At 38.2% G+C, this 144179-nt stretch overlaps 4 protein-coding genes across 6 annotated transcripts in view; 1 reads left to right on the forward strand and 3 right to left on the reverse strand.

Annotated features, from left to right (window-relative positions):
- Positions 1-6731: 6731 nt before the first annotated feature.
- Positions 6732-48151, reverse strand: LOC117345349 (protein smg8-like). The gene is made up of 22 exons (XM_033908418.1): positions 48034-48151; positions 46701-46821; positions 44194-44229; positions 38441-38563; positions 38073-38156; positions 37530-37597; positions 35661-35826; positions 35280-35368; positions 34218-34351; positions 32285-32481; positions 30300-30439; positions 29729-29816; positions 28674-28829; positions 28071-28211; positions 17782-17992; positions 15157-15609; positions 14446-14589; positions 11278-11418; positions 10742-10863; positions 10222-10283; positions 8352-8531; positions 6732-7920 (listed from the first exon to the last, which is right to left on the reverse strand). The coding sequence occupies exons 1-22, from the start codon at positions 48081-48083 to the stop codon at positions 7803-7805; spliced, it is 3024 nt and encodes a 1007-aa protein (XP_033764309.1). The 5' UTR covers positions 48084-48151; the 3' UTR covers positions 6732-7802.
- An 84-nt stretch (positions 48152-48235) lies between these two features.
- On the forward strand, positions 48236-68067 carry LOC117345350 (triosephosphate isomerase A-like). The gene is made up of 6 exons (XM_033908419.1): positions 48236-48406; positions 61423-61546; positions 62986-63070; positions 63836-63968; positions 65263-65439; positions 67386-68067. The coding sequence occupies exons 1-6, from the start codon at positions 48295-48297 to the stop codon at positions 67502-67504; spliced, it is 750 nt and encodes a 249-aa protein (XP_033764310.1). The 5' UTR covers positions 48236-48294; the 3' UTR covers positions 67505-68067.
- A 5635-nt stretch (positions 68068-73702) lies between these two features.
- On the reverse strand, positions 73703-74775 carry LOC117345351. Its single transcript, XM_033908420.1, has 2 exons — positions 74704-74775; positions 73703-74401 (listed from the first exon to the last, which is right to left on the reverse strand). Exons 1-2 carry the CDS (start codon positions 74753-74755, stop codon positions 74031-74033), a joined length of 423 nt encoding a protein of 140 aa, XP_033764311.1. The 5' UTR covers positions 74756-74775; the 3' UTR covers positions 73703-74030.
- A 31944-nt stretch (positions 74776-106719) lies between these two features.
- LOC117345352 (DNA-directed RNA polymerase, mitochondrial-like) overlaps positions 106720-144179 on the reverse strand; it is a 51608-nt gene continuing 14148 nt past the window's right edge. For 2 of the 3 annotated variants that reach the window (XM_033908421.1, XM_033908424.1), the window contains 20 exons: positions 143613-143654; positions 142599-142678; positions 141886-141955; positions 140043-140175; positions 139309-139451; positions 138164-138267; positions 137604-137724; positions 136850-136934; positions 136374-136485; positions 134701-134779; positions 125154-125276; positions 123143-123265; positions 121336-121413; positions 119032-119220; positions 116081-116220; positions 113642-113749; positions 113367-113439; positions 112929-113023; positions 111875-111954; positions 106720-111023 (listed from right to left, as the gene is read on the reverse strand). In XM_033908421.1, the coding sequence (XP_033764312.1) occupies positions 110974-111023; positions 111875-111954; positions 112929-113023; positions 113367-113439; positions 113642-113749; positions 116081-116220; positions 119032-119220; positions 121336-121413; positions 123143-123265; positions 125154-125276; positions 134701-134779; positions 136374-136485; positions 136850-136934; positions 137604-137724; positions 138164-138267; positions 139309-139451; positions 140043-140175; positions 141886-141955; positions 142599-142678; positions 143613-143654 (2028 nt within the window). In that variant the 3' untranslated portion in view covers positions 106720-110973. Of the gene's footprint in view, positions 111024-111874; positions 111955-112928; positions 113024-113366; positions 113440-113641; positions 113750-116080; positions 116221-117813; positions 118522-119031; positions 119221-121335; positions 121414-123142; positions 123266-125153; positions 125277-134700; positions 134780-136373; positions 136486-136849; positions 136935-137603; positions 137725-138163; positions 138268-139308; positions 139452-140042; positions 140176-141885; positions 141956-142598; positions 142679-143612; positions 143655-144179 lie in introns of those variants that run through there. The other variant, XM_033908423.1, reaches the window with a different exon arrangement.

Genomic DNA, 144179 nt, shown 5'->3' on the forward strand with positions numbered 1-144179 from the left:
AGTGCCGCGCCCTTTGTTGCGGTCATTTTGGTTTTATGTCATGTCCAGTGTGGTGGTCAGTTTGGTGGAGTGCCGTGCCATTTTTATCAGTCACTGTGTGTTGACGTATCACAGGACAGATGGGAATGGCATGATTTGCCGCCTTTATCTTCAAGGGAAGCAACTCTTTCACACAATCGACTGATGATGCTGTTGTCGAGATGTTGTGGCAAATGGAGTTTCGTACTAATCGAAAAATGCAAATTCATGTTCTAGTTCCATCAACACCACATAAACCACATAGCCCTGGTATAACCGTTATAAATACAATCATGTGAATTATTCCAATTCAATAAAAACATTTTAACACAAGAAAGTTCACTTAAATATTTTCGCAACGGGGCCACTCTCGAGGCGGTATTCAGATCATCCTCGGGTTGGTGTATTTTGAAGAAGAAAAACGAGGAGTTCCGGATGGTGTCTCAGATCCCCAGAGTGAAGGTCAAGTGTCAATCCGAAGTCCACCAAACAATATTATGCTCGTTCTTTTTGTATATTGTTTGTCAGTACGACTGTCATTGATATCAACTATGGATGCCATGACAAAGGCGGTTCAAATATCGTGTGATGATTGTGCGATGACTTTGTAAAATGAGGCGGATTTGTACTTCCGTATTACAATGCACAGAAAAAAATCGGTCAACAACTTTGCACTTGTTTGTGGCAAGTATGACTCTTGCCTTGGCGAATGTGTTGTAAATATCGGCCATTAAATTTTGACTCAAATCCGACGGACACGTTTTATCTATGGATTCACTTTTTTTATTAGTGTGTAAATACAAAGAACATTGTGGTTTGAAGGCAAAGTGATATATAACAACACATATTTGAGTAAATCGCATCAATACAACAACCATTGAAATATAATTCAGTATTAATATCGACCATTATTGTGAACATAGGAATTTGACATACATTTCCCTTACAGTTCATATATGATCTATACACAAGATATAATCGGATTTGTGCCAAGTCCCTGTGGCCGTGACGATGAAATTTGACTCCATTTGAGGACATGTAAACACTTGTATCTAACAAACATGTTATACATATCGGCCATAAAAATCGGTCATATCAACACGCTAACACCTACTATATATATACCACATAGAAATAGATATACTGATAAAATATACAAAACGGGCTATATTTGATAAGTTCTCCCGAGAGGAGGAAGGTCACTTTGCCGTACAAATCGTAGGGTCTCCATAGATCATGTTGACTTCATTGCAGTTTCAGTCAGGCGGTTGTCGATTTTTATTAAATGTATAGGGGTATCGGTATACAGAATACGAAAAGGCGGTAATACACAATCTAATATGCAAATATGTACTGTTCTCAACAAATACACTTCCATCCTTATCTGGTTTTGTTTTGACGTCATTTCATTGGAAAAAAATCATTATACCAAGTAAAAGTACGTCACAGATCGAGTGACGATTTCCGACCGGATATAAGCGGTGCTTCCTGTACGTCCGAGACGGGACTGTGGAAAGAAGTTTTGAGTAGTTTTTCCACCAGTACTTTAGAATATTCTATGTATTAAGTCCGAGTATAATGCATACTGACCCGTCATTTTGACTGAATTCCAATCGTTTTATTGATTACAGATATGAATATAGTTTTTTCACGTTAGTCCGCAACACTACAATGTCGCATTAAATACGTGCAACAAACTGGTATTCTCATATTTTCTAAACCTCTATTAACCATGAAAACAATGTCAAACGACTATTTCTTGTTAAATTCACATAGTTCAACATGATTTTTTAAAACATGTCTCATTTTAAACATGTATATCGTTGCTAGTAAGAATTTTAGTGCCCCGCCTCTTTCTCGTATCCTCTAAAGCGATTCCCACGCGGAAAAAGACCCCCTCCCCTCTCCTCTAAAGCGAAAGACGAAAATCGTTACGTCCTGGGATGTGTATTTCAAACTTGATGCGCAAAAAGCTAATAAGGTAAACAAATTCAAGTTAATCAATTGCGCGGCATGAATTATTCTCGCTGAGTTCTAGGTGACTAATCAGGGTGTGTGTGTGTGTGTTCTTGCTATGGCGATATCGCCAGATAAATGGACATACAATTTAACAAAAAAAAAAGATATGCATATATATACCACAAATATACTGGCATTGTCTCTATATTTCCCATCTTTCCTCTTTCTGGCAGGGCCATTTGAAAACAATGGGAACCTATATATGAAATTTTATAAAGGTTTACATAGGAGTAACTTCAACTGTAAAGAAAAAAAAAATGAAAAAGAAAAAAGATCACCCATTTTGAAAAAGACGAATCGACTTGTCCCCCCTAAAAGAACATCTCCAAGTCCTAAGCTGATAATAGTCGTATTATAGGAATGAAACAAGATGAACTTCGTGGGCCATGACGCAAATTAGGCTACTTCAGGTTTCACATACTCTAAGATTAGAAGAGTTGTGTCCCTTTGTATTACGTTTCGGAATTGGAGTTATTTCCCTTCTTGATGCAAAATACTGCAGTTCATCAAATTTACAACGTTTATAAATTATACTAAGACAATGTCGACAGTATAAGAGGACAGATATTTTTGTTTGTTTATGAAATGTATCAATAGGCTTAATCTGTTGAGGTAAAATCTTGGTAAGATATTCATCAAATTCTTCATTCTCTCTCCAAGTGTCACTAGGCTCGGTTATAACAGGAACAAGGACGTTAAGCCCCATCAATCAATCAATCAATCAGTTCTCTCTCCGATAATACACCATGGAAATCTATGTTATGTGGTTAATACAGAGAAAATTACAAACTACTTTGCTATGTTTACCTTGTAAACTTTAATTAATTAGATTAATCGGCTCTCATTAATATGCACAGTGTGTACAATCTCGGTAGCAGTAACTAAAATTCCAAACATTGTTAGATCTTCAAGATTTTATTCCAACAAAATCAGATAAGCTTAACAAAAGGATTAAGAAAATGATGGAAATTTATATAAAAAAATTAACATGTGAAAATGATTCATTGTTTAGCGTATCATGGGAAATGTGTGCGGTGGGTCTCTGGTACAGTCATAGATCTAGAGACGTACAGTGTACATCACTTCAAAACTCATTCCTTGTTGGCTGGGTTTATCACCCTGTGAACAGCCAGGGTAATTTTAAGGTGGGGTCTCCTTGTAGTAGTTAGTGACTACCTCACTGAACAACATACAGGAGGTCCGTCGTATGCCATCCAGAACAATTAGGGTAAATTTTAAGTGTCTTGCCCAGGGACACAACCATGACGGCACAAACGGGCCTGTTCCAACACCAGACATTTTAGTTTAATTACTACATGTACAATTACTGGGAGACTATTGAAGCTTGTCTGCAGTTTGAACAGGTTTACTCACTTACAAAGGGGAGGGCACATCGACAAATACATGTACAATATAATAAAGGAAGTAAGACAACTTAAGACAAGAGTTGTCAGAAGACAACATAGCCTGTTGAGTAGGTTGAAATTAAGATTTTCAGATTTATCAAAGTATATAAGGTCAAAGGTCAAGGTCAACAGGTCCGCAAATGTAATTGGAAAGGTCGTTTCACACATGTGAAATAGCTTAGATATACAGGAGTATTGTTGGTCCGAAAATGTAATTACATGTAGGCGGACGAAGACCTCTTATACATTATTTCTAGGTTTAGGAGTAGTAACAGAGGGTCCAAGGTCGGCCGGAAGACATTTTGACCTTTATGGTTCATTCAACTTTAACTACTGGTCATGAACAGTTGAGGAGAAATTCAGAAGAAATGGTAAACAGATACCATGATGTCTTCAGAAAGTAGACAGCCTGTGTTATATACTACAATCATGTGCCCTAAATAACGGACACTAAGTGGGGAAACCACTCGGTCCTACAGGGGGTCCCACGATTAGTCCTGCCATATCCGTATGCAGTGAAAGACAGCAGGTATTTCCTTTGGTAAGGAGGGGAGGGGAAGAGGTGGGAGACCAATGTTTATTTACCGAGTGCTATCCTTGTTGGTTGGAACACAGGAGCATGTCTAATCTTATATAAAAAAGAAATAGCCAGAAATACCTATAAATAGGTATAGGTATTTCTGGCTATTTTTTATACAAGACTAGACATGCCCCTTTGGTTTGAAAGCCGTTGAACACACCCAATAGATGAGCAATTCAACAATGTCGGCCTGTCGCATACTTAAAGGGTCAAGGGTATTAACTTACCGGTATTTTTGATACATTGTCAGTTATTGTACCTTTGGAAAAGTATTGTGAGATTTCTTGCTGGTCTTAAGTTTTCCATCAAGGGGAGCTATCCCCGAAGGCTCAAGTGAGCAATTGCTATAGGGGTGTCGTTCGTCAGTCGCTTACTTTTCTCAACAAATGTTGATGAAACTTGCTTGGAAATGACAAATAACAGATATTGACCGAATACTTGCATGTTTGAAGTGAAAAGAAAATTCAAGATGGCCACCATCTTTGAAATCTGTTCTTACATTATAACTTGAATATTATTAGTGTCATAGTAATAAGACTTAGCATGAATGTTTTTCTGCACAAGATCGCTATTTCAAAAGTTAATTGAATTTACAAGATGGCCAACGCAGCAATTATCACCTGATGAGGTATGGAAATCTACATGATTTTATTATATTTTTGTTTGTGGGCAAGACAGCTAAAGATTGGAACATTATTTGAGTTGATTTTTTGGTATAATGTGTACCTAATGGTGATGAAGAGTTGGATTAAACTCGGGGTAGTTATAACGAGTGGTTGATATTTAATAATTTAACTGTATTTTTGTAAATTTTTAAATGGGCCTTAAACAGGAGCTCTCAGGGCAAGCTGTGTATATATTCACGGTACAAACCCCAAAACATAAAAGGCATTTGACCAAATTGACAACCTTAGGCAAGAAGTATTACTGATGATAATCCATGCTCACTTTGACCTGCGACCTTTGGTGCCACCAATGTTGACCTTTGGCATAACTTTACAGTGTTATAAGATATTCAAACGAAAAGTGTACCACATTGATAAGAATTAATGACTAATCTGACATTTGACCTTTGGTGACCTACATGTATTGACCTTTAGCATAACTTCAAATTGTAATTGATATATTAGAATTGATGTCCACTTTGACCTGTGACCTTTGATGACCCATATATTGACATCTGACATAACTTTACACAGTTATAAGATAGGCAAACGCAAAGTATACAATGTCAATAAGAATGGATGACCTGTGACCTTTGGTGACCTTTATGTTGACCTATGAAATAACTTTACAGTAAGATATGCAAATGAAAAGTTTACCACATTCATGTACATTGCTAACCAGTTTGATCTCAATTGATCCTGTAGTGTTATGATATGTGCAAGTTGATCTTACATAATTTGAGGTTTTCGGGTTTTTCGATGGATGTGGAGGAAATTTCAATAGAATCTATCTATAGTCCTCTTGTTTTAAAAATAGTCAAGGGCGATTTTTTATCTTTAACCTTGACCAATGACCCCCTCAATCTTATCGGATGAAGAAGTTGATGTTAAGATGTGAATATGAATGAAATCTGTCCAGGGGTGGTTGAGATATTGTGTACACAAGATTATTATCACGGACAGACGAAAGGACGCTCAGTTTAACTAGTAGAGTTAAAACACAACAAGGACAAATTTTATTAATCTTTCAGATTTATAATATTAATCATCCTTTAACTACCATGGAGTAGACAAAATTTGATAAATCACAGTAATTCTAAAACATTTACTACAATGTAAAACAAATCAGCAACAATGCTTTACAGTAACTAAAACACAAAGTTAATTCATCAAATGATATGACAATAACAAGAGGCCTCATGGGCCTGCATACATCACCTGCTATTCATTAATGACCTACGAGGTGTCAAGGTGCGACATGTTTTTTTTGTGACCTTGAAAGTAATTCAATTTTTTTTCTTTCAAAACAACCTGGTATGTATTGATGAGGTACTGGCGAAATATCTATTAAAAGTCATTTGGATGATTACAACCCTGTGACCCTTTATATAGGTCAAGGACATTTATTTTCACAAGTTTTGTCAGGCTTCATGCCAGCAAGTGATTGTATCTAGACAAATATCATGATTCTACAGCGTTTGCTTGATCTGATGATTAGAAGAAATTTGAATATTCTAACAAGAGTTGACTGCCATAACTTTGAATAAGGGTCAAGGTCATTTCTTTTCACAAACTTTGTTTGGATTCACCCAAGGCATCTACCATTTGATATCAGTACTGATCTAGGCATTTTGGAGAATCCAAAGAATCAGTGGATGTTTTAGGAAAGTTGAGCCCAGAGGCTTGGATTTTGGTAATTTCTTTTCCTAAACTTTTTGGGTTCCATCACTTCAAACAAGAAAACTGTCCCCTGATGTATGGCTCTGAGGATATCCGAAATAATTTTACTGTTTGAAAATTTTTCTATAAATACAATGATGTTGGAAAAGTCAGGTGTTGGATTAGACAGGTTTCACTGTAGTAGCAGAGACCTTGGCACCTTACAATAAAAGCTATTATAGACAGAGGCATAAAATTTACATTGTTATATAGGTCTCTGTAATTGACCATATGATAAATTCTTACACACATCTTCATATTTGTAAAAATCTCTTTGATTTTTTTTAAACAGCAGTGACAGTTCATTAAGAAAACAAAATGGTATTCATTTAAAAACACACATTTAATATTCTGTAAATAAATAAGTCAACAGTAAATTAAACAACCGGCATGTAGACTTGCCTTCACATCTGTTGTAACCATAGTGACCGGTTTCTTCCTTACTCCCACGCTTTGTCATCACATTCTTCAGCTTAAAGCCTGGTGTTGACAACATTAAAAGTCCTGACATCCTGGTGACGGTTGATACCTTCCACATCTGCTGTGTGGATAATTTTAGAAAGTCCCAGTTAGTGAGGCTAATTTTGTAATTCATCAGGCCTTTTCGAGCTCTGGGATTGAGGAATACCTCTTGTATCTTGAGGAGTGACGGATGATCACTACCATATTGTGGCAGGTCCTTCAGCAGACCTAGGAGTGAGACTTCTTCCAAAATTGTGAAGGTCTGTTTTCCTTGGAGTGAGATATGGTCTCACTAAATCCCTTCAGGCGGGTGAGGGTCCCTCCAAAAGAGTAACTAGTCCTTCAGGCGGGAGAGGGTCCCTCCAAACGAGTAACTAGTCCTTCAGGCGGGAGAGGGTCCCTCCAAAAGAGTAACTAGTCCTTCAGGCGGGAGAGGGTCCCTCCAAAAGAGTAACTAGTCCTTCAGGCGGGAGAGGGTCCCTCCAAAAGAGTAACTAGTCCTTCAGGCGGGAGAGGGTCCCTCCAAAAGAGTAACTAGTCCTTCAGGCGGGAGAGGGTCCCTCCAAAAGAGTAACTAGTCCTTCAGGCGGGTGAGGGTCCCTCCAAAAGTGTAACTAGTCCTTCAGGTGTTAGAGCGTCCCTCCAAAAGAGTAACTAGTCCTTCAGGCGGGAGAGGGTCCCTCCAAAAGAGTAACTAGTCCTTCAGTAGACCTAGGAGAAAGAGACGCTTTCCTAAGTTGTGAAGATCTCTTCAGGTGTCCTAAGGTAGGTGAGGACCTCTCCCAAACCATGACAAGACCTTCGAGGTCCTAGGAGGAGGAGTTGCCTTCCAAAATTGTGTAGACCCCTTCTGGTATCCCAGGAGCGGGAAATGGTCCCTCCAAATTCCTTTCAGATATCCCATGAGTGGGTAATAGTCCTTTCAAAATCCCTTCAGGAGTCTGGGGAGGAAACTTTGTAGTTAAACACCCCCTTCAGCATGTGACAGTGTTGTAGACTCTGGGGGTCAGAGGGCATCGTGTATGGACCTGCATCACCCATGTATACGTGTCTGATCAATGGTCAAGGTCATCTATTTCATATATTGAAAGTGTGTTACCACTGCATCATTTGTCCACCCAATTTATATTTTATATGTACTGTGTAAATTTGAACAAAATCATCCAAGCCGAATTATAACATAACATGCAACATTGTGTATAAACTTTCGTAGTTTTCGGGAATGTTATGTAACCTCAAATATAAATAATATAAATACAATGAAAATATCTTGTTGTATGTATCTTTGTTATATTATTGTTGCATAGGTTAACCACAAAAGTTTGTATCCACGAAATAATTTGAAAGCACTAAACCACAAAAGAAAGTAAACACGGACATTTTATGTTATACAGTACAGAAAGTGTGTTGTCACTGCACCATCCGACAACCCATTTGTTTTACACTTCATCTCTACAGTGGAAACATATAGAGTAAGGATACGGTATACGCAGACACCAGAGTCCACCAGGGGGCAGTTCCACAGGTCCATCAAGGCCGAGGCCAAACTGGGGGCAGGGCGGGGGTGCTGGCTGTATCTGGGGACAGAGGGTGATTCTGAGGGGGCTGTCTGGGGTCACGATATAGAGTCGCATCAGCTGAGCCATGTAGCCCTTGGAACTCCTGGAAAAAAATAAGGCAGTGAAAGGATTAGGAAAACATGATCTCACACATAACAGGAATTTATATATGTTACATTGTAAGAAGATATCTGTTAAGATCCTGGCTGCTTCCTACTGACTCGGCTATGGAGTATGTCACCCTGGTAAGATACTAGCTACTTCCTACCGACTCAGCTAGAGTATGTCACCCTGGTAAGATACTAGCTGCTTCCTACAGACTCGACTAGGGAGTATGTCACCCTGGTAAGATACTAGCTGCTTCCTACCAACTCGGCTAGGGAGTATGTCACCCTGGTAAGATACTAGCTGCTTCCTACCAACTCGGCTAGGGAGTATGTCACCCTGGTAAGATACTAGCTGATTCCTACCGACTCGGCTAGGGAGTATATCACCCTGGTAAGATACTAGCTACTTCCTACTGACTTGGCTAGGGAGTATGTCACCCTGGTAAGATACTAGCTGCTTCCTACTGACTCGGCTAGGGAGTATGTCACCCTGGTAAGATACTAGCTGATTCCTACTGACTCGGCTAGGGAGTATGTCTTCCTGGTAAGATACTAGCCGCTTCCTACTGACTCCGCCAGGGAGTATGTCACCCTGGTAAGATACTAGCTGCTTCCTACTGACTCCGCCAGGGAGTATGTCACCCTGGTAAGATACTAGCTACTTCCTACCGACTCAGCTAGAGAGTATGTCACCCTGGTAAGATACTAGCTGCTTCCTACAGACTCGACTAGGGAGTATGTCACCCTGGTAAGATACTAGCTGCTTCCTACTGACTTGGCTAGGGAGTATGTCAACCTGGTAAGATACTAGCTGCTTCCTACCAACTCGGCTAGGGAGTATGTCACCCTGGTAAGATACTAGCTGCTTCCTTTCGACTTGGCTAGGGAGTATGTCACCCTGGTAAGATACTAGCTGCTTCCTACTGACCCGGCTAGGGAGTATGTCACCCTGGTAAGATACCAGCTGCTTCCTACCAACTCGGCTAGGGAGTATGTCACCCTGGTAAGATACTAGCTGCTTCCTTTCGACTTGGCTAGGGAGTATGTCACCCTGGTAAGATACTAGCTGCTTCCTACTGACTCGGCTAGGGAGTGTAACACCCTGGTAAGATACTAGCTGCTTCCTACTGACCCGGCTAGGGAGTGTAACACCCTGGTAAGATACTAGCTACTTCCTACAGTATCTGTTTGCTAATGACTGTTCTAGGGAGCATGTCACCACAGTAAGTTCCTTTCTTTTTCCTACCAACTAAGTTTGGCAGTATGTTACACTTTTGTTGCAGCTTGGCTTCCTACTATCTGGCCAGAGAGAAGTTCTCTTTGACTCAATCAAAAAAGAAGTAATCCAGTAAGCCAGGGATCTGATGTTCATTCACCAGAGGAGACATAGAAAACAAAATAACCATTGACCATGACTGTAACTTACCTATATTGACCATGGCTGTAACTTACCTATATTGACCATGGCTGTAACTTACCTATATTGACCGTGGCTGTAACTTACCTATATTGACCGTGGCTGTAACTTACCTATATTGACCGTGGCTGTAACTTACCTATATTGACCATGGCTGTAACTTACCTATATTGACCATGGCTGTAACTTACCTATATTGACCGTGGCTGTAACTTACCTATATTGACCGTGGCTGTAACTTACCTATATTGACCATGGCTGTAACTTACCTACAGTGGGGGCAGGAACAGTAGAGTGGCATGTCTAGGTTCACCAGTTTGGTGGCGTTGTCCTGTAACAGGGAAGTATTTGTCAGTAACATCATCCAGGTTATAGACATCAGATTATACTTTGGTAGATGAGCTTACTTTTAACGAAGCTACATACCTTATAAGAATTTAATAGGTTATTGATATGGCACTAGAACACTATCTACAGTACTGTAAACTAATCTATTTTTGGGCATGCAATTGATATTCGCATATTTAACGAGTCGAGTGAATAGATTTTTGCGAAAATATTAATGGCCATGAAATAGTTTTAAACACAGCTACAGTAGGCTTTTTCATGACTTAATCATAAAATTAAGATTGTCGCGAAAAAGCTGTTAGGCATGAAAACATGAAATTAAGTCCCGAAAATAAGTTGGTTAACAGTTTTATACTTGTGTACCCAAATGACCTTGACATTACTTGAACATGTATGACCTTGACAGTGAACAATGTTAATTTCTATATATACTTAACTAACCTTGACAGTACTTGTATTGGAGACCTTGATTATTTTCTCAGGGCCACTACAGAAAAACCGATGACCACGTGGACATTCATATTCATCTCCCAGGAACACACGGACATTCAACTCGCCAACATCTATTAATAGAATAGCTAAATTCAATAACTATGGTTTTATATTCTTACTCGTACCAAAGCCATATTAAATAAGTTTTACAAGGCCATGCCCATGTTAATCAATGATTATTTTGAAGAAAATTTCCAAACTTGAAATTTTCTACAATAGGAAAGCATTATTGGATTCAAGACAAATATCTTAATTTCAAAAAGTTTCTTAAAATTTTGTAACATTTTCCTACGGAAAAATTAAATTAAGGAATTTCCTTAATAAGATAACAAATAACGATAAAACAGGTGCCAGGTTGATGATAAAACTAGCTCTACTAAGGTGGCTGCCATTTGAATCATTAGACATCAATAATATATATATATATACAATATAAAAAGCCCCAGCAAATAGGCAGCCAAATTAAGCGGAATGCACTGTATTACCTTTAGGACTTATTTTCTTCTGTTTGCCCTTCCTTGATGCCATCTCCCCGACAGACGGCCATTTTTCCTTTTCAATTTTAGCAGTGATATCCCAGGGTAGGAGATAATTACTTCCATGCAGGAAACCAGGTAACTCTAAACCTGAAATAGTCATAAAAAGTGAGGTACTGTAACTCTAAAACTGAAATAGTCATAAACAGTGAGGTACTGTAACTCTAAACCTGAAATAGTCATAAATAGTGTGGTACAAAGGTAACTCTAAACCTGAAATAGTCATAAATAGTGTGGTACAAAGGTAACTCTAAACCTGAAATAGTCATAAACAGTGTGGTACAAAGGTAACTCTAAACCTGAAATAGTCATAAACAGTGAGGTACTGTAACTCTAAACCTGAAATAGTCATAAACAGTGTGGTACAAAGGTAACTCTAAACCTGAAATAGTCATAAACAGTGAGGTACTGTAACTCTAAACCTGAAATAGTCATAAACAGTGTGGTACAAAGGTAACTCTAAACCTGAAATAGTCTTAAATAGTGTGGTACAAAGGTAACTCTAAACCTTAAATAGTCATAAATAGTGTGGTATAAAGGTAACTCTAAACTGAAATAGTCATAAACAGTGAGGTACTGTAACTCTAAACCTGAAATAGTCATAAACAGTGTGGTACAAAGGTAACTCTAAACCTGAAATAGCCATAAATAGTTTGGTACAAAGGTAACTCTAAACCTGAAATAGTCATAAATAGTGTGGTACAAAGGTAACTCTAAACCTAAAATAGTCATAAACAGTGTGGTACTGTAACTCTAAACCTAAAATAGTCATAAACAGTGTGGTACTGTAACTCTAAACCTGAAATAGTCATAAACAGTGTGGTAAAGATTTAACTCTAAACCTGAAATAGTCATAAACAGTGTGGTACAAAGGTAACTCTAAACCTGAAATAGCCATAAATAGTGTGGTACAATTTAACTCTAAACCTGAAATAGTCATCAACAGTGTGGTATAAAGGTAACTCTAAACCTGAAATAGCCATAAATAGTTTGGTACAAAGGTAACTCTAAACCTGAAATAGTCATAAATAGTGTGGTACAAAGGTAACTCTAAACCTGAAATAGCCATAAACAGTGTGGTACAAAGGTAACTCTAAACCTGAAATAGTCATAAACAGTGTGGTACAAAGGTAACTCTAAACCTGAAATAGCCATAGAATAGTTTGGTACAAAGGTAACTCTAAACCTGAAATAGCCATAAATAGTGTGGTACTGTAACTCTAAACCTGAAATAGTCATAAACGGTGTGGTACAAAGGTAACTCTAAACCTGAAATAGCCATAGATAGTTTGGTACAAAGGTAACTCTAACCTGAAATAGTCATAAACAGTGTGGTACAAAGGTAACTCTAAACCTGAAATAGTCATAAATAGTGTGGTACAAAGGTAACTCTAAACCTGAAATAGTCATAAACAGTGAGGTATTGTAACTCTAAACCTGAAATAACCATAAATAGTGTGGTACAAAGGTAACTCTAAACCTGAAATAGTCATAAACAGTGTGGTACAAAGGTAACTCTAAACCTGAAATAGCCATAAATAGTGTGGTATAAAGGTAACTCTAAACCTGAAATAGTCATAAACAGTGTGGTACAGATTTAACTCTAAACCTGAAATAATCATTAACAGTGTGGTACAAAGGTAACTCTAAACCTGAAATAGCCATAAACAGTGTGGTACAAAGGTAACTCTAAACCTGAAATAGTCATAAACAGTGTGGTATAAAGGTAACTCTAAACCTGAAATAGTCATAAACAGTGTGGTATAAAGGTAACTCTAAACCTGAAATAGTCATAAATAGTTTGGTACAAAGGTAAGTCTAAAACTGAAATACAATTAAATGTAGTCATAAATAGTGTGGTACTGTAACTCTAAACCTGAAATAGCCATAAACAGTGTGGTACTGTAACTCTAAACCTGAAATAGTCGTGAATAGTTTGGTACAAAGGTAACTCTAAACCTGAAATAGTCATAAACAGTGAGGTACAAAGGTAACTCTAAACCTGAAATAGCCATAAATAGTGTGGTACAAAGGTAACTCTAAACCTGAAATAGTCATAAACAGTGTGGTACTGTAACTCTAAACCTGAAATAGTCATAAACAGTGTGGTACAAAGGTAACTCTAAACCTGAAATAGCCATAGATAGTTTGGTACAAAGGTAACTCTAAACCTGAAATAGCCATGACGGGGGTGGTGGAAAGATAACTTTAACCTGAAATAGTCATAAACAGTGTGGTACTGTAACTCTAAACCTGAAATAGTCGTGAATAGTGTGGTAGAAAGGTAACTCTAAACCTGAAATAGTCATAAACAGTGTGGTACAAAAGTAACTCTAACCTCAAATAGTCATAAACAGTGAGGTACTGTAACTCTAACCTGAAATAGTCATAAACAGTGAGGTACAAAGGTAACTCTAAACCTGAAATAGTCATAAACAGTGTGGTACAAAGGTAACTCTAACCTCAAATAGTCATAAACAGTGAGGTACTGTAACTCTAAACCTGAAATAGTCATAAACAGTGTGGTACAAAGGTAACTCTAAATCTGAAATAGCCATAAACGGTGTGGTACAAAGGTAACTCTAAACCTGAAATAGTCATAAACAGTGTGGTACTGTAACTCTAAACCTGAAATAGTCATAAACAGTGTGGTACAAAGGTAACTCTAAACCTGAAATAGCCATAAACAGTGTGGTACAAAGGTAACTCTAAACCTGAAATAGTCATAAACAGTGTGGTACTGTAACTCTAAACCTGAAATAGTCATAAACAGTGTGGTACAAAGGTAACTCTAAACCTGAAATAGTCATAAACAGTGTGGTACTGTAACTCTAAACCTGAAATAGTCATAAACAGTGTGGTACTGTAACTCTAAACCTGAAATAGTCATAAACAGCGTGGTACAAAGGTAACTCTAAACCTGAAATAGTCATAAACAGTGTGGTAGAAGTCAGATTTATTGGAGAGTGTTGTTGACATGTTTCAGCTGTAGGGTAGCTGTCATTAGAACAAAGCTTGGGGTCAGACCCGCTAACTCTGACCCTGTCATAACCATAGATTACATCATACAAACAGCACAACAAACATCACTTAAGACAGACAGACATCCACTCTCACCTAATGTGTGGGAGTACAGAGTGCTCTTGCCAAGACAGGTCAGCGCCCAGGAGGGGAACTTTGGAAGCAGGCCGAGAGGTGACTCGGAGTGAAGCATCCCAGGCAGGTATTCTGTTGTAGAGTGTTGTCGCAGGGCCATCAGTTCTGAAACACCCAACATATCATAATTACATGGTGTTGTAGTGTACTGCAGGTGTGGTACTGTGATCAATGTGACATGCCAGTTTCACCAATATTTCTTAACTTAATTTTAATTTTCCAATGAAATGCAAGACAATTTAAGAAACATTCCATACTCAGGTTTCTTTTTACTTAAATCCATTCATGTTTTTCTATGAATTTTTTTTATGTCCCTACAGATGTTTATACAGGTGTAGGGATAGCAAAACGGCCATCAGTTTGAACATTGTGATACACTTACATCCCTATTGATGTTGATGCAGGTGTACGAATAGCAAAAAAGGCAGTCAGTTTGAATATTGCATAATAACAGCATGTCATACTTAATCTCAGATTTATGATAGCTTGACTGAGACAAGGTCATCTTTGTAAATGGGCCTGAGATGTATTTCAGAGTGCGCATCTGGTCAAACCAAATTCAAATTCAATGACAGTTTATGACCCTTTAAATTCACTGGATATATTTCGTATTTTACAGAACTCTGACACGGAAACTGACTCATCTTTTGAGCTCATTAATCAGGGACTTACCAGACTCCGACATGGTGATGTCCTTCACCTCCTCCACTGTACAGGTTGGTAAATCTGTGACAGGATCTGATGTATGGTCAATGTGTTCACTCCCTAAATCAGCCAGGTCATCCTGTGGAGCTGCAGTTGTCTCCCTTTGTTCCACCTCTTCACTCTGTTGGACCACTGGGGAATCCCCTACCTCCTTCACTACATCAGCTGCTGTTTCTCCAGATTTAGCTGTCTCCTTTTGGTTTCCACTTACAGCCCCTTCCTTGGTTACCTCATCATGGTCACTTGTTCCGGTTCCGCCCTGTTGATGATCAGGTGTTTTACTAATCACTTCCTCCAAGTGGTCACTCGTACCTGTCTCGCACTGCTGATCAGGTGTCTTCGATGGTAAGTCCTCTGTGGTTAAACTGCCTCCATTGGTTCCTTCATGATGACCAAAATAGTCGCTTGCACCAGATTGACCTGGAAGATATGGAGAAACAGTAATGAAATGAAATATTGAACAAGAGATCTGAGAAGGATTTTGGTGTCCACCATTGAAGTACTGGGTATATGTAAGACTGATCTTTTCACTACTTTTCTTATCTTCCCCCTTTTTCATATGAATCATTTTAAAATCAAATAAACCATCTATCAAGAACTTTCACAGAAATATTGAAAAAGTCAAATCTGTTGATAACAAATTTCATGGGATTATGAGAGGAAATTTGTTCTTCCTTCCAAAATTAGTTAGATTGCCAGACTCAGCATGGATTACCTAGACTGAGAGCCAGACTCAGATTGGATGACCTAGACTGAGAGCCAGACTCAGGTTGGATTACCTAGACTGAGAGTCAGACTCAGGATGGATTACCCTAGACTGAGAGTCAGACTCAGCATGGATTACCTAGACTGAGAGCCAGACTCAGGTTGGGTTACCAAGACTGAGATTCATACTCATATTAGATTACCTAGACTGAGAGTCAGACTCAGGATAGAATACCTAGACTAAGAGTCAGACTCAGGTTGGATTACCTAGACTGAGAGTCAGACTCAGGATGGATTACCTAGACTGAGAGCCAGACTCAGGATAGAATACCTAGATTAAGAGTCAGACTCAGGATGGATTACTTAGACTGAGAGCCAGTCTGAGGTTGGATTATCTAGACTGAGAGCCAGACTCAGGATGGATTACCTAGACTGAGAGCCAGACTCAGGATAGAATACCTAGATTAAGAGTCAGACTCAGGATGGATTACTTAGACTGAGAGCCAGTCTGAGGTTGGATTATCTAGACTGAGAGCCAGACTCAGGTTGGATTACCTAGACTGAGAGCCAGACTCAGGTTGGATTACCTAGACTGAGAGCCAGACTCAGGTTGGGTTACCTAGACTGAGAGCTAGACTCAGGTTGGATTACCTAGACTGAGAGCCAGACTAGAGCCAGACTCAGATTGGATTACCTAGACTGAGAGCCAGACTCAGGTTGGATTACCTAGACTGAGAGCCAGACTCAGGTTGGATTACCTAGACTGAGAGCCAGACTCAGAATGGATTACCTAGACTGAGAGCAAGACTCAGGTTGGATTACCTAGACTGAGAGCCAGACTCAGGTTGGATTACCTAGACTGAGAGTCAGACTCAGGTTGGATTACCTAGACTGAGAGCCAGACTCAGGTTGGATTACCTAGACTGAGAGCCAGACTCAGGTTGGATTACCTAGACTGAGAGCCAGACTCAGATGGATTACCTAGACTGAGAGCCAGACTCAGGTTGGATTACCTAGACTGAGAGCTAGACTCAGCATGGATTACCTAGACTGAGAGCCAGACTCAGGTTGGATTACCTAGACTGAGAGTCAGACTCAGGTTGGATTACCTAGACTGAGAGTCAGACTCAGGATGGATTACCTAGACTGAGAGCCAGACTCAGGATAGAATACCTAGATTAAGAGTCAGACTCAGGATGGATTACTTAGACTGAGAGCCAGTCTGAGGTTGGATTATCTAGACTGAGAGCCAGACTCAGGTTGGATTACCTAGACTGAGAGCCAGACTCAGGTTGGATTACCTAGACTGAGAGCCAGACTCAGGTTGGGTTACCTAGACTGAGAGCTAGACTCAGGTTGGGTTACCTAGACTGAGAGCCAGACTAGAGCCAGACTCAGGTTGGATTACCTAGACTGAGAGCCAGACTCGGATGGATTACCACGACTGAGAGACAGACTCAGGTTGGATTACCTAGACTGAGAGTCAGACTCAGGTTGGATTACCAAGACTGAGAGCCAGACTCAGGTTGGATTACCTAGACTGAGAGACAGACTCAGGTTGGATTACCTAGACTGAGAGACAGACTCAGGATGGATTACCTAGACTGAGAGCCAGACTCAGGTTGGATTACCTAGACTGAGAGCCAGACTCAGGTTGGATTACCTAGACTGAGAGCCAGACTCAGGTTGGATTACCTAGACTGAGAGACAGACTCAGCATGGATTACATAGACTTAGAGCCAGACTCAGGTTGGATTACCTAGACTGAGAGCCTGACTCAGGATAGAATACCTAGACTGAGAGCCAGACTCAGGTTGGATTACCTAGACTGAGAGCCAGACTCAGGTTGGATTACCTAGACTGAGAGCCAGACTCAGCATGGATTACCTAGACTGAGAGCCAGACTCAGGTTGGTCATTCCGGAGATGATGTCCTGCTTGGCTCCTGTATCCTTGTTGACCGTTTTACTGTCGGGTGTGGTCAGGAGCTGACACGCCCGTACCTCTGTGGTACTTGGCTGAAACACTGGCATCTCAATATGTTGCAGTTCAACACAACACAACTTCTCCAGGGCATCATAAAAGTCAAAGTTTGCTGCCTGAAACATATCAAACATTTCATATTATTCTCAAATCTTGAGTCTATTATCTTTATAATAACAAGGACATTGCAAATGCAAGACCCCAATTTTAACATCCACTCTTGAAAAGTATCTTTATGTTGTAATATCAGTAAGATATTGCAGTTCTTAATATATTCTTAACATTGCATAATGTGTAAACTTTTTCGTCATTTTTTTTTTTATAAGTTTCTAGTACAAAAAGTACTCAGTCTCAACTGAAGCCAGCCAAATATCCTAATTCTATGTCTGTAAATCAGCGAAAGTAATATGCGGAGGTTTAGCAAATTGACTGTGAGCTTGCATATTGGTCCAAGGTCATTTCTATTTCCAAACATTGCGTGCAGCATTTGAAATGTAATGTCTGCCCAAATATCAATGATTTCAGGCGTTTTTTAAAATCGGAAAGAAGTTTGCTAGAGTGATTTTACAAATTTTACTGGTGACCTTGAACATAATTTCAAGGTCATGATTTTTTTTTCTTCAAAAACTCAGTGTCAGCAAGTTATAACAATTTTTTTTTCTCCCCTTCCAAACAAAATTATTTATTAAATAAACCAAAACTAGCATGTCAAATAAATGCTGACACTGCCATACTAATCCAGCAACACCCGATTTAGTTACACAGAATGCAATACTGTGAATTGTATGACATTTTAAATCCATCATTCCGAAACTAAATAAACAGAAATGATGGAAAATCTGCTAAAGAGACAACAGTTGTATCTACTGCCATAAATAAAAAAAAAAAGCTGATACATTGAGGGGCACCCCAGGGGGTCTTTGGGGTATAAGTGGAGAGGGGGGAGCTCGAGGGGGAGGGGGAATTTGGGTAATTACAGACAGGCAGACCCCTATGTGAGAGGATAATGAGGTTGACAACATACCCAGGAATATTTTCTCTGTCTGTATGACTCATCCCTTTACAAACAGATTTTTGTGGTTTTCGAGCTTGTCTGATAAGTACACTACATTCCCAACCTTGATACAACTTTGTCAGATGGAAATGCTGTCTTTATATACAAATAGGAAGGGCTTGGGAGTAAGGGGGGAGGGGATCATGGGGGAAGGGGGAGAACATAGAAGAATTCGGTTAATTAGATAGATTCATTAAAATCAATCGAGATTCCTCAACATGCCTCTATCAGCTAGAATCAAAACAGATGAGTAATATAAATGTCTGGATAAAAAACATTATGATATTTATGAATTTTTTTTTTTTTTCAAATACAAAAACATCTGTAAAATGTTAATAACAGTCATCAACTTATTTCATCTGAATACATGTACATGTAACTTTATTGACCAAAAAACCTCGGAATATTAATTAACAAGATTTTGGCACTTTGTAAGAATTCACTGAAGCATGAGTCATATTTCTGTAACATCATTTCTGTTATCTCTTCTCCTTACTTTTACTCCTGGTTCGTACAGATTAATCTCACATTCTGACCTGCAGTGTGACCTCAACAGTTCCACAAGTGCTATCAATCACCCCGAGAAATACAACCACAGATCCGAGAGGTGTGCCCTCTTAACACAACACTTGTATAAGCATACCATGGCTATAGGGAATAAAAACATCTGCCTTTGAATTTTCACTTTTAAGGAAATTATTTTTTAAAGCTTCTGAATATTAATTAGAAATATGACCTTCTCTGTCATTAGGGTGGTGTGAAATGGACTGGCTTGAGGGTTTTCTTATTCAGCAAAACTTGTGTGTTAACATATACGAAAAAATACATTAACTAAAAAAATACTACAAATATATTTACAGTAAAAATACCAAAAATATGATTACCTGTTTACTGTAAAAATACTACAAATACATTTACTGTAAAAATACGAAAAGTACATTTACTGTAAAAATACTACAAATACATTTACTGTAAAAATATGAAAAATACATTTACTGTAAAAATACTAAAATTACATTTACTGTTAAAATACTAAAATTACATTTACTGTAAAAACATGAAAAATACATTTACTGTAAAAATACTACAAATACATTTACTGTAAAAATACTACAAATATATTTACTGTAAAAATACTACAAATATATTTACTGTAAAAATACTAAAATTACATTTACTGTAAAAACACGAGTAATACATTTACTATAAAATTACCAAAATGACATTTACTTGAAAAATATCAAAAACACATTTACTGCAAAAATACATTTACTGTAAAAACACAAAAAATACATTTACTGTAATGATGTGGAATGGGAGACTGAGATTGACAAAAATCAGGAAAATCATAAAGCAATGACATAATATTTAAAGAAATTTGTATTTGTGTACATATGAATTTTTATTTTTCATGTAAGGTCTCTTTAAGTTTGCTTATTCACTTCAATTATGGACCCTTATAACTTCTTCTCTGTTTTGATTGGCTGTTAAGAATACAAAAAACCATGGTGATACACATATAAATTATGTATGAATTATCTATTTGTACTGCACGACCTGGACTCTTTTTAAGCGAGTCCATAATACAATACAATTCCTTATTGACAAATTTTGGCCCACATGGGGCAACAAAGGCAGGTCCATATGGAAGAAGCTCCTTAATTGTTTGATTATGTATCTGTTGAACAGTGAGTATAATTCAACATTCTGTTCAATCAATTCTAATTTACCCAGTTTAAGAGATTTTACAGTAGACCCAGGTGTTGTCATGTACGTGAGTATTAACACGTCTTGGCTGGAGGCCACTGTTAATGACAAATGGAGATCAGTTTACCCAGCAGACTGGGTTTTCCCCGGACTAGACACAATACATATGTCTGTCTCTCGGTGGTGGTCCTATTAACCATGGAAGTGCTACACACTCACCACTTCAAAGGAACAATTTAATAGCAAACATATTAAATAAAACCGGAAATTACTTCCTGTTGGATAAGGGAGTTACATATTTCACATTCACCAATATCATTTATAGAGGAATAGACAGGCGTCATTTGCTGTGTCATCACTTTCACAGTTATTGCAATCTAATACTTTAACCACATCATGAATTAACCAGTGTTGAGAACAAGTTATTGGGCCTATTTTCAGTTTAAAAATATTTCAAAAAAAAATTGAATTAAAGAAATGTTGATATGTAACATAATCTTTTTAAACCCAACCCTCACGCATAGATATTTTATTGTGGAGTCTGTTCAATTGTTCAGTCATATGATGTAATCAATGTCATTCAATTTTTAAAGTGAAAGCTTATAATTACTTGAAGGCTTAATTTCAAAATTGAACACTATAAAATAGAAAGAGCTGTATGATTATTATTTATTTCCTTATTTTTTTTGTCAAATTATTTCCTTTCTTTTTCAAACTGAAATCTTGATGTCACCATATTAATTTTCATTATGTAATATAATAGTACCGTATTTACTCTCAAATACGCCCTTCTCCCCCAGTGTAAAAGTTTGGGGAGGGTTTATTTGGGAAACACATTTATCACTGTTTTAAAATTGATGGTTCTGCAAAAATGAAAAAGTGTGCTTATTTGTGGGACAGGAGCTTACTTGCCAATAAAGACAACATTTTTAAGAAATATAGAATTCTTATGTTTTCTCCCTATCTATAGCCAGAGTTTCCTCTGACCCCTACACCAAACATGAGATGGAAGGCCAGATGTCTTCCGACATAAAATTGACATCATCATATATTTGACAAACATCTAATATCTGGTGTATAGACAGAGCTAGAAACTGGAAATCACTTCTGAACAACTCTTCCCATAATCAATATAAATCAATTACATAAAGCATTGTGGGTAAATATCTCCAACCAGGGGGCATGGAAGCTCAGGTAAAAATACAAGGTGTGTGGTTTGACTCATGTTGGTTTGTGTTTCTTTGGAAGTTGAGAAACAGACTGGTCTTTACTATTGCAAGACACTTTACCATAATTGCTCTGGATGGCATGCAGCCAGCACCTGTATGTTGTTCAGTGAGGTTGTCACCAACTACTACTAAGAGACTCCGCATCAAAATGACCCTGGCTGTTCACAGGCGATAATCCCAGCAAACAAACAAACACAGGCGATAATCCCAGCAAACAAACAAACAAACAAACTGACCTAGTGTTAAATCGTTATACAGATTTGGAGTCGGATCAATCTAAATTACATATTATGTATCAGAAAGCGAAAGGAAACCCTGGTACAAAGAAAACCTGTAGGTTGAGCCTCATATCTATAAGTCTCTGGCAGTTGTTTAAACAAGTAATTAACAATAATTATTCCTTTGTCTTACGAATTCGACAAAAAACTGTTTTATCCTAAACAATATTTTAACTATAACACAATAAAATTTTCAACAACAACCCTTCTTCTCTGTCTAAATCTCCTATCTCAATAAAGATCAACTTTCGCATTTTACACTAACGAAAGAACTGCTCTATTAATTAAAACAAATGTTGAATTTTTAACATTTGGTCAGGACCATCTCAGGATTATTCCTCGCAAGTTTCAACTAAATCCTACTGATGGAACTGGAGGAGTTTTTAAAAATATAATTTTCAAAATGACAGCCAACGCAGTCATCTTGGATTTCAAAACGACCTGAAAAATAAGTTTTGACATGGCTCAAAAACAACAAAGCTTTGTTAGCTTCCTTTCTTTTACAGTAGACCCCAACAATTCTTCAATGGCACCAGAGGAACTGGATTATAAGTTTTGAAATGTGTTTTTCAAGATGATGCATTAAATACATCAGGGCAAAACATGCATTAAATATATCAAAGTTATTTAGAACAGAATTATAATAAAATCATATCAAAGCTTAGAAAGCTGTATAGAAATGCTCATTTAACAGTAATAAAGCCTTCCCAGTCAGTGAGCTGAACATTTCCCAATATAAAACCTTGATTTATGTACCACCTTCGCTGAAATAAGTGCCCAGGGCACTTAAAAAATGGTTAAAGAGGGAGTGCTTATTAACTTAACTAAGTCTATGATACAGACAAAAAGTCTAAAACGTCTGTCAAAAAAAAGTTTGATGCTTTGTGACGAGATCTTTAAGAGATACCATGAGTCTAGCTTTGATCACCAAACTTAAGTCTGTACTTATAAAATGTACAGTAAAGAATATGACTTGTTTTATTTCAAAGTTGTTTCACTATTAGGAGGGGCATTTATATAATTTCAATCTCTGCTGGAAAAGGGAGGGGTGCTTATAGTGGGAGAGGTGCTAATTATGGCCACTACGGTAAAATTATTATAACTGTTTGAGTTTTTTTATATGAGCAAAATGCCATGATTGTCATTTTCAAACTTGACTGACAAATTTGACTGGCTTTCCAATTCTGGCATCAGCTGACTGAAAATTTCTGAGGAACAACCTAATGTCTACATGCTTACTACATATATGTTTTATATTATTCATCATTAGGGAAGACAAATTAAAATGATAGTGATTTATTTAGGTTCAATAATTAACTGGGGATGTCATTACTTCTGATAGTGCCCAAACTGCACCTTCATACAGATATTTGTGGCATGATTATAAGCTACATCATTATCCTACTTCAATATTTTTTTTATACATATATTTGCCCAACTTCAGTACCAGCCGTACAAGGGGAGATAACTGCAGCAATACTTAATGAATGTTTTTTTAAGATTTAAAAATTTGATTTTTGTCAGTATATTTTTAATACAATTGAACTTTTTTAGAAACAATTTATCTTGATCAAATCTATGAAATTAAAAATAGATATTCAATATATGAAGTTTCCTATTTCCATATCTGATTGTGCCTATGAAAAATGTTGTTTCTTGTTTCTTTCCAACAAATGTCTCGTCTAATTCCATCATATATTACACTTTTTGACAGCATGAATAATTTAAAGGTTCTAAGTCTGTGTCCTTAACTTGGCACTATTTACAAACCAGATTCAGGTATAACCTTACTAAAATGAACAAACATCTGGGTATTCCTTGACGCAGGTCTCCATGAACAAAATTACTTTGGACACATACACTGGTACACATTGTCAAATATATACGAAACTTTTTTTGAAAATGTTCACCTTCAAATGAGAAAGAATAAATAATCAGTATTTTTTGTCTGTTTTTGTCTAAAGTGAGTTAGTCAATCATAGGTGCAGTCATTTCTATGTATTAATCCAGATAGTCGATATACCTCCTAAATGAGTTGATCTAAATCTTTCTGGGTTTGAAACAAACAAGAATTACTCATAATTAAATGTGTTGCCTCTCCTGCTTTGTCAGTATATCTAAGTTTAATCAAACATAAAAAAAATTCAATAAATTTCTGTGGTTTTTTTTCAAATAATACTACAGACATCTGGAAATAATGATGGATTGCAAAACAAATAAATTTCACAACATTATTTCAGAACTGCAGTGAAGATCCAGACACATTATATAAATACTTAAAATTAAGGAGGTCACAGGCACCACTGTAACAAGAGATGGGAAATACTAAAACCAGCCTTGGACGAAGCAGAGATTTCAAAAATGAAGGGAAATGCCATAAAACCAGACCAGGATGCTGCCAAAGACCTCAAAAATGAGGGGCAATACTATACAACCAGAATGGGACGTGAATCTTAGACCTCAAAAATGAGGGGAAATACTACAACCAGACTTCGACACAAACCCGAGACCTCAAAACCCTACAGATGCTCTATCCAACTAATTTAACTGGCTGATAGCGATCAGTACAGTCAGGTTCCACAACACAAATAATTAAGCTGAAGAAAAGATCTCTCTGGCCCAGCAGTATATTACAGCTAGTATTTACCAGGGTTACATATTTCCCCTCCAGGAAGAACACATCTCAATTTTTCCAGGGGTTAAAAAGATGCTTTCACAAGTCCCGAATCCCTACATAGGTACCATTGTAAACAAGAACATGATAAATATACATGTATATAAATGCCTCCGCTAGGGATTAAACCCAGACCTCTGGCTTGATAGCCTTCTGCTCAACCGATCGAGCTAAAGAGAAGGTCTCTCTCGCCGAGCGGTATATTGCAGCTAGTTTTACCAGGGTTAAATCAGCATCAATCAAGATTTTTTTTCTCTCAAACCAAAATGATAAAAGTCAAATGTCCAAATACAAAATGACTGATGTTGACCATCCATGGAATGCAAAAAGCCCTAGAGTGAGCATATTCCAAATGTGTTATGAATCATCTTTACATATTAATTTCTTACAAAACAGATTAAACTGCGGCGACACATACAATTCTAAACAGACTCTGACAGTCATTCTAGTGTATCTGATCAAGATAAAATTGTTGCATTTTCAACTAGGAGCCATCATACTGAATTTGACCCTAAGGTCTCAGAAATATCAATTTCGATGATTTTGAAAATAGTGGTGATAGATACAAGTTTTGAAATTCTGAATATCCCTTGCTGGAAATCCTGGAATAAAGCTGACACAACAAGAACATATAACGTTAACCTCTTACTAAAGTTTCAATAAGATCCCTTGAGTAGTTCTTGAGAAGTAGAAGTTGTCGAAATTTTAAATAGCCCCTAATGACAATCTCATAGTATGGCATGCACATTTAGAACACTTATGAAGCGTACCATAAGATCATTTCAATGGTTCTTATGAAATAGGTCAAAATTTGAAACATCCTCTAGTGGCCTTCTTTAAAAGCCAATCAAGCTCAATATGTGCCATGCATGGCTATGATCAATACTGAATATGCCCCCTTAAAGATCCTTCCACCTGTTCTTGGGAAATAATGTGATTGGCAATAAAACAAGAGGCCCATGGGCCTTAACGGTCATCTGACAAACACTTACCCGGTACACTTACAGCAGGGACACACACCCCAATCCAGCATTATTACCATAAATTATTTATCGCAGCCAGTTATGTTTTAGATCAAATTTGGTTTTTATCCATTTAGCTTGTCCAGGAAGAGCAGCATCATAAAGCAAAATTTTAGCCAAGTTCCCATTTTTGGGGCATGCCCCTCTGTCCCAATGGGTCAGACAAGACTCATTTATATCAATTAGGATTGCCTTTCCCCAATGATGTTTCATACTAAATATGGTTGTAATCAATTAAGGCATTAAGGAGGAATTGCATTTTTAAGAAATGTTTAACCCAAGCACTCCTTTTGCCCCATCTTTTTTTCCCCAGGTGTCAAACCTGTCTCATTAAAAAATATGATTGTCATCACCTAATATGTTTCACATCAAATTTGGTTGTAATGCACCAAAAGGTTAGGGAGGATTAGGATTTAACAGCAAATATTCACCAAAGTTCCCATTTTGGGGCCCTGCCCCTCACGCCCCAGGGGTCACACTAGCCTCGTTTATATAAAATATGACCATCCTTCCCAAAGGATGTTTCACACCATATTTCGTATTAATCCACCCAAGGGTTAGAGAGAAGTAGATTTATAGCAAAAATTCACCAAAGTTCCCCTTTTGGGGCCCCGCCCCTCTGGCCCTAGGGGTCAAACCAGCCTCATTTATATAAAATATGATTGTCCTCCTCCAATGATGTTTCACACCAAATTTGGTAATAATTCACTATGGGTGTTAGGAGGAATAGGATTTTATAGCAAAATTTCATCAAAGTTCCCCTTTTGGGGCCCCGCCCCTCTGGCCCCAGGGGCCACACCAGCCTCATTTATATAAAATATGACCACCCTCCACCAATGATGTTTCACACAATATCTGGTTGAAATCCACCAAAGGGTTAAGGACGAGTAGGATTTTATAGCAAAATTTCATCAAAGTTCCCTTTTTTGGGCCCGTCACTCTGGCCCCAGGGCTCACACCAGCCTCATTTATATAAAATATGACCACCATCCCCCAATGATGTTTCACAACATATCTGGTTGAAATCTACTAAAGGGTTAAGGAGGAGTAGGATTTTATATCAAAATTTCATCAAAGTTCCCCTTTTGGAGCCCCGCCCCTCAGGCCCCAGGGGTCACACCAACTTCATTTATATAAAATATGACCGCCCTCCCCAAATGATGTTTCACAACATATCTGGTTGAAATCCACTAAAGGGTTAAGGAGGAGTAGGATTTTATAGCAAAATTTCATCAAAGTTCCCCTTTTGGGGCCCAGCCCCTCAGGCCCTAGTGGTCACACCAACTTCATTTATATAAAATATGACCGCCCTCCCCCAATGATGTTTCACACCAAATTTAGTTGTAATCCACCCAAGGGTAAAGGAGGAGTAGGATTTTACAGCAATATTCACCTAAGTTCCCTTTTTGGGGCCCCGCCCTTCTGGCCCCAGGGGTCAGACCAGCCTCATTTATATAAAATATGATTGCCCTCCCCCAATGATGCTTCAAACCAAATTTGGAAGTAATCCACCCAAGGGTTAAGGAGGAGTAGCGTTTTGAAAGAAAAAGTTTACGGACGGCGCACGGCGCACGACGCACGGCGGACGACGACGGACAAAGCACGATGACTATAGGTCATCCTGACCCTTTGGGTCAGATGACCTAAAAACAGTCTGAAAAAGTTGCTGTCTATAATGGCAGTGTAGTATTGGGGGATAGAAAATCTGGGACAGAAAATCTGAACAATACCAGAAGTGAAATTCCCAAATACCTTTCTGGGCCACAGACCCTAAAATGCTACATTTTGGGTCACAGCCCCAACAAACTCTACATTCTGTGTCACACCCCTACAATCTCAACATTTTGGGTCACAGCCCCAATAAACTCTACATTCTGGGTGAGACCCTCAACAATCTCGATATTCTGGGTCACAGCCTCTACAAACTATATACATATTACATTCTGGGTCACAGCCCCTACAATCTCGATATTCTGGGTCACAGCCTCTACAATCTCGATATTCTGGGTCACAACCCTATAAACTCTAAATTTTAGGTCCGAGTCCCTACAAACTTTACATTTTAGGTGGTTTTATCAAATGATTTCTCAAAACTCATGCAAAAGTAAAATAAACAAGCCACACCAAAAATCACAGAAAATCAGATCAAAAATTTGTTTTAAATTTGTACCTTAATTTATTCATGAGTTAAAATGGTGGTTAAAAGACTGGAACATGCTTTTCAACTCACCTTGTGGTCAAACGGGTCATCCTTGTCGGCTTGCTTACGTCCACAGTTACACACTGCCTTGGTCTTCATTTGGCTGGAGTGAGACATCACAGGTAGATGTGCATTATCCTCCATCTCCGCCTCCTCGGGAAGTCGATGTAACTAGGGTAGAAATATCAGTATCACTACTACAGTAAAAATATCAGTATCAGTATCCTCCATCTCCCCCTCCTCGGGAAGTCGGTGTAACTAGGGTAGAAATATCAGTATCACTACTACAGTAAAAAAACTTCAGTAACATTATCCTCCATCTTCGCCTCCTCGGGAAGTCGGTGTAACTAGAGTAAAAACATCAGTATCATTTTCTTCCATTTCCCCCTCCTCGGGAATTACAAAAAAAATCTTGTTCGCAAACTTATTCATTTCCATGTGGTCAAGTATGACCTTTGACACATAATCTATTTTTTGGGTTGAGAATTAAAGGATGGCGAGCACATATAGTAAAATAATTTGTTGTGGTCCAAATTAAAGGGAAATAACTCTACATGGGTGACTTTTCTTTGTTAGAAATTTTAGATTACAGATTTTTTCCCTGGTTATATTTGGGTAACTATTTAGACTTACTGGGTTCACACAATGGTTCCCTGTGAGACTGACTTCCTCACACAGCTGGTGGCCATTTTTCCAGTATTTTTCACAGGCAGCTTCTAACTGTTTAAGGTACTTTTCACATGCAGGGCCTCGGGCAAATTGGTAAAATACACGGTGAGCCTGGGCTAACTGTACAAAAAAGAGGGACATTCATTATCAAAAACACCACTAATATCTAAATACCAGTTATTAAAAAGGTGATTAGTCTATTCATAGTTTAACAACAATTCCGAAATCCTGATTAAATCATTTCTGGTTAAACTAACTTGACAAAATTTTATGAAGCTATAACACTTGTCAGTTTTTTTCTACCTGCCTACTTTAAGGAATATACATACACAGATTTTGAAGTAAATGAGAAAATGATATTTTAGAAAATACCCTCTTATTTCGAAATGAATTCCATGAAATCATATTTCTTAAATACCAAGAACCTTTGTGTTATGAAAATGTCAAGATTTTCTATAAAACCATAAATTTCTTTTGTTAAGATAAAGATGTATAAAATGTGTTATTATGATCCAAAAAAAAACAAGACAAATAAATAAATTTGACCAGGCCCTTGTTTCATCAATGTTCCTATCTGTTCCTATGATACATTTGTAGTTAAGAGCACAGGTGATCACAGGTAAGAAAAGGTGATATATTTTTAATTAATTTTATCTTTAACACAAAATGATCCTTTTAAAATTTGTAAACACAAGTATTTCTCAATAGTAAATCATGTTGGAGAAACCAACTTGATTTCTACATCTCTAAAACTGAATATTTCTATGACGATTCTCAGGAAAAAACGTCATATAAATTCAGAACTTGTTAATGAATAATGTTGAAGGATGTAAGTGAATCCCTGAACTTAAAATTCTCCATAGGAAAGCATTAAATTTTACAGAATTGAAGGAAAGTTCTTTCATAACAATGATTTTTTTACTTTAATACAATAATGCTTGGAGAACACTTCTTTAAATGTAAGAACATTGATGAAACTGAGGCCCCAACAGTTTAAGACTGAGGATACTCTATCCTACCTTGGTCAGGTGGAAGTTGGTGATGTAGTGAGTAGGTAGACCCTCCTGGTACGCCGCCTCAGCCAGGGGTAGAACCTTGTTACACCGGCTGTACAATATACACAGATATGTGTTAGGGGTACGCCCTAATACAGTGTGACTGACAATCCATAACTCTTAATTATTCTAATTTAATCATTTATATATAAAGCTGTTAAAAAAATCATTTTAATTTGATAGTCAATGAATTTGTGTACATATATTTTTTTAAAGAAGTATTAAATAAATTAACATATACATGTATAATGATAATATTTTTAAACTTCAGTGAGAAGAACTTGATTATCATTAAACCAACATATTTTTATGGCAACTTAATTTCACGTTTTCATGCCTTAAAATGTATTCTCTGCAAATTAATTTTGTGATTAACAGCAATAAAAGGCCTGCTGCACCTTTGATTGCAACTATTTCAAATATGCGAAATACGTTAAAATTAATTGCACATGAAAAGGAGTTGGCTTACAGTATGGATTTGATAAGCAAACTTAGCTAATTGTTTTCAGCTAAGGATTTCGTGAACAGAACTTACTTTTCGGAGAAGCGTATATCCGTCTCCAGAAGACTTTTGAGGGTGTTAAATGTAGCCTGTGCCTTTCCACTGACAGTACCCCCGAAGAAGAAGTTATAGAGTTTTGAAGAAACATTGAACCAGGTCTGGCAACTTGGCACCTAATGGTGAAAAGAAATAATGTAAAACAAGCATTTTTTCATGTATGGATTAAGATATCTTAAATCAAAATTAAACTGCTTAATGAGCTATAACTGTATAGAGACAAACAATACACAACAATAGTGTGTTACAATCTTAACTCACTGTACAGTTGATAAATTTTACGTTTGTTTGCTTGGTTTATCACCCCCTGAACAGCCAGGGTCATTTTGAGATCGGATCTCCCTGTAGTAGTTGGTGACTACCTTACTGAACAACATACGGAAGGCCCATCACATGCCATCCAGAGTAATTAGGGTAAAGTGTCTTGCCCAGGGACACAACCACGACAGCACAGACTAGCCCTGTTTCTCAGCTTCCCTGAGAAACCGAAACCTGAATCTCATGAGGTTGGTACAGTAAGCATCCATGTGAATACAGATTTCTGTATATCACCACCAGTAGAGGATTCACTTACATCCTTTTATGGTTGTGATATACAGAAATCTATAACATACATAAGCTTATAGATATCCTGACAGAATTTGTTACTTGTATGTTTTGGAGATTCATAGAATCTTACGTCTATTCCGTGGACAGGGATATCTCAACTCAAGTGTTACAATATGTCTGGTCAGCATGAAGTTTGGTGATTTTTTGCACATATTCATAAATAAACAAAGTCCAGTCAGAAAAAAAAATCCATCAAATTAGCTCACCAAAAACAAAAACAAACCTTGGGTTGAAAAAGGGGATTCCTTTTACACTAATTGTATGATACCATGGAAAAATGTACAATACAATGTCACACTAACGATTCATCATTATGACATCATCGTGAGTGTCAGACAGATATTTATCTTCACTAACAACCATGTGAAGTTTGTGAGAACAATTTGTCTTAGTTGAGACTAACATTCTGTAACAAATTTTGCTGTAGATGAAGCGAAGAATGAGATACAAAATGTCAACCTAAGGTTAATCAAATGGTCTCTAGCACAAACAGGTAACAGATTCCTCTTCACGTATTTAATTGTGTAAAAATTGCACGAAAAATGATAATTTTATAAACTATTACTATTTCAAATTCGTCACTTCGACTGAATTACATTTGTAGCTGGTTTTTCATCAAAAAGACGCCATTTGGATATGACAGCAGTTTAACTCTACCTTCACTTAAGGTCGCCGAACAGATTGAATAAGACATAGAGGATATCTTATAGTGTCTTCAGTATTACTAAATATATTTCACTAGTGGGGCTAATATTTTGATATTTTTCACCAGTGCACAGCAGAAGTGAAAAATATCAAAATATTCGGCACATGAGTGAAATATATTTGGTATCATTGAAGATACTATTAGATATTCTGTTTATCATATGTTATAGCTTTTTAGTTTTGATTGGTTTGTAAGCAGTGTTTTGATTGGTCATATCAGAAAAAGTGATATTTTCACCAGTGAAAAATATCACTTTCACAGAATGAATAATTTTTGATATTTCACAGGTAAAAATGTGATAAAGAAAAATCTAGCACAGAGACATGCAAGGCTCGCTGTCTCAAGAATATTCATTGTATTGTGATACAGTTGTTAGAGCCAGTCAGTAAAATATTCCTGATGGGGCCATGGTGGCTGAGTGGTTAAGGTGCCCCGACACTTCATCACTAGCCCTCTACCTCTGAGTTGCGAGTTCGAAACCTACGTGGGGCAGTTGCCAGGTACTGATCGTAGGTCGGTGGTTTTTCTCCGGGTACTCCGGCTTTCCTCCACCTCCAAACCCTGGCTGTTAAAAGGACATTAAACAAAAACAAACAAACAAACTATTCCTGGTCCTCGTTATAATTATCTGATGTAACAAACCTACATCAAAGATGGGTGGGACAGGGTTACGTCCCACGTTGTCATCAAAGCCACGTCCCAATGCTGTCTCTATGTGGTGGGACAGGAATTCTTTAAAATTGGAGCAGCTGCCTGATCTCTGTGTCCGTGACGACGACCTTGTGGCGTCTTGTGGACCAGACTGTGCTGACCTCCTATTGGCCTGATAACTTCTGGGAGAATCTGAAAATCAAAATTGTTAGGAAATTGTTTCATACTGACCGACTCCTATAACTTCTAATACTGACCCACTCCTATAACTTCTAATACTGACCGACTCCTATAACTTCTAATACTGACCGACTCTTATAACTTCTAATACTGACCGACTCCTATAACTCCTAATACTGACCGACTCCTATAACTTCTAATACTGACCGACTCCTATAACTCCTAATACTGACCGACTCCTATAACTTCTAATACTGACCGACTCCTATAACTTCTAATATTGACCGACTCCTATAACTTCTAATACTGACCGACTCCTATAACTTCTAATACTGACCGACTCCTATAACTCCTAATACTGACCGACTCCTATAACTCCTAATACTGACCGACTCCTATAACTTCTAATACTGACCGACTCCTATAACTGCTAATACTGACCGACTCCTATAACTTCTAATACTGACCGACTCCTATAACTTCTAATACTGACCGACTCCTATAACTTCTAATACTGACCGACTCCTATAACTTCTAATACTGACCGACTCCTATAACTTCTAATACTGACCGACTCCTATAACTCCTAATACTGACCGACTCCTATAACTCCTAATACTGACCGACTCCTATAACTTCTAATACTGACCGACTCCTATAACTCCTAATACTGACCGACTCCTATAACTTCTAATCATCAGAATCAGAAGAAACTAGAATGGTTATCAAGCAAATGTATGAACAATGATGATTTAATGCTGGGTATTGCTAAATCAATATATGTTCCCTACTGGCCTCCACTAGAAATAGCAAGTGACCTTGACCTTGACCCTTGACCTGAAACTCGGTCTTGATCTGTAGCTACTCATACTGAAGTAACATACCAACTTTCACCAACATACCTTGAAACATGGCTGAGAAAAGTGCAGAAAAAAGAGTGAATGGACGGATGGATAGAAAGACAGACCCACTAAATTGCTATGGTAGGGGACTAATAAGGGTAAATCATCGACCCATAGTGTGGACAGCTCAAGGACCATAACTCTGTCAGTATCAGTGGAAACAACACTTTTCCACAGATTTATGTTAAATGAAAGATGTTTGTATTGATTCACAATACAATTTTTTTCCAATCTTTAGGGGCCACTAGTCTAAGCAAACATTGTCTGCCTAAATCAGATATCTATTCTATTGGCCATAACACATTAAAAAAAAACTAGAGTTTTTTTTGTGAAAAACATAAGTCTCCCCTTGGCCCTTACTAGGCATTTTAGTATGCACTCAATTGACCTTTGGCCTGAAAATGGAGGTTGCAATGACCCAATTATAGTACACTGCACATTACCTGTACTTATAGATATATCTAACTCTTCCAATGGTTTATAATTGATGGCCTTGACAAAATCTGCACTCCTTTGACCTTTGACCTTGAGGTTAAGGTCTCAATGATGCAATGACAGGACATTGAACATAAAGATATACAGCAACTTCCACCATTAAGACATCTTTAAAGTTATTGCTGGCACAAAAAAATATTGGAAAATTTCACATGTATTCAACCTTTGACCTTAAGGTCAAGGTCAAAGTAACATAACAACAGTACAGTGCACATCAGCTTTAGATGGTGCAAGTATTGATGTAAGTTTCGACAAGATATCTTCGAAAGGGGACAAAATAAATCCAGTCCTACATATCTTAAATTTCTTGAAGATGGAAGATTTATCTCCCTTATTTTATCATACACTGACCTGAGTCTTTGTTGAGTGTGCTGTTACTTCTGAGCTGTTGTAAGTACAGCTGGACTGGGTCTGTTACCTCAGGCTGGTGGCCATGTAGGAACACAAACTCCTGGTTAGCTGGCACCGCAAACAGTGAGTTGTTACTGTAATAAGATATATATTGTAATAGGCTAATTGGCACTTAATGGTCATAACTAGTTACAGGCTAAGTGAAGTCATTCAAGGGCCCCTGCTTCCACAACTTTATTTTATCAGAATATCAGTACAAATAGATTAAGTCCCAAGACTAGAAACTAGAAAATGTCTGTAAGACATAAATGTCCCCGCTACGACTTGACACCTTGAAACCTCAGCAGTTCCTGAGATTAGCTAGTTACTTTGCATTGGGACGGGACGGGACGGGACGCGAAACGACGGGACAGAACAGGACAGGACTGACATGGGTTAACACTGTATGCCCCAAAATGGATTGATTGAAAAATAAATCCTGACTAATTAAACTTCTATAAATCTTATCATGAGTAAGGAGTACAGCGAGACTGACAGATGTCATTGTTCCAGGTGAACCTCCTTTGATGCTAATAAATAAGGGGTGTTGGTGTCATTAGCACCAGTAGAAAACTCAACAACAAAAGCTTCAGTATCTATCCACATTTAATTTTTTGTGACAATGACCTCTTACGATCCTAGACTATCCTACATGCATTGTATGTTGGTAATGTTATAAACCTAAATTAATCTAATATTGATAATGACCGGGACTACTCTCATAATGGTGATGACCCCTGTCTGACCTATGACCCTGAACTGAACTTATATTGGTGATGACACCGGGTGACCCCTTTATGACCTATGACCTTGGACCAGCCTGATGTTGTGCTGACTCCTGAGTGACCTATGAACAAGGACTTGTGTAACCGATATTGGCGATAAACCATCTGACCTATGACCCTGGACTTACTTGATATTGGTGATGATCCCTGTCTGACCTATGACCCTGGATTTACCAAATATTGGTGATGACCCCTGGGTGACCTATGACCCCTGGCTGACCTATGACCCTGAACTTACCTGATATTAGTGATGACTCTAGACTTACGCAGGATGCGGTATATCTGATCCTCCATGCTGTGCTGGGATTTACGTGCTAGAGATGATTTCTGCAAAAAAAGTTTTTTAACCTTTAAAATAATCATAAACAAAATTTCAAGGACATTTCTTTATAACATTGAAATTCAATCTCAAATAGTTCTATAACATGCTTCTTTAATAACATGTACAACAAAAGTTAAAGCCAGATAAACTACTGTCAAATTTTGATTGGATTATAAAAACAAGAGACCCAGAGGGCCTGTATCGCTCACCTGGTTTATTAATAAAAAACAGTCATAGTGTACCATTCTGTACAAAGATATTGGATCTGTGTTAATTTAAATATTACAGTATACTCACTTTACTGATTGTTCCAGTATCGTTATCATCAGAGAGTGCTTCATGTTTGCCTGACTTGTTAAAGATGAACAAGACACGTGGGGAACATGGTCGCCCAGAGTGGTACCAGTCCTTGGATACAGGCAGGCCCTGTAACTGTTCTGTCACACAATGCTGTAACTTCAATCTGTAAGATAGAACAAACATCACAGTTTAATCACAAGATGCTGTAACATAACATGGATATTACAGGCCTGTAACTGTTCTGTCACACAGTACTATATCTTCACTCTAACAGAGGAATCACATAACAGGGATATTACAGGCCTGTAACTGTTCTGTCACACAGTGCTGTATCTTCACTGTAACAGAGGAATCACATTACAGGGATAGTACAGTCCAGTAACTGTTCTGTCACACAGTGCTGTATCTTCACTGTAACAGAGGAATCACATTACAGGGATATTACAGGCCAGTAACTGTTCTGTCACACAGTACTGTATCTTCACTGTAACAGAGGAATCACATAACAGGGATATTACAGGCCTGTAACTGTTCTGTCACACAGTGCTGTATCTTCACTATAACAGAGGAATCACATTACAGGGATATTACAGGCCTGTAACTGTTCTGTCACACAGTACTGTATCTTCACTGTAACATAGGAATCACATAACAGGGATATTACAGTCCAGTAACTGTTCTGTCACACAGTGCTGTATCTTCACTGTAACAGAGGAATCACATTACAGGGATATTACAGGCCTGTACCTGTTCTGTCACACAGTGCTGTATCTTCACTGTAACATAGGAATCACATAACAGGGATATTACAGGCCTGTAACTGTTCTGTCACACAGTGCTGTATCTTCACTGTAACAGAGGAATCACATTACAGGGATATTACAGGCCTGTAACTGTTCTGTCACACAGTGCTGTATCTTCACTGTAACAGAGGAATCACATTACAGGGATATTACAGGCCTGTAACTGTTCTGTCACACAGTGCTGTATCTTCACTGTAACAGAGGAATCACATTACAGGGATATTACAGGCCTGTACCTGTTCTGTCACACAGTGCTGTATCTTCACTGTAACATAGGAATCACATTACAGGGATATTACAGGCCTGTAACTGTTCTGTCACACAGTGCTGTATCTTCACTGTAACAGAGGAATCACATTACAGGGATATTACAGGCCTGTACCTGTTCTGTCACACAGTGCTGTATCTTCACTGTAACAGAGGAATCACATTACAGGGATATTACAGGCCTGTAACTGTTCTGTCACACAGTGCTGAATCTTCACTATAACATAGGAATCACATAACAGGGATATTACAGGCCTGTAACTGTTCTGTCACACAGTACTGTATCTTCACTGTAACAGAGGAATCACATTACAGGGATATTACAGGCCTGCAACTGTCCTGTCACACAGTGCTGTATCTTCACTGTAACAGAGGAATCACATTACAGGGATATTACAGGCCTGTAACTGTTCTGTCACACAGTGCTGAATCTTCACTGTAACAGAGGAATCACACTACAGGGATATTACAGGCCTGTTACTGTTCTGTCACACAGTGCTGTAATGTCACTGTTACTGGATTGTGAATCTAATTGATCAATCAATTTATCTGTTGAAACCCTCACCAAAGAAAAACTCAAACTTCTAAACATTTGCAGCAGTTAGGCTGAAACACTGGTCATGATAGACCCCAACGGGCTAAAAACTCGAGACTAAAATGGATGTATGAGTAAAATACCAAACTGAATCACCACATAACATTAACCTATATCACGAAACTGATAATAGAGCCTGGCTGTCAGTCTAGTGACAGAATAGCTTTTGCAATAACTGTATGATGAGGTGAGGCAGTCTACCTTATGGTGTCAAGTGTCCTAAACATCCGGACATAGCTGATGTCAAACGATGACCCAGGATGTGAAAGCTGCAACAAGAAAATATAGCTTTACAGAAATAGATTTCCCAATATTGATGACATCCATGGGTTATCGGCATAATTTAATTATGAAATCACTGTTTCCATTAAGCTGGTTAATTGATTAATCAAGGTAAAGTAGAACAACAATTAGACAGTAAGGGGAGATAGCTCATACTGACAATGTAAGATACACAATAAGGGGAGATAACTCATACTGTCAACGTAAGATACACAATAAGGGGAGATAACTCATACTGACAATGTAAGATACACAATAAGGGGAGATAACTCATACTGTCAATGTAAGATACACAATAAGGGAAGATAACTCATACTGACAATGTTAGACATGCAATATGGGGAGAAAGCTCATATTCACAATGTAAGATAAACAATAAGGGGGGATAACTCATTCATAAAGGTTAACATAGAGTATGATATATAATGACTTTGTGACTCACAATAAAGGTAGACAACTCACCAAGACAATATGGGACACACTAAACATCCACAGTAGAGTTTTAGTGCTCTTGTACTCGTCCTTTTGCCAGAGTGAGAATAGGTCCTGTAACATAATATCACACAATTGTAAGCTATGTGACCTAAATGTAAACATATCAATCAAACAAAATCCTGGTTTTAATATGCTATATATTCATAACTGCATTCTCAGTAAAGACGAAAAAGTTTCCATGACATTTTACAAAAGGATTTGGAAATAACTTAATGCTGAACTAAGCCAAAAAAGTTTTCATGACATTTAAATTTACAAAAGAATTTGGAAGTAACTTTATGCTGAACTAATGTGAATATTTCAATTCATCCTCTGGAGAGATAAATATGGCCAACCTGTGTGGACTCAGCTTCTACCAGTCTTTGACACAATGTGGCTAGTCGGTGGACATCATAAAGACTACGATGATGGAGGTACACAGCCTGACCCTCATTGTCATAGTAGCATTCCACATCTCCCTGGTAACAACAGAATAGATATAATCACTGCCACCTTACTAACTTACAGTATCAGTAGAGGTCACACAGTATACAGTATCAGTAGAGGTCACACAGTATACAGTATCAGTAGAGGTCACACAGTATACAGTATCAGTAGAGGTCACACAGTATACAGTATCAGTAGAGGTCACACAGTATACAATATCAGTAGAGGTCACACAGTATACAGTATCAGTAGAGGTCACACCGTATACAGTATCAGTAGAGGTCACACAGTATACAGTATCAGTAGAGGTCACACAGTATACAGTATCAGTAGAGGTCACACAGTATACAGTATCAGTAGAGGTCACACAGTATACAGTATCAGTAGAGGTCACACAGTGTACAGTATCAGTAGAGGTCACAATACAAAGTATCAGTAGAGGTCACACAGTATACAATATCAGTAGAAGTCAAACAGTATACAGTATCAGTAGAGGTCACACAGTATACAGTATCAGTAGAGGTCACACAGTATACAGTATCAGTAGAGGTCACACAGCATACAGTATCAGTAGAGGTCACACAGTATACAGTATCAGTAGAGGTCACACAGTATACAGTATCAGTAGAGGTCACACAGCATACAGTATCAGTAGAGGTCACACAGCATACAGTATCAGTAGAGGTCACACAGCATACAGTATCAGTAGAGGTCACACAGTGTACAGTATCAGTAGAGGTCACACAGTATACAGTATCAGTAGAGGTCACACAGTATACAGTATCAGTAGAGGTCACACAGTATACAGTATCAGTAGAGGTCACACAACATACAGCATCAGTAGAGGTCACACAGTATACAGTATCAATACAGGTCACAGTATACAGTATCAGTAGAGGTCACACAGTATACAGTATCAGTAGAGGTCACACAGTATACAGTATCAGTAGAGGTCACACAGTATACACTATCAGTAGAGGTCACACAGTATACACTATCAGTAGAGGTCACACAGTATACAGTATCAGTAGAGGTCACACAGTATACAGTATCAGTAGAGGTCACACAGTATACAGTATCAGTAGAGGTCACACAGTATACAGTATCAGTAGAGGTCACACAGCATACAGTATCAGTAGAGGTCACACAGTATACAGTATCAGTAGAGGTCACACAGTATAAAGTATCAGTAGAGGTCACACAGTATACAGTATCAGTAGAGGTCACACAGTATACAGTATCAGTAGAGGTCACACAGCATACAGTATCAGTAGAGGTCACACAGTATACAGTATCAGTAGAGGTCACACAGTATACAGTATCAGTAGAGGTCACACAGTATACAGTATCAGTAAAGGTCACACAGTATACAGTATCAGTAGAGGTCACACAGGATACAGGTTTTTGGGTGGGGTTTTTTTAACGTCCTATTAACAGCCAGGGTCATTTAAGGATGTGCCAGGTTTTGGAGGTGGAGGAAAGCCGGAGTACCCAGAGAAAAACCACCGGCCTACAGTCAGTACCTGGCAACTGCCCCATGTAGGTTTTGAACTCGCAACCAAGAGGTGGAAGGCTAGTGATAAAGTGTCGGGACACCTTAACCACTCGGCCACCGCGGCCCCAGAATAGTACATGTACAGTATACAGTATCAGTAGAGATCACACAGTATACAGTATCAGTAGAGGTCACACAGTATACAGTATCAGTAGAGGTCACACAGTATACAGTATCAGTAGAGGTCACACAGCATACAGTATCAGTAGAGGTCACACAGTATACAGTATCAGTAGAGGTCACACAGTAAACAATATCAGTAGAGGTCACACAGTATACAGTATCAGTAGAGGTCACACAGTATACAGTATCAGTAGAGGTCACACAGTATACAGTATCAGTAGAGGTCACACAGTATACAGTATCAGTAGAGGTCACACAGTATACAGTATCAGTAGAGGTCACACAGTATACAGTATCAGTAGAGGTCACACAGTATACAATATCAGTAGAGGTCACACAGTATACAGTATCAGTAGAGGTCACACAGTATACAGTATCAGTAGAGGTCACACAGTATACAGTATCAGTAGAGGTCACACAGTATACAGTATCAGTAGAGGTCACACAGCATACAGTATCAGTAGAGGTCACACAGTATACAGTATCAGTAGAGGTCACACAGTATACAGTATCAGTAGAGGTCACACAGTATACAGTATCAGTAGATCACACAGTATACAGTATCAGTAGAGGTCACACAGTATACAGTATCAGTAGAGGTTACACAGTATACAGTATCAGTAGAGGTCACACAGTATACAGTATCAGTAGAGGTCACACAGTATACAATATCAGTAGAGGTCACACAGTATACAGTATCAGTAGAGGTCACACAGTATACAGTATCAGTAGAGGTCACACAGCATACAGTATCAGTAGAGGTCACACAGTATACAGTATCAGTAGAGGTCACACAGTATACAATATCAGTAGAGGTCACACAATATACAGTATCAGTAGAGGTCACACAGTATACAGTATCAGTAGAGGTCACACAGTATACAGTATCAGTAGAGGTCACACAGTATACAGTATCAGTAGAGGTCACACAGTATACAGTATCAGTAGAGGTCACACAGTATACAATATCAGTAGAGGTCACACAGTATACAGTATCAGTAGAGGTCACACAGTATACAGTATCAGTAGAGGTCACACAGTATACAGTATCAGTAGAGGTCACACAGTATATACAGTATCAGTAGAGGTCACACAGTATATACAGTATCAGTAGAGGTCACACAGTATACAGTATCAGTAGAGGTCACACAGTATACAGTATCAGTAGAGGTCACACAATATACAGTATCAGTAGAGGTCACACAGTATACAGTATCAGTAGATCTATAGGTCACACAGTATACAGTATCAGTAGAGGTCACACAGTATACAGTATCAGTAGAGGTCACACAGGATACAGTATCAGTAGAGATCACACAGCATACAGTATCAGTAGAGGTCACACAGTATACAGTATCAGTAGAGGTCACACAGTATACAGTATCAGTAGAGGTCACACAGTATACAGTATCAGTAGAGGTCACACAGTATACAGTATCAGTAGAGGTCACACAGTATACAGTATCAGTAGAGGTCACACAGTATACAATATCAGTAGAGGTCACACAGTATACAATATCAGTAGAGGTCACACAGTATACAGTATCAGTAGAGGTCACACAGGATACGGGTTTTTGGGTTGTTTTTTTTTAACATCCTATTAACAGCCAGGGTCATTTAAGGACGTGCCAGGTTTTGGAGGTGGAGGAAAGCCGGATGTACCCAGAGAAAAACCACCGACCTACGGTCAGTACCTGGCAACTGCCCCACGTAGGTTTTGAACTCGCAACCCAGAGGTGGAGGGCTAGTGATAAAGTGTCGGGACACCTTAACCACTCAGCCACCGTGGCCCCAGAATAGTACAGTATACAGTATCAGTAGAGGTCACACAGTATACAGTATCAGTAGAGGTCACACAGGATACAGTATCAGTAGAGATCACACAGCATACATTATCAGTAGAGGTCACACAGTATACAGTATCAGTAGAGGTCACACAGTATACAGTATCAGTAGAGGTCACACAGTATACAGTATCAGTAGATCACACAGTATACAGTATCAGTAGAGGTCACACAGTATACAGTATCAGTAGAGGTTACACAGTATACAGTATCAGTAGAGGTCACACAGTATACAGTATCAGTAGAGGTCACACAGTATACAATATCAGTAGAGGTCACACAGTATACAGTATCAGTAGAGGTCACACAGTATACAGTATCAGTAGAGGTCACACAGCATACAGTATCAGTAGAGGTCACACAGTATACAGTATCAGTAGAGGTCACACAGTATACAATATCAGTAGAGGTCACACAATATACAGTATCAGTAGAGGTCACACAGTATACAGTATCAGTAGAGGTCACACAGTATACAGTATCAGTAGAGGTCACACAGTATACAGTATCAGTAGAGGTCACACAGTATACAGTATCAGTAGAGGTCACACAGTATACAATATCAGTAGAGGTCACACAGTATACAGTATCAGTAGAGGTCACACAGTATACAGTATCAGTAGAGGTCACACAGTATACAGTATCAGTAGAGGTCACACAGTATATACAGTATCAGTAGAGGTCACACAGTATATACAGTATCAGTAGAGGTCACACAGTATACAGTATCAGTAGAGGTCACACAGTATACAGTATCAGTAGAGGTCACACAGTATACAGTATCAGTAGAGGTCACACAGTATACAGTATCAGTAGATCTATAGGTCACACAGTATACAGTATCAGTAGAGGTCACACAGTATACAGTATCAGTAGAGGTCACACAGGATACAGTATCAGTAGAGATCACACAGCATACAGTATCAGTAGAGGTCACACAGTATACAGTATCAGTAGAGGTCACACAGTATACAGTATCAGTAGAGGTCACACAGTATACAGTATCAGTAGAGGTCACACAGTATACAGTATCAGTAGAGGTCACACAGTATACAGTATCAGTAGAGGTCACACAGTATACAATATCAGTAGAGGTCACACAGTATACAATATCAGTAGAGGTCACACAGTATACAGTATCAGTAGAGGTCACACAGGATACGGGTTTTTGGGTTGTTTTTTTTTAACAGCCAGGGTCATTTAAGGACGTGCCAGGTTTTGGAGGTGGAGGAAAGCCGGATGTACCCAGAGAAAAACCACCGACCTACGGTCAGTACCTGGCAACTGCCCCACGTAGGTTTTGAACTCGCAACCCAGAGGTGGAGGGCTAGTGATAAAGTGTCGGGACACCTTAACCACTCAGCCACCGTGGCCCCAGAATAGTACAGTATACAGTATCAGTAGAGGTCACACAGTATACAGTATCAGTAGAGGTCACACAGTATACAATATCAGTAGAGGTCACACAGTATACAGTATCAGTAGAGGTCACACAGTATACAGTATCAGTAGAGGTCACACAGCATACAGTATCAGTAGAGGTCACACAGTATACAGTATCAGTAGAGGTCACACAGTATACAGTATCAGTAGAGGTCACACAGCATACAGTATCAGTAGAGGTCACACAGTATACAGTATCAGTAGAGGTCACACAGTATACAGTATCAGTAGAGGTCACACAGTATACAGTATCAGTAGAGGTCACACAGTATACAGTATCAGTAGAGGTCACACAGTATACAGTATCAGTAGAGGTCACACAGTATACAGTATCAGTAGAGGTCACACAGTATACAGTATCAGTAGAGGTCACACAGTATACAGTATCAGTAGAGGTCACACAGTATACAATATCAGTAGAGGTCACACAGCATACAGCATCAGTAGAGGTCACACAGTATACAGTATCAGTAGAGGTCACACAGTATACAGTATCAGTAGAGGTCACACAGTATACAGTATCAGTAGAGGTCACACAGTATACAATATCAGTAGAGGTCACACAGCATACAGTATCAATACAGGTCACAATACAAAGTATCAGTAGAGGTTGTGTATGTATTAAACATGTATACAATATACAGTATTTTTGGTGTTGTAATCTTTCTGTTCAAATAGGTAACAAGTTGGTACTTACTTTTTCTGTATTTGATTTCTGGGCCTCTGGTACACACTGAAATTAATCAAGTAATATTGTGTTTAATGTAATCTGGATTACATAGCCTGCTTGACAACATTAAAACCAATTATTATTATTCATAACATTCCACTATAGATATTATTGTAGTCTCAATGATTCATGACTACAACAATAGGATGTAAACAGTTTGACATTCTAAACATTAAAAGTCTTTTCCATTTATAACGACATCATGTCGTACAAAATGTACCATACCAATACAAATATTATCTACAGTGGAACTTCGTTAAATCGAAGTCGACGGGACCACGAGAATACTTTGAGTTATCCAAGTGTTCGAACTAAGCGAGTTGTCATTTTTGGTGAAAAGTTTGGTCAATATTTGTCAACATTATATAATCATTATAACTCCGCTCTGTCACTCATCAGTTCAGTGTAAAGACTGGTCAATACATGTAAATGTATATGTAATATTTCATTATGTCACTCGTAGTTTGGTGTAGTTTTGCCGATATAGTTTCTTTCGCTTAGTCAGTTCAATAACGATCTGATGTTCATGTCATGTTTGCTAAAGGAATAACGATAAAATGAAATTCAACCGAATAACAATTTCTTAATGTTATATCAAATAACCATTTAAATTTAACACAGATTATATGTAAAACGTAACAGAACCATTACCTCATATTGGACACATAAAATACTGTTTGATAGTCCATCTTACGTTTTACCGACAACCATGCCATTTCCATGTGTATTAGCACAGGAAGTTGGTACTGCGTATGTGCGTATAAAATGTTACTGTTACGGAGTTGGCGTTTTATCTGATTTAATAGACAGCACTGACCGTTACAGTTTTACTCTGAACACCTCGGCAGTATAATTACGCTATTGTTTCAGCATTTTACAGATTCAATAGGCACCGGTGACTGTTTCATTTCTACACATGTAAAAACATCAGCCGAGTAGATCTACCGGTGTATCAGAGATTAGTTCTGCTTGAGCGAGCGGGTAGATGAGTTGTTGACCATAGCTATCGTGTGTACTATTATCGGCGACCGCCTTAGGAAATTACCTGATGCAAGTAAAACAGTACTTTTTATCACCGACAGTTATTGTTATAAGATTCCACCGATAATTTCTTTCATGAATTTATGAAACACTTATAATCGCGTATAATAATCGGTAGAATTGTAGTGCCGATACAAACGGAATTTCGACGTTGAAAAAATGTTGGCATTTACAACCGATCGTTGTTGGACACAAACATGATACTTCAAGTTATTCGATCATCTCAAGCAGGATTTTTATTGTTTGGACCAAATTTTCACTTCGTAATATCCGAGTTTTTCGAGTTTTCCGAGTTTTTTTTACTAGTATAAAGAGAGAATTCGGCCGGGACTGACGAAGTACTTCGAGTTAAGTGGGGTATTCGAGTTTTCCGAGTTCGCGTTAACGAAGTTCCACTGTATATGTATAATACTACATCATATAACATCATCAACATTAGTGTTCATTCTACCTTATTTGTCCTTATGCCAATCTCGTGAAGCATTGTCATATATGTATACCAAGTAAGACAATAAAAGTACAACAGAATCTCAATGATATAAACATAAGATATATAATTGAATCGTTTATAAATGTGTAACAAAGTTAAGAAGACAACATAAGAGCAAATTCTGCAAAAGTTGTTGAAAGTCCAAAATGGTCACTTCCTACAATACCCGTTTTCATAAACATGTATATATATAATATACGGTAAACCTCCAGTTAGTTCGAACAAAATTAAATAAATATTGACGGACCTGTTCGAATTATTCGAAATTATGCTTCAGAAAATAAGCACGAGTTCAAACTATCCGAGTCAATATCGGCGAAAATCTCGGCAGAGTAAAATCATTATACACAAACACATCCATTGTAAATCTGATACGTAACAACGGCGGCCTGAACAATGGCACATTTATAAGTAAGTAAAATGATAGTATTTTATTTAATTCAATGTTAATTAATCGTTAAACATTCTTCATTTCGCGATAATTATGATGGTTAATCTAATAACCTATACGTGCCTGTTGATCAAATTTAAGTCTTGGCATTTATTCTGGGAGGGTAGTTGGGGCCGGGTCATCGGGAGCTTTCAATGGAGTTTGCCGAAAAAAATCTTACTTTACGTTCTTCATTTGACAAGTTTGAACTATGCGAAATAGTGTCAGTTATAAACAACCAGAGTTCAAACTATTACTAGCTAAAAAATATTGTTTTTTTCTGGAAAAAAATGTGTGTTCGAACTATCCGCATCTTTGAATTAATCGGAAGTTTACTGTACATTTTGGCAAGGGTAAAAACATGCAGACATGTTCTTTCCCGGCATCATTCCTGACCTGCCAAGGAAAAAAGGATAAGTGACCTCATCACGGATGCATTTAAGAAGGAATATCCTTTCACTGCACATATTTAAAGTTTAGACTTAGGAATACAAAAAAATGTTAGGTTCCTACCTTGAATACATCCTTCTCCAACAGCGGGTTGAGGATGGAGGCTTTGGAGGCAAACCCACATAGTTCACTCTTACCAATAATGGAGACCACTACCACCTTCTTGTCCTTGTTTGGGATAGTGCTGTCAAATAACATAGGGACACATTAATACAGGGAGTACATCGAACACTGCACAACATTCAAAATCAACATATTTTGCAATATATATGACTAAATATCCTGACAGGTTCAAAGCAAGTTGGAATTATCCAACTTCTCACTAAATCTAATCTTTCGGTTGAACATGTCGCCATCTTGTTTGTCGGTGTGCCAGTGTTTCCAAACCAGCAGGAATTTACGCCGATCAGCACATACTGAAATTGTGCGCGCATATTCAGGGCACAATCAAGTAATATTGCCGCCGGCACGTCTAAATCAATTTTGCCCTGTTTATTATCCCTACTGCTACAGAGCCTATTTTGCCCTGTTTATTATCCCTACTGCTACAGAGCAAGTAGCTGTCATGCATCCTTGATATCTCAGGGCTTACATTCTCTTTCACTCTTTGCACTCATCATGGCAAAAAAGAAGGCTCGATCAGCCAATGCCATCTTTTGGATAGCAAAAAGAATATATATAGGTACTAAGTTTGATCCTTTGAAGTAAAGTATAGCAATCTAATCCTGAGCCAAGTTTTATATAGGTCCAAATATCACTACACTGACTGGCTTTGAGCTTGTATGTTTATGCTTTACCATAGGCTACTGTCCTACTTCACCAAGTCAAAGATAATTTGCAAGAGCGAGGGATCGTCCGTTAAATACTTGATCAATCTTCAATCTGATGTTTGATAAACATGTTGATAAAGAGCTATTAAATTTGAAGAAATTATGAGAATTGAAAGAACATGGCATACTGGAAGGTTTTTTTAAGGACTTTTGCCGGGAATGTTAACAGGAAAACCGGTTTGGACGAAAAAGTGGTGTTATCCCAACAGTTATCAGGACGTTTTTGATTTGTACCGTAGCCTGAGTAGGGTAAACATGAAATATTCTTGATGATCGTATATTGTTGGCAATATATTCAACAAGATGACGGTGGCCAAGAAGAAAAAGAATAAGAAGAAGAAGAAATACAGATCTAGACAGACAGCGGTATGGCTACTGTACTGGACAGTATCAGTATGGTGAACCGTATCATGTACAGTAACAGCCCAGTGTTCGTCAAATTTCTTCCTGTCATCAGTCGTCAAATTTCTTCCTGTCATCAGAATAAGATGTGACTGTAATCGCAACAACGAAATACACGGAGTGCATCAAATATAAATTACGGCTAAAACAACAATTTTGCTTACTGGGGATCCAGTTCCAATGGAAACGACAACACTCCTAAGGGCGCAGCCATTTTTTTATACAAAATCTACGAGAGAATCCGAAGAAGTCAGTTTTCATATATGACTATGAAGAAACAAGAGATAATTCGAAATTACTACCATCACGGTATCTCGAACGTTTACTGCAACAAATATTGAATCTAAGCTTCTTGAAGGCACGGATCTGACCGACCTTGTCTTCATCAAGGTCACTTTGCCGGTAACATTTCAAGATACATCAAGATGGGAGACCGAACATTCTTTGTTGGAGGAAACTGGAAGATGAACGGCTTAAAACCCAAGATTGATGAAATCATTCAATTCCTGAATGCAGGACCTTTAAGTGATAAAACTGGTAAGTTTCTGACATTTCTCTTAAATTAACATTTGATGCCAGGTCTGTGCTTCTCGGCCTTCTGACTCCATCAAATTCAATCATCATCACTGTCTCCAGATTTAGCACAGGCGTCTGAAGTTCTGACAGTAAGATACTCTTATTTTTTATATGGTATTATATCTCAGTTTACTGTCAGAACTTCAGACGCCTGTGGATTTAGTTCAGTATACGTATATGAGGTCTTATTCCACCTGATTACATTAGTGGATATTGCCTGCAAAAGTTTCCTGTCGTGTAAACCTCTAATATCATTGGAGTACAGATTTAGCTGACCTCGGCCTAGCTACAATGCATGCTTCCTGCTAACTCGGTACCACGTTACCAACTAGATCTATTATAGTGAAACCACGTGTAGCGTCACCACATATAACATACATATACAATAATGGTCACTGACATATCACATAGTATGCTTACCAAGCAACGCGGGCGCAGCACAAACAGCAATACAATATATATCACAATAGGTAGAACTTCAAACACAGTGTTCACAGGTTGGCGTTGATCTCAAGACTGGCTTGACTCGCGCGCTCTCACCGGAAGCTCGAAGACACCCGAGACTTCCCGAATGCCCACGGCATTCCGGCAAGGAGGACAATTACTGTTGGCTCAGTCCTGTTTCACCACACTCCTCCCCGTTCTAAAGTCCCTCCTACTCCGTTAAAAGTATAAATAATAGGAACATCAGTCTCCCGTCCGGGAACACGTCCAAGAGGCTGAGCACCATATATATAAAACATATTTACAGTCCAGGTCTCGGCTCATCAGTGGTGACGGCATGAGACCTGAATGGATCCCCTGATGGCAAGTTGGAGAATCTACTTTCTACAACCCGTACAGGGCTGTAGCGTTGCTGGTGGCAAGCTCCAGGATTTCCGGGGTCCTAGCATCCAGGTGGGCGGCTACAATGGCGGCTGTCTCTCCGATGTAAGCTGGAGTGCTGATTCTGGTCTTTCCGGGTGGGAAGTACGGAGAGTCAGTCTCCAGGAGTAACCTGTCCCTAGGGATCGCTCGGAGACCCTCAATCTGGGGGTCGTCGAACCGTCTGACTGCGGCTGTGACTCCAAAATATGTTTTCGGAAACCTCCGGAGCCATGCACGCACGACGTCCTCTTCCCCCATGAAGCAATGGAGATGGATCCCCTGCTCCTTGGAACATGCATCCTCCACCATGACTAGAGCAGACCTGTAGACATCTGTGCCGTAGACATCCTCCTTTACTCCCCTCAAGTGCAGAACCAGAGGCTGCGCTGGTCTCGCCATCCTGAGTAGTTTGGCGAAAACCTCACCTTGGCGTCTCCACTTGGCGTCTCCACTTGGCGGCAGGAACGGTACGGTCTAGTCCACACTCTCCTAAGGCTACAACCTTTGGATGCTCCAGTAGTCGCTGGAGGCAGATCTTCCGGTCGACTGTGAGTGTCTCAAAATGCTTTGGATGGACACCCACAGCCACTCTCCAGGGCCCCTGCAGCGTGAAATCCACAGGTGGATAGGTGCTGGGCTCACTGTAGACAATGACACCTCCAACCAGTTCCACTGGCAATCCTGGTCGCTCGATCACACTGTCAGAATAGCTGTATTCCAGCAGGTCCTCGACGGTGTGACCGCTACTTTTTCCCCAGATCTGGCGGCTTGTCCTGTCGAGGTGAAAATGGCTGTCAATCACTCGGAGTCCTGAGTGGCGCGAGGGCTCTTCCTCGTCCGAGCTGACTTGGTCCACAACGACGTACTCCTCTAGTCCGGGTAGCTCTTCATCGTAGGTGGTCTCTGGGGTTGGTGATGAAACCTCGGTGACGCTAGTTTCAACCACATGAGTTGGTGGCAGCTCCACTGTGGTCCGGGCCATCCTGTAACTGTAAAAGTCCAGTCTCTGGGATGAGGTACAGGACTCCAGAATGGTCAGTAGGCATCTCCAGAATAGCAGCACTGCTGGGGAGTTGACGGGGTGAAGGGAGAACTTCTCCGGTCTCTGGATTCCCAGCACTCCACACGCTTGTCTGAAGACGTCCTCATGGCATGGATCTAGGACGCTCCCTACTGGAATCATCCTAGATGTGTTGACCTTGTCCACAGCTGTTTGCAGAGTTGCCTTTCTCCCATAGGCTTTCCGAACTAGCCACTTCAATGCCTCTACCTGGCCAGGAACGTTGTTACAGACGTCGGCAAAAACGGCAGGCAGATGTTTGGCCACTGCATGTCGCTTAGTCCGCTTGTCCTTCGAGTCACAACCAGATAGAGGACAGAAGATAGGCACAGTCTTTGGCTGCTGGGCTGGTTTTGATGACGGTGATGGCGACGGTGAGGGTGCACGCACTGGGCTCACAGGTCTGGTCACCTTCTTCGGGGGTTGCTCCCTGGCGGTCAAAACCAAAGGCCTCTTGGTTCCAGCAACGCCCATATCACTCTCGTGATACGGACGACAAGGCTGGGTCTCGCTGGCTGAAGGGATAGGTGCTGGCGACAACGGTGCTAATGTGTCCATGGCCTCCTCCTGATGTCCCTGGGAAACAACAGGTGTAGATACTGGAACACCAGACGTAAGGTCCAAGTCATCATTGTCATTGGCTGTCGCCATTGGCCCTCCTTCACCGGCGTTGCCGCGGAACACCGACAGTGACGGGTCAGTTTTAAGACGGATGTCTTTGCACATCCCCGGTGCCGGCTCCCTGGGCGTAGCAGCGGCTTTCCTCCTGGGTCTGGATAGACGACTTCCATCCACGGACGGCAGGTGCTGTTCAATCCACTCGTCTGGCAGATCGTAGCTGCAGTTGGTCCTCGTCTCGTGGATCCATCGTCTATCGGTCCGTCTCTGGGCCAGATCATACTGGAGGCAAACCGCTTCCTTCAACTCAGGGGCGGCTAGAGACACTACAGATGTATAAAATGCTGTAGGCTCCAGCAACGTCCCCTCCCGTGTCACTCGACGGACACACTGCAGGATTGACTCCTCCTTGCGTCGAAGACCCTTAACAGTCTGTCGGGAGATCTTTTGAGGGCCGTGCATCCCCGCTGACGATCTGGACGTCCGGGTTTTTGGCCTGGGATGGCCCTGCTTCCAGGATCTCTTTGGGTTAGGACTGTCAGACATCTCTGAGGAAAGAAGAACACACTAATTATTCCCTGGCAAACACTCAGGACAGAGATAAACATCAATTAACTCTGCATGTTCCCTGGTTACACCCACACACGACCCATGATACCATTCCCTACATTCCTCGCACTGTATCATGAGTTCACCGTTGTCAGGGCCACGACATACACAGAACTTACTCTTGTCAGCTGTGACAACAGCTGGTTGACCCTGAGCACTGTTGCTAACATGGTGTTTGCGCTGTTTTAGTAACCAGGCCGGTAGATCTCTATCTTTGCAAAGCTTGAGACGATCATGGTTAATCGTTACAAGTTTCTTCCTGAGCATTACTTCGTAGACGTAATCAGTGAGTTTACGTACCACTAATGCGGGTCCTTTCCAGGTTGGGGACAGTTTACTGCATCTTCCCTTGACTGTAGCTGTATCTAGAACATATACAGCATCACCCATTGCGTATGATCTAGTATAAGCTTTAAGGTCATAGTCACGCTTGTTGATAGCTTGACTCGTGACCAGCTTACTACGAGCGAGTTCATGAGCACGCTGTATTTCTGTAGCTAGAGTCGAGACATACAACTCATAATTCTCAGAATCTTCATCAGGATGAGGACCTGGGAACACAAGTTCAACTGGTGTGTTTACTTCCCTCCCCAACATTAACATATTAGGTGTGAACCCAGTACTACGATTTACAGCCGATCTGATAGCCCCCGCTAACTGCGGTAGGAATTCGTCCCACTGGCTAGTGGACCGACTTGTGAAACACCGTACTGCGTCCATTACCGTGCGGTTAAATCGCTCAACCTGTCCGTTGGCTGATGGTCTAAATGGTGTTGTCCGAGCTTTGTGTATCTTGAGCTTTTCACAAAGCTGTTTGAACAGGTGACTCTCAAAGTTTGTCCCTCGGTCTGTGAATATCTGGAGGGGGTACCCAAACCTTGAGAAAAACTGATTAACAGCAGCCCTCGCTGTGTCCTCCGCAGACTGATTCGGAAGTGGGATACATTCTACCCATTTGGTGAACTGGTCCACTATCATCAGGATATAAGCGTTGTTGCTACGCGTAACAGGAAACGGCCCCATGAAATCCAAATGAGCGCGTTCCATGGGCGCGCTGGCATGATAGGATGTTAATTTAGCCATTGCCTTCCTGCTTGGCTTCTTGTTGCGATTACACGTTGGACATGAAGCAACATAGTTTCTTACATCCCTTGATAAGTTGTACCAGTAGAACTTGGTTTTACATCTTCCGATTGTCCTCTCCTGACCTTGATGTCCGGCGGACGGCAAGTCATGAGTAAGGGCCAAAATCTCCTTCCTCAGATTTTCGGGGACAACCAAGAGTTTGCTAGTTAGACAGCTTGCATTCCGCTTCCACAAAACACCATCGTCATCAAGGGCAAACAGTTCCCTGTTAATCCAATAATGTTTTATCTCGGGGCTGCTTAACATCAAAGCATCTTCGGCGGGAGTCTGACGTGATCTAAGCCAAGAACATAAAATGCTTAGCTTAGGGTCCTCCTGCTGAGCTTTAATAATATCTGCCCAAGTGTACCCCAGCACCCAGGTGAGTTTGTCGACGTCCTGAGTAACCGTTCTAACTGCTGGTGACGGATTTGCTAGCGGCACGGCATCGTCAACGGAGTCAATAAAATGGCTCCACTCGCTGTGCCTCTTTGTGCAGTAATCACATCCACCACACGGCAACTGTTCCGGCAAAACGCTATGTCTGTACTCCTGGCAGATGTAGTCCTCAGACATGCGCGAGAGGGCGTCGGCGTTGACATGCTTACCTCCGGATCGGTGATGAATCTCCATCCAGTACTGACTTAACTCTTCCAACCAGCGTGCCAGTTGACCGTTAGGATTCTTAACTCTTTCACCACTACAGACCGCAAAAGCGGTCCAGGGGACGCAACCCGTACAACACTACAAACCGCAAAAGCGGTCTCAGGTGATTCCGCTATTTATACGATCTTTACTCTGATTGGCTGATAAATATAGACCCGTGACGTACTTATCTCCTGACTACAGTATCTCTACTTGTAACCTTTCTAGGTTTTACTTATATTTCAATGGAAATTACCGATGATTTCCCAATGTTTGAAGCGGGTTTCCCGAAAGTGAAAATAGAATAAATTTGCATTCAAAATGGCGGCGTCCGATGAAGAATCTGACTTCTCTGGCGACGAATTACTGCAAAACCTTCAAAATTTTGACTTAGTGAACATAAATCGAAGACAGAGAGAAGAACTAATGAGGGAATGGCGTGATATTATGGGAGATAGTAGTGATTCAGAGGGGGAATTTGACGGGTTTGAGCCGGATGAAATCTACGAAGGAAAAACATATGACGAAAACGATTGGGTCAAGGTGAATACTCGGAGAAATACTGTCAATTTCGGTGAGAGAGTGGGGCCAACTCGTGTGCTTGACACATCTGCAACAGCATTAAACTATTTTCAACTGTTCTACAGCGACGAACTGTTTGAATCCATCGTCGATTTCACAAATATGAATGCTGAGACGAAACGGATACATGGCGGTGACAAAGGCATTTGGACACCTGTAACTTTACCGGAGATGAAAGCATTTTACGGTATGTTGTTACTTATGGAGATTATGCAATTTGAACGGGATGAATTGTACTGGGCAGAAAATACGAACTATTGGTTGGTTGGGTCAAAATTTGGAGAGGTAATGTCTCGCGATCGATTCATACAGATAAAACGATACCTCCATTTCAGTGACGGTACAGGTGCAAACGCCAATGACAAACTCCATAAAATCAGACCTATACTAGATCACTGTAGACAGGCTTTTCAAAGGGAGTATTTGCCTCATAGAGAAATTTCAGTAGATGAAGCCATGGTTCCATTCAAAGGTAGACTTGGTCTGAAGCAGTATATGAAGGATAAGCCAGTCAAGTTTGGAATAAAGTTATGGGTAGCCACTGATGCGGTGTCCGCTTATTGCTTGAACTATGAAGTGTATGTTGGAAAACATGCAGACATTGTGAACAATGTGTTTGGACTTTCCTCTAGAGTTGTAATTGAGCTGACAAAGTTTTTGGAAATGAAAGGGCATATCATATTCACAGACAACTTTTATACCAGTCCACTTTTGGCAGACTATTTGTTGTCCAGGAACACTTACCTGTGTGGTACAATCCGAAACAACCGGAAAGGATACCCTAAAAAACTTGTTGTGAAAAAATCTGACGAAAAAAAACTTGAAAGGGGAGACTCTGATTGGCTGATGAATGGCGAACTATTGGCTACATGGTGGAAAGATAATAGAGTGGTTTATTACTTGTCCACATTCCATGACCCAGAGGATGATCAGCTTGTGACAAGAAGGAAGAACAAGGACGGTACAGAAGCTCAGCTAAAGTCCACACCTGTCCAGTCAGCTTATGCCAAGTACATGGGAGGAGTTGACAGACTTGATCAAATGACTCGTGTCAACAAATCCAAGAAATGCATGCGTTGGTACCGCAAAGTTGAGGTGAAATTGAGGGAATGTGCTGCATATAATGCATATATTATTGAAGGCAACTTCATAAATCAGAATTCTGCAAATCACAGGAAAAGAGATTTCATGACCTTCAAACTTGAGCTGGCACACAGTCTTATAGGAGAATTCAGAAATACATCCAGAAAGTGTTTCAAGAGGCCTAGATCTGATGTAAATAATGATGCAAGACTCGATGGTAATGGGCACTTGCCAACTGCCGCAGGAGGAAAAGATCGTCTTTGTGTTGTATGCAACCGAAAGCACAGAAACTTCATGGCCAGTCATCCTGGTTGTACAGTAAAGGACAACCCATACAAGCGCTCAAAGACAACCATGGCTTGTGGGAAATGTGATGTTCCCCTGTGTTGTAACACACACAGCACATGTTACAGTGATTATCACACAAAAGTGTACTTTTGGCAGTAATTTCATACACAGGTACGCTAACGAGCTTTTCATGCACACCTGAGCTTACCTTGTAATATTTTGCTTACCTTACTTACCTGGTATCAATATTTCTAGCTCTGGAACACTTGCATTGTGATGAATACATTGAAAAAATGACAAAGAAAGATGATATTTCCAATCAATTTATTCATTAAGTCTTCGGAACTGTCTTGATTCTTTATGTATATGTTAACGAGATTTACCTGTGAAAAAAATACAAAAAACAAGATTAGTTGAACTTATAAAATAGTCTTGTTTTATTTTAAACATTAATTGAAGTTGAAAAAGCTAATAAATATATATTTAGAACTTATATAAGTAAAAAAGTATGAAAATCACCTGTAACTTACCTTTATCACACCTGTAGGGCACTTTAGTACAGGTAACCATCCAAGTTGACATCAAAGATATAATCCTGAGATTATTATGTAAATTTTGGTGTATGACATGTGAGAATCAGATAATAAATGATTAAGTAATGATGATGAAATAATTAATTAATGATTCTGACTAATTAACTGAAAGTTACTTAGTGTTGAGTGGTAGTTACTATGTAAAGTTATATAGTGGTGAAAGAGTTAAAGTTCATCAACCACTGAAGGCTACTATGGTCAGTCCTGACTTCAAAATGGCGCCCCAACAAATAGTGACGGAAATGTCGCGAAAACCGAATAACCGCGAGGAGCTCCTTCCTGGTGATGCAGTATTTGCGCTGCTCTGGAGTTAACGCAAAGCTACAATAGGAAATGCATCTCTCCTCTCCGTCCTGTACTTGTAACAACTCGGCCCCGACAGCGAAGTCAGATGCGTCAGTGTCCAAGATAAACTTACCCTCCGGCGTCGGTATTGTCAGCACAGGGGCGCTACATAAAGCTTGTTTGAGCTTATCGAAGGCATCCTGTTGTTCTGACTCCCAATGAAATTTATTCTTCCCGGTCAGGGCGTACAGCGGTACGGACAGTTCAGCAAAGTCTTTGATAAAACTCCTGTGGTAGTTGGCAAACCCGCAGAAACGCTCGACGTCCTTTGTACACTCAGGAGTCTGCCACTTGCGCATGGTCTCGATCGATCCCTTGCTGATCTCCATCCCTTGGCGCCCTACAACCCTACCGAGATACTCGACCTCTGTTTGGAATAGGTCACATTTCTTAGCCTTGAGTTTGATGCCGTATTCACGAAACCGTTCGAACACCTGGGCAAGATTGTCCATATGATCCGTGAAATCATTACCGAGGACTAACACATCGTCAAGAAAAGCGAGTACTATCTTCCAGTGCAGCCCTCTCAATATCAAACTCATGACTCTCGAGAACGTGCTAGGTGCGTTGGTCAAACCAAAGGGCATCCGCTTGAACTGATACAAACCGTATTTGGTGGTGAATGCTGTCTTACACCTATCTGCGTCCTTGACCTTAATCTGCCAGTAGCCCCATGTGGCGTCCAGTTTTGAAAACCACATGTTCCCTGACAGAGTGTCAATACATTCTTCCACTAACGGCAACGGAAATACATCCTTCTTGGTAACATTGTTGAGAGCCCTGTAGTCAATGCACCATCTCACACTCCCGTCACGTTTTCGTACCAACACTGGAGATGACGCCCACTCCGACATTGAGGGTTCAATGACGTCAGCTCTGAGCATTTTCTCCAAGTGCTTCTCCTCCTCCCCAACAAAACAGCTTGGCGTTCTGCGGAAACGCTGTTTAATTGGGCGAGCATCGCCTGTGTCAATGGCGTGCTCTATGGCCCGAAAATTCCCGATATCAAATTCGCTCGCAGAAAAAACATCGGCATAAGTAACTAACAGCTGTTTTAACTCTGCACGCTGCCTCTCATCAAGCTCTTTCGTCAGACGTAACTGACTGTCGTGGCATGTCAATTTACATTGTCTGTTTGCCTCTGCAGACGTGATTCTCATAGACCTGAATGTCAATCGCCTTGAAGCTTCAAATGAGGATTAGCCCTCATTCCTGTCCACAACCCAAATGAGGGGTAAAGACGTGAAAATATCATGTCATTTTGTCCGTGGAGGGAATGCTCCATGCAAACCGTGTACAATTCTGAAAATTTTCATACAGTGTAGGTGTCAATTACCTGAGGCTACTTATAAATGAGAAGTATGATATAAAAGTAAACGAGAATCTTGTATTTATCTCAACTAGTAAAATTTATAAACTTTACCATAAAACAACACGCAAATTCTGAAGATAACACAAAGTGTAACGTATATGGTTCTGTACGACAAAGAACAAAGTCTCTGCGATTAGTTTCTATATTTATTCCGTTGTAATGTAATGTAACAGTGACTTGCGCCACCTCGTGGACATGTATAGAAAGGTGTTACGCAGCCGGCACCTGACGCCAGACCCGGCACCACCGGCTCAGTACACCGGCACTTTTAACCTGCTCCGGTACCCCGGCACGTACCACCAGAGCACACAGGAATACCTGCCAAGTCTTCCCAGACTTCCGCTGAGCTACCTACATGTATCAAGTCTTCGCAGACTTACCTGTTCATGTTAATCCTCGTACAAGAACAGGGAATGTCCCGTGCCGGCGTCGTCCACGTGTTTATATATTATATGTCCACGAGGTTGCTTACAACAACGAAAATGCATAACGCTTATATCCTGCAAAATAATGTACAATTTAAACCACAGGTTATAAAACTGCATAACGCTTATATAAAATGCATAAAGCTTATTTCAACAAATTACATAAAGAGTTTACTAATGTGAATAATAAAAAAATATACTAAATTATTGCTTCCTTCACTAATGCTAAGAATAGATCGCAGTACGTAGCTGTCAAATGATACACATTACGTTTCAAAAGTTCTTAAAAATTGAAGTTTTTGAAAATGTAATTTGGACCTGAGTTGCAAAAATTAATTGCCACCAACAACTATCAATGCGAGCATGCACAGACAAGTTCACAAACAAAAAAGAAATGACAGATGCGGCTCCCCGGGGTAGTGATTAATTTAACTAATTATATAATGGGTCACTGAAATCAGAATCAGCGAGGAAATGAGGACATGACAAGATAGATTTATTTTGCAAGACTTGACAGCCTGACAGCTAGCGCTGAGGTTCATAATGAAGTTATGCTCAAAGTTATACTTGCTGCTGTGCTGATGTTTTTACGAATATATTGTGTATTTGTTTGATCTTGGTACTAAATCTGTCACCATTCTTTCATTTACATGCAAGTCACACATTTTATTTAAATGGCACACATGTTTGTGTCCTGTTGTGCTCATATTTATGGACTGTGAGTAAATGAAAGTTCATTTTTATGTGAAATGTTTTTGATATTCTTTGCTCATTTACCAGCTATGCATCATGCAGGGATCGACACTAACAGTACAGGTCGAGTCGATCGCTATATAAGGACATAAACAAAGATTTACGTCACCGGCCTGTTATCCATAATGCATTGTGAGGTTCAGTCAATCGACTAAATGAGATGTGATCACATGATCTGTTTTACTACACAATTACTACGCATAAGTCACCTGTTTCATTCATTAGATAATGATTCGTCAATAATGTTGCAAAAACTGCCGTGGGTAAAAGAATATGGCTTATCAGCCGGTATAAATTGTCGAAATGTTAACTATACACATAAATTCAAGATTCTACCTTTGGAATTTGTAACTTAGATGTAAACAAAGACACAAAAACTGGTATCCAAATTCAGTCAATTTGTTCATTTACTAGTTCCCGAACACTGGTCAAAAATTGCAGTAATATTGTTTTGCTAGCTGTTTTAATTTTCTCCTCTTTCATTGTTGTCACCCATTCAGCTTTTACACTTTCAGGCATCACTCTCACATGCTCGTCAATCATCGTAATCGATTCCATTTTCGTACGGTTTGATATCTTTCTCTAAATTCACTGTATCATTCTCAGTTACGGGATTTTTTCTTACTTTGATTTAAGGAATATTTTTAAGATCAAAAGACCAATGGTTTAACGCGTTCACATTTAAAAGTTGTGAGTTGTTGACATAATTAGATGTTACTAACAATCGACTTAATTTTTCTATTAGAAACACCTAAAGGCCCATGACATATCAAATTATTGAACGAGTTTAATAAATTCCATACATAGCCACTCATGTAAGATCCTCTATATACATAATACATGTACTTACTAGGTTATCTATTGTAATTGGGGGCTTCTCGAATGGGATTCCCTCACTTCAAAATGTCATGTCACTTTAATTTATATACGGCAAACTTCTAGAGCTGTAACTCGGGTATTAATTGTAAAACGAGAACTGCTTAATTCTCGTGATATGTGTGTTATGCGTGTTTCCACGATACACGCATGGATTGACAAGTGTCCTCCTAGTACAAAAATACATGTACATTTGTACATTTATAGAAACATGTAATTCCAAAGGTGAAATTGTTTATAATCTTGTAAACTTAATGATACAAAATATTGAACAATAAATTACATAAATGAATTACCCAGAGCAAAAAAAACATATTTATGCACGCAACACATGTTTTTCGCATAGTAAACACGTAGTAAAACAGATCATGTGATCACATCTCATTTAGTCGATTGGCTGAACCTCGCAATGCATTATGGATAACAGGCCGGTGACGTAAATCTATGTTTATGTCCTTATATAGCGATCGACTCAACCTGCAGTAGCCCAGGCAGCCCTGGGCTGCCTGGAATCTGGTCGGGCTGCTACAATGTCCAGACCAGCAGCCCTGTGGGCTGCCAACATTTTCAGTCAAATGTTTAATGATAAACTAAAGTTTTCTTCATTGACTTCAATAATTTTATTTTCAGAACTTTTTTAATGAAAACGTTTGGTGTAAGGTCTTATATCTTATGCTCAGAATGAACTAGAATGCAGGAAACTGCATCTAGAATATTCAATTTTTTCCTCAGTGTTGGGGTAAGGGCTGGAGGGATAATGCTCCCAGATCCCTCAAGAGGGGCATCATGACCTTTGGCAGCCTGGGCTGCCTCATTCCAAAACCTGGCAGCCATGACAGTCTGTCAAGGTGATTAAGTTAGTGTCAACCCCTGGCATGTTACCATAACAAAAGTAATTGAGGGAAAATAAGCTTCAATTGGGTTTTTTCACACCTACATCACTCACAATGCTGCAATCTGTTTACCAGTTTGGTATAAACGGTTGATCTAGATCTGTCCCCAAGGGATGTGTTTGTTTTAGATTTTGTCACTTTTTCCCGAAATCAAGGCCCCATTCTCAAAGCAGTCAAAAAACCCTGTCAAGCAATGAACTAGTATATATGTACACATCTACACAGTTTTTGACTTGCTCCTTAGAGGTTTTTCTCCTTTGAAAGTTTTCACTATTTGCTTCATTTGACATGATACTAGACATAATTGTTGTTTTAAATACATTTGAATACAATGATGTATAACCTATTTGTTCTCACTGGTTTTGGTATGAGTCCTCTTTGTCTCATTTTGAGAAGAAAATTTGTGAATAGGGAATGATTTTTTCATGAGTAAACTGCAAATTTTGGGAATTTGACTTAGAATGAAATAATTTCAATTGGGAATATGGGGCCTATTAATTGCCACAAAAAGCCCTTAGAAAAAGGCCCTGTACAATTGTATAATATATTATTAAAATTTAAACCAAAATAACAACAATTTTATTTGTTTCATAGATAATACTTAGCCAATTTACTGGTCAATATTACTAACTTGGTATCAAAATTATCTATATGCAGCTGCAGACGTTCATGAAATAAATACAGCACAAATTTTATCTGCTCTGTGTTTGGTCAATAATTATGTAATAATATCTTAATAGTTTGTATTTGCAGTTCTTTTAAATGTCACTGTACATGTTCATTTGAGTTAAATACATTCACCATGCAAAACTAGAAAAAAGATCATACAATTCTTGTTTCCAGAAGTGGTAGTGTCTCCACCAACTATCTACCTGGATTATGCACGCCAGAAGCTGAACAGTAACATTGGTGTCGCTGCACAAAACTGTTATAAGGCTGAATCGGGAGCTTTTACTGGTGACATCAGGTCAGTTGATAAGTTGTTGTCATTCTTATCTTTGATAAATGCACATACCTTATAATGTAACCTGCTGGTAACTTCTCTTTAGCACGATCCGTTTAGCATAAGACTAGTAAGCAAGAGATCCTGGTTTTGATCCCTAGCAGAGGTTGTGATTTTAATTTGATTGATGATGTGCTCTATTACATTGTGCCAATGCATGTGACCCAGAAAAAAACACTTAGCCTAATTATAAAAGCTTGTTCCACAAGCATCACAGTTACCCCCTGGAAAAACTCTTTCTTGGATGGGGAGTATGTAACGCTGGTAAATGCTAGCTGCAATATACCGCTCAGGTAGAAAGAACTCCTCTTTTGCTCAATCTGATGATTTTAACACTAGTAAGCCAGAGGTCACGGGTTTGATCCCTAGCAGAGGCAGTGATTAGATGGAATTAATTGTGTGCTCTATTAAATAATGTATTGTTTCAATTCTAAAACTTAAGTTTAAGGCTGAATCAATCCCATACTGTCATGTCAACAGTTTTCATACAAATGTAGTTATCACTACTTCTCCTAAATGGATAGTTATATATTGAGACTGGGTTTAATTTGAACTAAAATGAATGGATGGGGCTGTTATATTTGTTCATCAACAATCTTTACTGAAATTTGAATAATATGTGTACCACACTCTAGATGTCATGTTAATAAGTCAGAGCCTTCTTTAATTTATATATCATTATATGGTGGAGGGCTAGTGATAAAGTGTCGGTATACCTTAACCATTCTGCCACCAAGGCCCCACACTATATTAATAATTCAGAGCCTTCTTTATATAGCATGGGGCCGTGGTGGCAGAATGGTTATTAAAGGTGTACCGACACTTTATCACTAGCCCTCCACCACTGGGTTGCGAGTTCGAAACCTACGTGGGGCAGTTGCCAGGTACTGACTGTACTAAGGCTGGTGGTTTTTCTCCGGGTACTCCGGCTTTCCTCCACCTCCAAAACCTGGCACGTCCTTAAATGACCCTTGCTGTTAATAGGACGTTAAACAAAAACAAACCAAACCAAATCTTTATATAGCAAGAAAGATTTGAAACCAGTACCGAGTTGTTCAAAAGGCGATTTAGGCTAATCACATTTTAACAACAATTTTAACTTCTTGACCAACCATTTCTGGTAAAGCTTACTGGACAAATTTTTACAAAACTCTAGTATCTTTCAGCCTCTTTATATCTGCTTGTTTTGAGGAAATACATGTGGAGGTTTTGAAATAAAGGAGTAATGAGATTTCTTATCAGCTTTTGAATAACTGTTTTCATAGTTCTGGTAAAGATGACTTCCATACCGCAGCTGTAAATGGTCCTATCTGAAATAATGCATGGTTCGACACCCTCAAAGAAAAATGTGACAGTTGTACATTTAGCTATTTTTCCTGAGATATTGTTTTTTTATATTTCAGCCCTGGAATGATCAAAGACTGTAGCTGTGATTGGGTGATCCTAGGCCACTCAGAGAGAAGGAATGTGTTTGGTGAAAATGATGAGGTACAACTTTTGTTGTTTATTCAGAAAGAATTGTTTTTAAGCAGTATAACTCCACCAATTCAAGGTCATAATTTGGAGTACTTTGATGAATTTTAGAAAATCTTTGTAACATTGATATATTCACTAGATTTATTTAGTACTAGTCTTGAACACCTGAATCATGTTAGGTCTTCATTATCCTTGGATAAAAAGGATTAATATTGCAGAGTTTATCTCCCTTAGGCCAATAGAGGATATTAAGATGAGAAAAGTGTAGTGTTTTTTTTTCAATTTTGAATTTGTTATGAATCATCTTCAGAACCAGGACATCAATCAATAACGTAAGACAAAGGAATGGTGTGGACTCCCATGCATTGTAATGAGAGACATCCAAAAATAGAAAAATATTCCTAATTTGAAATGTAACTGAGATGTTTTACCATGATATTCATCATTAGCTTGTGAATTGAAATAAAATTTTCTAAGTGTAACACAACAATATACACAGTCTTGTTCTCAGGGGCTTTTTTTTTTTGCTGGTTTGGGATCAAGCCATTTTATCTCATTTCGGGAAGAAGATTGGGAAATCATGGAAAAATAATTTCAGGAATAAACTGCAAATTTTGGGAATTTGATGTAAATATGAAATAATTTTAATTGTGAATGGAGCCCATTAACAGCCCCAAAATGCCGTTAGAAAAAATCCTAGTTCTCATTGCATTTTCAGTGGATTGCATGTAAATGTATTGGTATATTTCATTCATATTAATGTGATTTATTTTATAGCTGATCGGTGACAAGACGAAGTGTGCCCTTGCAAATGGACTTAATGTGATTGCTTGTATTGGAGAACAGTTGGAAGAGAGGGAGGCCAACCAAACAATGGATGTAGTGTGTAAACAGACAAAGGCTCTCATAGGTAGGAATACTAACTTTAATTCTTGTGCTGGTGCCTTATTCAAGCTATGTATTAAATGTAATATGATTAAAAAATAAACCAGCAGTTATACAAAAAAAAAAAAAAAACAGTAAAAAATAGAAAAAAATTACAGCTTCTTCCTTTACTCTCTCATCTATATACCAGGTAGTAATCAGGGTTGAGGCTGTACCCATAGCCTTTTTAGAAATCTAGAAATTGAAAAGGATATTTTCAGAAATTTCATTCAATCTGAAGTCTTATGAGAAGTACCCCATTTGATAAGAAAATGGCCCATATTTATCAGACGTTAAGCCCAAGCCTGGTATAAACCCTTTTTCTTTTTACCATATTTATCGGACAATAAGCCCATGCCTTGTATAAATCTGTGTCCTATTTACTCTATTTATCAGAAAATGAGCCCATGTCTGGTATAAATCTGTGTCCTATTTACTCTATTTATCAGACAATACGCCCATGTCTGGTATAAATCTGTGTCCTATTTACCATATTTATCAGACAATACGCCCATGTCTGGTATAAATCTGTGTCCTATTTACCATATTTATCGGACAATAAGCCCATGCCTTGTATAAATTCTTGTCCTTTTTACTCTATTTATCAGACAATAAGCCCATGTCTGGTATAAATCTGTGTCCTATTTAACATATTTATCAGACAATAAGCCCATGTCTGGTATAAACCCTTTTCCTATTTACTCTATTTATCAGAAAATAAGCCCATGTCTGATATAAACCCTTTTCCTATTTACTCTATTTATCAGACAATAAGCCCATGTCTGGTATAAATCTGTGTCCTATTTACTCTATTTATCAGACAATAAGCCCATGTCTGGTATAAATCTGTGTCCTATTTACTCTATTTATCAGACAATAAGCCCATGTCTGATATAAACCCTTTTCCTATTTACTCTATTTATCAGACAATAAGCCCATGTCTGGTATAAATCTGTGTCCTATTTACTCTATTTATCAGACAATAAGTCCATGTCTGGTATAAACCCTTTTCCTATTTACTCTATTTATCAGACAATAAGTCCATGTCTGGTATATAAGCCCAATCATGTCTACTGCAATTCTGTAAAAACGCTATTAACAATGTTTAAATGTCCCTTTAAGAAACCGCAACCCCTTACCCGAGTTGAAATTTTAAATTATTTGTTGCCCCAAGGAGTTACAGGATAAAAATGGTAATGAACATGACGTCTGACCTGTCAAACATAATATGAAGTGAAGATTCCAGTACTAAACCCCCTCACTTTACTTGATATTTACAGAAAAAATTGGAGATAATTGGGGGAAGGTGGTTCTAGCCTATGAACCAGTGTGGGCCATTGGCACAGGTAAAACAGCTTCACCCGAGCAGGCACAGGAAGTACACGCTGACCTGAGGAAATGGCTTGCCAAAAATACATCTGAGACTATCGCACAGAATGTTCGCATTATTTATGGAGGTGAGCTTGAGATGGTTTTGTCTTTCAACAGTTGTCTTTTGTGTCTTAAACAAAGGGAGGGCATCCCAATAAGCTCTACAGTAAACAAAATGTTTGGTCTGTTAAAAAATTTTGGCCGTTTTTGTTTTTGCGGTCCGAACGGTTAGACCACTTGGACCGGTGTTGTTTGTTTATGAAATAAAGACGGACCTGGTGATTTTATATTGTTAGCTCACCTGGTCCAAAGGACCAAGGTGAGCTTATGCCATACCGTGGCGTCCGTCGTCCGTCATCCGTCTGTCGTCCGTCTGTCGTCCGTCCGTCCGTCAACAATTTACTTATTTGACTTCTTCTTCATAACCGCTGATCGGAATTTCACCAAATTTGGTCAGAAGCATCCCTATGGGTAGGGGACTCAAAATTGTACAAATGATGGGGCTGACCCCCTGGGCGCCTCTAGGGCGGGGCCAAAAGGGGTCAATTTAGCTATTTTGATATAAACGACTTCTTCTCGGAAACCGAGCAATGGATATCGCTCATATTTGCTTGGTAGCATCACTATGGGGTGGGGATTCAAAATTGTACAAATGATGGGGCTGACCCCATGGGGGCCTCTGGGGCGGGGCCAAATGAGGTCAATTGGGCTATATTGATATAAACGACTTCTTCTCTGAAACCGAGCATTGGATATTGCTCATATTTTCCTGGTAGCATCACTATGTGGTGGGGATTCAAAATTGTACAAATGATGGGGCTGACCCCCCAGGGGCCTGAGGGGCGGGGTCAAATTGGTCAATTGGGCTCTATTGATATAAACGACTTCTTCTCTGAAACCGAGCAATTGATATCGCTCATATTTGCCTGGTAGCATAACTACTGAGTGGGGACTCAAAATTGTACAAATGGTGGGGCTGACCCCCCGGGGCGCTGAGGGGCGGGGCCAAACAGGGTCAATTTGGCTAAATTGATATAAACAGCTTCTCCTCTGAAACCGAGCAATGGATATCTCACATATTTGACTGGTAATATCCCCTTGGGGTGGGGATTCAAAATTGTACAATTAGTGGGGCTAACCCCCTGGGTTTCTTAGGGGCGGGGCCAAAAAGGGCCAGTTTGGCTAGATTGATATAAACGACTTCTCCTCTGAAACTAAGCAATGGATATCTCACATATTTGACTGGTAATATCCCCTTGGGGTAGGGATTCAAAATTGTAGAAATGATAGGGCTGACCCCCTTGAGAGCTGAGGGGTGGGCCAGAAGGGGTCAATTTGCCTAAATTGATATAAACAACTTCTTCTCTGAAACTAAGCAATGGATATATATATATCGCTCATATTTGCTTGGTAACATCCCCTTGGGATAGGGATTCAAAATTGTACAATTGGTGGGGCTGACCCCCGGGGGGCTGAGGGGCGGGGCCAAAAGGGATCAATTTGGCTAAATTGACATTTTTAGAATTACAATAAAAACAATGTTCATGTAACCATATAAAATGCATATGATATATATTGACATAGCAATACCAGTGGCAAATATACTTAAGCATAGTTCTTGTTTCATATCTCATGAAACCAGGTGAGCGATACAGGCCCTCTGGGCCTCTTGTTTTTAGATGAGCCTTGACAAAGACTTCCAAGGCTTGTATTAACATTTGCAGGTCCATCAAGATATATGTTTGAAATAATACAGTTAAAAACTGACGAACCAGTTTGTCCGCATAAATGAACAGGCCCCTGTATGTTTTTATTGTTCTACAAGGGGATGAGTAGATACTTGGTCCATTAGGACGTATAGTTGTTCAGTTCCCGTAACTTTTGGATATAGAATGGAAAGTTCTTAATATAATGTATTGGGAAAAGACAGTTTTCTCAGGTTTTTTTCATATGTGTTACATGTATTATCTCTACTCGCCTGTCCTATCTCTTTGTTAGATACACGTGTAACATGTACTGCTCTGTATTACAGGATCAGTCAACGCTGCCAATTGTAAGGATCTAGCCGCTAAAGGGGACATTGATGGATTTCTTGTTGGCGGTGCTTCTCTCAAACCGGACTTTGTGAAAATTGTCAATGCCAAGGAATAACTTTTTATCGATACTCATATTGAAATTAGGTGCTGGTTGTCTAATGATAGAACTGTTCTTGAGCTGTTCACTGGCAAAAATAGCCTGGGGCTGTTGTTGCGCATACACTATATAGACTACAGAATTTGTCACCTTTGAGATTGAATGAGTATGATGCTTACAGTGCTATGAGGAACAAACAATTTACCTGACCATCAGGTTGACCACAAGTCTGGTCAAACAATGATGGTTGTAGCTTAGCCTGCTTTGTGAAGACATTTTCCTTGGATATGAAACAGTTCTCATTAATACTGGTAACACTCATGACTGCATTTTTATTGTGTTTTAATGCTGAATTGTTTTAAGGTCATATTTTAGAAATATTAAGCTTTTATAAGTGTGTTACGCTTTTTTCAATGGAAATTCTGCAAGCTAGCTGACAAATCTGTTAATAAATCCCTCCTCATCCCTACACATTCTGATTTGTAGACATTGTTATGTATTTTTGTTTATTTATCGTATCAAAATGTCATTTGTAAACAATTATAAAAAAAAAATAGAATTAAAAAATTCCTAAAAAATTGGGTTTGCTTTGTTTTCGATTCTTGTCGAGCAGTCTCAAACCGGACTGTTATTGTCGTCTGTTGAATTTGGAGGTGTCATACAGATTCCTATTGGCGCATGACTTTTCATACTGATTCCTATTAGCGAATGACTTTGTGTCATACTGATTCCTATTAGGGCATGCCTTTGTGTCATACTGATTCCTATTAGCGCATGACTTTGTGTCATACAGATTCCTATTAGCATATGACTTTGTGTCATACTGATTCCTATTAGGTCATGACTTTGTGTCATACTGATTCTTATTAGGGCATGACTTTGTGTCATACTGATTCTTATTAGCGTATGACTTTGTGTTATACAGATTCCTATTAGCATATGACTTTGTGTCATACTGATTCCTATTAGCATATGACTTTGTGTCATACAGATTCCTATTAGCATATGACTTTGTGTCATACTGATTCCTATTAGCATATGACTTTTCATACTGATTCTTATTAGCGCATGACTTTGTGTCATACTGATTCCTATTAGCATATGACTTTTCATACTGATTCCTATTAGCGCATGACTTTGTGTCATACTGATTCCTATTAGCATATGACTTTGTGTCATACTGATTCCTATTAGCATGACTTTTCATACTGATTCCTATTAGCGCATGACTTTGTGTCATACTGATTCCTGTTAGTGCATGACTTTGTGTCATACAGATTCCTATTAGCATATGACTTTTCATACTGATTCCTATTAGCGCATGACTTTGTGTCATACTGATTCCTATTAGCATATGACTTTGTGTCATACTGATTCTTATTAGCACAAGACTTTGTGTCATCCATCCAAAGGTTCCTTTGAAATTAGCATTGAAAGGACTACTTTGTATTTTAGGCCATTAGACCTATAGCCTTCATGCTTCGTTCATCGCCCTGTGTAGTTCATGACCGTTTTGCATTTTTACCTTATCAGAAACAATTTGGGAAGGGTGTCCAGAAGAGGTAACTATTTGCAAAAGCTTTGAACACTACAATTCACTGAATGTTGGGTCGTAAATATAGAGGATGGGGGCAGAAAGGTTCATTTGGAAATCCAAAGGAGTCACTGGGTCAACTGAGTTCAATTGAGTCTTTCTAAGAATAGACTTGTATTAAGTATTGATCGTTTTGCAATTATGATTGTTATTGTCTTAGTCAAGGATCAACCAACTTGTTCTCTACAATTGGTTGCTCTTTCTTAAAGGTCACAGTGGAGTCATTAAGAGCAATATGGTCTATGATTAAATAAAATTTTACTTTGAAAATAATAAGAGTATTTTGTCTAAGTATATATGGAAACAATTACTGACTTTTCTGTGGTATGTATATGACTTTCCAATGAGCTGAAGTGTTTGGTTGGGTCAGAATTGATGACATTCCAATGAGCTGAAGTGTTTGGTTGGGTCAGAATTGATGACTTTCCAATGAGCTGAAGTGTTTGGTTGGGTCAGAATTGATGACTTTCCACTGAGCTGAAGTGTTTGGTTGGGTCAGAATTGTTGACTTTCCACTGAGCTGAAGTCCAGGGTTGAGTTTTTTGTCGATGGTAAGTCTTTTAATGGATAATTTCCAAACATATACACAATCTGGTATTCTGTATGTAATACAGTGTATTTTCAAACATTGATTCTATTTTGACCTTGAAATGTAGATGGTGGTTGTGAATAATATCACATAAATATGGCATACAGGGTGGCATTTCAAACATCAAGAATGCTCTTATTAGACACTATTAAGAACTCTGAACATGGCAAGAAGATAGTTTATTTACGAAATAATTGTTCAAGCGCTGAGTTTGAGGTAAAAGATGCCCATTTCTGTCATCCTTTTTACTATGATCACTTGTCAAAATTGTATGATATGGATCATTTTATTGATTGAAATGTCTCCCTTTATGCCATATTTATACAATATTATTCACAGCCGCCGTTTTCATTTCAAGACCTATTAAGCGATTTTTTATTAGCTTGCTGATGTCAAAAACATTTTCAAAAGATATAATAGAAAAGAAACTAAAACAAACAATGTAGTCTTTTTCATTAAAACTCTTCATACTCAACGACTAATCAGATTTTGTCGAAATATTCCTATGAGGCATCCCTGGGGTCAGTGAAAGGTGTGTCATCCTCATCTTCGGACTGAAAATTGGGAACTAAAGGGACACATTGATAAATCACGAATTTCCTTCAGTACAAATCAAATGCTAACACCAATTTGCATCACTGAAAATTCATGGGATGCATTCACCAACTAGCTGTAACCTGGGATTTCGATGATCTTGGGATATTTGTAGTATTGTCACAGTTCTGTAACTGTCGTGTGTAAGTCGTTGGGTAATTGTCGTATTTAGGGCATGAACTATTTTTATCATCGTCACAATGCTGTAACTGTCGTGTATAGGTCGTGGGCTATTTGTGGAATTGTCATAGACTGTTTGTACTGTATTACTGGTCGAGGTAATGCTGTAAATGTCGTTTATAGGTCGTTGGCTATGTGTAGTATCGTCACAATGCTGTAACTGTCGTGCATATGTCGTTGACTATTTGTAGTATCGTCACAATGCCGTAACTGTCATGTTAAGGTCGTGGATTATCTCTAGTTTCGTCACATTGCTATAACTGCCGTATATAGGTCGTGGATTATTTGTAGTATCGTCACAATGCTGTAGCTGTCCTGTATAGGTTGTGGATTATTTATAGTATCGTCACAATGCTATAACTGCCGTATATAGGTCGTGGATTATTTGTAGTATCGTCACATTGCTGTAACTGTCGTGGACTATTTGTAGTATCGCCACAATGCTGTAACTATCGTGAATAGGTCATGGATTATTTGTAGTATCGTCACAATGCTATAACTGCCGTATATAGGTCGTGGATTATTTGTAGTATCGTCACATTGCTGTAACTGTCGTGGACTATTTGTAGTATCGTCACAATGCTGTAACTATCGTGAATAGGTCATGGATTATTTGTAGTATCGTCACAATGCTATAACTGTCGTATATAGGTCGTGGATTATTTGTAGTATCGTCACATTGCTGTAACTGTCGTGGACTATTTGTAGTATCGTCACAATGCTGTAACTGTCGTGTTTAGGTCGTGGATTATTTGTAGTATCGTCACAGTGCCGTAACTGTCGTGCATAGGTCGTGGACTATTTGTAGTATCGTCACAATGCTGTAACTGTCGTGGACTATTTATAGTATCGTCACAGTGCCGTAGGCCCGTAACTGTCGTGTTTCAGGGCCGTGGATTATCTGTAGTATCGTCACAATTCTGTAACTGTCGTGGACTATTTTTAGTATCGTCACAGTGCCGTAACTGTCGTGTTTCAGGGTCGTGGACTATTTATAGTATCGTCACAATGCTGTAACTTTCGTGTTTAGGTCGTGGACTATTTGTAGTATCGTCACCATGCTGTAACGGTCGTGTATAGGTCGTTGACTATTTGTAGTATCGTCACAATGCTGTAACTGTCGTGTATAGGTCGTTGACTATTTGTAGTATCGTCACAATGCTGTAACTGTCGTGTTTAGGTCGTGGACTATTTGTAGTATCGTCACCATGCTGTAACGGTCGTGTATAGGTCGTTGACTATTTGTAGTATCGTCACAATGCTGTAACTGTCGTGTTTAGGTCGTGGACTATTTGTAGTATCGTCACAATGCTGTAACTGTCGTGTTTAGGTCGTGGATTATTTGTAGTATCGTCACAATGCCGTAACTGTCGTGTTTAGGTCGTGGACTATTTGTAGTATCGTCACAATGCTGTAACTGTCATGGACTATTTGTAGTATCGTCACAGTGCCGTAACTGTCGTGTTTAGGTCGTGGACTATTTGTAGTAACGTCACCATGCTGTAACGGTCGTGTATAGGTCGTTGACTATTTGTAGTGTCGTCACAATGCTGTAACTGTCGTGTTTTATTTATAGTATCGTCACAATGCTGTAACTGTCGTGGACTATTTGTAGTATCGTCACAATGCTGTAACTATCGTGCATAGGTCGTGGATTATTTGTTGTTTCGTCAAAATTCTATAACTGTCGTGTTTAGGTCGTGGATTATTTATAGTATCGTCACAATGCTGTAACTGTCCTGTATAGGTTGTGGATTATTTATAGTATCGTCACAATGCTGTAACTGTCATGGACTATTTGTAGTATCGTCACATTGCTGTAACTGTCGTGGATTATTTGTTGTTTCGTCACAATTCTATAACTGCCGTGTTTAGGTCGTGGATTATTTATAGTATCGTCACAATGCTGTAACTGTCCTGTATAGGTTGTGGATTATTTATAGTATCGTCACAATGCTGTAACTTTCGTGTTTAGGTCGTGGACTATTTGTAGTATCGTCACCATGCTGTAACGGTCGTGTATAGGTCGTGGACTATTTGTAGTATGTCACAATGCCGTAACTGTCGTGTTTAGTTCGTGGACTATTTGTAGTATCGTCACAATGCTGTAACTGTCATGGACTATTTGTAGTATCGTCACAGTGCCGTAACTGTCGTGTTTAGGTCGTGGACTATTTGTAGTAACGTCACCATGCCGTAACGGTCGTGTATAGGTCGTTGACTATTTGTAGTGTCGTCACAATGCTGTAACTGTCGTGTATTATTTATAGTATCGTCACAATGCTGTAACTGTCGTGGACTATTTGTAGTATCGTCACAATGCTGTAACTGTCCTGTATAGGTTGTGGATTATTTATAGTATCGTCACAATGCTGTAACTGTCGTGGACTATTTGTAGTATCGTCACATTGCTGTAACTGTCGTGGATTATTTATTGTTTCGTCACAATTCTATAACTGTCGTGTTTAGGTCGTGGATTATTTATAGTATCGTCACAATGCTGTAGCTGTCCTGTATAGGTTGTGGATTATTTATAGTATCGTCACAATGCTGTAACTGGCGTGTTTAGGTCGTGGGCTATTTGTAGTATCGTCACAATGCTGTAACTGTCGTGTTTAGGTCGTGGACTATTTGTAGTATCGTCACAATTCTATAACTGTCGTGTTTAGGTCGTGGATTATTTATAGTATCGTCACAATGCTGTAACTGTCCTGTATAGGTTGTGGATTATTTATAGTATCGTCACAATGCTGTAACTGTCGTGGACTATTTGTAGTATCGTCACATTGCTGTAACTGTCGTGGATTATTTATTGTTTCGTCACAATTCTATAACTGTCGTGTTTAGGTCGTGGATTATTTATAGTATCGTCACAATGCTGTAGCTGTCCTGTATAGGTTGTGGATTATTTATAGTATCGTCACAATGCTGTAACTGGCGTGTTTAGGTCGTGGGCTATTTGTAGTATCGTCACAATGCTGTAACGGTCGTGCTTAGGTCGTGGACTATTTGTAGTAACGTCACAATGCTGTAACTGTCATGGATTATCTGTAGTATCGTCACATTGCTGTAACTGTCGTGTATAGGTCGTTGTAGTATTGTCGCAAAGCTGTAACTGTTGTGATTAAATCATGGACTATTTGTAAAATTGTCAGTGTAGGAATGAATCATTCATGTAATTTTCCTTATACCAAACGTAGGTTTTGAACGTTTTGTTAAACCCATGAAGTTTTGAAATCCAAAAAAGAACAACTTTTTTTTCTGAAATATCGGTTTAATCCAAATGTGATCTGTACCAAAACATGAAATCAATTTACACAGGATTATACCGTTACAGAGTTGAAATTTCAACAATATAATTGGTATGATGTACTATATCATTAACCGTATATAAAACAGTTATTTTAGTTCTCCAAATTAATGACTGCGCCATAGAAGCTGTTCGGAAAAGTGAACCATTTCCAATATATAGAGACGTGGATGAACTATCGCTGTCCCGAGTGTCATACATGTCGGGAAGATTTTCGATATGAATTTCCATCTATAAATATTCTTACCGAATATTTCATTTATTTAAACTTGGGTGTTCAGTCATCACCGGATACAGCTAACCCTGGCATCCTCAATGATGATAAAGAACTCAGCATTTGAAACACAAAAGCGCGGGAAACAGGTAAAATGAAATAATCAGCCGGACATGACGTACATCCACAACACGATATACTGGCGACTTCCGGTAGATGGAAGTTCAACAGATTAGGCGACCGTGTCAGTTCGAAAGGGCTGGTACAGCATCGTATCCCACAAAAGCACGGTTCTTCCGGTAGTTCAACATCCGGGGCTTCTAATGGTTCTACGGCATCTGGTGTTTCCGGTGCTTCCGGTGCTCCCGGAACCTCCGACGGCTCTAGTTCCGGAGGCTCTGGGAGTTCTTGTTCTGGAGCTGGTACCGGGAGTTCTGATAAAAAAGGGAATTATTATAGGCAGTGAATTTAACCCGCGCCGTCTATAAAAACATTGCTTAATACTATGACATTGATGCATATCAACGGGTATTTTACACCCATTCGTTACACATTGTACAGGTGTTGAGGAGGTGATGGGATTTTAAACCTGTTAGTCTGTCGATGGGCCCGTTAAACGATAAGAAAACGAACGCAAAATAAGAAAAGTGATCACCGTGACATTCAACAGTGTAGTATAACAATAAAATAGATAACAATGACATACTTAGTTACTATAACAATACCCGGTACGTACCTGATCCTATCAATTCAGCAGTCTGACCGGTAGAGGGCGCAGTAAGCAGCATCAGGGATATTGCTAATCTTAAAAATAAAAGACAAAACAATCAGAAAATGAATATGTCTGGTGTGTTTAGTTTGGATTATAAATGGCAAAACAGAAAGACAAATTGATTATAGATATTCCCATATTCGTTACACTATGGAGTAATATGTTTTTTCCAAGAACTGGTTATCATATTTATTTCACATTAAGAAAATGCTACTAAACATTAAAAAAAAAATGAATGACATGCACCCAATACTGTAGGTGTACTTATTTTAGCGGATTCTAATATTTGTGCCTTTCGCGCTCAATTCAAATGTAGCGCTAAGATTTCTCCGACCTGTCATTCTGCATACACGACAAATATTAGTTCAAGATTGGTCTTAACGTTCAGTTCTTATGCTATGGTCTGTTTCAAAAAAAAAAACTACGTTATCGATCTTTGAATATTTTATTATCGAAGAAATACAACTGGAAATTGACATTTTTTGTACATTTCATGTTAGATAGGACAGTTCCTGATTCAGTCGCGTTTTCGCGTACAATAGCGATTACTTCACCAGCAGATTTGGAGAAGGTGGCGGTGAATCTATGGCCTTTTTTGGCCATTGTTTCAGACTACTGGTCATTTTCGAGCGCGGACAGGCATATGGGGATACAAAACAACACAAACAAGGCATTTGTTTTGATTTTTGATTACTAGTACGATGCAATACCTATATTTTTCAGGTAGAATGGTCAACTCACCTGTATAGTATAGTCAGTTTCGGAATAAACACGGCCCGTGGTTATCTTATTGGTCGAATGCTACCCGCGAGTAGAATTTATCTATTTGTTAAAAATTTCATTTATTATCATCTTACATGTACATAGTCGATGTTTTTAAGCCGACCAGTATGCTATAGTTTGTTTCAGAAAAGTTTATTACCGCTAATGCACGAATTCAGGAGTGCACTAATAAGTCTGCATACCCTCTTATCGCTAAAATATGAGTGCGCTAAAATAAGTACACGTACAGTATCTTCGAATATCTCAACCCTTGAGGAAGACTTCGGCTGGTCAGCACGTGCACAAAGCGTACTGGCCAGCCACACCCATTCCCGATGATTGAGATATCCCTGTCCGCGGTACAAACCCTTGCTTGATTTTATTTCTCACGTGCTTAAAAAGTAACAAATTCTGTGGCGTTGTGAAGCCTTTTCATCGCGCCATCATCAATGTCCTTAACGAGGTTCTTAGATCGTAAACGACACTACTATTATACCTCCAATGTCTAATGAAATGTGCACTAAAATTGATGACGTAATCAATTTGCGACATGGTTACGCTATATAAAATGAGGACGATACGCTGTTGTGAGTGACGTCAGAGCGCGTACCTGCCAGCTGTCTTTCACTAACCCGTGTAAGATCGATTGGTCCCATCTCTATATAGCAACCATGGATCACCAGGTGAAGTAGGTGAGACATGGTATCCATTATACGAGGGGAAATCGGACACAAAATAAACAGTTGTGATTCGATACGATCGGGTTTACCTATACTATAGGTAAAGTGTATGCTACAAAGGATTCAACCATAATTTCATATTTAATCGTCATCCCAAATATAAGCAATAAACTATGAAAGGCCGTTCATTTCAAAATGAGATCAATTGAACGCGTTAGCGTTTAACGCTTTAACTTAAACTTTAATGCGTTAAAACAAGTTTTAGCACGCTAAATGTTTACATAGCAACAGATAAAGTAACATATTTAACGAGTTAAATGCTAAGAAATATTTAACGCGTTAAATGCTAACGTGTTATATTTATCTCGTTTTTGACATGAACGACCTTTCGTGATAAACACAGGAACGGATTTCAAATTTTTCAAATAACCAAGACAGGTAACAAAATGATTCAAAATATATACTATTTAACTTAGCGTTTGGGGAGGGGTGTAATACATAACATTATCCTGATTTCAATATGAAAATGTAAATACGTGATAAATATTACAGAATTTATTATTTATCACATTATATATAATATAATGTGATAGAATAAATAACAACTCAAGATAAATGTTCAAATTCAATTGAGTTCTAAAACTCACCTGACAAAATATACGTGAATTCCCTTCATCTTGGTCTGTTTTAATAGCACAGATTAGTCCTGTGTTGATAGCTATCACACCAGATCCAGCCCTACACTGATACACACGATTGTTATATATATACTTACAAGCACGTGCCTTAGATCAGGTAAGACGAAATGTTCGTACATCATTTGCTTGATCAAAACCAGTCAAGCGTGTCTGGCGTAGGCTGCGTTTCATGTCATTAGTATCTATGCCGGAAACAAACTCGTGACTTTTTAGATATATTTCTAGATTCGTGTCAAATGTTTAAAAATAAATTCAAACATCAACCTACCTATTTCTTGATAAAATGACATTTCCGTCTTTTAAATATGAAATCTGGAAGGAAGGAAAAAAAATCGCTTTCTCTAATTAGGTTTTGTCTTGTTAGCTAAAATCCCTTTTTGGGGGGATGGGTTATTGCATATAATATCATTGATTTAATAAAAAAACAACAACATCCATAATAATTTACTAACACCGAGAGACCAGGCAACCCATTTCCCCCTCTCCCTCTTTACCACAAAAATTTATAGTTCAAACTCCTCATAGTTCAGATTTTGATAAAATATTCCTATGGGGACATCCCTGGGGACAGGGAAACGTGTGTCCTCATCTTCGGCCTGAAAATCAGGACTTCGGTTGCAGTCGTTTATCTAACTAATACTTTATTTCGGTCTGATTTGAAATCCATGAAATTAAAAACTTAAACATTTCCCTCTCACGAAGTATGGCTGTGAACAAATTCACTACCATAATAACAGCTTAATCTTTTCTGCACTTCCTCGAGGTTTATGACAACTGCTCTCAAACCAATGATATCTTCCTCTGAATCAATGTTAGTTTACTCAAAATCAAAAGTAACGTCCTCTGAACCAATTACATCTTCCTCTGAACGAACGATAACTTCCTCTGAAATAATGACAACTTCATCGGAAATAATGGCATCTTCCTCTGAACCAATGATAACTCACTTTAAACTAATGTCACCTTACTGGACACTAATGTCACCTTACTTGACACTAACATCACCTTACTGAACACTAATGTCACCTTACTGGACACTAATGTCATCTTACTGGACACTAACGTCACCTTACTGGACACTAATGTCACCTTACTGAACACTAATGTCACCTTACTGGACACTAATGTCACCTTACTGGACACTAACGTCACCTTACTGGACACTAACGTCACCTTACTGGACACTAATGTCACCTTACTGGACACTAATGTCACCTTACTGGACACTTACGTCACCTTACTGTACACTAACGTCACCTTACTGGACACTAATGTCACCTTACTGGACACTAATGTCACCTTACTGGACACTAACGTCACCTTACTGGACACTAACGTCACCTTACTGAACACTAATGTCACCTTACTGGACACTAATGTCACCTTACTGGACACTTACGTTATCTTTCTGGACACTAATGTCACCTTACTGGACACTAATGTCACCTTACTGGACACTAACGTCACCTTACTGGACACTAATGTCACCTTACTGGACACTAACGTCAGCTTACTGGACACTAATGTCACCTTACTGGACACTAATGTCACCTTACTGGACACTAATGTCACCTTACTGAACACTAATGTCACCTTACTGGACACTAACGTCACCTTACTGGACACTAATGTCAGCTTACTGGACACTAATGTCAGCTTACTGGACACTAACGTCAGCTTACTGGACACTAATGTCACCTTACTGGACACTAATGTCACCTTACTGGACACTAATGTCACCTTACTGGACACTAATGTCACCTTACTGGACACTAATGTCACCTTACTGGACACTAACGTCAGCTTACTGGACACTAACGTCACCTTACTGGACACTAATGTCACCTTACTGGACACTAATGTCACCTTACTGAACACTAATGTCACCTTACTGAACACTAATGTCAGCTTACTGGACACTAATGTCACCTTACTGGACACTAACGTCACCTTACTGGACACTAACGTCACCTTACTGGACACTAACGTCAGCTTACTGGACACTTACGTCAGCTTACTGGACACTAATATCACCTTACTGGACACTAATGTCACCTTACTGGACACTAGCGTCACCTTACTGAACACTAACATCACCTTACTGGACACTAATGTCAGCTAACTGAACACTAATGTCACCTTACTGGACACTAATGTCAGCTTACGCAAAACCAATGACAACATTTTCCAAACGAAAACAAAAAACGAAAAAAAATCTATATGAATCGTGCTTGCATTGTCCGCAGCAGGCCTTTTATTGTGTCGATTAAAAAAAGCAAAACAAAAACAGACAAATCAACAAGACCACATTTCAAACTTAAAATAGATTAAACGAGGGCATAATATAAGCTAAAAATGGATTTGCATGGAGACACTTGAAAAAAAAAATACAAATATTATGAGACCAGGTAATTAAGCATCTTCTGTTTCAACGACACACGCCATGCAAATCTAGGTCAGTCAGGATTGAGTCAAATCAGTTAGTGTTGTGACAACGGAACAACTAAGCATAGCAATACGTATTACAAACGTCTGACGTCATATCACATATGGTAATAGAATATTTTCAAATGAGATAATTGATTTTGACCATAAAAACGTCCCCATTGTCTTCATCAACATATATCTCTCGATTCCCTGTATTGTTTTTCGTCAGCAGTCGACACCTGTCACAGATATAGAGATAATAGGAACATGCCCTTAAATATCGAATTAACCCGGGCTCGTAAACACCGGAGGTAGAGGATGCATGAATGTTGTTTTTCAGAAATTTAAAATTAGGGAATTGAAGTCATAACGCTTATGATAAAGCTTAGTTGTAAGATATCTCGGTTGGTTACGTTGAGAGATTTCAAGTTCTACATCGATCTGACTGAAATTACCACATATTGACTCAATCAGGTATTTTTTTTTAATCAATGTCTACGTGTTACTTGATCGTCGATAAACCAGAGACCAGAGAAGGCTATCATGACATGTCTCCGTGGTCTTTCATCTGTCGGGTCAGATTTCAGTAATATTTTGCATGAATTGGTGTTGTAAATAAACATTTAATTGTCATTTATACAGGAGAATAATGTTGAATTTCAAAAACGAATGGATACCTATCAATTTGCAAAAAAAAAACAAAAACAAAAAACAAAAAAAAACACAACCTAATCATTTTATATCAGAATGTTTGTCTTGGCATAAAGCGTTCTCAAAATCTCAGCTAACTGGACACTAATGTCACCTTACTTGACACTAACGTCACCTTACTGGACACTAATGTCACCTTACTGGCCACTAACGTCAGCTTACTGGACACTAACGTCACCTTACTGGACACTAACGTCAGCTTACTGGACACTAATGTCACCTTACTGGACACTAACGTCAGCTTACTGGACACTAACGTCACCTTACTGGACACTAATGTCACCTTACTGGACACTAACGTCAGCTTACTGGACACTAACGTCAGCTTACTGGACACTAATGTCACATTACTGGACACTAACGTCACCTTACTGGACACTAACGTCACCTTACTGGACACTAATGTCACCTTACTGGACACTAACGTCACCTTACTGGACACTAATGTCACCTTACTGAACACTAATGTCACCTTACTGAACACTAATGTCACCTTACTGAACACTAACGTCAGCTTACTGGACACTAACGTCAGCTTACTGGACACTAATGTCACCTTACTGGACACTAACGTCACCTTACTGGACACTAACGTCACCTTACTGGACACTAATGTCACCTTACTGGACACTAATGTCACCTTACTGGACACTAACGTCACCTTACTGGACACTAATGTCACCTTACTGAACACTAATGTCACCTTACTGAACACTAATGTCAGCTTACTGGACACTAGTGTCACCTTACTGGTCACTAACGTCATCTTACTGGACACTAACGTCGTCTTACTGGACACTAACGTCAGCTTACTGGACACTAATGTCACCTTACTGGACACTAATGTCACCTTACTGGACACTAATGTCACCTTACTGGACACTAATGTCACCTTACTGGACACTAACGACAGCTTACTGGACAGTAATGTCACCTTACTGGACACTAATGTCACCTTACTGGACACTAACGACAGCTTACTGGACAGTAATGTCACCTTACTGGATACTAACGTCAGCTTACTGGACACTCATGTCACCATACTAGACACTGATGTCACCTTACTGGACACTAACGTCAGCTTACTGGCCACTAATGTCACCTTACTGGACACTAATGTCAGCTAACTGGACACTAACGTCACCTTACTGGACACTAATGTCAGCTAACTGGACACTAACGTCAGCTTACTGGACACTAATGTCACCTTACTGGACACTAATGTCACCTTACTGGAAACTAATGTCACCTTACTGGACACTAATGTCACCTTACTGGACACTAATGTCACCTTACTGGACACTAATGTCACCTTACTGGACACTAATGTCAGCTTACTGGACAGTAATGTCACCTTACTGGACACTAACGTCAGCTTACTGGACACTAATGTTACCTTACTGGACACTAACGTCACCTTACTGGACACTAACGTCACCTTACTGGACACTAACGTCACCTTACTGGACACTAACGTCACCTTACTGGACACTAACGTCATCTTACTGGACACTAATGTCACCTTACTTGACACTAATGTCAGCTTACTGGACACTAACGTCACCTTACTGGACACTAACCTCACCTTACTGGACACTAACCTCACCTTACTGGACACTAATGTAAGCTTACTGGACAATAATGTCACCTTACTGGACACTAACGTCAGCTTACTGGACATTAATGTCACCTTACTGGACACTAACGTCACCTTACTGGACACTAATGTCACCTTACTGGACACTAACGTCACCTTACTGGACACTAATGTCACCTTACTGAACACTAACGTCACCTTACTGGACACTAATGTCACCTTACTGGACACTAACGTCACCTTACTGGACACTAATGTCACCTTACTGGACACTAACGTCACCTTACTGGACACTAACGTCACCTTACTGGACACTAACGTCACCTTACTGGACACTAACGTCACCTTACTGGACACTAACGTCACCTTACTGGACACTAACGTCACCTTACTGGACACTAATGTCAGCTTACTGGACACTAACGTCACCTTACTGGACACTAACGTCACCTTACTGGACACTAACGTCACCTTACTGGACACTAACGTCACCTTACTGGACACTAATGTCACCTTACTGGACACTAACGTCACCTTACTGGACACTAACGTCACCTTACTGGACACTAACGTCACCTTACTGGACACTAATGTCATCTTACTGGACACTAACGTCACCTTACTAGATACTGACGTCACCTTACTGGACACTAATGTCACCTTACTGGACACTAATGCCACCTTACTGGACACTAACGTCACCTTACTGGACACTAAAGTCACCTTACTGGACACTAACGTCAGCTTACTGGACACTGACGTCACCTTACTGGACACTAACGTCACCTTACTGGACACTAACGTCACCTTACTGGACACTAATGTCAGCTAACTGAACACTAACGTCACCTTACTGGACACTAATGTCACCTTACTGGACACTAATGTCACCTTACTAGACACTAACGTCACCTTACTGAACACTAACGTCACCTTACTGGACACTAATGTCACCTTACTGGACACTAACGTCATCTTACTGGCCACTCATGTCACCTTACTGGACACTAACGTCGTCTTACTGGACACTAACGTCAGCTTACTGGACACTAACGTCACCTTCCTGGACACTAACGTCAGCTTACTGGCCACTAATGTCACCTTACTGGACACTAACGTCAGCTAATTGGACACTAACGTCAGCTTACTGGACACTAATGTCACCTTACTGGACACTAATGTCACCTTACTGGACACTAATGTCACCTTACTGGACACTAATGTCGCCTTACTGGACACTAATGTCACCTTACTGGACACTAATGTCACCTTACTGGACACTAATGTCAGCTTACTGGACAGTAATGTCACCTTACTGGACACTAATGTCACCTTACTTGACACTAATGTCAGCTTACTGGACACTAATGTCACCTTACTGGACACTAATGTCACCTTACTGGACACTAACGTCACCTTACTGGACACTAATGTCACCTTACTGGACACTAACGTCACCTTACTGGACACTAACGTCACCTTACTGAACACTAATGTCACCTTACTGGACACTAATGTCACCTTACTGGACACTTACGTTATCTTTCTGGACACTAATGTCACCTTACTGGACACTAATGTCACCTTACTGGACACTAACGTCACCTTACTGGACACTAATGTCACCTTACTGGACACTAACGTCAGCTTACTGGACACTAATGTCACCTTACTGGACACTAATGTCACCTTACTGGACACTAATGTCACCTTACTGAACACTAATGTCACCTTACTGGACACTAACGTCACCTTACTGGACACTAATGTCAGCTTACTGGACACTAATGTCAGCTTACTGGACACTAACGTCAGCTTACTGGCCACTAATGTCACCTTACTGGACACTAATGTCACCTTACTGGACACTAATGTCACCTTACTGGACACTAATGTCACCTTACTGGACACTAATGTCACCTTACTGAACACTAACGTCAGCTTACTGGACACTAACGTCACCTTACTGGACACTAATGTCACCTTACTGGACACTAATGTCACCTTACTGAACACTAATGTCACCTTACTGAACACTAATGTCAGCTTACTGGACACTAATGTCACCTTACTGGACACTAACGTCACCTTACTGGACACTAACGTCACCTTACTGGACACTAACGTCAGCTTACTGGACACTTACGTCAGCTTACTGGACACTAATATCACCTTACTGGACACTAATGTCACCTTACTGGACACTAGCGTCACCTTACTGAACACTAACATCACCTTACTGGACACTAATGTCAGCTAACTGAACACTAATGTCACCTTACTGGACACTAATGTCAGCTTACTGGACACTAACGTCACCTTACTGGACACTAACGTCACCTTACTGGACACTAACGTCACCTTACTGGACACTAACGTCACCTTACTGGACACTAATGTCACCTTACTGGACACTAACGTCACCTTACTGGACACTAACGTCACCTTACTGGACACTAACGTCACCTTACTGGACACTAATGTCATCTTACTGGACACTAACGTCACCTTACTAGATACTGACGTCACCTTACTGGACACTAATGTCACCTTACTGGACACTAATGTCACCTTACTGGACACTAACGTCACCTTACTGGACACTAAAGTCACCTTACTGGACACTAACGTCAGCTTACTGGACACTGACGTCACCTTACTGGACACTAACGTCACCTTACTGGACACTAACGTCACCTTACTGGACACTAATGTCAGCTAACTGAACACTAACGTCACCTTACTGGACACTAATGTCACCTTACTGGACACTAATGTCACCTTACTAGACACTAACGTCACCTTACTGAACACTAACGTCACCTTACTGGACACTAATGTCACCTTACTGGACACTAACGTCATCTTACTGGCCACTCATGTCACCTTACTGGACACTAACGTCGTCTTACTGGACACTAACGTCAGCTTACTGGACACTAACGTCACCTTCCTGGACACTAACGTCAGCTTACTGGCCACTAATGTCACCTTACTGGACACTAACGTCAGCTAATTGGACACTAACGTCAGCTTACTGGACACTAATGTCACCTTACTGGACACTAATGTCACCTTACTGGACACTAATGTCACCTTACTGGACACTAATGTCGCCTTACTGGACACTAATGTCACCTTACTGGACACTAATGTCACCTTACTGGACACTAATGTCAGCTTACTGGACAGTAATGTCACCTTACTGGACACTAATGTCACCTTACTGGACACTAATGTCAGCTTACTGGACACTAATGTCACCTTACTGGACACTAATGTCACCTTACTGGACACTAACGTCACCTTACTGGACACTAATGTCACCTTACTGGACACTAACGTCACCTTACTGGACACTAACGTCACCTTACTGAACACTAATGTCACCTTACTGGACACTAATGTCACCTTACTGGACACTTACGTTATCTTTCTGGACACTAATGTCACCTTACTGGACACTAATGTCACCTTACTGGACACTAACGTCACCTTACTGGACACTAATGTCACCTTACTGGACACTAACGTCAGCTTACTGGACACTAATGTCACCTTACTGGACACTAATGTCACCTTACTGGACACTAATGTCACCTTACTGAACACTAATGTCACCTTACTGGACACTAACGTCACCTTACTGGACACTAATGTCAGCTTACTGGACACTAATGTCACCTTACTGGACACTAACGTCAGCTTACTGGACACTAATGTCACCTTACTGGACACTAATGTCACCTTACTGGACACTAATGTCACCTTACTGGACACTAATGTCACCTTACTGGACACTAATGTCACCTTACTGAACACTAACGTCAGCTTACTGGACACTAACGTCACCTTACTGGACACTAATGTCACCTTACTGGACACTAATGTCACCTTACTGAACACTAATGTCACCTTACTGAACACTAATGTCAGCTTACTGGACACTAATGTCACCTTACTGGACACTAACGTCACCTTACTGGACACTAACGTCACCTTACTGGACACTAACGTCAGCTTACTGGACACTTACGTCAGCTTACTGGACACTAATATCACCTTACTGGACACTAATGTCACCTTACTGGACACTAGCGTCACCTTACTGAACACTAACATCACCTTACTGGACACTAATGTCAGCTAACTGAACACTAATGTCACCTTACTGGACACTAATGTCAGCTTACGCAAAACCAATGACAACATTTTCCAAACGAAAACAAAAAACGAAAAAAAAATCTATATGAATCGTGCTTGCATTGTCCGCAGCAGGCCTTTTATTGTGTCGATTAAAAAAAGCAAAACAAAAACAGACAAATCAACAAGACCACATTTCAAACTTAAAATAGATTAAACGAGGGCATAATATAAGCTAAAAATGGATTTGCATGGAGACACTTGAAAAAAAAATACAAATATTATGAGACCAGGTAATTAAGCATCTTCTGTTTCAACGACACACGCCATGCAAATCTAGGTCAGTCAGGATTGAGTCAAATCAGTTAGTGTTGTGACAACGGAACAACTAAGCATAGCAATACGTATTACAAACGTCTGACGTCATATCACATATGGTAATAGAATATTTTCAAATGAGATAATTGATTTTGACCATAAAAACGTCCCCATTGTCTTCATCAACATATATCTCTCGATTCCCTGTATTGTTTTTCGTCAGCAGTCGACACCTGTCACAGATATAGAGATAATAGGAACATGCCCTTAAATATCGAATTAACCCGGGCTCGTAAACACCGGAGGTAGAGGATGCATGAATGTTGTTTTTCAGAAATTTAAAATTAGGGAATTGAAGTCATAACGCTTATGATAAAGCTTAGTTGTAAGATATCTCGGTTGGTTACGTTGAGAGATTTCAAGTTCTACATCGATCTGACTGAAATTACCACATATTGACTCAATCAGGTATTTTTTTTTAATCAATGTCTACGTGTTACTTGATCGTCGATAAACCAGAGACCAGAGAAGGCTATCATGACATGTCTCCGTGGTCTTTCATCTGTCGGGTCAGATTTCAGTAATATTTTGCATGAATTGGTGTTGTAAATAAACATTTAATTGTCATTTATACAGGAGAATAATGTTGAATTTCAAAAACGAATGGATACCTATCAATTTGCAAAAAAAAACAAAAACAAAAAACAAAAAAAAAACACAACCTAATCATTTTATATCAGAATGTTTGTCTTGGCATAAAGCTTTCTCAAAATCTCAGCTAACTGGACACTAATGTCACCTTACTTGACACTAACGTCACCTTACTGGACACTAATGTCACCTTACTGGCCACTAACGTCACCTTACTGGACACTAACGTCACCTTACTGGACACTAACGTCACCTTACTGGACACTAATGTCACCTTACTGGACACTAATGTCACCTTACTGGACACTAACGTCACCTTACTGGACACTAATGTCACCTTACTGAACACTAATGTCACCTTACTGAACACTAATGTCAGCTTACTGGACACTAGTGTCACCTTACTGGTCACTAACGTCATCTTACTGGACACTAACGTCGTCTTACTGGACACTAACGTCAGCTTACTGGACACTAATGTCACCTTACTGGACACTAATGTCACCTTACTGGACACTAATGTCACCTTACTGGACACTAATGTCACCTTACTGGACACTAACGACAGCTTACTGGACAGTAATGTCACCTTACTGGACACTAATGTCACCTTACTGGACACTAACGACAGCTTACTGGACAGTAATGTCACCTTACTGGATACTAACGTCAGCTTACTGGACACTCATGTCACCATACTAGACACTGATGTCACCTTACTGGACACTAACGTCAGCTTACTGGCCACTAATGTCACCTTACTGGACACTAATGTCAGCTAACTGGACACTAACGTCAGCTTACTGGACACTAATGTCACCTTACTGGACACTAATGTCACCTTACTGGAAACTAATGTCACCTTACTGGACACTAATGTCACCTTACTGGACACTAATGTCACCTTACTGGACACTAATGTCACCTTACTGGACACTAATGTCAGCTTACTGGACAGTAATGTCACCTTACTGGACACTAACGTCAGCTTACTGGACACTAATGTTACCTTACTGGACACTAACGTCACCTTACTGGACACTAACGTCACCTTACTGGACACTAACGTCACCTTACTGGACACTAACGTCATCTTACTGGACACTAATGTCACCTTACTTGACACTAATGTCAGCTTACTGGACACTAACGTCACCTTACTGGACACTAACCTCACCTTACTGGACACTAACCTCACCTTACTGGACACTAATGTAAGCTTACTGGACAATAATGTCACCTTACTGGACACTAACGTCAGCTTACTGGACATTAATGTCACCTTACTGGACACTAACGTCACCTTACTGGACACTAATGTCACCTTACTGGACACTAACGTCACCTTACTGGACACTAATGTCACCTTACTGAACACTAACGTCACCTTACTGGACACTAATGTCACCTTACTGGACACTAACGTCACCTTACTGGACACTAATGTCACCTTACTGGACACTAACGTCACCTTACTGGACACTAACGTCACCTTACTGGACACTAACGTCACCTTACTGGACACTAACGTCACCTTACTGGACACTAACGTCACCTTACTGGACACTAACGTCACCTTACTGGACACTAATGTCAGCTTACTGGACACTAACGTCACCTTACTGGACACTAACGTCACCTTACTGGACACTAACGTCACCTTACTGGACACTAACGTCACCTTACTGGACACTAATGTCACCTTACTGGACACTAACGTCACCTTACTGGACACTAACGTCACCTTACTGGACACTAACGTCACCTTACTGGACACTAATGTCATCTTACTGGACACTAACGTCACCTTACTAGATACTGACGTCACCTTACTGGACACTAATGTCACCTTACTGGACACTAATGTCACCTTACTGGACACTAACGTCACCTTACTGGACACTAACGTCACCTTACTGGACACTAACGTCACCTTACTGTACACTCATGTCACCTTACTGGACACTAACGTCACCTTACTGGACACTAATGTCATCTTACTGGACACTAACGTCACCTTACTAGACACTGACGTCACCTTACTGGACACTAATGTCACCTTACTGGACACTAACGTCACCTTACTGGCCACTAATGTCACCTTACTGGACACTAACGTCACCTTACTAGACACTGACGTCACCTTACTGGACACTAATGTCACCTTACTAGACACTAACGTCACCTTACTGGACACTAATGTCACCTTACTGGACACTAACGTCACCTTACTGGACACTAACGTCACCTTACTGGACACTGACGTCACCTTACTGGACACTAATGTCACCTTACTGGACACTAACGTCACCTTACTGGACACTAACGTCACCTTACTGGACACTAACGTCACCTTACTGGACACTAACGTCAGCTTACTGGACACTAACGTCACCTTACTGGACACAAATGTCACCTTACTGGACACTAATGTCACCTTACTGGACACTAACGTCACCTTACTGGACACTAACGTCACCTTACTGGACACTAATGTCAGCTAACTGAACACTAACGTCACCTTACTGGACACTAATGTCACCTTACTGGACACTAATGTCACCTTACTAGACACTAACGTCACCTTACTGAACACTAACGTCACCTTACTGGACACTAATGTCACCTTACTGGACACTAATGTCATCTTACTGGCCGCTCATGTCACCTTACTGGACACTAACGTCGTCTTACTGGACACTAACGTCAGCTTACTGACCACTAATGTCACCTTACTGGACACTAACGTCAGCTAATTGGACACTAACGTCAGCTTACTGGACACTAATGTCACCTTACTGGACACTAATGTCACCTTACTGGACACTAATGTCAGCTTACTGGACACTAACGTCAGCTTACTGGACACTATTGTCACCTTACTGGACACTAACGTCACCTTACTGGACACTAATGTCACCTTACTGGACACTAATGTCACCTTACTGGACACTAATGTCATCTTACTGGACACTAATGTCACCTTACTGGACACTAATGTCAGCTTACGCAAAACCAATGACATTTTCCAAACGAAAACAAAAAACGAAAACAAAATCTATATGAATCGTGCTTGCATTGTCCGCAGCAGGCCTTTTATTGTGTCGATTAAAAAAGGCAAAACAAAAACAGACAAATCAACAACACCACATTTCAAACTTAAAATAGATTAAACGAGGGCATAACATAAGCTAAAAATGGATTTGCATGGAGATACAAATACAAATATTATGAGACCAGGTAATTAAGCATCTTCTGTTTCAACCACACACGCCATGCAAATCTAGGTCAGTCAGGATTGAGTCCAATTAGTTAGTGTTGTGACAACGGAACAACTAAGCATAGCAATAAGTATTACAAACGTCTGACGTCATATCACATATGGTAATAGAATATTTTCAAATGAGATAATTGATTTTGACCATAAAAACGTCCCCATTGTCTTCATCAACATATATCTCTCGATTCCCTGTATTGTTTTTCGTCAGCAGTCGACACCTGTCACAGATATAGAGATAATAGGAACATGCCCTTAAATATCGAATTAACTCGGGCACGTAAACACCGTAGGTAGAGGATGCATGAATGTTGTTTTCCAGAAATATAAAATTAGGGAATTGAAGTCATAACTCTTATGATAAAGCCTAGTTGTAAGATATCTCGGTTGGTTACGTTGAGAGATTTCAAGTTCTACATCGATCTGACTGAAATGTCCACATAATCAATGTCTATGTGTTACTTGATCATTGATAAACCAGAGAAGGCTATCATGACGTGTCTCCGTGGTCTTTCATCTGTCGGGTCAGATTTCAGTTATATTTTGCATGAATTGATGTTGTAAATAAACATTTAATTGTCATTTATACAGGAGAATAATGTTGAATTTCAAAAGCGAATGGATACCTACCAATTTGCAAAAAAACAAAAAAAAACAAAAAAAAAAAACAAAAAAAAAACAAAAAAAAATACAACCTAATCATTTTATATCAGAATGTTTGTCTTGGCATAAAGCTTTCTCAAAATCTCCAATAATTTGCTGTAGATACTGTCAATTTCTTCTGTATAGTTACTTTGTGGTCAGATATAGCAGGGAGTAACTCATGTTTAACTCATTACATATGTCGAGTAAATGTAACATATGGTTAATTAAGTAACACTGCAATTCTACCACACCAAATCATTACCAAGTCAATTGAGAAAAATGATAACAAAATTGAGACTTTCAGCACACAATCTAGCTATAGAATCAGGAAGGTATAGGAATATTCCCAGGTGTCATAGGTATTGCATTAACTGTAATTCTTTAGAAGTTGAGGATGAATTTCATTTTTTACTCGTATGTCAAAAATATTCAACTCTTAGAGGAAAATATATAAAGAAATATTTTTGGAAAAAACCTTCAGTCTTCAAAGTAATAGAATTACTGAACACAAATAGTCATAAAGAATTGAATTTGCTAGGAAGATTTATCAAAGAAGCTTTTAGTTGCAGAATTGTGTAAATATACTCGGTTTGTGTAGGTGTTGAGTTTTGATGTAACACGTTATTGCATAATAGTGTACTTATAATTGTTGAACCTCCCGGTGTCCGTCTGTCGTGTTTACCAAATGGTATTATCTGATACTTTTTTTTTTTTTCCCATGTCTCTCTGACTGACTGTTATAAAAGTTCTCCTAGAATCCTTATTCTGTAACAGTGTATTATAATTAGTATCAATTCTGTGATTGGGCGCAGCCCTTGTAAGATTAAGTGGAATACAATGTATTTTTTACTGATGTTGCCAGTAGACAATATGGTTGATTAATATTCCCCATAATATAGTACATATGTTGGTTAATCGGTTTCCGTATTTAATTATAATATGTCAATTACGTTTTGTAATTTTATTATAATACATGTTGTATTCATATATATATATATATATATATACATATATATATACACATGTATATTAATTTATGTACTGATGGGTCATAGACCTAAAGTCAATAAATGAATTGAATTGAATTGAGTAATTGTAAGTCTCACAAATAAGCCTGAAAAACAATCATGTCGTTATGCTCACAAGTGTTTGTATCACAGAATAGGTGCAATTTTTTTACCCGGTTCGACTTTAGGTATATAAACACATGTTTTGTTTTTACCTGGAAATTTAAATGGCGGCTGTGAATAATATTACACAAATGTGGTGTAAAGGGGGCATTTAATCAATATACAATACTCCTATATCGTACTACTGAGACATACTACCTGGCAAAAAGGATGTTTTCAAGACAAATACCCCGATAGTTAAACTGTGTAGTTTAGTATCTTTTTTAGAAGCATCTTCAAACAGTCTTCATGCCATGTTCAGAGTTCTAGTAAGAGTATTTTACATGTTTGATATGCCTCCCTATATGCCATATTTGTGTCATATTATTCACAGCTTCCATTTGCATTAAAGCTAATCATAGAATCAGTGTTTATACAAACATAAAGTCGAATCTGCTCAAACCAAGACTCATGTTGTATGCTATAGTAACTTGTGAGCAAAACTGCTTAAATATTTTGTGCAATACAAGTGATACAAATGAGCTAATTGCCCCCCCCCCCCCCCCCCCCCCCCCCCCCAGAAACATTCATTTTCCACATGTTTTATTGAAAATTTACAAACAGCTTAACAAATTACTTGTCAACAGCAAGGTCCATGGTTAGACATCGATGCTAACGATTGATCAAGTTACTTCTGTTAAATTGCACCATAGTAGGGATTTATAGCCTTGTAAACTATCTCCGATATCACTAGATTTGCTATTTAGATGACCCTTAACAACAATTTTCTGATCCTTTCACAAATATGAACGCTCGCATGCTTTAACATCTCTATTGTGATCTTTTATCTCGAAAATGATAAAAACTAGAGATAATTGTAATTGTGTTATCAAATCTATTTACGGTGTGGGGTTCACGTGGGGAATCTCCGGTCACCTTGCAACTTCTCTAATATGTTAATTGTCTTTAATTACCCTGTTTTTGTTGTTGATACAACGACAGATGTTATTCATTGTATAACTGGATATTTTTTTCACGTTCCGTTGATCAATCAATTTTTTAATCCGGTAACATGCATTTTTCGACACCTCAAAAATACACTTAATATAGTGACGCATGACAAAACGATGTCATTTAGTGATGATGTCACGCACATTGTTCTTCATACCAGTACGCAAATGGGAATTATAAGAGGATTATGGTCTGATATTTTTTCTTTAATTTAGGTATAGTTATATAGTGACAATGCGGAATAAATGGAAATATAAAAGAATAACATTAAAACAATAGTTCTAACCCATAATCGATAAAACGAGACTCATGAGAAAACTACAAGGTGAATGAGACCAGGTGCTCTGGAGTAGTAAGCGTCTTTTACTTTTAAATCTTTAAAATGATTTTTAATGCATTTACATCTTTCATAAATCTTCATATTTGTAAGGAACAACATGGTTTAATGCCTAAAATATCTACTGTAACAAATCTCACGTGCTTTACTGTTTATGTGTCTGAAACTTTTGACAAAAAGATCGATGTTCATGCTGTGTACGAAGATTTTTTTGAAGGCTTTTGACAAAGTGAGGCATACGTTGTTATTATATTAACTTCATACCAATGATCTCAGGAGTTACATTTTAAACTGGTTAACTAGTTACCTCAATAACAGACTGCAAAGGATGACTGTAAATTAGACGTAATCCAACTGGAGTAAAAGCTACTTCCGGTATACCGTACTTCGGGATATTTTGGCGTCACCAAAATTTGGCGTTTTTTGTTCAAAATAGGGTGGTTAAATATTGGTGCGTCAACTTTAGGCGTTTACCATCATGTGTTTTAAGTTTTGGCACTTACCTGTAGTTATATAATTGATATGTTTGTTCATTACGCTACAGAAGTCCACATATTGATTTCTGATTCCAGATCCTTACGAAAGTAAAGTTCATCAGTAAGTTCATGAGAAGATACAATACACAAGTGAATCGATCGATCGAGACGCGACTTGTCCTTGAACACAGCAAATACAACAATCAATATGAAAACAACGTGAATGAATTTTATGACTCATTCCGATGAAAAACATACCTTTATTGACGCGTTTTTTATAAACAAAAACAACAATATTCCAACACACATCGACACAGATCGCGGAAGCTCGTAATGGGTATGTAGTAAATAAACGGAAAGACGGTTGCTATAATCAAGATATTGTTCCGACGATTTTTAGTGTGAAATTTTTGTGTGTTTAATTTTGGCGCATTCACACCAGGCGCCAAATAAACCAATATATAACCACATCCAAAATATCCCAAAGTACGGTACCCCATGAATCCATACTAAGGCGCAAGCTGTTTTTAATTTTTATAAATGACTTGCGTGCAGTTTTGTTATATTGTAAACAACAAGGTGGCATTGACAGAGTTTTTGACTGGTGTGGCAGTGGCCTGTACAGGTCAATGTTAACAAATGTTGTATCATTAACTTCTCAATGAATTGCAAACCTATTCAGTTTTCTTATCATATGGTTGGCGAGCGCTTAGTCAAAGACGCGTGTGTTAAGGATAATTATGTAATTGGACCCAAGGGTCTGTTAAATTGAATGGAATAACATAAAAAAAAACCCAACTAAAATACATCGGCGACACCTGTCATGCAAATCTAGGTCAGATCCGGGTTAAGTTACAAACTCTAATGAGAGTAAGGTTGGTGACAAGAGTTAGAAGCATTAAGTATATCCTTAGATAACAAAAACTCAAGTTCCCAAAACGAGGGCGGCGTTAGTAATATTGATAGATGGAACGACACTATATTGTTTTTTATATAAAATATTATATAATTAATCAGGTCACTGTAATAAGTAAACATGTCAATATATACAATTGTACATTATACAAATGTACATACACGTAGTTAGTTTACGGGGTTGTGAGTTGTTCTTGCTACAGAGAAAGTTGTCATTACTTTGGAGGAATCTATCATTAGTTCTGAGGAAGTTGTCTTTGGTTCAGAGGAAGTTGTCATTGGTTTGGCGGAAAATATAATTGGTTCAGAGGAAGTTGTCTTTGGTTCAGAGGAAGTTGTCATTGGTTCAGAGGAAGTTGTCATTGGTTCAGAGGAAGTTGTCTTTGGTTCAGAGGAAGGTGTAATTGGTTTGGAGGAAGTTGTCTTTGGTTCAGAGGAAGTTGTCATTGGTTCAGAGGAAGTCGTCATTGGTTCAGAGGAAGTCGTCATTGGTTCAGAGGAAGTTGTCATTGGTTCAGAGGAAGTTGTCTTTGGTTCAGAGGAAGTTGTCATTGGTTTGGCGGAAAATATAATTGGTTCAGAGGAAGTTGTCTTTGGTTCAGAGGAAGTCGTCATTGGTTCAGAGGAAGTTGTCATTGGTTCAGTTGAAGATGTCATTGGTTCAGTTGAAGATGTCATTGGTTCAAAGGAAGTTGTAATTGGTTTGGAGGAAGTTGTCATTAGTTCTGAGGAAGTCGTCATTGGTTCAGAGGAAGTTGTCATTGGTTCAGTTGAAGATGTCATTGGTTCAAAGGAAGTTGTGTTTGGTTTTAGTTCTTTTTTCTTTTCTATAATATCTTTGAAAATGTTTTTGACGTCAACAAGCTAATAACAAATCTCTTAATCGACCTTGATATGGCTGCTGTGAATAATATTACACAAAGAGGGAAATTTCGATCAATAAAATGATCTAATATCATACCTTAAAGTCAACTGATCGTAGTAAGATGGATGTTTTCAGGACACATAGTTTAACTGTAAAATTTGGTGTCTTTTTTTTTTTTTAGAAATGTGCATCTTTTAACTGCAACTCCGCGTTCGAACATTTTTTGCTAAAAAAACTGTCTTCTTGACATGTTCAGAGTTCTCAATAGTGTCTATAAGAGCTTTTTTTGATGTTTGAAATGCCTGCCATATTTTTATAATATCAAATTCACAACCGCAATTTGTATTTTCAAGGTCAAAATAGAATTAGTGTTTATACAAATGGTCCTATTTTGTGCTATGGACACTTGTGAGCAACACGGCTTGGTTATTTTGTGGAAATTATGCGATACAAATGAGCGAATAGTGTCCAAGTGAAATATTTTTCATATGTTTTTGAAATTTACAAACAGTTTAACAAATTACATGTCAACAACAAAGTCCATGAATAGCCACGCTACATACTAAACATCAATCAAGTTACTCCTGTTAATTTGCACCATAGCAGGGATATCACTAGATTTGCTACTAAGATGACCCTTAACAACATTTGTACAAGCTTTCATCCGATATTTTCATATCTTTTCACAAATACGAAGGCTGGCATATTTCAGAAACTGTTTTATTGTTGTGACAACATATGTTGGAAATACTGGTAACTCGAGACATTTGAAATGCGTTATTAAATCTATTTACGGTGTGAGGTTCACGTAGGAGATCTCCGGTCATCCGGCAACTTCTCTAACATGTCAATTGTCTTCAATTACCACTGGTTTTGTTGTTGATACAACGACAGGTGTTATTCATTGTACCGGAATTGTAATGGGGACACATGTAAATGAAGGATACCGTTGAGGATAAGTCTCTATAACATCAAATAATGTTATATCATATGTTAACGTGTACGTACGGCCACAACACTCTCCGACCCGGACTAATCAAGATAATGACATTGCTATCCTTGTGTTTGTAAAACTGCAAGCAGACTAAGCGAAAATATTGACAGTAATGTCATTTAATCTCTTTGTTAAACATCTCATTTTCAGCCAGTCCCAACAAAGTAAAAAACAATGCAACTTCAATACACAGATTTTTGCGCATTGTTCTTCATATTACTACGCCAATGGGAATTATGAGATGAATATGATCTGATCACATTCCGTTTTATTTAGTTAGTTTCTATAGTAACAATGCGGAGCAAATGAAAATTTAAAAGAATGAAAACAATAGTTCAAATTTAAGATCGATTAAACGAGACTCGTGAAAAAAAAGTACTATGTGAATAGGACCAGGTGTTCCGGAATAGTAAGCGTGATTCGGCGCCTGTCACACAAAGATTGGTCAAATTCAGGGTCAAGTCACTTTATTGAGTGAGAGTTAGGGTTGTCACAAGAGTTAGAAGCAACTGTAACTAAAGTTCCCCAAATGAGGGCGATAGTAATATTTATAGACGGAACTATACTATATTAGTAACTTGGTAAAATGGTAATGTGAAAGAAAGATAAATATATATAAATATTTTTCTTTACAATTCTATTACTACTTATTACTATTATTATTTTTGTTAATAAGGTCACTGTAATTAGTAAAACTGTCACTAGATATATACAAATGCAGTTAGTTTACGGGGTAGTGTATTGCTTTTTAACACACGTAGCCATGCAAGTTGGTGTAATCACGTTAATCAATCCCTACATTAACTATACTGTCACTCCTCCTATTCGCCACAATATATCATCCAATTTTCCGGTATCAAAAACTCATTTATACCGCTCCAGTTTCTTTCTAAAAAAGCATATGTCATAATGTAATGCAGTAATCCAAACTGCATGTTATCCTCAGTGACGCTTGTAAAAACCTATAAAAATGGATTTTGAACCTCCCCGAGTTGGTCAAAATCAATGTGTTAATATATATATCAATGTATCAATCACTGAATTGGAGTTAGAAAAGTTAACATTTTTTCTATGTCAAATGAGAAAGTGTACGCGTGGGTGATTTAAGCTCCGATTGTTTACTCCCTATCTAAGTTACAGTCCTGCAAGCCTGGATGGTTCTGTCCAAGATCGCGATCACCTTATAACTTTCCCGGAGACGACACAGAGGTAAATGACAAACTCTAAACATTTTTGTTAAACTGTGTCTATAATCTAATACATGATATTCATGCCTGATACGTACAGGTATACTGTCATTTGTCTTTTCTAACATGATAACAGAACAGAGCAATGAATGGACAGTATGTGCAGTATGTCGTAGCCTTGCGCAATCAACTGACATAATATACTTTATAGGCTTTTTCTGTTATCAAATTCCTGGGAACAATACATTATCCTGAAATGAAATATTGATGCTTAACTTTGATACCTGGCTTTGTGAAGGCGTTGTACACAATCCACAATCGACCGATTCCCACAGTTGATTGTACTACAGTACAATACGCTACACTTATCATATGTAGTGCAATTAACTGGGGATACCTGACAATTATAAACCAGGAATTTTTTAGTTTTTTGATTTTATATTAAACCACCAGAAAATCTATACTATTCACATGTACTTTTCAAAGTAACAAAGATCTTAAGAATTACTTAATACAAATAGTCAATTAGAACACAATGGTGTAGAATTAGCTTTCTGTTCTATTCGTTCCTTCAAACAGGAGTGCCATTTTTTCGTGTATTTACCTGCCCCGTTTACAGGACGAGTGTCACCATGGATACGTTTGTCCGACAAGGCAAATACTAGTTTGTCCCAAAACAAGTATTCGTTGACGCTGAGATAGGTGTATGTCTGTAGATAGTACATCAAATCAGTTGGCAGACAGACGTCTTTAAAATCTTCCAGCAGTACAACTATCAAATGTTTCTTGCATTCTAACAAACTTTGTTGGAACGCTTTCCGAAATTCTAAGATGCACCATTCACTTTCCATAAAATGTTTGGAGAGAATCAGAATCGTATGACAACTTGTCTCAACGCTTTTGATAATGTTTTCAGAAATACATGCTCCTGGGACGAATTCTCTGTAATGTAAACACAGAGAGAAGTGGTACGGTGGCCCTTCAAGGCGAGTACACATCCTACTCACAAGCAACTCGTCATGACAACTGTAGGAAACAAAAGCGTCGTATTCTTTTTTGACATCATCCTGTCGGCGAGTTTTACGTCCTCTTAAAGTCAACCTGGTGAACGCCAGCATCTTCAGCTCTTTTCGATATCGTAAAAATATCACGATCACTATGATAAGCAGCAAAAATATCGGTAAAGTAATAAAGAAGACGTACTTTGGGATGTGTTCGACACTTACTGACTCCTCCTGACAGATCTCTTGGTATGTTACGTCACCCTATTTTCCGACCATGTACAACTACAGGTGACTTGCATGTCATATTCTTCATATAATCGTAACGTTGGACGTGTCGTTTTACAGACTGATGCACGAACCGCAACAGGTGTCTCTGTTTACACGTACACCACAATGGATTGTCCTGTAGTAAAACTATCCCGGGATAAAACGATTCCAGTTGACGTAGTGCAGATTCATTGATAATAGATATGTTATTCCATGTCATATTGACAGTCATCGTCCGAGATCTAGGCGGAAACGTAAAGGGTATATACGGCAGGTTGTTGTGAGACAGATCCAAGATAGTCAATGCTGGAAACTCATCTGGCCAGTGTTCACGGAAAAGTTTTGAAGGAACACTGTCTAACTGTAAATACGATATATTCAAAACTTGAAGGGATGGAAGTTTACTTTTATCTAGAAAGGTTCGTATGAAATTGTACTTGTTCCTTTGCGAATAAGATTTCTCATAGTACTTTAATTTTCGATATTCACATTGTGGAAGTTTGAACTTGTGAATTGGAGCAGCTTTCTGTAACTCCCTGTACTGTTTTTTAGTCCCTGAGCCCAGAGGTCTTGACGCTCACATTTCTCTCTACGTATTCCTCGATGGACGGCGGCAAATAGCACGGGTATTTTGATATGATATCCTGACTATCGGTTGTGAACTTAGACAGAAGCTCGTTAAACGTGATAAAATACACAGAATCCTCTATCACCATTGTCCGGATTGTGAAGGGCATCGCTTCTGTTTCTGCAGACAGGTCATAATCGTGCATTTGTCGGACGTCACACGAACTGATCTCCAGTCTCTGTAAGAGATGCGCTTTAACTGGCTGTCGTAGGATAATGCTGCTGTTCGATTCGCATTTGATGTATACATTCAGGCCATTCTGCACATGCTCATTTGCCCATTTTTGTATCCAGACGAACTTCCAAACCGTATCCGGTGGTATGTTGCATCTTAAATAGGTTTCCTGAGTTTGATTACGGGGAACGTGTACGCAGCTTCTTGGTGGATGCATGGCCACGTGTGACTGGTGGCCGTCGCGTGGACGAACGTGTGACTGGTGGCCGTCGTGTGGACGAACGTGTGACTGGTGGCCGTCGTGTGGACGAACGTGTGACTGGTGGCCGTCGTGTGGACGAACGTGTGACTGGTGGCCGTCGCGTGGACGAACGTGCGATTGGTGATACGCTCTTGTCATTGCTAGTAACATAGCGAGGACAAATGCGGCACCACCCATTATGCTGCTGGTTAATACTGCAATTGATGGACACAGGTAACACCGTCCGTCTGCTATTCCAAATGATCGACGTTTTGTACATTTTATCAAACGGCAATTATATTATTTGCGTCCAACGATTTATGTAGCTACCCGAGCGTAAAATATCATGCCTGAATGTATTCTCGTGATAGGGCCGTGTAACATAGCACCTGGTTAAAGTCCTATTTCAATAAAGTTAATGAAACACTGGTAAGTGTATAGCCACGCGAATCATGGTCTACAGATGTACGGGTCACTTGCACCAGATTGCCACGCGCAGGTTTGTAATCAAATAGCAACCTTGTTTCCAGCACGTTGATGGGTCGATTTTGTTTGGAATTTGAGCTTGTGTCTTGAAATACAAAAAAAAAAAAATCATTTCATTTGATACATTTCTAATGAAATTCTCCATAATCCCCGGTCACGTGATGAACATTCTACCAAACATATTGAAGATTCCTTTCTACATATATCCTTGGTGTTTACCTACCGTTTGTTTTTGTTGTCTATTATTTGCTACTATAAGTTAGCTGGGGTGTATAGCAAAGGAAATAGATCCGGTCTTGTGAAACCAGAAAAAATGCTATATATCCCTCAACCCCATACTTAACCTATTTTATTAAACCGATGCAGATTGGAGAGATATATTTTAACTCGAAACAAGAGTTTTCAGAAGACAATGTAGCTGCCGGGTGGGATTTTAATATATCAAAGGTCATGGTCAAGGCCAGCAGGTCCGAAAATGTAGAACCAATGGGAAGTTCGTGTCAGAAGGAACGCACATGTCAAATATGAAAGCCCCATCTCGTACGGTTAACATACTGTGGCCAAGGTTAAAGTTTGTTAAAAATAGGCCAAAGGTCACGGTCAAGGCCAGCAGGTTCACAAATGTAGGACCAGTAGAAAGGTCTTGTCCCAATAGACACACATATCAAAAACCTAAGCTATATCTTTCGTTAGTATTGACACAACATGTATAGATTTTTCTCAAAAACTTTAACCCAGCAGTCTACGGACGACTCCGACGCTGACGCCGGACGTATAGCAATAGCTGCCTTGGCGTTCGCCTAGATGGCGACGGAACTAAATGCGACAAGATTGAATTGAAACGTGCAGGCTATGCTGAGATTTTACTTGACAAATGATTTGCCGCTGACGATATCCTGGTTTCGTGTCCGAGGAAAGTGATTTTGTAACGTACCCAACTTCATTCCGAACCTGAGCGTAACAAACTCGTATACGTACCTAGCTGTCAGTCTTACCTACATTCCTCACCTTCGCCTCCAGATAATGAAGGAAAAAAATAGCAATGGATGCCTTCAACGTGTATTCCAGGATATTTAGGATCACCTGCATCTAACTCAACAACCGTGACATTTCCAAAAAAAGGCGCGTTTGGGAACATACCCCGCCCACCTCTCGCGTCACTTAGCAACTGCCAGCGTGTTCAGTAACAAGCTCCGCCCATCTTTCGCCTGATTGGATTTACGGAAACACCCGAGTTCGGGTTCGGGTGTTCTATGTCGGGAGCACTGGAATAATGAAGATAAACATGACCCAGGAGTATCGAAATAATGGAGATAGACATGGTCGACGAGTACCGAAATAATGAAAATGGACATGGTCGAGTACCAAAATATTGAAGATAGACATGGTCAAGGAGTATCTAAATTATGGTCGAGGAGTATCGAAATAATGAAGATGGACATGGCCGATGAGTATCGAAATAATGAAGATGGACATGGCCGAGGATTATCGAAATAATGAAGATGGATATGGTCGAAGAGTATCGAAATAATGAAGATGGACATGGTCGAGGAGTATCGAAATAATGAAGACGGACATGGTCGAGGAGTACCTGAAATGATGGAGATATACATGGCCGAGGGGTATCGAAATAATGAAGATAGACATGGCCGAGGGGTATCGAAATAATGATGATGGACATGGTCGAGGAGTATCGAAATAATGAAGATGGACATGGCCGAGGAGTACCTGAATTAATGCAGATAGACATGAACGAGGAGTATCGAAATAATGAAGATAGATATGGCCGAGGGGTATCGAAATAATGAAGATGGACATGGTCGAGGAGTATCGAAATAATGAAGACGGACATGGTCGAGGAGTACCTGAAATGATGAAGATATACATGGCCGAGGGGTATCGAAATAATGAAGATAGACATGGCCGAGGGGTATCGAAATAATGATGATGGACATGGTCGAGGAGTACCTGAAATAATGAAGATAGACATGGCCGAGGAGTATCGAAATAATGAAGACGGACATGGTCGAGGAGTACCTGAAATGATGAAGATATACATGGCCGAGGGGTATCGAAATAATGAAGATAAACATGACCGAGTATCGAAATAATGAAGATAGACATGGTCGAGGAGTATCGAAATAATGAAGATGTACATGGTCGAGGAGTACCTGAAATGATGAAGATAGACATGTCCGAGGGGTATCGAAATAATGAAGATGTACATGGTCGAGGAGTACCTGAAATAATGAAGATAGACATGGCGGAGAGGTATCGAAATAATGAAGATGTACATGGTCGAGGAGTACCATGATCTCAATAGGGAATATTATCCACGGTACCCAGAGATAAAAGCGTTTTTATTTTTAACCTTTACAGGTAAGTCTGGAATTAATGCTATGTGTCTAACGCACCTTCTATTGTTACAAAAAAATCAATTTAGCAGTAAATAAGTTACCTGTCGGGGAAAGGTTTTATCTCATTTCACTAGCCGTGACGTCACCATTGCCAATATTTGGACTTGCAGGCCATTTACAAACGTGTCTGTTATCCGCTCTCTGTACATAAGTATGGTAGAAGACTGCTCTGAAATATGGTCACCATATCAAACAACACTTATACGCCTGGTTGAAGTAGTGCAGAGAAAGTTTCTGCATCAAATCAAAATTAAATTATAATAGTCTATCTTACATGCAAATGTGTACACAATTCAACTTTCCTAGTCTGGAATGTAGACGTAAATTCATATATTTTATATGTTTATTCAAATCTATAAATATATAGCCTACTTGATTGAACTTTGTAGTTATTTCACAGGAGAAATTAACTTTTTAGTTCCACGTCGGTTTTTAAGGTTGAGTAGCTCAACTCTGTTGTGTCCCTGTAAATGCCGGATTAATGCAAGATAATGTAGTGTCCAAATTAACTACCTTGGGCATGTTTCTGACAGGTTTTTAGCGTCTTACTTGAAAGATTTAAGTTGGACATTGAGATTTGTTTTTAGAATTAGGTTTTTTACTGTTCATAACAGGATTGTCTAGATGATATATATTTAGGACGTCAATTCTATTTTACACGTGTATGCTCTTTATATACCGTATTTGTTCTTACTATGCATTTTATTTTATCTGATGATATATTTTATTAATTTGTTATCAATTCTGTAATTGGACCTTTTGGTCTGTTAAAATTGAAATAAATAAGAAATGACTCAACAGAAATAGATCACGATGATATCCTCATTAAAGTTTGAAGTTTTATGAAGCAGTCTATAGCCTTACCTGTAATTATCTCCTATTGTTCTACCTTTCACACTTAGTCTCACTTGGCCAACAAAATACCTTACCTGTATACCACAAAATTCAGAATGTTGGCTAAGTGAGAAGACACCAGTATCACATGGCCAGCAAAATACCTTACCTGTATACCTCAAAATTCAGAATGTTGGCTAAGTGAGAAGACACCAGTATCACAAGGGCGTAAGAATTGTACCTGCTGCCCCCAGTGCATGATCGTAAGAGGCGACTAAATTTGGGATCTAATCTTTTCCCTTCTTTCTGAACAACTTTCTTCTTCCTAATGTCTCCCTTGACAGTGCCTCACTTTTGGCCTTTAGTTGAGCGTTCGCCCCTGTGAGGAAGGCTTTGGGCCCTGTCCCCTAGCTGAGACATACCAGAGTCTTTAAAAATGGTAGTTGCTGCTCCTTGCTTAGCGCTCAGCATATTAGGAGTGGGACGACTGGTTCGCCCGTTGTCAGTATAATGTGACCGGGTGGGGTGTGATGCTGGGTGTCTTCGGCAGTATGCTTCAGTTAGCTATATATAGGTAGCACTATAAATCGGCAAAAGTTCCGGCCTATCACAAGGAGACTTAACACGAACATACCGCAGCCTCCCAAAAAACACATACGCACTCACCACACGCATGCATGTCGCACACACGGGAGCCCGTCCTTAAATGACCTTAGCTGTTAATAGGACGTTAAACAAAATAAACATAAACCTAAACCTAAACCTCAAAATTCAGAATGTTGGCTAAGTGAGAAGACACCGTATTTTTAACAATCAATCAAAACGAGTGGCGTTTGTAAATACCTTTTAATTCCGACAGATTGTGTTGTCTTCACTGTTAAATTTTACTTGTTTACCGTGTGGTACGCTACATTGCCCAGCTTATATGTTGTGGACTGATTTTACCCGATAGTAACGCTACATTATTATACCTGTTGTGGACTGATTTTACCCGATAGTAACGCTACATTATTATACCTTATGTAAGATTCTCGCCTTATTATTGGTCAATTCCTAATCACATGACCTGAAACAATATGCAGTGTCAGAAACAGCGGTCAACAATGCCGTGGGATATTGCAATGTTCCCCGCTCCGCCCGAAAACGCACGATTGTTTCTTACGGAAAATCCCGAACATTGAGAAGGGAGACAATTCTTACAAACGCAACAGTGTAGTTTTACATAGATAAAGAGAACTGTACCAGATAAAACAGATTTTTTCACTAGAAAAAATTTCTATTCGGTATAATAAAATAAAAAGTGCCCTTGTCTGAGGGGGATATGGAGGATTGTTTCCCCTCGAGAACATTATCTTCCTCCGCCTATCTATCGGCGAGGGAAGATAATGTTCTCGAGGGGAAACAATCCTCCATATTCCCCTCAGACAAGGGCACTATTTATATATTGTTCAACTTACTTTCTGATCTGATTTTACCCCCAGTAACACTACATTGTTCAGCTTACTTTCTGATCTGATTTTACCCTATGGTAACGCTATATTGTTCAGCTTACTTTCTAATCTAATTTTACTCCATGGTAACGCTACATTGTTCAACTAACTTTCCTATCTGATTTTACCCCATAGTAACGTTACATTGTTGAGCTTACTTTCTGATCTGATTTTACTCCATAGTAACGCTACATTGTTGAGCTTACTTTCTGATCTGATTTTACTCCATGGTAACGCTACATTGTTGAGCTTACTTTCTGATATGATTTTACTCCATACATGTAGTAACGCTACATTGTTGAGCTTACTTTCTGATCTGATTTTACTCCATGGTAACGCTACATTGTTCAACTTACTTTCCGATCTAATTTTACCCCATGGTAACGCTACATTGTTGAGCTTACTTTCTGATCTAATTTTACTCTATGGTAACGCTACATTGTTCAACTTACTTTCCGATCTAATTTTACTCCATGGTAACGCTACATTGTTCAACTTACTTTCTGATCTAATTTTACCCCATAGTAACGCTACATTGTTCAGCTTACTTTCTGATCTAATTTTACTCTATGGTAACGCTACATTGTTCAGCTTACTTTCCGATCTAATTTTACTCCATGGTAACGCTACATTGTTCAGCTTACTTTCGGATCTAAGTTTACCCCATAGTAACGCTACATTGTTCAACTTACTTTCTGATCTAAGTTTACCCCATGGTAACCCTACATTGTTCAGCTTACTTTCTGATCTAATTTTATCCATGGAAACGCCACATTGTACAACTTACTTTCTGATATAATTTACCCTATGGTTACGCTACAGTGTTCAGCTTACTTTCTGGGCCCAGTTCTTCAAAAGGTGATTAGCTTAATCACTAGATAACTGTAAATTTTCATTTCTCATTTGTTGCAAAACCTGTGAGTATATCATCTTTAAATAAGCAAGTTGGAAGAGAATTACAGAGTTTCAAAAAGTTTTGACAAGCTAGTTCTACCAGAAATTGTTATATAAGGATTTGAAAAATGTTGTTAAAATGTGATTAGCTTAATCATCTTTTGAACAACTGGGCCCTGATCTGATTTTACCCCCATGGTAACACTACATTTTTCAGCTTACTTTTTTTTATCTAATTTCACCAGGTCAGATGAGTCTTTGTTCATGCAGGAAGGATGTCAACTCATGAACAATAGGTCAGGTGAGTAATTTTTGTTGGAAGAAGGACGATGACAGTCGACAATAGATCAAATGAGACTTTTTTCAAGGAGAAAGGACGACGACAGTGTACAATAGATCAAATGATCATTTGATGGAGGATTTAATGGATGACAATAAGCCAGAGGAACATTGGTTAAAAAATGGGTGGACAAAATATTAATGTTACACTTGTATATCTATGGCAAAGCCAAAGTGGAGAAAAAGTCCCCTTTATGGATATCAATAAATCGATTTATGGATATCATTAATTATCTTTTGATTTCCATAATTCATTTATGGAAATCAATAAATAATTATTGATATCCATAAATGAATTATTGGATATCCATTAATGGGGACTTCTTTCCACTTTGGTTTTCCATATATATCGCACCAAGTCACTTTAATGTATAGCTCACTTAAAACATCATAAATAAATCCATTATATAGAAATATCTTTATTCAAACGTTTCCTTAAATATGTTTGCTAGAACAGAGACTCATTAAAATATCATTTAAGATCTCTGTTTAGAAATATATTATTTGTCCCAATACATTTTGAACAAATAGAGACAATTTCACACATCTGTTAAAATAATTGGCCACTACCTGTACTTGCAGAGAGCTAATTTGGAATACCACTTTTTGTTATGCTGGAAGTAAACACATTTACATCATATTGGTATCTTAACATGTAAATACTATTAACTATTTTTAAGTACTCAAATTTTAGTGCATTAGTGCAATAATAAATAAAATGCACACAAATGCTTAATATAGAAAACAATATGAACAGAGTGTAATTAGCCAATTATAATTAGTTATTAGTGCAACAAGTGCTACATGTAATTATAAGATGTAGGTGTACAGTATCTTATAGGTGGAAAAATGCATGCAGACTGGCGTTCGAACCCGGGACCTCTGAACACAAGTCGGATGCTCTACCAATTGAGCTACCTGGTCGCCGATAATCGACCCGGTCCAGTTCCGCTACACTCTTCCCTCTCTTTGAAAGTTTTCGACCAGAAAGACCTAACAACTCGCAACCCAGGTTCGGATATCCCCTTGGCAAGTATTTACCTCACTTGAAACAAGATTTCGTCACAGGCACCAAATGTAAGAGGATTGGAAAAAATGCACGGCCAGACCATGATTAGAACCCGTGACCTCTGAACACTAGCCTGATGCTCTACCAATTGAGCTACCTGGTCGCCAATAATCGGCCTGGTCCAGTTCTGTTACACGCTGATGCTCACATATATACTATAATGATGGAACAGGCATGATAGGATACAGAGAAACCCGACTTTACAAAGTGGGACTAAGTCAACGCTTCTTATGTGACAGCGCGTCGGTAAAGTCAGGTTTCATTGTAGTGTATCACAGAAAAATGATCGTTGTTTTGTAAACATGTTTAATAACTCAGAAAGGGAACCACAAAAATAACCACTACAAAATGTTTGTAAGACATAAATGCCCCTGCTGCCATGTTTACATTGAATCGGAATGGGATGCAACAAGACAGACATGTGCAACACTCGATACCCCCTCCCCCCCATTTTATGGTGGGTTTATTTCACTACTATATCAGGCACCAGCTTCACGAAGAGAAAAGTTCTATGAGGAGTTTGAAATTAAGTTTCTTATGTTAGGGAATGTTCATAGGGCCAGTTTATTGATCACCATGACAATAATTATTTTGTGAATAATTAACAGTTCTATGAATACTCTATCAGTCTCCGACACACATCATTCATTCTATTTACTACCGACTACATATCACAGCAAACAATTTCACACATATATAACAAGAGACCAGATGCCTTAACAGTCATCCGAGTGTTGATATATTTGTGTGTCACAACTCTATTTTATGATATACACTACTTTATGTTATACTCACCACTTGACATGTGAATCCAAAATATTTGGTTGAAAACTTTACAGAACAATAGTGATAGTTTCAAGAGAATAATTCCCCCCCTTGAATTGAATCAGAGCGACATTCCTGCAAAGGACAATAACACTACAATGTAATTTTACTTGACTGACGGTCTTTGAAGAAACATACCAAAAAAATCATGTTTGACAGAGAGGTAGCCGTACTAACAGAGAGAGTACTCCACAATGTGTATGTCAAATTCAAACTGTCATGATAAAAACAGATTTATGTTATTCAGTGAAGAAATTGGAATTTGGTACACTCAAAATTGAACAGTTTTAACATAGAATTGGTCTGTTACATCCAGTGAATTCGCCCTTGCAACACACTCTGTTTTTGATGGGCTGTATCATTCAGAAATCAATTGTGATGTCATAATATGAGCAATAATGTTACTTCATGAATTGAAGATGAAGCAACAAAATGGCTGCCTCTGATTAATTTTATCCTGAATGCTTTATCTTTAAAACCTGTCAAAGTGTAAGTTTTCTCAGTTATATGATAACAATTTGGTTTCACTTCAAATGAGATTTTATGAAACTTGTTTCAAAGATAACTGGTCAACAAACTACATTCACAGTTTTATGAGAACACATGACATATACAGCTTTATGAGAACACATGACATTCACAGCTTTATGAGAACACATGACATTCACAGCTTTATGAGAACACATGACATTTACACCTTTATGAGAACACATGACATTTACACCTTTATGAGAACACATGACATTCACACCTATATTGTAGAACATATGACATTTACACCTTTATGAGAACACATGACATTCACACCTTTATGAGAACACATGACATTCACACCTTTATGAGAACACATGACATTTACACCTTTATGAGAACACATGACATTTACACCTTTATGAGAACACATGACATTCACAGCTTTATGAGAACACACGACATTTACACCTTTATGAGAACACATGACATTCACACCTTTATTAGAACACATGACATTCACACCTTTATGAGAACACATGACATTTACACCTTTATGAGAACACATGACATTCACACCTTTATGAGAACACATGACATTCACACCTTTATTAGAACACACGACATTCACACCTATATTAGAACACGACATTCACACCTTTATGAGAACACATGACATTCACAGCTTTATGAGAACACATGACATTTACACCTTTATGAGAACACACGACATTCACAGCTTTATGAGAACACATGACATTTACAACTTTATGAGAACAAATGACATTCACACCTATATTAGAACACATGACATTCACAGCTTTATGAGAACATGACATTCACACCTTTATTAGAACACATGACATTCACAGCTTGATGAGAACAAATGACATTCACACCTATATTAGAACACATGACATTCACAGCTTTATGAGAACATGACATTCACACCTATATTGTAGAACACATGACATTCACAGCTTTATGAGAACATGACATTCACACCTATATTAGAACACATGACATTCACAGCTTTATGAGAACATGACATTCACACCTATATTGTAGAACACATGACATTCACAGCTTTATGAGAACACATGACATTTACAGCTTTATGACAATAAAATGACTTAATGTCTACACAACCTCTCATCAAATGAGCTAACAATATAAACATCATCAAATATCACAGACATTATTTTTTTGGTAGGCACATTGATGCAACCACAGACATATCAGGACCCTAATATTAGAGCAAGGAGGATATAGACACTTACTTTTCATCTATGTCACCATCCTGTCATTCACTACCCATTCAGAAGATTATACATGTAATTAGTCTCACAGAAAAATATTCTACGACTCAAACAAATCATAAAATTTTGTGAGAAATTAACAACACTTCAACCTCAGATCCAAGATCCTGAATGTAAATTCATCTGAGGTATTCATGCTACTTAGAATGCAATTTCAATACGAGGTTATTCCATGCAGACACATAATGATGTATGAAAAGTATTATCAAAGAACACATTTAGATGGTAATGGAATTTTACATATTAATCTCAAATTTGGCACAAATGGGAATGAACTTAATGACTTGAGAGGTTTTCATTGGTCATATCATCACAATAATTTAGCCAATCAACACCTAATATGTCACTGCTAGAAAGCATCACTTAATTTTGTTGTCAATTCTAAGAATCAACAGATTTAACAATATCAATTTACTGCTTAAATAAATTGTTCATTACACTCTTGTGTACACTTAACATTCCTCCAAAAGAAATGAAAAACTATAATTAGAGCATGATTTTCCATTGGCTGTTGAACTGAGGTGACATGAAGGTTTCAGTTACAAGACTTTCCATTGGCTTTTCAACTTAAGTGATATGGAAGCTTCAGTAACAAGACTTTCCATTGGCTGTTCAACTTAAGTGATATGGAAGCTTCAGTTACAAGACTTTCCATTGGCTGTTCAACTTAAGTGATATGAAAGCTTCAGTTACAAGACTTTCCATTGGCTGTTGAGCTAGACCGTGAATCTTCAGTTACAATATTTTTCACTGGCTGCTTAAACTGACTGTAGTTAAAACTTCAATTGTACTGCCTCCCATAAATGGCATTGATTGTTGAACTGGAGCAACATCTAGACTTCAAAACAAGTTCTCAATGGTTGTGTCGAACTTTGTTCCAACCACACACACAGCCTCGAAGAGCCAGCCAAGTTTGTAGATCCAGCATAAAACAAGAACTGAAGATGTTTAGGACGGAACCAGGCAGGAAACATCAACTGAAGAAGTACTCTGAATCCAGCACATTTTTTAGGTCAAAATCACCTGTAAGATAATAAATACATAATTTTAAAAATCTTCACATTTCTAAATCAACCAAAATTTGGTATAATGAACATAGCCGCAAAGCAGTTACAGAAATGGCTGAGAAATTTTTGATTGACAGTCATCCGAGAAATTTTTGATTGACAGTCATCCGAGAAATTTTTGATTGACAGTCATATCATAATATCAGCAATTGCTACTTTTCAGTAATGAGTAATGCTACCATTTTGATGCAAAAAGGCAAAAATGAACAGTTTCACTGCATTAAAACCATGTCATAATTTCTAGACTATACATTATTCATTACTCTAATTCATAATATAGGTCAAAATTGATGTTTTACCTCTAAAGATCTATAGCTTTCATGCAAAATATCAACATCCTGAAGTTATTAATATATGAAAGACAAATACTTCAAAACCAATCAACCAAAACCTTCAATCTTAGGACTGTGTCCAAAACACATAAAAAAAAGAAGTAATTTCCTATCTGACTACTCAGAAATGATGTTAACATTAGTATCCTACCTCAACTCAAGATTGCATGACAAACAATGTAACAGTTTCAAACCAACTTATCAAAAATCAGACAAACACACTATATTCAGGAACAATAACACTAATGGTGTTGTTTTGTTTGTTTTGTTTTCTGACAGTTCCAACATCTTTTGTTCCTCCAGCATATTTTGTTTAATGGACTTTAGTGTGAAACCCTTGGTTCAGCCTTTAGTGTCCTAGCTCACACAGGAGGGTTATCATACAATGCTCTCACTCTCAACTTATTCTTATCATATGCCTCTCCCATATATACCGGATAAACATACCAATCCCATATATACCAGATAAACATACCAAGTTTGATTTTATTGCATCTTAAGACTTCGGCATATTCCTTCAGCTTTTTTCTCTCTACAGGTTTCAAATCTTTATGCCTGAAAAATAAATAAAAAATATATCACATTATCAAATATGCGATGATTGGTAAATAAAAATTCTGTATATCTAAGTAGCATCAATTTATAACAAAAGGTTATCATATAAATATTAAACCTGTGTAAATTATTTTGTGCCATCAGGAAAAAATTGCAAGAACCTAGGACTCACTAGACAATCATTATATTATCATTATCATCATACTGCTCTTAACGGCTTATCTATGGTACCATTGGAACTGTAGAAGACATTTTAAATTTGCTTTTCAAAATGGTGGCCATCTTGGATTTCAGATCGCCCCGAAAAATAACAACACTTAGTAAAGAATATCTCAGGATCACTTCAGGCAAATTACAGCTCAGTGCCAGTGATGGAATATAAGAATTTTGAAATGTGAAAAGTTTAGGCACAGCGGACAAAGAGACAAAGCATGATCACTATAGGTCAATCATCCTGACCCCTCGGGTTGTATGTTAATGTTATTGCCTCCTTGTGATACCACTGAACTGATGCCAAATTCCTAGAGCTACAACCTATATGTGAACCAGTTGTCCCTATCCCAAATGGCTGAGTGCTAAGCATGACAGGAGTAACTACCATTTTATTAGAGACTCTGAAATGTCTCAGCCATGGGAGAGAACCCAAAGACTGACCTCGCCGGGGAGAACACTTAACTAAGGCCAAAAGTGAGGCATTGCCAAGGGAGACATTAGGAAGAAGAAAAAAAAAGGAGAGAAAGATAAGATCCCAAATTTAGTTGCCTCTTAAAAATCATGCAATGGGGGCAGCAGGTACAATTCTTAATTCCTACCTGCAGGGTCCTAAATTATTAGATTTAAGCATGTCATATCTAACTCTCTTGATTATGGTTCAATGCTACATCATGCAAGTTAGATGTGGATATCGATGCAATTTGTGCCTGCATCAATTACAATACTTTTTACTTAAGATGATAGAAGGAGATGTAACTTACAACTTGAGTTCCTCTTTATGGGTCTCCAACATGTACTGGGAGAGCTGTTCCAACAATGGCTGACTATGAAGAACAACAAATTGTTCTCTGCAAATCTGTGAAACATAGTACAGATATCAGAACACAGAACAAGAGAAGTCACAAGACAACATAGCTCGGATTGAAATTAAAAATGAGTTTTTTTAAAGTATGTCAAAGGTCACGGTCAAGGTCAGCAGGTCAGCAAATGTAGTGCTAATGGAAAAGTCTTATGACAAAAACACACATGTCAAATATGAAAGCCTCGTCTCATACAGTTAACATAGTGTGGTCAAGGTTATATTTTTGTAGAAGGTCAAAGTTCACAGTCAAGGTCAGCAGGCCCACAAATGTACTATCAATATTACGTAGTTAGTAAATAAATTGAAAACTGCACCTGGCTAAAATAATAGTAATTACCCTGTTCATGGTAGCAATATCACAGGCGTGCGTCCAGAAACAATCATGCACAGAACTAAAAGTCAGACCTTCCCTGTGAATGGAAAAAAAAGGAATTTACTCACACGATCATAATTTTATATGGATGTCATTCCAGTAAATGAATTAATATACAGTTGCAGGATCAAAACATGATGATGACTTACTTGGTGTTTTTTTTAATAGAAACATTAATGAGTTTATACATATTTACTTGAAGAATACCATAAGTGGTAATACAATTATCCAACACTTACTTCATACAATGAAGGGCTGTCAGCATCATGTGTACGGAGTCCAGACTGTGGATGAAGTTTGGTGGGAAACTGTGCCTTTGTTTGATGGTATCTGGACGGATTACCCTCCTGTTGTAGAAGTAATTTGGTAGTGAGATGACACATCAACCCAAGACAAACATGACAAGTGCTTATTGCAAAGGGGACTTTTACATATGTCACCTCAACGACCCCTACAGTCATCAATAAAATATATCACAACTGTTACAGTTTTAAGTGTCGTACTACACTCGTATACCAAATTTCATTAAAATCAGACAATGTCTAAATATTGACTAATCTGCAGAGGCCTCTGACCAACTGACTGGTTAAAAAAAGCAGATATTCTTTTGCATTACCTGTCATACACAAACACTCATGCAAAGATTCGTTTTTATTCTGCCCAATGGTTTTTGAGAAGAAACGGAAACCTCGTTAGCGGAAGAAAGTGGAAGAAATAAGGAGGAATAAAAACCAAGATGTCCCCTTAACTCAAGAAATTTTTTTGTACACCTGTTTCGTTATCAAAGAAGTGTTTGGTAACTTACCTCAGGTGTCAAGGGTGGGCAGGTTTTTTTAGCTGTATTTGAGAAATTCAATAAGGTAAATTTGTACTAAATTTGTTTATGTTCGTTACTCAATAACCTTTACTCAACCTGGATACAGACAGAAAACTGGTATCCGTATTCTTTAGCCTCTTAACATTTAAAACACAACACACTTGATTAGGAAGTGTTAAACAACAGGATTATGACCACAGTATGCCGAGATTAACCCCCAACATCCTTCACCAGATTTACATATTCAAAAACAATTTCCAACTACCTCTTTTAGACAATAGACATAAAAGTAATATTATATATACTGTAATTGTACTAATTTTGGAGCACTTAAATGTTCACATTAGAAAATAATGACATTATCACAATAGAGTCGACATATCCACATCATTCTCCATAGAAATAGTACATGTATAAACAAAGTGTAAAAAGTGCAATCATAATTTAACATAATGCTTCTAGTGAACAGTTCTAATATTAGATAACTGCTCATATGTGTAAATTTACTGAAGCCCCCCCCCCCCCCCCCCCCCCAATTTTATACTGTAAATATACCTTAAACCCTCCCCAAACATCCTATACCGTAAATCTACAGCAGTTCCCCTGACATCCTATACTGTAAATTTACAGCAGTTCCCCTGACATCCTATACTGTAAATTTACAGTAGTCCCCTGACATCCTGTACTGTAAATCTACAGTAGTTCCCCTGACATCCTATACTGTAAATTTACAGTAGTTCCCTGACATCCTATACTGTAAATTTACAGCAGTTCCCCTGACATCCTATACTGTAAATCTACAGTAGTTCCCGTGACATCCTATACTGTGAATCTACAGCAGTTCCCCTGACATCCTATACTGTAAATTTACAGTAATTCCCCCGACATCCTATACTGTAAATTTACAGTAGTTCCCCTGACATCCTATACTGTAAATTTACAGCAGTTCCCCTGACCTCCTATACTGTAAATTTACAGTAGTCCCCTGACATACTATACTGTAAATTTACAGCAGTTCCCCTGACATCCTATACTGTAAATTTACAGTAGTTTCCCTGACATCCTATACTGTAAATTTACAGCAGTTCCCCCGACATCCTATACTGTAAATTTACAGCAGTTCCCCTGACCTCCTATACTGTAAATTTACAGCAGTTCCCCTGACCTCCTATACTGTAAATTTACAGTAGTTCCCCTGACATCCTATACTGTAAATTTACAGTAGTTCCCCCGACATACTATACTGTAAATTTACAGTAGTCCCCTGACATCCTATACTGTAAATTTACAGTAGTTCCCCTGACATCCTATACTGTAAATCTACAGCAGTTTCCCTGACATCCTATACTGTAAATTAACATAGTTCCCCTGACATCCTATACTGTAAATTTACAGTAGTTCCCCTGACATCCTATACTGTAAATCTACAGCAGTTTCCCTGACATCCTATACTGTAAATTAACATAGTTCCCCTTACATCCTATACTGTAAATTTACAGTAGCTCCCCTGACATCCTATACTGTAAATTTACAGCAGTTCCCCTGACATCCTATACTGTAAATCTACAGCAGTTCCCCTGACATCCTATACTGTAAATTTACAGCAGTTCCCCTGACATATACTGTAAATTAACATAGTTCCTCTTACATCCTATACTGTAAATTTACAGTAGTTCCCCTGACATCCTATACTGTAAATTTACAGTAGTTCCCCTGACATCCTATACTGTAAATTAACAGTAGTCCCCTGACATCCTATACTGTAAATTTACAGCAGTTCCCCTGACATCCTATACTGTAAATTTACAGTTGTTCCCCGATATCCTATACTGTAAATCCACCACAAATTAATCAAAATTACCTTGTCTCTTTTGTTATTGGATTTTTCTGCACAAATTTTTTGTCAGCTATCTGGACGACGCGCATCCCAAGTGGAGTTTTCCATTCTATGTGTTTCTTCAGGCCAGCACTGGTGGCCTTAGCAACATCATTAAACCAGTCCTACAATGTAGTATAGATACTTTATCACTGGTGGCCTTAGTTACATCATTAAACCAGTCCTACAATGTAGTATAGATACTTTATCACTGGTGGCCTTAGCAACATCATTAAACCAGTCCTACAATGTAGTATAGATACTTTATCACTGGTTGCCTTAGCAACATCATTAAACCAGTCCTACAATGTAGTATAGATACTTTATCACTGGTGGCCTTAGTTACATCATTAAACCAGTCCTACAATGTAGTATAAATACTTTATCACTGGTGGCCTTAGTTACATCATTAAACCAGTCCTACAATGTAGTATAGATACTTTATCACTGGTGGCCTTAGTTACATCATTAAACCAGTCCTACAATGTAGTATAGATACTTTATCACTGGTGGCCTTAGTTACATCATTAAACCAGTCCTACAATGTAGTATAGATACTTTATCACTGGTGGCCTTAGTTACATCATTAAACCAGTCCTACAATGTAGTATAGATACTTTATCACTGATGGCCTTAGTTACATCATTAAACCAGTCCTACAATGTAGTATAGATACTTTATCACTGGTGGCCTTAGTTACATCATTAAACCAGTCCTACAATATAGTATAGATACTTTATCACTGGTGGCCTTAGTTACATCATTAAACCAGTCCTACAATGTAGTACAGATACTTTATCACTGGTGGCCTTAGTTACATCATTAAACCAGTCCTACAATGTAGTACAGATACTTTATCACTGGTGGCCTTAGTTACATCATTAAACCAGTCCTACAATGTAGTATAGATACTTTATCACTGGTGGCCTTAGTTACATCATTACACCAGTGCTACAATGTAGTATAAATACTTTATCACTGGTGGCCTTAGTTACATCATTAAACCAGCCCTACAATGTAGTATAGATACTTTATCACTGGTGGCCTTAGTTACATCATTAAACCCGTCCTACAATGTAGTACAGATACTTTATCACTGGTGGCCTTAGTTACATCATTAAACCCGTCCTACAATGTAGTATAGATACTTTATCACTGGTGGCCTTAGTTACATCATTAAACCAGTCCTACAATGTAATATAGATACTTTATCACTGGTGGCCTTAGTTACATCATTAAACCCGTCCTACAATGTAGTATAGATAATTTATCACTGGTGGCCTTAGGAACATCATTAAACCAGCCCTACAATGTAGTATAGATACTTTATCACTGGTGGCCTTAGTTACATCATTAAACCAGCCCTACAATGTAGTACAGATACTTTATCACTGGTGGCCTTAGTTACATCATTAAACCCGTCCTACAATGTAGTATAAATACTTTATCACTGATGGCCTTAGTTACATCATTAAACCAGTCCTACAATGTAGTATAGATACTTTATCACTGGTGGCCTTAGTTACATCATTAAACCAGTCCTACAATGTAGTATAGATACTTTATCACTGGTGGCCTTAGTTACATCATTAAACCAGTCCTACAATGTAGTATAGATACTTTATCACTGATGGCCTTAGTTACAGCATTAAACCAGTCCTACAATGTAGTATAGATACTTTATCACTGGTGGCCTTAGGAACAGCATTAAACCCGTCCTACAATGTAGTATAGATACTTTATCACTGGTGGCCTTAGTTACATCATTAAACCAGTCCTACAATGTAGTATAAATACTTTATCACTGGTGGCCTTAGTTACATCATTAAACCCGTCCTACAATGTAGTATAGATACTTTATCACTGGTGGCCTTAGTTACATCATTAAACCAGTCCTACAATGTAGTATAGATACTTTATCACTGGTGGCCTTAGTTACATCATTAAACCAGCCCTACAATGTAGTACAGATACTTTATCACTGGTGGCCTTAGTTACATCATTAAACCAGTCCTACAATGTAGTATAGATACTTTATCACTGGTGGCCTTAGGAACATCATTAAACCAGTCCTACAATGTAGTATAGATACTTTATCACTGGTGGCCTTAGTTACATCATTAAACCAGTCCTACAATGTAGTATAGATACTTTATCACTGGTGGCCTTAGTTACATCATTAAACCAGTCCTACAATGTAATATAGATACTTTATCACTGGTGGCCTTAGTTACATCATTAAACCAGTCCTACACTGTAGTATAGATACTTTATCACTGGTGGCCTTAGTTACATCATTAAACCAGCCTTACAATGTAGTATAGATACTTTATCACTGGTGGCCTTAGGAACATCATTAAACCCGTCCTACAATGTAGTATAGATACTTTATCACTGGTGGCCTTAGTTACATCATTAAACCAGTCCTACAATGTAGTATAAATACTTTATCACTGGTGGCCTTAGTTACATCATTAAACCAGCCCTACAATGTATGCAGTACAGACACTTTATTGCTTTCCTGTAAATGTCCTGCTGACAGTTTTCCTGTAAATGTCCTGACAAATAAAAGCAGAGTGAGCAGAACCACACAGATATAATCCCTTTGCCTGATGAATATGCAATGTATATTACATTTGATTGTTGTTTGTAATAATTTTTCTAAAGCAATCAAATTTTTAACTTTGAGCGTTTAACCTTGAACAATGACCACAAACTCTTATCATGACCCTGACGCCATGATGTTATGATATGAGAATAAACCAAGTTCATGAGAGATATCTTGTTCACATGCTTTGTCACAGACACATTGATGTACTCATGGAGGAACAGGTAAAACGATTATACTTAATATCCCAACTTTTCTAAGTGGAGAAGGGGAATGAACAATATCAGATCACTTATATATCATCGGGTAATTAATTTGTTTATCCTACCTGTATTATTCCCGCAGTCTGAAATCTTTTCTTCAGATTCGCCATTATTGTCGTTGTAATGTACGTAGAGGCTTCCTTGAGATGTTCCTCTGGGAAGCCTGGAATCTCATTCAGGACTTGTTGTATTTGGAGTCGGGCACCATAGTGTGTTACCCCATACACAGAGGTCATAACGGGTCTCTTCACGACCTTCAACACAAACACTACTGTCAAGCCACACAATTTTTTTCATTTTACTTTTTATCAAATAAATAAGTTTTTATTATATCTCTCACTCAAACATCATAAGGAACTTTTTGTGTGATTGGTTATGTTAAGAGGTATACTCATGACTTATCAGGACCAATTTGAAAGATATTGTTATATTTACATTTGCTCCGCATTTCCCCATTGATTAATGCTTAAGAGGCAGTTGCCACCATACGCCTATAACACCCAGTGCCTCAGGCAATAACACCCAGTGGGTCATGTGACATTAAAAAGGCAGGATTTTTTTTGTGTTGGTTTAGTTTTTTTTAAAGTTGACGAAAATGATAAGACAATGTAAATATAAGTATTGAACAGTGGTTTTAATGTTGTTATAGTCGATATGGCAGCAAGATGTATGGTGGGCAAATGTAGCATGGGAACCCAGTTACTGATGGGTTCCCATGCCATTTGCCCACCATACATCTTGCTGCCATATCGACTATAACAACTGCTCATTGCTTAAATGAACGTTATCGATAACCCAACGCAGGGTACAATGGTCTACAAAGACGACAGAGAGCAGAGCTGTAAAAACCTGTGTGTTCACTGACGCGCTAAACTGTAGACTGACTACCAATAGAGCTCTCACTAGTGTCATTCACTTGTCTAATAGGCATTGATATGTCCAGAAGACAACTCATCCATTTTCACCAAAATATTAACATATACATAAATAAATCACCTACTCGCCAGGTTCAAATTCCATTAAGAGTTGAAGTCACTTTGTAGCAATCCTTTGTCCTAGAAATGCTTTACAATTTTGGCGTACCTTTTTCTGGAAATATTTTGATTAGTTTAAATAGCCTTAAATCTAGAAAGACCTGACTAACCAAATCAGAACTTGACCAGCACATTTACATTATACAACTTCACTTCAAATTACAGTTCTATATCTGTACCAGTTAAAAAGTAAATGAGTAGAAACAAAACTATAACGGCAGAATTTTTGTTTTTGATTTTGTTAATTAATTCTGATACAAATTTTTAATTTTCCTGTTTAGAGCTATTCCATTATAATATCTTTCCCACAGGATGTCTCCTGAAATAAGGAATTCCTATGCATTGTGGACAGGGGAGAGATTGTGTCTATTATAATAAAGTATTGTTTTAATCATTACTTCTGTTGGTAGGTCCTGTCTGACAAAGCCGAAGTCCTCCTGTAGGGTAGATATTTTACATGAATAGCCCTTAAAACTTAACAGAATTTACAGTTATAAATGTACACGACTGATATCGGATGGATATATGGACAGACAGACAGACAGACAGACAGTATACTAAACAGATCTGTCCCAATTTGCTAAGTGCTTAAAAAAACCATTTTAGAGCCCCTCAACTTCACATTTACATAACAAGGGACTGATGGGAAGCTACACCTGAAGTTTAGTAAATTTTCGAATCTTTCAATTATCATCCCCAAGAATTACCATTAACAATGATTTTTACAGGTTAACAAACAATAGTGACTAAAGCCTAAGGCTGATTTGAACAGCCTTGTGATGAAGGCTGATTTTAATAGCTATCTGATGATCATGAAGGCTGATTTAAACAGCTATCTGATGATCATGAAGGCTGATTTAAACAGCCGTCTGATGAAGGCTGATTTGAACAGCCGTCCGATGAAGGCTGATTTGAACAGCCGTCCGATGAAGGCTGATTTGAACAGCCGTCCGATGAAGGCTGATTTTAACAGCCGTCCGATGAAGACTGATTTTAACAGCCGTCCGATGAAGGCTGATTTGAACAGCCGTCTGATGAAGACTGATTTTAACAGCCGTCTGATGAAGGCTGATTTGAACAGCCATCTGATGAAGGCTGATTTTAACAGCCGTCTGATGAAGGCTGATTTGAACAGCCGTCTGATAAAGACTGATTTGAACAGCCGTCTGATAAAGACTGATTTGAACAGCCGTCTGATAAAGACTGATTTGAACAGCTGTCTGATGAAGGCTGATTTGAACAGCCGTCTGATGAAGGCTGATTTGAACAGCTGTCTGATAAAGACTGATTTGAACAGCCGTATGATGATTTCTGTCTACAGGTTTTATATTTTACCTTCCGTGTGATGTAAGGTGCCACGATCTTTGCTATTTCTATGCCATTCTTTTCATCTTCTTGTCTGCGCAGCTCCACCTGGCAAAAATAACATTTTACTGGAAATATTTATAGTAGTACCATTCATTCTATCCTATAATGGGTTTTAACAAGTAAAAATAAACGAGAAGCCCATTGGGTCTTTATCATACGCTTGAATATATTCAAGTCAATTTCCTCCATTTTGGTTGACACAAATAAAAGTCAAAGTTTATTGCGAATTCACATATCATACATGTGATAATTTATTAGTTTTCACGGGGAAACAATTTGCTAATGTGCTGATTTCACTTTCCACATCTATATTCTATTTCACAATTTCTATGGAAAATAATTTGGGTGGTGTACCAATTAATCACTGCACCAATAGTAAAACTGTGCCAGCAACCAATCTAGCTAGGTTGTTAAATATTCCTCTCTCGATGTTGCTCAATATCCATTGAATTTGTTTATCTAATTAAATAATATGTAATGAAATTACATGTATATACTGTAAAGTTAAACATAGATATTTAGCAATAATCTTATGATTGTTTACGTTATTTGCATTAAAAACATATTTAAAAAAAAACATTATTTAAAATATAAGAGTAAATACGAAATAAATGGGTTGTTATTCTTTGTAAATGTACAAATATTTGCATATACATTTGTACTTCATCGTTTACTACTTGTCACTCCGAGTCTGTGGGTCCGAAATCGGTCATACACGCGTGGGTTGGCACTACGATGTACAATGTGATCGTTTCAATAAACATTCATTATCGTCTTGAGATGTGTTTTGTTCCTGCTATGAGTATATTAGTTGTTTGATCATAGATGATGAACTGCTTGAGCAATAGACTGTCTTAAATGACCGTGAGATGTGCATTGTCGTTTGGGTTTGTTTTGGAAAATGGCGCACACACACAAAGAGTTGTCGTTCCTTACACATATGCCCCCACAATGCAACGTGCCTAGTAAACAATCATGGCGATCGCAACCTGCCTCAGCGAGTGTTCAAGTGCACAGAACACAGGTTTGGATCGATGCTATAATAAATAAACAAATCTCATCAAAAGATGAGACATATCAATATTTTATTCAGTAATTTTTCTTCACAATGCTACTGATATGGTCTGGATAATAACTAAATGTCGATATCGATGCATCGAACATAACCTGTTTTGACGAAGTGGGAACCAATGATTAGATAACGTTGTACATTGTGTCGAATCAATATGTAAGTTAAAAACACTTTTCATAAATCTTTTATTACGGGAAAATCACAAAAATACCCTAAAATCAATTAAATTTTTTTGATTTTTTGGAATTTTTATATGCATATAAGCGGGAGTCGGTGTTTTAGTCGATGCAAATACACGGGATTAAAATACAAAGATAAAGAAGAAGAAAATCGGGACCTGAGAATTTTATGCAAATAAGCAGGATATTCAAATAACCGATATGCAAATAAGTGGGCTCCTCTGTACTTAGTTTTCAACAGTTAAAAGATGTTTACCTATGATCTCTATTGAACCTTGCTTCTCTGACCTATTTTTGATTCCTACAATAATTCTCTACAGTAAATTATTCTCTGTCAATTACAACCTGGAGATACAAACTCCATATGGATACACCGTAATACTTTTCATAGCCAATTGGGCCAATACGTAGAAATTTTACATAGACCGACCAGGTTTTCTAAAGCATCGGGCCATCAGACCACCTTTACTTTCGAACACATGTACTTTTACAATAGAATGCATTAGTCAGACAAATTTCTCACCATTTCCATAATGTCACTGTAGATATCCTCAGGAGCTTCTGATGAGTCCAGATTGACAGATTTAGCACCGGATTTGTCTCTCCCCAAGGCTGCGTAGTGCTGTAGACCATTACAAGACCCATCCTATAAGTAATCAAGACAAAGATCATAAAATAAGGTACTTGATCTCAAACAAAGAGTAATTTATTGTGATCAATTGAAAACAAGAAAAGGCTATTGTATAATTATTACAATAACAAAGATACACAACTTCAAACTATTACCATCCTCCAAAAAAGCTCCTCTTTTCATCTTTTGAATTTTAAGAAACTAAATAAATCATTGCATCCAGAAAAGAATACTATAATCATGCTCTGCCTCGATATTTGCTCTGTAATTTTTGGGCTTCCCTTTTTTAGGGTGCTGTTATCATTTTTTTTTCATTTGTTGGTATTAGATAGTATTTTATATACTGTGGGCACCATTTTAAGCATTTTTGTGACAATTCACCAGTGTATATGCTTATATATGTTTCAAGAAGAATAAGTAAATGTCTCCCCTGTCCCACTAATTTGTCAATGTATTAAGTTGTAAACTCCAAATTCACAAAAAAAAAAAATCCCCCCCAAAATAACCATAAAAGCTCAAGATAACAATTTGGTTATAAACTAATTTGTGAACAAATTGGAGAAGCAATAAAGATTTTATATCAAAATTTCTCAAATTTCAGGTTTTTAACCAAAAAATATAGCAAATAATTCATGTAATCTGTAGGGTGGGTTGAGATATCAATACTGCAATGCAACTATTTTCATTCCAGGATTGGTTGAAATAACAATTTGATACTTTTTGAGAAACAGAGCTAAACACAAAACTTTAAGGTCCAGATTCTCAGCATCCCCAAAATTCCAGAGTCATTGGACCATAAATTCTGAATGGTATTCTATAAATAAAGGCTGTGTTGAGATGTCCACTATGTGATCTAACTTTATACCAGGTAAGGTTACAGTTGAATTTATATTTTTTGAGAGAAACAGATTTAAATGCAAAACTCTATAAAGTGAAATATTGATGGCGGTCGGAAAAGTAACACTCTTCGCGACTTCTTGACAGGAGAGACAAAAACTTTTTAAAAATTTCAGAATCAATTTTAAAGTTGGCAATAATTTATTTTTCCTCTATGCAAAATACATTTATCACAACAAATGACAGGGTGTTCCAGTGACTTTATCTTCTCTCTATGCAAAATACATTTATCCCAACAAATGACAGGGTGTTCCAGTGATTTTACCTTCTCTCTATACTATATACATTTATCCCAACAAATGACAGGATACATTTATCACAACAAATGACAGGGTGTTCCAGTGACTTTACCTTCTCTCTATACTATATACATTTATCACAACAAATGACAGGGTGTTCCAGTGACTTTACCTTCTCTCTATACTATATACATTTATCACAACAAATGACAGGGTGTTCCTACTGTACTACTGTATTATCACAACAAATGACAGGGTGTTCCAGTGACTTTACCTTCCCTATATACTATATACATTTATCACAACAAATGACAGGGTGTTCCAGTGACTTTACCTTTCCTCTATACTATATACATTTATCACAACAAATGACAGGGTGTTCCAGTGACTTTACCTTCTCTCTATACTATATACATTTATCACAACAAATGACAGGGTGTTCCAGTGACTTTACCTTCTCTCTATACTATATACATTTATCACAACAAATGACAGGGTGTTCCAGTGACTTTACCTTCTCTCTATACTATATACATTTATCACAACAAATGACAGGGTGTTCCAGTGACTTTACCTTCTCTATACTATATACATTTATCACAACAAATGACAGGGTGTTCCAGTGACTTTACCTGCCCTCTATACTATATACATTTATCACAACAAATGACAGGGTGTTCCAGTGACTTTACCTTCTCTTTATACTATATACATTTATCACAACAAATGACAGGGTGTTCCAGTAACTGTAACAGTGTGTAACATACCTGGTGTACAGGGAAGTGACTGACATACTGGGTATGGTCCTCACTCCGGATCGCGGCAGCTATCTCCTTACAACAAGCCAGAGTTTGCCATGGTTCATCGCTTTCTAGCCACCATTGTTCACCCTGGAAATAGTACACCACACATTTTCTTCAGCTAGGTTGGTTGATAAGTAATAAATATAGGAGACAAAATTTGATACAGTTCGGTTTGCTGTTCATTTTGCATTATTGTCATACCTTGACATAATCAATTTGCAGAATAAAAATGTTCATATCACACAATCACTTTTGGAGCAGAATAGTTTTATCTCCCAACCCTCTCAGACAGATTCTAAAACAGTTTTATCTCCCAACCCTCTCAGACAGATTCTAAAACAGTTTTATCTCCCAACCCTCTCAGACAGATTCTAAAACAGTTTTATCTCCCAACCCTCTCAGACAGATTCTAAAACAGTTTTATCTCCCAACCCTCTCAGACAGATTCTAAAACAGTTTTATCTCCCAACCCTCTCAGACAGATTCTAAAACAGTTTTATCTCCCAACCCTCTCAGACAGATTCTTAAACAGTTTTATCTCCCAACCCTCTCAGACAGATTCTAAAACAGTTTTATCTCCCAACCCTCTCAGACAGATTCTAAAACAGTTTTATCTCCCAACCCTCTCAGACAGATTCTAAAACAGTTTTATCTCCCAACCCTCTCAGACAGATTCTAAAACAGTTTTATCTCCCAACCCTCTCAGACAGATTCTAAAACAGTTTTATCTCCCAACCCTCTCAGACAGATTCTTAAACAGTTTTATCTCCCAACCCTCTCAGACAGATTCTAAAACAGTTTTATCTCCCAACCCTCTCAGACAGATTCTAAAACAGTTTTATCTCCCAACTCTCTCAGACAGATTCTAAAACAGTTTTATCTCCCAACCCTAGGCCTCTCAGACAGATTTTAACACAGTTTTATCTCCCAACCCTCTCAGACAGATCCTAAAACAGTTTTATCTCCCAACACTCTCAGACAGATTCTAAAACAGTTTTATCTCCCAACCCTCTCAGACAGATTCTAAAACAGTTTTATCTCCCAACCCTCTCAGACAGATTCTAAAACAGTTTTATCTCCCAACCCTCTCAGACAGATTCTAAAACAGTTTTATCTCCCAACTCTCTCAGACAGATTCTAAAACAGTTTTATCTCCCAACCCTCTCAGACAGATTCTAAAACAGTTTTATCTCCCAACCCTCTCAGACAGATTCTAAAACAGTTTTATCTCCCAACCCTCTCAGACAGATTCTAAAACAATTTTATCTCCCAACCCTCTCAGACAGATTCTAAAACAGTTTTATCTCCCAACCCTCTCAGACAGATTCTAAAACAGTTTTATCTCCCAACTCTCTCAGACAGATTCTAAAACAGTTTTATCTCCCAACCCTCTCAGACAGATTCTAAAACAGTTTTATCTCCCAACCCTCTCAGACAGATTCTAAAACAGTTTTATCTCCCAACTCTCTCAGAGAGATTCTAAAACAGTTTCATCTCCCAACCCTCTCAGACAGATTCTAAAACAGTTTTATCTCCCAACCCTCACCACAGGGATCACCACAATTTCAAAATGATGGGTGGAGGAAAATTTTTTGACAATTTTTTCTGAACATGTACTTTTGTGGATGTCATGCAGCCTCGCTGTGCGACGTTTCGAGAAACATCATCAATTATGACATTAAGAATAGAGATTTAATTATGTTGTTTGATTTAGTTCTAAATAAATATGCATTTTAATCATTTGCTCACTCTATGCCATATATATCGTGTAAATTAAAACAAAATAACAGCTTATACCATTACTTTAAACAAGGGCCCAATGGGCCCAAATCGCTCACCTGCAATGCAGTGATCTTTTCATATATGGATCCTGCAGTTATTTGAAAGCATGCTACAGGACCAATATAATGTCTCTCTGCACTTTGGCTTTTCACTAAAAGTCATTTAAAGATTTAAGCATACTTGATCGACGTGACCTTGAATGAAGGTCAAGGTCATTCATTTGAACAAACTTGGTAGCCCTTTACCCCAGCATGCTACAGACCCAATATCAACTCTCTGGGACTCTTGGTTATTGAGTAGAAGTCGTTTAAAGATTTAAGCCTTTTTGACTCCTGTGACCTTGAATGAAAGTCAAGGTCATTCATTTGAACAAACTTGGTAGCCCTTCACCCCAGCATGCTACAGGCCAAATATTAGGTCTCTGGGACTCTTGGTTATTGAGAAGAAGTCGTTTAAAGATTTTAGCCTTTTTGACTCCTGTGACCTTGAATGAAAGTCAAGGTCATTCATTTGAACAAACTTGGTAGCTCTTTACCCCAGCATGCTACAGGCCAAATATTAGGTCTCTGGGACTGTTGGTTATCGAGAAGAAGTCGTTTAAAGATTTTAGCCTTTTTGGCCCCTGTGACCTTGAATGAAGGTCAAGGCCATTCATTTGAACAAACTAGGTAGCCCTTCATCCCAGCATGCTACAGACCCAATATCAACTCCCTGGGACTGTTGGTTATTGAGAAGTCGTTTGAAGATTTTAGCCTTTTTGACCCCTGTGACCTTGAATGAAGGTCAAGGTCATTCATTTGAACAAACTTGGTAGCCCTTCACCCCAGCATGCTACAGGCCAAATATTAGGTCTCTGGGACTCTTGGTTATTGAGAAGAAGTCGTTTAAAGATTTTAGCCTTTTTGACTCCTGTGACCTTGAATGAAAGTCAAGGTCATTCATTTGAACAAACTTGGTAGCCCTTCACCCCAGCATGCTACAGACCCAATATCAACTCCCTGGGACTCTTGGTTATTGAGAAGAAGTTGTTTAAAGATTTTAGCCTTTTTGACCCCTGTGACCTTGAATGAAGGTCAAGGTCATTCATTTGAACAAAATTGGTAGCCCTTTACCGCAGCATGCTACAGACCCAATATCAACTCCCTTAGACTCTTGGTTATTGAGAAGAAGTCGTTTAAAGATTTTAGCCTTTTTGACTCCTGTGACCTTGAATGACGGTCAAGATCATTCATTTGAACAAACTTGGTAGCCCTTCACCCGAGCATGCTACAGACCCAATATCAACTCCCTGGGACTCTTGGTTATTGAGAAGAAGTCGTTTAAAGATTTTAGCCTTTTTGACTCCTGTGACCTTGAATGAAAGTCAAGGTCATTCATTTGAACAAACTTGGGAGCCCTTTACCCCAGCATGCTACAGACCCAATATCAAGTCCTTGGGACTCTTGGTTATTGAGAAGAAGTCGTTTAAAGATTTTAGCCTTTTTGACTCCTGTGACCTTGAATGACGGTCAAGGTCATTCATTTGAACAAACTTGGTAGCCCTTCACCCGAGCATGCTACAGACCCAATATCAACTCCCTGGGACTCTTGGTTATTGAGAAGAAGTCGTTTAAAAGATTTTAGCCTTTTTGACTCCTGTGACCTTGAATGAAAGTCAAGGTCATTCATTTGAACAAACTTGGTAGCCCTTCACCCCAGCATGCTACAGACCCAATATCAACTCCCTTAGACTCTTGGTTATTGAGAAGAAGTCGTTTAAAGATTTTAGCCTTTTTGACTCCTGTGACCTTGAATGACGGTCAAGATCATTCATTTGAACAAACTTGGTAGCCCTTCACCCGAGCATGCTACAGACCCAATATCAACTCCCTGGGACTCTTGGTTATTGAGAAGAAGTCGTTTAAAGATTTTAGCCTTTTTGACTCCTGTGACCTTGAATGAAAGTCAAGGTCATTCATTTGAACAAACTTGGGAGCCCTTCACCCCAGCATGCTACAGACCCAATATCAAGTCCTTGGGACTCTTGGTTATTGAGAAGAAGTCGTTTAAAGATTTTAGCCTTTTTGACTCCTGTGACCTTGAATGACGGTCAAGGTCATTCATTTGAACAAACTTGGTAGCCCTTCACCCGAGCATGCTACAGACCCAATATCAACTCCCTGGGACTCTTGGTTATTGAGAAGAAGTCGTTTAAAGATTTTAGCCTTTTTGACTCCTGTGACCTTGAATGAAAGTCAAGGTCATTCATTTGAACAAACTTGGGAGCCCTTCACCCCAGCATGCTACAGACCCAATATCAAGTCCTTGGGACTCTTGGTTATTGAGAAGAAGTCGTTTAAAGATTTTAGCCTTTTTGACTCCTGTGACCTTGAATGACGGTCAAGGTCATTCATTTGAACAAACTTGGTAGCCCTTCACCCGAGCATGCTACAGACCCAATATCAACTCCCTGGGACTCTTGGTTATTGAGAAGAAGTCGTTTAAAGATTTTAGCCTTTTTGACTCCTGTGACCTTGAATGAAAGTCAAGGTCATTCATTTGAACAAACTTGGGAGCCCTTCACCCCAGCATGCTACAGACCCAATATCAAGTCCTTGGGACTCTTGGTTATTGAGAAGAAGTCGTTTAAAGATTTTAGCCTTTTTGACTCCTGTGACCTTGAATGAAGGTCAAGGTCATTCATTTGAACAAACTTGGTAGCCCTTTGCCCCAGCATGCTACAGACCCAATATCAAGTCCCTGGGACTCTTGGTTATTGAGAAGAAGTCGTTTAAAGATTTTAGCCTTTTTGACTCCTGTGACCTTGAATGAAAGTCAAGGTCATTCATTTGAACAAACTTGGGAGCCCTTCACCCCAGCATGCTACAGACCCAATATCAAGTCCTTGGGACTCTTGGTTATTGAGAAGAAGTCGTTTAAAGATTTTAGCCTTTTTGACTCCTGTGACCTTGAATGAAGGTCAAGGTCATTCATTTGAACAAACTTGGTAGCCCTTTGCCCCAGCATGCTACAGACCCAATATCAAGTCCCTGGGTCTTTTGGCTATTTAGAAGAAGTCGTCTAATTTTTTTTTAGCCTTTTTGACTCCTGTGACCTTGAATGAAAGTCAAGGTCATTCATTTGAACAAACTTGGTAGCCCTTTACCCCAGCATGCTACAGACCCAATATCAACTCCCTGGGACTGTTGGTTGTTGAGAAGAAGTCGTTTGAAGATTTTAGCCTTTTTGACTCCTGTGACCTTGAATGAAGGTCAAGGTCATTCATTTGAACAAACTTGGTAGCCCTTCACCCCAGCATGCTACAGGCCCAATATTAGGTCTCTAGGCCTTTTGGTTATTGAGAAGAAGTTGCTTTAATGGAAAGTTGACGCCGGACGGACGGCCGGACGGCCGGACGGCCGGACGGACGACGGACGGACGACGGACGCCGCGCCACGGCATAAGCTCACTTGCCCTTCGGGCAGGTGAGCTAAAAACTACAAACATACATTCCTCATTTAAACAATCATCAATTTATTTTCACTAAACCATTTCAATCTCAAACTCGCTGTTCTTTAATATAACATTGAATAAAACAAACTCAAATAGCATCTTTTACTGTTATAAATATGATAAACATTCACACCAAGATCATATTGCATTGTCAAGTATTATAAGTTAAAACATTTCAATTATTAATTTCATAAATTGCACTATAATATTATCAGTGAACATATTAATAGCAACTATTATATCTATGATACAGCATCTACAAATCAAACTCAATGGCAACTTTTACTGGACATAATATAAGAATATATAAAGTATTTAAAGCAATGCACAAGCCACAATATAATTTCAATTAAGATATCAATTCAACACAGTCACTATAATTTTCTCCTGAAAATAGTCTTCACTATATATGAACAATTGAAGCCAAACACACTTTGTCTCTCCAAATGACATGAACATTCTGCTATTGCACAGTCCCTTCTAGAATGAAGCAGCTTTCTTGTAGGGAACTTTCTGGGTAAACACCATCATCAGAGAGTTCAAGATCCTCTGAGAGAGCCTGTTCCTGCTGGTGGTAATAAATAAATAAATAAATAAATAGATAAATAAATAAATAAATAAATATTTTTGAAAAGCTTAATGAATCTTATTGTGGTCATTACCATATTATAATTATGAACTTCTTATTCCTACAAATTTGTAATAAGCAAAACAATTAAAACCATCAATAAATCTTTGGGAAAAAAAAACCCCAAACAAAAATTAATTATATTTTAACAAATATTTAATCAAATTAGTACATATTCATTACAAATGTACATGCTATTTTTTAATTACATTGTATATACTTGAGGTGCTAATTAACTTATCTTTATTTAATAATAATTAAAGAAAATCAAAAACCTAGATGACACTTATCAAATAATAAATAGAGATACATTAGGAGAGATTCTGAGATTATTTATATTATTGACCGTTTCGAGATCGTTTTTGGAAGGGAGATCACTCTAATAGTACTTTCTAAAAATAGCACGTGACAAGAAAACCAATGCACGAAATAGTCATTAGATTATTATCATTATCTAGCAAATCAAATATAGGCTAATTGTAAGCTTACCCTGGTCATCTTCATACACAATTAATCCATGCGCATTTCTGTAGCCGTGGCTTGCGCGATATATCAGATTTCAGTCTGTTGGCTGCAGGTTTTCTAGATCGGTTGTCGCGATCGCATGTCGTTCACATGGTGTTCCAAAAAAGGAGCTGATACTCCTCTCTTCATGGTGACATTGCCATAAAGTTTTCAAAAATGTATCCATGCTTCTCAAACATCGGCTTAGGTATTGATATTATCAGTTTGATTATCCCAGCTGAATATTAATTCTTGTGAAAAAAAAAATCTTATCGGACCGTCGGTTTTTCCGATGTCGACGATGGTAACATTTTCTCTGATGTCCCGATCGACTGAAACCATACAATCACATCTGTTCGCATGGTCAGAACAGTACACCTACTATTAATTAATTATCACCATCGATATAGGTGTGATCAAGAGATCAGTCAACCGTATCAAAACATAACGGTGAGGCACCTTACCGAGATCGCAATTCGTCAATTAGGCCTAGTTCACCTGTAAAAACAGGGGCCATAGGTAATGAGTATCGGACGCTATAGAAACGGGTCAGTTTTCTGCTTGAAATCGATACAAAATAGGGGTGTTAGGTAACAATTACATGCGTGGCGGATCGAGTGAATTTGGTTGTGTAAGCGTGGCGGGTACCCAGCTAAGGGTGGCGGGCCGCCACGTTAAAACAGGCAATGGTGATCACTGGATTCTAAAACAGTTTTATCTCCCAACCCTCTCAGACAGATTCTAAAACAGTTTTATCTCCCAACCCTCTCAGACAGATTCTTAAACAGTTTTATCTCCCAACCCTCTCAGACAGATTCTAAAACAGTTTTATCTCCCAACCCTCTCAGACAGATTCTAAAACAGTTTTATCTCCCAACTCTCTCAGACAGATTCTAAAACAGTTTTATCTCCCAACCCTAGGCCTCTCAGACAGATTTTAACACAGTTTTATCTCCCAACCCTCTCAGACAGATCCTAAAACAGTTTTATCTCCCAACACTCTCAGACAGATTCTAAAACAGTTTTATCTCCCAACCCTCTCAGACAGATTCTAAAACAGTTTTATCTCCCAACCCTCTCAGACAGATTCTAAAACAGTTTTATCTCCCAACCCTCTCAGACAGATTCTAAAACAGTTTTATCTCCCAACTCTCTCAGACAGATTCTAAAACAGTTTTATCTCCCAACCCTCTCAGACAGATTCTAAAACAGTTTTATCTCCCAACCCTCTCAGACAGATTCTAAAACAGTTTTATCTCCCAACCCTCTCAGACAGATTCTAAAACAATTTTATCTCCCAACCCTCTCAGACAGATTCTAAAACAGTTTTATCTCCCAACCCTCTCAGACAGATTCTAAAACAGTTTTATCTCCCAACTCTCTCAGACAGATTCTAAAACAGTTTTATCTCCCAACCCTCTCAGACAGATTCTAAAACAGTTTTATCTCCCAACCCTCTCAGACAGATTCTAAAACAGTTTTATCTCCCAACTCTCTCAGAGAGATTCTAAAACAGTTTCATCTCCCAACCCTCTCAGACAGATTCTAAAACAGTTTTATCTCCCAACCCTCTCAGACAGATTCTAAAACAGTTTTATCTCCCAACCCTCTCAGACAGATTCTAAAACATTTTTTATCTCCCAACCCTCTCAGACAGATTCTAAAACAGTTTTATCTCCCAACTCTCTCAGACAGATTCTAAAACAGTTTTATCTCCCAATCCTCTCAGACAGATTCTAAAACAGTTTTATCTCCCAACCCTCTCAGACAGATTCTAAAACAGTTTTATCTCCCAACCCTCTCAGACAGATTCTAAAACAGTTTTATCTCCCCGACCCTCTCAGACAGATTCTAAAACAGTTTTATCTCCCAACCCTCTCAGACAGATTCTAAAACAGTTTTATCTCCCAACTCTCTCAGACAGATTCTAAAACAGTTTTATCTCCCAACCCTCTCGGACAGATTCTAAAACAGTTTTATCTCCCAACCCTCTCAGACAGATTCTAAAACAGTTTTATCTCCCAACCCTCTCAGACAGATTCTAAAACAGTTTTATCTCCCCGACCCTCTCAGACAGATTCTAAAACAGTTTTATCTCCCAACCCTCTCAGACAGATTCTAAAACAGTTTTATCTCCCAACTCTCTCAGACAGATTCTAAAACAGTTTTATCTCCCAACCCTCTCGGACAGATTCTAAAACAGTTTTATCTCCCAACCCTCTCAGACAGATTCTAAAACAGTTTTATCTCCCAACCCTCTCAGACAGATTCTAAAACAGTTTTATCTCCCAACCCTCTCAGACAGATTCTAAAACAGTTTTATCTCCCAACCCTCTCAGACAGATTCTAAAACAGTTTTATCTCCCAACCCTCTCAGACAGATTCTAAAACAGTTTTATCTCCCAACCCTCTCAGACAGATTCTAAAACAGTTTTATCTCCCAACCCTCTCAGACAGATTCTAAAACAGTTTTATCTCCCAACCCTCTCAGACAGATTCTAAAACAGTTTTATCTCCCAACTCTCTCAGACAGATTCTAAAACAGTTTTATCTCCCAACCCTCTCAGACAGATTCTAAAACAGTTTGATCTCCCAACCCTCTCGGACAGATTCTAAAACAGTTTTATCTCCCAACCCTCTCAGACAGATTCTAAAACAGTTTTATCTCCCAACTCTCTCAGACAGATTCTAAAACAGTTTTATCTCCCAACCCTCTCAGACAGATTCTAAAACAGTTTTATCTCCCAACCCTCTCAGACAGATTCTAAAACAGTTTTATCTCCCAACCCTCTCAGACAGATTCTAAAACAGTTTTATCTCCCAACCCTCTCAGACAGATTCTAAAACAGTTTTATCTCCCAATCCTCTCAGACAGATTCTAAAACAGTTTTATCTCCCAACCCTCTCAGACAGATTCTAAAACAGTTTTATCTCCCAACCCTCTCAGACAGATTCTAAAACAGTTTTATCTCCCAACCCTCTCAGACAGATTCTAAAACAGTTTTATCTCCCAACTCTCTCAGATAGATTCCAGAATAATTTTGTCTTCCAACTCTCAGACAAATTCTGAAATGCTTAATGTAAATCTGATAAAATGCTACTCACATCTAATGGGCTATCTGCAGAGTCCAGGATTTTGTCCATCATTTGATTGGCATAGTCAAGGCGATCCTTGTTAGAGTATCTAAGAGAGAGGTAATAATACAGTAGTTATATGTCATTTGACATATCTGATATATTTTTGACAACAGGTTCTGAAAATACACAATGTGACCAATAGCCTGTGTTAATCACCAGTTTCATTCATTATCTGAAATAAACAGGAAGGGAAATTATTTTGAAACTTCAGACCATAATTACAATCTCAAATCTTTACTGACCAACATTATTAACAAGTTGTTCTCCCTATCATTTTGTATTTCCTCTTGACTACTTCATCTTTCCCTTGGTTCCCCCTATCATTTTGTATTTCCTCTATTTTATCTTTCCCTTTGTTCCCCCTATCATTTTGTATTTCCTCTATTTTATCTTTCCCTTTGTTCCCCCTATCATTTTGTATTTCCTCTATTTTATCTTTCCCTTTGTTCCCCCTATCATTTTGTGTTTCCTCTATTTTATCTTTCCCTTTGTTCCCCCTATCATTTTGTGTTTCCTCTATTTTATCTTTCCCTTGGTTCCCCCTATCATTTTGTGTTTCCTCTATTTGATCTTTCCCTTTGTTTCCCTATCATTTTGTATTTCCTCTATTTTATCTTTCCCTTTGTTCCCCTTATCAATTTGTATTTTATCTATTTTATCTTTCCCTTGGTTCCCCCTATCATTTTGTGTTTCCTCTATTTGATCTTTCCATTGGTTCCGCCTATCATTTTGTGTTTCCTCTATTTTATCTTTCCCTTGGTTCCCCCTATCATTTTGTATTTCCTCTATTTGATCTTTCCCTTGGTTCCCCCTATCATTTTGTGTTTCCTCTATTTGATCTTTCCCTTTGTTCCCCCTATCATTTTGTGTTTCCTCTATTTGATCTTTTCCTTTGTTTCCCTATTATTTTGTGTTTCCTCTATTTTATCTTTTCCTTTGTTTCCCCTATTATTTGGTATTTCCTCTACTTCATCTTTTCCATTGTTTTCCCTATCATTTTGTCTTTCCTCTACTTCGTCTTTTCCATTGTTTTCCCTATCATTTTGTCTTTCCTCTACTATGTCTGTCCCTCGGAAGGCCACTGCTTTCAACTATGTAACATTGAATTAATGTCTAAGAATTGGACGCCAAATCAACTTTAAATCCCTTCAGTAAGACTGATGGGGAAAACTTTACAACATTAACCCCAATCTTTGTCTCTCTGATGTGGGAGGAATGTTGATGATGTGGGAGGAATGTTGATGATGTGGGAGGAATGTTGATAATGTGGGAGGAATGTTGATAATGTGGGAGGAATGTTGATAATGTGCGAGGAATGTTGATGATGTGGGAGGAATGTTGACGATGTGGGAGGAATGTTGATATGTTATCACACTATTAATTATCAAAACAATAAATTCTTAATGTCGAGCGATATTATATTTTTTTCCCAAAGGATGCCCAAAATAGCTCCCTCAACAATTTTGTTTGGCCCTGTGGCCCCAAAAAATACAATAGATGCCCAGTATTCATCCACAGCCAATCCTTCTGGACCAATGAGCTAAGGAAAACTTGAAAGATGCAGTGTGGTGGCATACATTTACTTGCAAAAATTCTGTAGTAATTTCTGCAGGGATGTTCTATTAACTATCATCACTGACCTTTTTCTTAAGCCAGTTAAGTTGATGAGGTGGATTTTAAGCCAGTCCAAACCTTTCTCCCCAAGTGGTTTCCCGTTAGCAAATAAAAACAAGCTTCTTGTCATGTCATTGGCTGCAAGACAAATTTAGAAATGAGAAAAAAAACAAAAAATTTACATCATAGAAGTTAATTTAACTACATTTTTCCTAACCATCCCTAGATTTACAATGATACTCTGACATGTGTTGTTGGACACTTCAAGTTATGTAATGAACTTAATATGAACCATTTTCTTGTCAGAATTTTTACAAGAATTTTACAATGAAATTCCAGGATATTTGTTTTGTAGTAAAAACGATGACAGTCGAGTCTTCTAAATGTTAGTAAAACCATACTGACAGCAATGAAAGGATTGAAAAGACTTAATTAAAGTGAACTTTGACTCAGGAGCTCCACAATTACTGGTATAAATCATTCATTTGACTTGAGGACTTACATTGGTATTGTAGAATAGCTGATAAGCAGTACACTCGACCACGATAGTCGATGTTCAACGGCAACCAAAATGGCTTGTCTGAGAACTGTCAAAATAACAAATAATAAACCATTATCTTGAGGTAATGTACTTTTTCACCTTTAACCTGATAAAGCTGATGCGTGAAGAACTTTTTAAAAACTAAATCAATGAGCAATGTCCTTTATTTCAATCACTCAATATTAATCGTGAACTCAAATGTTTGAGATGCTGTTTTGAGAGATAGTGCATCAATGGCTCATTTCAATTTGAGTTTCTTAAACTATTGTTTTTGAGTCATGTTTTTGTTGTTGTACAAAAACTAAGATCCACTATAGCAGAGAATCGAATCATAAGCTACACAATTTCTCAGTTGCCAAATTATCTGGTGAAGACTAAGAAACAGCTACATTGTTTATACATGAAGTATTATAAAACATTGATTGAAGTATAATATCAAACACAATTATTTGGCAGGTGAAAGATCAATAATGTCACATGTTTTAGTGTTTTTCCTGGCCTTTTAATCTATCATAGCAGTAAGTTTTTATCATTACAAGATGCTTGATCATAATTTTTTCATTGAAAAGATGTTTCAAAATCCAGTTTTCTCACAGTTTTTAATAATTTTTCCTTCCCTCTCAAGATAAGGATAGAAATGATGGGGAAGGGATCGAGTTGTAAAACTTTGATACGGCCTATGGTACTGGATGTCTGAATGTCGGTTGTTACCCACCTCTTTGGCAATAGTTAGCATCCACAAACAACTGTACCAAAGAGAGTTCATCTCCAACGATTTCTTTTTCCATGAGTTCTTTTCTATCAACATCTGCCTATCTTCCTTCCGATTCAATTTCCTAAAACATATAAAAAATATATATTGGCACCTTTAGTTCAAATCCAATGCATATTTTGCCAGCTATAAGTGTTTAAAGGAAATCAGACAGAGAATAAAATATCTAGAAAGTAGTGGATCAGAGTGACTTACTCTAAAGTTCACTATGACATGTAACCAGAAGTTACTTTATAGTGATTGTTATTGGTAATCAGGCCATGTCTGTTTATTTAAACTAGCAGCTGTAGATTTCTGAAATTAAGTTCCTCTCATGGCTTACATTAATAGTTTCCTTCCTCATTCTTGCAGAATCCTTAATTTTGAAATTAGCCCTGCCCAAACTTTAATACTTCAACTTTCATTGTCTGGTGAGAGACTTATTTGAGGATAAATATAGTACTGTTAAGACCTTTCTTGAGATGTACAAAACATCATCATTCTTAAGTAATTATTTGACTCACTTCTTCAGTTTTTTCAGATGGGCAGGCATTTGTGGAGCTGGTAAAGGCACGTTCATCTCCTTGTTTCCATTTTTACGAAAAACTTTCAACTGTATATCAAGCACCTGCAAAAAACATATTTCTATACAAAACTGTGGTTTTCTATACAATACTGTGGTGCAATATTTTAGTTTTTACCCACATAGAGGATCTTTAACAAATGTCAATGTAATATGGAATTATCATTACAACAAGTTCAATAATTTGAGGAGTATAAGGAGACCTTTGGTGTTTTTTACATTGACGATAGTTATATTTAGAAACCCCATATCTATATTTGAGATATTGTGACGTCACACCATGGACACAAACATGGGAGTTCTGTACCTAGGCAATCTTTAATGATAGTTACAGATTTTAAAGTTTTATCAGTGAAAACTAAGAATTTGAACCTAATTGGTATCTGTATGGCTAACTAAAAGAATATGTATGGTGAAGTAGAATTAAGGGGTTAAGGGGGGGGGGGGGGGGGGGGGGGGGGGGGGGGGGAGGCAGGGAACAAGCCTGGAACGAGTAAAAATTAAGGGAGAAGACAGCATCAGTATCAGGGGGTCTATGAAGCATCAGTATCGGTCAACCTATGACAACGATACACAGCATAAATCGACATCAGAAGGACTTTTCATGCACCAAAATATTCAAAGAGTTGCTAGAGGTGTATGTGACGGGCAAAGATTGGATTATGAATAAATTAAAAAAAGTCAAATGAAGCCACAGAGGAAAGTAGGCTTATTCTAACATGTATAAACACTGCGGTTCTTTGGAAAATTTTCAAGAAGCCATTCTTTCTTTTCTGATGCATACAGATAAGAAATGATTGAACAAAATGAAAAGAAATTTAAAGAAGTGACAAGAAGGGAAACAAATGCAGCAACAAAATGATATGTATATAGAGTCTGTCAGATATTGTGTTACAAGTCAAAACAATGATCTTGGACAATTTCAACCCCAGACAAAGGATTACTATAAACTTTATTCCCTAAAACTGTTTAAATAGATATGGATGTGCATAGGAGGCAATTGTTCTTTCATACATATACATACAAGTGTTTGATGTTACTGACTATTTCAATATAAAACTACTGTAGTTTGTACAGCTTAATTACCTCGTTATTAATTATCCAAGGACAGGACCCCATGTAGTTGAGTACATCAAATATTGATAGAATATCTGCAGAGGACATCTTCTCATATACAAGTTTCTTCTGTGTGTCAAAATCACTCGAGACTGGTATACGAATAAGTTCAGCTGTAACGAAAAATATAATTAATATCATAATCTTTCAAAATATAATCATACACTTAATATTTTGATACAAAATAATCCCTACATAAAGTTGGTACAATTGATTGAGATAAAAAAAACAAAAACAAAAAAAAACATGGCACAAATCATAAGAATATAGCCCTTCACTCCAGCACGCTAAAGGCAAAATATCAAGTCTCTTGACCTCTTGCTTAATGAGAAGTCGTTAAAAGAGTTTAGTATATCTGACCCCTGTGACCTTGAATGAAAGTCAAGGTCATCCATTTGAACAAACTTGGTAGCCCTTTATCCCAGCATGCTACAGACCCAATACAGACAATGTGAAGCATATTATTGATCCTGTGAGTATACATAGTGTACATGGTCACATATTTCACAATAGTGACCTTGAAAATTGGTGAAGGTCATTTCTATGCCAATTATTTTACAGCACTCAATCCTTATTACCTGCTGACAAAATATCAGGCAGTGAGTTCAATAGTAGAGAGATAAGTTCATTGGCACTATGTGCCATGTGAGCTAAAAAATAAGTAAATCAAAAATTATTTCTACTGGATTAAAAAGCTTATGTACCATCTCCGACCAAGTGAATGCCATGATAAACGGATGTCCAGGGAGCTGGAGGAATGGTGGACGGTAACTCCGACAGCTGAAACCCAACGGAACGGCCTCTCCTCTTGTACAGCTTCAACAGTTTTGGATGTGGCTGTTACAAATATATATAAACAAAACTTGTAATTGGAATGCTCACGCTCCTATATAGGAAATACTATCTAACCCCACCCCACTCTCCTTTGTAAAAATGGTGGGTTATAATTAATCTAGTTAGTCTGTTTCCTACAATTACAGAAAGTACTGAATGTCCAAATACATAATTGATTGCTAAAAAGGAAGCTTATGGTAAACCTTCGGTCTGTTTGAACAAAATTAGATAACTATTGATGAATCCTGAATGGATTATACGAAATAATGCTTCAGAAAATAAGCACGAGTTTGAACTATCTGAGTCAATATTGGCAAAAATCTCAGCAAATCTCTAACATTATCCAATGTAAGGTTGATATGTAACGATGGCCTAGCATAGAACATTTATAAATGGGTAAAATGACATGGTAGTACTTTTTAGTATTTTGGATGTGGAATGAGGGAGATCTCCCTCATTGGAGGTTTCAGAGGTTGACATATATGAATTAGCCATTCCAACTATTTGATTATTTTTTATTCTAAGATAAGAAAAAATGTTGTAATATGCTTTGCCATACTAAAAGAATTAAAAAACATGTATATTAATGAAAATAAAAGAAATTAGAAAATGAACACTTTACCATCTCTGTACAAATGGGGGTGTTTTATATATATATATATTATTCATTGATGTAGGCATTTTATTAAGTGAAGAGTGAATTGCTTTTATCTTTTTTTTTTAGATTTTATTTTTTTCATTTATGTTATATATATTATATATTGTCTTCATTTATTGATGACTGAGGAAATTCCTTTTTCATATTTGTATTGGTACTTATAGCTTATAAATTTGATATATGTGGCAGAATATATATATTATTATGAACTTTCCTTTTCGGGTCATTTTCCTTGAACCTGGATTAAGGGACCACCTGTCATATGTGACCTTTTTTATTGACTCCCTTCGAAGGTCACATATGACAGGTTTGACTGTATTTTATTTCAATGTTTAACTTATTACTTTCTTGATATCATGATAATTATGATTGTTATTATGAAGCAGTGGCTATTGTGCTTGCCCAAAAACAGTTGAGTAAAGTGAAAACTACCTTAAATCAGAAACCTATAGTAAATAAATTAAAAAAACAAGATCAAAAATTAATGTTTATTATTTCGTAACAGATGGTCTGTTTAATAAACTGAAAACATAGATCCTTTCAACTTTACTGCTGCACCTGGCTGAACATGTGCGCTTTCAATGGAGTTTGCCAAAAACAGTCTTAATGTACGTTCTCCATTCAACAAGTTTGGACTACCCAAAATAGGGTTAATTATAAACAATCCAAATCTGACTATCATCAGTTAGAAAATTATTGTTTTTATTGAAAAAATTTGTGTTCAAATCATCTACCAATTTGAACTTGCATGTCGTAGGTTTATTGTATCTTATTACTAAAGGGCGCCTGTATGTGTGATGTACTACCATAGCATGATACACTTATCATATAGCACGATACAGTTACCATATAGCATGATACACTTATCGTATAGCATGATACACTTATCGTATAACACGATACAGTTACCATATAGCATGATACACTTATCATATAGCATGATACACTTACCATAAAACATGATATACCTACCATATAGCACAATTCACTTACCATACAGTTAACAAACTTACCTTATAGCATGATACACCTACAATAAAATATGATACACTTACCATATAGCATGATAGACATTTTCCAAGAATGTTTCTGTTGACTGTTTCGAAAAATGCTGGTTCATGTTTCCTGAAATAAATCAAAGTACTGCAAGTACTGTAAATGAACATAATTGTTTAATGCAAAAACAGTTTAGAGTTGATAAATTGGTTGATATAGATTTAGGAATTGCAAATAATGTTAAAATGTTTTTTATACGATTGTATACACATATGTTTCTGTTGTTGATATAATTTTCATGTGAAAAAATATTATATCACAAGATAATGAAAACTTGAAACCTAAACTCTCCAAGTTTGAGGAAAAATGAAAAGAAAAAAAAAGAATTTATCTTGGCCAGACGGAATAAAAGCTGTACCCTAGTAGAGGCTTCAGCTCCGATATAGACATTCTACTATAGGCCAAACGATTCTGATTATCTATCGGCTTTTAATACAATGTAGTTAGTGGATGATATTTAGAATTTCTTCCCATAGTTGAAACTAAAAGTTGAGTTGACCCCTGCCTAGAGCTGCATGTCTGTGAATGTTTTCCATCGATCACACAAAAATCTTTTAACTCATGTTTGCTGACAGACAATTTAATTTCACTATTCCTCCCCTTATAGCCTTAATGCTAGAGATATGACATTTTTGCTACATGAACAATGTTATTTTCTCTAATGTGAACATTTTTTCCAGTGACCAGTCCTTTATACCATACACATACTTACCCATTTGTTTCACTGTCCTCTGTCTTGTCCAAGGTAATGGTCATCACCTCCATTATCTGATCCAGGATCTTGTAGCCAACCTTAAAATCATATTCTAAATTATCACATCCTTCATATATATATATCTAAGAAATGAATATGAACGCATGTTTTCTTTAATTAGATACGAACAATAAACACAAGATTTCCAAGGGATCTTAGCACCAACCAACGTGTTCTCTACTGATATTGGGTTTTATGTCAGATTTATTTTTTCAGTACTTTTCTCGTCTCTCAATTATGATAACCCACTATCAACAATAAGGCAGTCTGTAAGAGTATAATACTTTTAATCAGCATCTATAGATCCTACTACACCTGAGGTTTCATTCAACTCTATACATTTCACTTTCATGAAATTGATTTGAATTCCAAAACCTTCAAGTTTGTTGCTTAATTACCCCTCCATTTTTGTTTATTCAGAAAAACATATTAACACATCTGTCACATTTGACCTTAAAAATAGGCCAAGGTCAATAATTTGGTCAAAATTTGATATTTATTCATACTAACATGATTCTGGCCATAAGAAGCTGTATAAACGCTGAGTATTGCTTTGTCCCCTACCATTCCCCCCGCTAAAAATAGTAAGTGACCTTGACCTTGCCCCAAAATCCCTAAACTTGAACTTAATCAGTAGCTATTCATACTGAAGTTACATACCGATTTTCTCCAACATACTTGAAGCATGGTTGAAAAAAGTTCAGAAAACTGAGTGGATGGACAGACAGACAGGAAACCTATAGTCCCCCCAGTTTCACCGGTAGGAGACTAAAAAGACACTACAGCAGAAGGGACAAAATACGCCACACCTTGGTACGTGTATATGGTCACTTACCAGAGAGCTACCAATATGATTGAAGTGCCATTTTATGTTTCCCACACCATTCATCTAATATTGTGAAAAGGAGGAAGTTATTGCTATTGTATATATATTTAAACATCCTTAGATTAATTCAGACTAACCAAACTTACCCATAGCTGTGTATCGTAAGACCAGGGTCTCTGTGGAACTCCCTGTAAATTATAATACAGCATTTATATATTATCAAAATTAATCTAATACGCTTTACATTGCATGATATATAATGGTAGCAAGTGTATATTGTATCGGGGACAGTTACTTGTCCCCCAAAGGACCCCCGCAGCCATATATGATGTAGTTTGTATATCAAAAGTGCTTGTAATGTCATACTATACCTATATACAAAATTAAATAAATTCTGATAGTATCTAAATTTTAACCAATCAGAGGCCAAAGTCCAGCTAACCGGTCAGATGACCGATCGAAAAAGAAATATTCGCATCACCGGTTATAAATGACCACTCATGTAAAGTTTCGATGAATTCTGCCTTACGGTTTTTGAAAAACATGTGTTTACATTATAGATACACTAATTTGTATGACTTCTTATGACTGTACTCTGCCATGGTGGTAAAACAGCTATTGAAGATTAATTGTACAGACTGCACCTTTCCCATTATAAAATCCCATCACATATAGATCTAGTTGCATTTTCAATTTAAATTATCTTGCATTAA

This window comes from Pecten maximus, chromosome 16, assembly GCF_902652985.1.
Source record: "Pecten maximus chromosome 16, xPecMax1.1, whole genome shotgun sequence".
Lineage (NCBI taxonomy): Eukaryota > Metazoa > Mollusca > Bivalvia > Pectinida > Pectinidae > Pecten > Pecten maximus.

What these genes read in the sequence shown, in the direction of transcription:
- LOC117345349 (XM_033908418.1), bottom strand. Translation starts at nt 48,083, where the DNA reads ATGGCTGCGCCCTTAGGAGTGTTGTCGTTTCCATTGGAACTGGATCCC. An exon ending in AGAAATCAAATACAGAAAAA is followed by an intron (nt 38,564 to 44,193) that starts GTAAGTACCAAC and finishes TGTTGTTACCAG; the next exon opens with GGAGATGTGGAATGCTACTA. An exon ending in AGGACACTTGACACCATAAG is followed by an intron (nt 35,827 to 37,529) that starts GTAGACTGCCTC and finishes TCTATCTTACAG; the next exon opens with ATTGAAGTTACAGCATTGTG.
- LOC117345350 (XM_033908419.1), top strand. Translation starts at nt 48,295, where the DNA reads ATGGGAGACCGAACATTCTTTGTTGGAGGAAACTGGAAGATGAACGGC. An exon ending in ACCTTTAAGTGATAAAACTG is followed by an intron (nt 48,407 to 61,422) that starts GTAAGTTTCTGA and finishes TCTTGTTTCCAG; the next exon opens with AAGTGGTAGTGTCTCCACCA. An exon ending in ACAGACAAAGGCTCTCATAG is followed by an intron (nt 63,969 to 65,262) that starts GTAGGAATACTA and finishes TGATATTTACAG; the next exon opens with AAAAAATTGGAGATAATTGG.
- LOC117345351 (XM_033908420.1), bottom strand. Translation starts at nt 74,755, where the DNA reads ATGCTGCTTACTGCGCCCTCTACCGGTCAGACTGCTGAATTGATAGGA. An exon ending in TGCTGAATTGATAGGATCAG is followed by an intron (nt 74,402 to 74,703) that starts GTACGTACCGGG and finishes CTTTTTTATCAG; the next exon opens with AACTCCCGGTACCAGCTCCA.